Here is a 144179-nt window from a genome sequence, read left to right on the forward strand (position 1 = left end):
GTTGTTCTAGGGGTTCTCTTTTGTGACGTTGGACCACTCTCTCTAGATCATGTAGGTCTCTCCTTACATGTCTGCGATTACACTCAAACTGGTACTTCATTGACAATATCCTGTAGTGACGATGTACGCGTTAGACCAGGCACACTGTCGCAGTTCTCAGGGCGGCATGGGATGGCAGGTTTGAATGTTCCTCCACTACGTATCGCTTACATTCGCGAACCACACTGGCGCCACATAGCTTACCACCGACCGACCCATTGCTTTGTAGCAGGTCAAACAAGGTCTCTTTATCAGCACCCCAAGAGCTGCTTCTCATCTGATTGCAAAAAGTGTTCGCTTACGAGGACGACTTAAATAAGCTATAGAATAGTTTGTGGTTGGAATTAGTGCACCATTGACCATAATGTTTAAAGGGAGCTTCATTTCAACCGTCCATGTGTGAATAGATGGGCTGTGGATTTGGCGGTGAATATCTTCATATTCCTCAGGTGGAAGAACTATACTAAATTAGCTATAATGCTGTAGTTGTACTGTGCATCCTCCGCAATCCATGTTGATGTTGAGGGACAGGAAACCTACTTCTCATCAGAGGGAGGAGTAGTGACTCAAGCGTCTTTGCTACTGGAGACAGATGGGAAACCGGCCCGTACGATTCACCTATGCTGGCATCCTTCCCTGGCTGCAGTAGCGGAACCACCCTGCCTCATGATGGCGTTATAATTATGAGTATAGATGTTCTTACTATGGAAGAGGTTAAAAAACAGAACAAGTTAATAAACGGAAGCAAATATTAGTGATTTCTACTGCCTACTGGTGAAATGGAGAGTATAGTCGATGTCCTATTAGGTAAATTTTATTTCTATTAGATCAAAATGAATAAAATCTTTCACCATGTTCTAACAAGTTGGCGGATGACCAAGCAGAACGAACATTAATTCATAAAATAAGTCCAGAATCAAATAGCGAATTTTTGAATACTGACTGTCCATCTAATTCTGCTGACGTTGGAGGACGAATCAATGGCACATCGGCTGCGACTTGTCAATTTGTCTCATCTCTTGTCTTCTTTATTTACTTTTGGTACATCCACCCTAATCATTTCCGTCTTTACCCTTTACAGTTTAATACAAAGTATCCTGGGAGAATTGAAACCAGCAGCGGGAACAATTAAAGTGAATGGCACCCTTTCGTACGCCTCTCAAGAACCATGGCTTTTCACTGGTACTGTACGAAAAAATATTCTCTTTGGACAACCTATGGATCGAAGTCGTTATCGCGCTGTGGTGAAAAAGTGTGCCTTGGAAAAGGATTTTAAATTGCTGCCCTATGGCGATAAAACCATTGTGGGTGAACGCGGTGCCTCCTTGTCGGGGGGACAAAAAGCCCGTATCAGTTTGGCAAGAGCTGTATATTGTCGAACATCAATTTATCTTCTAGATGATCCTCTCAGTGCTGTTGATACCCACGTGGGACGTCATTTATTCGATAAATGTATGCGTGGACTGTTGCGTGACAATATCGTTGTCCTGGTCACACATCAATTACAATTCTTACAATCAGCCGATCAAATTGTAATCATGGATAAAGGACGTATTTGCGCAATGGGGTCATATGAATCGCTTTCCCAAAATGGTCATGATTTTGCTCAAATGCTGACAGAAACCATAAATGAAGATTCAATGGAAGCCACAAAAACTCGTAGCAGATCCGAAAGCCAAGTGAAAGATCGTCGTAGTAGTGTGACATCGATTAATTCCCTTGCCGATTCAGTATATCAGGATACCCCTAGCCAGGGTGAGGAAACTCAAGAAGAAGGCAAAATTGGATTGGATCTCTATAAGAAATATTTCAAAGCTGGAGGGGGATTTTTTATGTTTATCGTTATGCTAATGTTTTGTGTAGTATCTCAGGGCTTGGCTTCGTGTGGCGATTACTTTTTGTCTTATTGGTGAGTTATTTGCTTTAACTTTAACCGTTGATGAATTGTACTTTAGTTTAGCATTTTCCTTTTAGGGTCAATAAGAAAAGAACCGAGGAAGCCAATCGTGTCGAATTAGTTGCATATCTGAATGCTACCGCGAATGGAACATCTACCACACCGACGGAACCATTTATTTGGTCACCATCATATCGAACGGAATCAAGTCTTTCAAATTGGCTATCCCAGTACGGTATTCATGTAAAATCGGACATGCTTGACATTTACATCTTCACCATTATAACAGTGACCACAATAGTTCTAACAATTACACGAAGTTTTGTATTCTTCAATATGGCCATGAGAGCCTCACAAAATTTACACAATGCCATGTTTAGGGGTATAATACGGGCCTCCATGTACTTCTTCAATACAAATGCCTCTGGGCGTATTTTGAATCGTTTCTCCAAGGATATGGGTCAAATCGATGAAAATCTACCGTCTGTGATGATCGATGCCATACAAATTTTCCTATCGATATTTGCCATTGTTGTTGTTATATCTGTGATAAATCCTTTGTACCTGTTGCCGACAATGGTTCTGGTGTTGATATTCTATAATCTCAGGGCATTCTATTTGAAAACATCTCGAAGTGTAAAACGACTGGAGGCTATAAGTAGGGTTTTTGTGAGATAATTTTTGAAAGATAATAACTTATTGGTTTACATTGCAGATCGTTCCCCCATCTATTCACATTTGGGTGCCTCCATGAGTGGCCTCTCAACAATACGCGCATTTGGCGCCCAACGTATTCTGATCAAGGAATTCGATAACTATCAGGATCTACATAGTTCGGCGTTTTTCCTTTTCTCTACCACTTCGCGTGCATTCGGCTATTGGCTGGATTGTTGTTGTGTGCTATTTATAGCTGTTGTTACATTGAGTTTCTTCATCTTTGCCCCCGAGAATGGTGGAGAGGTGGGTTTGGCCATCACCCAAGTCATGAGTTTGACCGGAATGGTACAGTGGGGTATGAGACAATCTGCGGAATTGGAAAATGGTATGACTGCCGTAGAACGAGTTGTGGAATATGATGACATACAACCTGAGGGAGAATTAGAATCGAAGGATGATAAGAAACCTCCAGAAACATGGCCGGAAGCCGGCAAAGTCATATTTAATGACTTGAGTTTGCGTTATGATCCGGATCCAAAATCAGAATATGTTTTAAAGTCTCTTAATATTGATATTAAGCCAAGAGAAAAGGTGGGCATTGTTGGACGCACTGGGGCTGGTAAATCATCACTGATCAATGCTCTGTTCCGCTTGTCCTATACCAATGGTTCCATTATCATTGATTCACGTGATACCAAATCAATGGGTTTACACGATTTACGCAGTAAAATATCTATTATACCTCAGGAACCTGTACTGTTTTCGGGAACAATGCGTTACAATTTAGATCCATTTGGTGAATATTCCGATGCAAAGTTATGGGAAGCTTTGGAGGAGGTACTTGATTATTATTTAGGTACTGGCTTTTTAATTCATATTTTTTGTTTGGTATTTTCTTTAGGTCCAACTAAAAAAAGTGGTCTCTGAGCTGGAAAGTGGCCTGGAAACAAAAATAGCCGAAGGTGGTTCCAATTTCAGTGTTGGTCAACGTCAGTTGGTCTGTTTGGCCCGAGCTATTTTACGTGAAAATCGTATTTTGGTTATGGATGAGGCCACCGCCAATGTTGATGCCCAAACCGATACATTGATACAAACAACTATTCGCCATAAATTTAAACACTGTACCGTCCTGACGATAGCACATCGTCTGCATACAGTTATGGATTCGGACAAAGTGCTAGTAATGGATGCCGGGCGGGTGATTGAGTTCGGTTCCCCATTTGAACTGTTAACGGAAAGTGACAAAAAAGTATTTCTCGATATGGTGGAACAAACGGGGAAATCCACCTCTGAATGTTTACTACAGATCGCGCAGAAGGTAAGAATATTTGAAAATTTGTGACTGTTTATTTTGGGTAACAGAAAAATTATTATCAGATTTTTTAAAAACTATTAACAATTTTATTACTTCCTCATTTGTTTATTTAGGCCCACGATGAAAAATTCAAGCCACGAAATGGAATAAAATTATAGCAATCTACATCTCGACAACTATTTGTATAAGACTTATATAGTTGTAAGATAAGTAAGTAAGCTTTACTCTAAGTACAGTTAGGCAACTATAAGTTTGTAAAGTATGATTTTTTAAATAAATAGTTTTTAAATTAAGATTTCTTACAACAAAATGCGTTTAAATTGTGGTAATAACTACATCAAAAAAATAGTCGCAAAAATGTCCAAGTAACATCAGGGATATTTATTCAGTTGCAGATCTCAATATGAGCCCGTAAACACGGTAGAATCACAATAGCGTTGCACGCCATCTTAACGCATATCTGTCGATGACTAAACCAGCACATGACTGCCCCAGACTGCCAAGAGATAGTTGAGCATTCTGATGATCCCGATCCCGTAGCCTTTTCCCGTGAATAATATGAGAATATACGCTGGGAAATCTAGAGTATCACGGAATGTGCAGGTCGATTCCGAACAGGATCCATATGTCATCGGGGTTACATTTGACAATAAGGACTCGATACCTTCACCAATGCAACGAATTGATCTTTAGATAAAATATTCGCCAAATGAAAATGAGATCACCGGCACAGACTTTTTTGTTGCAAATTGACTAATCGTAGTACAAAAATGTTATTGAAAAGTTGGAGGAAACATTGAATGGAAGTGTCCTAAAGTACTGAAGTTAATATTCGATAGCCGTTGAAGTCTTTTGCGAAAGTCAGTGTTGTCAGTGTTTCTCAAGCCACGGGGCGGTGACACCTACAGTTCGGACCAAATGATCCGTCTGATTTTTACAAAGTGAATTTCTAATTTTTGACTATTGATCACTATTGATCATTGATTGACTATTGATCACTAGTTAATCTAGTAATTTTTGACCCATTCGCATTTTTTATATACAGACTGACCATCCCAATGTTAGGTATACTGTACTAATTCCTGCCAATTTAGATATATTTTGCAGGATTTTTTATTTTTGACTTCTGCAAATGTATAGAGGAATTAGTCTCCTTTCCATCGCATGCAAAGTGCTATCTAGCGTGCTGTGTGAACGACTGAAGCCAATGGCTTTAGACTTGGCAAATCCGCCTTTTGCCGGAAATGTCCATATGTTACTCGCCTACGCCGACGAAATCGACATAATCGGTCGAACATTGACAGCATTAACAGCCAGGTTTGAATGAATTGAGAAGTGCCAACGTGGGACTGGCTGTAAATGGCGAGAAGACCAAGCTGATGGTATCAAACGCGCAGGACGTCTAGTAGACTCGGACCAACTGTGGAACTTGAAAACTTCAGCTTCGAGGTAGTGAACGATTTTATATACCTCGGTATAGCCATAAACAAAACTAATGGGTCGATTACGGATGGCAACCATAGTTTAGTGGCGTTGCCAGTTGCCAAATTTGAATTATGGATGACAACTGTTGTCAACTTCAGTTGTTTTAAAGGCTTCCCATAATGGATAATATTACTACAAAAGAACAATTTGAGGTCTTGATTGCCCGGATGGAAGCTCACCCAAATGTAGCACGTGGCGTGCGGACTTTTGGTTAAACCAAAGCCACTATCGATGATGTGTGGAAGGCCATTTCAGAAGACCTTAACTACTATGGCCCACCAACACGCATTCCATATGAACGAAAGTAGCGAACATCTTCTTTTGGGTCCATGATATGTACGTGCAAATCGACAACAACCTGGAACTTTGTTTTCGAATAAAACAATTTTATTCTTCCCCTTTTCCTCATCCGTTAATTTTGATACAATCCAAATTTTACACAGTTTTTCCTCTATTAGCCGGATAACTTTGGCGAAAACCACCGACATTGTGGGTTGAGCCACGCCAAGGTTGAAGTCATTGCTATGGGACTTTTGAAAACTTCCCTCCTCAAAAAACATCAGAGCTGCACACATTTTTAAGAGAGGAGGAATTGCTGTTGACCGCCGGGCTATTCGGAAATCAGGGTTTAAGGCTTCGACTATGTACACTACGGCATCTTTTGGTAGTCGAAAATACGCCTTCAAGCTTATATGAGCAGAACTCACAGAACTGATGGTAGTTCTAATAGATTTATCTCTTAAATGCCTTCTAATAAATGACACACCTTGGACATAATTTTTAATTATCAAAAAATAGTTCCACTGATCTTATCATCACATATAATTAGTTTTTCTGAAATATTGAATTCAATTTTTTGTTTTTCTTTTTTTCAATTAACTCCTCCGTGGCTCACGTCAATTTTTTGTTTGTTTACAATATTTCTAGTTGCAGAAGTGTCAAAACAGTATTATCGACAGTAAACTGAGAAAAGTCGATATTTATAATGTTAAATTTTATTTCAGTGGCGTTGCCAGTTGACATCGCAACTTGAAATTCGGAGAAGAGTATTGGCCAACAACTGAAATTGAAATCAACTCAAAAGCAAGGCCAACTCTCGCCAGACCAAACTCACACTCTAAAAGATGCTGATGCTATCCTGTTGTTGTTGTATGAAGCATGGTTATTTGCGCAAGTAGATGAGGCAGCTCTTAGAGTGTTTGAGATAAAAATTCTCGGGAAGATCTGTGGGCCGATCTGCGTCGACGGTGAATATCATCGTCGAATGAACCATGAACTGTACCATATATTCTCGGACATCGACATAGTCAGACGGTTCGAGCTGCATCGACTACGTTGGCAAGGTCATGTTGTGAGAATGAATGAGGATGCTCCAGCTCAAAAGGAATATAAAAACGAGCAAAGTGATGGTTCACGCAGAAGGGGAAGGCCACGAATTCGATGGTAAGATCAAGTAGAAGACAACATCTCGGAACATGTTCTTTCAAATTGGATGAGATGCGCACAAGACCGACGAGCTTGGAAATCTTTTTTAAGCTTGACTTATGGAACAACCGTTCTGACACAAGTCAGCTAAGTATGCAAATTGTTCATCCGGCTTAATTGGCCCGAAATTTTTGTTTGTATATATTTTTTATATCTACGACATTAAAGTTAAAAATTCCAAGGGGCGCAAATGACATGTTCCCTACAAATTTGACTTGTTGCATAAATTCAAAAATTCACCGTGATCATTTTCTGTTCTCAATGGCTTTAGTACATTACACATAAGTGATTGGAATAATAAAATATTTCAAACCAATCGAGGGAAAATTATATAATAAACACACCACCTAGGACACAAAAATATATTTTCATATTTTAACAATTTATATCCCATCTCTTATAAAGGGTGAATGTAATATTATTAAAATTGTGTGTGTATTTGCTATTGTTGTTTTAATGCTTTAATGCCATTACAAAAATAACTATCAATTGTCTATATCATTTAGTTGGTCACACGACAAAATCGTTCTCTCATGAATCTGTGATTGTAAAATATGGTTTATTTTTTTTTCGAAACCTAAAAACATGCAATGCCACGAAATACTATGAGCTACAATTGTAACAGCAGATGTCACTAAGTTTCATAATATTTTTACTTTTCCCTAACAGTGTTTAGTACTATTTTCGCTCAAAAGTGACATCTTTGTGATAGATCAAGCAACTTGTTTTCTTTGTTTTAAATTCAAAAGCGCCATCTGTTATGTCATTACAATGTATTTGTGTGAACCCTTAAGGTATGCTTTGAATTTTTTCATGTCTTTTTTTACAGTGTTGAATATTAAAATTAATATTCAGATGTATGTTTTCAGTACCAAATAGCACTTAATGTACTAAATAAATGATAGATGTCACCTCTTTCTTCAGAATCTCGGATTAATATGTAAATATTTATTAGGCGTGTTTACTAACCCGCGGATTTCGTTAACCCGGTGGGTTTAAATTATCAATTCCATTGTATTTATGTCAAATAAATCTTCATAGAGTAGGTTAACACGGTTAAAAATGTGAATGTAAACGCCGTATAACACTTCGATGTGAACATAACCTCAATACTATAGCTCTGCTCCAGCATATGCAATCGTCGAATGTAATTATATTAGTTTGGTGTATAATTTTTGCTAGAAAAACGTTTCAATTTTTCGAAAAATAGATAAATTTTGCTTTTTATATTTTCTACTAATCTTGTGTGACGGATTAAAAATGCTAACCAGGGACTCAATTCTTTTCTATCAAATGTAAAAAAAATGAATATGAATGAAATGTGATGTGTTGAAAAAACTGACGATCGAAAATCTATACATACGAATGATAGTCACTCGAATTCGAATCAAATTGGGTTTTTGTACTAAAAAACATATATGTCGATACGAGTTACGTCTAAATTTGAAAAAGTATCAAATTTAACTTATATTTTTACAACTATGTTTTATAAATGAGAAATTACGTGTAGGACTATCAAAATAATTAAGCGGCAAGGGGGTTTTAAATAAATGATTTGTCAAAACGTTTTTTCCGTTATGAAACCGTAATGCAAATTTACAAACCAGCGTTTTTTCAATCCTTGAAAAGCTGTAAAATAATAAAGGAGAGCGACGAAAATAATGAAGGAGATATAGTTTTGCTCAATTCCAACTTTAAATACCAAGCCGGAATCCTCGTTAATTTTTTCCCCATAATATGCTGAAATTTGGAAGGTTCTGTCATGTTGACAATTTTTGGTAGGTAGATTTGTCAACCAATTATTACAAAAATACAGACAATTCGGTTAAAAATGTGACTAAAATTCCAAGAATGTGGAATACTGGGTGGTTTAGTAATATGGGAGCTACACCGAGACTTAGGTCAATATTGATCATTTTTGGTGCTATATAATGATAATACAAAATCCAATTCGATTGAATTCGATTCGATCCTCAAAATACTAAATATTGGATGGTTTTGTTATATACAATACCAATCATCCTCTGCTCAACAAAATGAAGCAACTAAAATGGCTCTAGCTGGCAACAAGAAAAGAATTGTCAAATATGTTAAAGCGTCAAAGTTTTATAATTGCAATCAATATGGTCATATAGCCCGAACAAATCATTCAAAAAAGTGTTTACAAAGCAAAATGGTGGGAATTCTGCATAGGAACGTACGTAAACTAAATAACAATGATAGGTACTTCGATTCCGGCGCCACGGCCCATATGTGTTCACGTAAAGAATTGTTCGGTGATCGATATGAACAAACAACCTCTGAGGTAATCATAGCAAATAATTCTTCAATGTGTGTTATGCCATGTACAGACGAGCGTTGTTCGACCCTTACTTATGAAGTAATTACTTAGTTCCCCATACAAGATTTTTTGAACGAACACCGACTTTTGTACGTTGTTCAATTCGAATCACTCTCTGAATAACCAAGCAATTTGTCCCATCTCTAACAATTGAGAGCATTTATCGGAAATAAATTAATTTTGACAGCTTGAAAATATTTATAAATATTTCAAACTTTTTTTTTTATTTATGCAGCAGTATGTAAATTTTGTTATCTACATAATGCAATATGAATTTCTTTCCCCTTGGTTCTAATCAGCGTACAAAACAAGAAACAAATTTGGGGAAACTCAAACAAAAAACTCTACAAATTTTTATATGTGACAGTATTTGACATTTGAATTGAGGAAATATAAAAATGTATTAAAAAAAGCAACATTTTCAGAAAAAATGGAAATCATGAATGAAAAGTAAATATCTATAGGTTCTTACTGTATTCAGAAGGAAGAGAATCATTTTTTCTATTTAAATCATAGGTAATACACACAAATATGTCGAGATTTCGGTGTAAAAGGAGAAACAATAAATTTGAAAAAAGAAAATCTGGTGACATGAATTAAGAATTGTGTTGTATGAACGGGTTAATTCATGTAGGTAATTCTGAGTGCGAACTACGTTGTTCGAATGCTCGTCAGAACATGGTATAATACTACTACTTTGCATATTATTGGAATGTTCCCGTATTGCAGTAATCTACTAATTTTTACTATTTTATTCGATATCATAAAGGAAAAAATGTCATCGTAGTAAAAATTAATTTTAATTCGTTCATAGACCTTTAAAATAATAATAACATGAGGGAATAAAAATACTAAAATCGAACCTACGCAACACACGAAAATGTGAAAAAAAACCTTTTTCCTTAAATGTGCCCTCCTTATTTTGGTATATATACTCACCACCATATGGTGGAGGGTATACAAATGGTTGGTGACTTTGCTATCGACTACTCGAAATTTAAAGAAACGTGTTTGAACACAGCTATTGTATCAGTTTAAAATAATGGCAACACCCCTCTTTAAATACAACAGCTGATGTAGGAAATAATCGACTGAAAAACAAACAATCGAAAAAATAGAAATCAAAACATTTTCTGATTTTTGGCACTAATCGATTTGTCAGCCCACTTTAGTTCTTTTTTGCCCTTCGTGTGGTTCGTGTGTGTTCTTTTAAAGTTACGGTAATTTTGTTTTTTAAATGTGTGCGGCAGTGAGTCTCTGAAGTAGAAGAAGAAGTAATCGTGACTGCCGTACGAAATTCAAATTTCGATGAGAAACAATAACAACAACACCAAGAAATAGTAATAATTTTATTTAGCAACATTCTGATTGGATCGGATTTTTGCAGTGTTTTATTTTTTTCGTGTAAATAAGTGTGTGTTTTAATTCAGTAAAAACAACAACAAAAAATCAAGAAACAAGAAGAAGAATTTGCCAAAATACCAAATAATACCACCAAAGTTATGAAATACAATCAACAATTGTAAAAAATTGGAAGAACCAAAACCAAACCGACCGACCAACCAACCAGTCCATCCGTTCATCTTGCCTAAGGTTTGTTTGCACACAAAATTATTCACAAAAATAAGAAAAAAATAAATTATTGTATTTAAAAACCATATGTTTGGTGTGAGTTTTCGTTGATTTTGGGGGTGTTTAATTCTTTTTTTTTTTTTTGTTTTTGGTTAGTGACGTTTAAACGGCGGAAATGCGGCAGAGCCGACAGGTAGGCAGTCATGCCAGTAGTCAGCATGCCATCAGGCAGAGCCTCTCTAGTGGTATTTCGTATCATCCCCCGTGTTCCGCATTTGGCAATGAAATTCCAATACTCGGAATACTCGCTCGATGTGTTGGTGCTTCAAAATTAACTTGGAGTGGAATTTATAAATTATTATTTTGTTTGTTTTTTAGAACAGTGAATGTCGGACATTCTCATTGCGAATCGATTTTTAATTGAATTTTTTTAAATATAAAATGCACAAATATTTATTGGCGAACACGTGTATTAGATAATTGACTAAATGCTAAATGAAAAGAATAAATTGAAGAAAAAAAAAAAAAAACAATTCACCTAAAATAATGACGTCGATTTGGCGGTCAGCAGTTCGGTGTTTCGCACAATGATTTGTTGCGTTTGTAATTTACCGCTACATTTCATTTCATGTATCTCTCAATTCGCTTCGAGTTTGTAATAATGCCCTGTCTCTCTCTTTCTCTCTTCCTGTCTCTTCCGCTCCCATTGATGTAAGTGTCAAATGTGATTGGTGTTTTTCTTTTTCTTTTATTGTACAATTCTTTTGGTAGTTTTTGGCAGATGGTGTCTTTGTTTTCGTGAATAGTCGGCAGTAGCCGTAACACCTAAATGTACAAAGTCAATGTGCGTCGAGGTGTCTGTCTGTTTTTTGCTGCTACATCAATTACAGTAAAACCTTCGATAGGATACCTAATTCAAAACCCAATTAAACAAAACTGCTCATGGCAAATGATTAAAAATACAAAATATTCTAACTTCGGTATATTGTCTGAAATATCAATAATTGCAGGTTCCACTGTAGATCATGCAAAATATATTTATGTGAGTGCGTTTGTACAATAATAACGGTGCATCGTAAATTGCATTAAAATCACTTAAAAGTAGTTTTGAAGTGCATTATTTTTTTCCAGTCTCCATTATGTCAGAGATCATTGATCAGCAGCGGCGGCACCTTCGTGGCGAATACAGCAACGAATATGTCGTGGAAAGACAACGCAATGCACGCTTAAGATGATCACGCAAAATATTAATAAAAGCGACAAAATAACAGAAACAAAAAAAATACAGTAAAATCTTGCTAATCCGGAGAATTGATTGCAAACCCCAATCTGGATTGCAACATTTTACGGATTTTTATTATTTTTTATTAATTTAAATAGTTTTATGTTTTTATTAAAAAATAAAATTTTTGTTGCAAAAATATGAACTTTAAATACTTCACTAAAATTTTCTACGGCATTAATGATAAAACAAAACTCATAAAACACAGAGAGCGGAGCAGTATAGTCGGACGTCGCCGACCACATGATACCCCACACAATTATCACGAAAATCTAACATTCTGCGATTCTATATTCTGAATTTGGGAAATATTTCACGATATTTGCAATCTCTTAGTCAATTATAGTACAAAAGCTCCACTTTCTAACCCTGGCATATTTTCCAAATTTATGAATATTTACAATAAAAATTTGCTCACTTTAGGTTTTGGTTGATTTGACCTTCGTTGATTTGACCCACATCCTGACAGCCATTCTAAGTATATAATCATATCCCTTTTACAGTGTAAAATATGCGACGAGAGCGACGAGAGGTTAATATTATATGACGAGATTATATTTAGCGAAATCCTTGAACATAACCGGTACAATATCAAAGCGATCAGCGCGACATTTCCGCCCTCTAGTGGGTTAATAGTAATACTAAGCAATATTATAAGATATAGACACGTAAAACTACCACATCCAGGTATATAAAACAATACAGGTATTCTGGGACCATTTGACCCATTAGTAGTCTGGTAATCTGGGCCCATTTAATATTGATCGATCTTCATGAAAACATTCATGTTTACAATAATCTATCTTCTCAATCCGGACAATTCGGATTATAGAAAAGTCAATTCGTCGTGAAATGCAATCCGGATTAGCGATGGCTATATTATCGAGATTTTACTGTAATAATGTGTGAATACAACAAACCGAACGAATTATTATAAACGAATGATTTTGTTTTTCAACAGCACACATTTTTATTCTAATTATGGAAACATAAATTTCATTGGGGGACGTAACCGGAACTTCGGTGACGTGTACCGGGTTGTTCCCAGTTCTACGACACCGTTTATATTAAATAAAAGCTTATGCAAAAATTTGAAAACTTATGAAAATATCTATCAACTCCAGTGGTTATCTCAATCCATTATAGATATACATTCAGAAAGTTTTGGAATGCTGATTTTATTGAAAACCCCATCAATTACACTGTGATACAAAACATAACCAAAAATTTTTTCAGGGGTTCTAATGTACCAATTCCGTTTAGTTGGAGTCCCTGGACCACGAATATACCTTTGGTTTTTCTGGGTCACTTAGAAAATTAGTTTTATAACGGTAAATGTAGAGAAAAACGTGGTTTCATAGATTTTCAATTTGAAACGCGTATAACTTCTTTTCTTTCTAACGGATTTATATTATTCTTTTTTTCATTCGAAGAGTAGAATGTTTTCTTTCAAACAATATATATATTTGGTTGAGGATTGGCTGAGTTACCGTGGTTGAAATGTGAAAAAATACGCATAAAATGACAAAATTTATTTTTCTTCGGACTGTACGAAGAAATTATGATATCAAGCCGTATAAGATTTATTATATTACGGGGAAGACAATTAAATAAGCTTTCGAAAATGAGAAAAATCGGTTAAAAATGGAGGACTTATACACATTTTTGATTGATTCTATGCATATTCTCTAAAGGAAATATGGGTCTATCTCATTTTCTTTTGTCTGTTACAAACATACATTTACCGTTATAAAACTAATTTTCGAAGTGACCCAGAAAAACCAAAAGGTATATTCGTAGTCCAGGGACTCCAACTAAACAGAATTGGTACATTAGAACCCCTGAAAATTTTTCGTGTCGCACAGTGTTATTCACCAAATGATATACAGTACTTTACGTTTTCCTAAATAGTACGACATGTGGTTGTATCTGTTTGGATTAAAAGATATCTCTAAGGTCTCCTACAAATAATTTCCCCCCACGAGAAAAATATATTTCCATAATTAGGGAAAAATTCCTACCTCTGGAAAAAATTAAAAAAACTGGATTGTTTTTACAAATCTTTCAAAATACAGCTGGTACAAGAACTGATGTCGAACGACCATGGAAAGTTGGCCGAAGATCCTCTTTATGAAAGTATGAGTATCGTAGAATGTACTATCATATTTTTAGGTTAATTTTTTAACCGAAAGAGTGAAGTGACTGTAATTTGGAATTTCAGGATCCAGAGAGGCAGAAACATTTTTGTAAAATTATTTGGATACACATCCATTATTTTTATAGCCTTATATTAAGGTCCGGCCAAAGAAGTGGCTGTAATTTTAAATGAAAAATTTTCGCAGAATGAAAAATATACCAATATATAAAAAAGGATTTAGCATATTTTCCACTGAAGTGGCAGTAATTTAGCATTCCAGATTCCTAGTAATGAAACTACTTCTTTGCAGAAATTTGTTATTCTTTTATTTCTGATATATTAAAGTTCCTCTTCTAGTTTTCAAACCTTAGTGTCTGTGTAATGTATAGCACATAGTGGATGGTATAAAAAGTTCGAACCAATCGGAGTTAACCATATTTTTACATGTTTTCATTGTCTCAAATGCCGTAGGAGATTTCAATAAATCGTCCTAATTTCGGAATCAGTGGGATTTATAATAAAAAATCATACAGTTTTGTTATTTATTTACTAATATATAACAGATAAAATAAATCAGCAGGGGATATAAACAAGTAAATGCGGGAGCTGCGTCATAAGTTTTTTTTATAAAATCAGCAGAACTATATTGTATACAAATAAATATTGAATTTGATATACGAGGGTAGATCAATAACACTCTAAATTATCTTCATTTTTTTGCTACGATTTTTTGGAGACCAGATTGGATGTTTCTATTGAAAATATTTTGTTGCATTTATATTGCGGCATTAGAGAGAATTTGGTGCTTTACTGAACTCAGTGAACTGTGGAGGTGTTCGGAGCAGCGTGGACCTTTATACTGATGTATCGTGAAAAATGTGAAATCTAGAATGGGGAATCACTTTTAAGTCTGGACATGATCCAAAGAATCTTGGGATCTAAGACCTTCGATTCCCTTAAGGCGGAGGGTATTTTTACCATACCATATATAAATTATATCTCTATCGAAATAGATTACAATATTTCTATACAAATTATATACAAAGTTGCTTGTAACGAATTTTGTTTTGTTGTTGCTCACATTTTGATTTTCCAAACGCTATCAAAAACATCGACAGCACTTAATTATAACAAAAACAAAATGATGAGTAGTATATCCCACCCCTATATTCCGGCTAATTTACGTACATGTGTATGTGTTGCAACTGTGATTATAACAATTCTATCTAAACGAGAGAGAAAAACACCAAAACAATATTTTTTTTTTTAGTTCCCACAGCGATAATTGTTAAATAATTTGTTGTGTAAACTTCAATTGTATGAAAGCGAATTCGCCAAAGCCCAACCAACCAGGCAGGCAGGCAATTCACTTTTGATCTAATGATAGAGAGCGGAAATAACAATGTAATTGCATTTGAATAAAAATAATGATATTTGCTTTCAATTGTTTTCTTATCTTCGAGAGATTCCAATTCTGTTGCTAAGGAAAAATTGTTGTTGTCATAAAAAGTTAGAAACACGGAATCGGGGTTACACAATGGGAACATTTTTTAAGAGGGTAAATATTGTGCTCGGAAGATGTGATGAACCTCCGTTTGGTCATTGTTAAAGGATGTCTTCTGAAAAAATCGAAAAGTTAAATTTGGCTTTCGCAAGAGCTCATATTAAATGGATTCCAATTCAGCAGAGACATATTATGTCCTCGGATGAATTAAAGTTTAATATAAATGATCAGACACAAACAAATTTGCGGTGAGTAGGCCTTAAAATGAAAGACTCATGCCTCTGTATTGCAAGGGTACTAGGAAGCATGGAGGTGGAATGATAATGGTATTGTGCTGGTTTTGTGTGTGTGTCACATGTCAAATTGGTTCTGCAGTTCAAAATCAGGGTTTTATATTGACCACCACAATCTTTGGAGTGACATAGCTAAAATCAAACAAACAGACATAACCTCTTTCCAAAGATTCAGGATGCAATGAATAATATATCCAAGAATCAACTTGAACTTCTTATAGATTCAATTACTCGTAGGTGTGCCGCCATAAACAAAAATAATGGTTAAGTCGGTTACTAGCCAAATTTTCTTATTTAAAACTGACTTACTTTTCTTAGCTGGCTTGTGACAGAACGGTTGTTCGGTCGAGATGTATCATCTGCTTGCACAAGTACACATGATCCAGATCCATACAACAGCACTGGTAATATCAGTGTCTTGTAGATCGTGGGTTAGGTCTGGTGCCTTGATTTTGAGTTGCTTACTGAGATCATAGTAGCATCTGTTGACCAACACTATTCATCTCCGGATTTCAAAGCTGATGATATTAGTACGAGTATATAAAATCATGCATTACCTCGAAGCTGTAGTTTTCAACTTCAATAGTGGGTCCGAGTCTCCTGGGCGTCTTGCGCGTTGATATCATCTGCTTGGTCTTCTCCCCATTTACTGCCAGTCCCACTTTGGCGAACTACTTCTCAATTCGTTCAAAGGTGGCTGTTACCGCTCGCAATGTTGACCCATTATGTCGATGTCGTCGGCGTATGCGAGTAACGTGTGCTGTTTGGTGTACTGAGTACCATTTCTGTTCACATTTTCATCTCGTATAACCTTTTCCAGCAGGATGTTAAACAGGTCACACGACAAACTGTCAACTTGTCTAAATCCTCGTTCGTGCAGAAATGTCGGAGACATGGCTTTAAACACCTCCGAACGGATAGAGTAGTCAAATGCGGCTTTATAGTCTAGATTAGTTGGAATGTTTCGATGTGACAACTAACCCGACACCTCAACCCAGTTTTTATAGTTCTTATGGGTGAACTCACGGCATATATCAGCTCACTATTTCAACGGATTAAGAAAGTAGTTAACCCAGGTAACATCGCGGGGAGCCTGGCCTTTGCCATGTTAAAGCCAATCAGAGCCGTTGCTTGGAATCTATCACCCCCTACGTCACCCACTTATTTAAAAGAAAAAATTAAAATGTTGCTTCAGTTTTGACCAAGGAAAAATTTGGGTCAATCTAGGTTTTCATAAAATACCTTTTATTTAAAAAAAAATGCGTTTATGAATTTTTTTAAAGTTAATAAATTACCTATTTATTTCTAAAAAAATCTTTTACAATATTCTTATTTTTAAAAAGTTACATTTCATTTATTCAGTTTGCAATTTCAGTTGTTTAACCATTTCATCATTCGATTTCACTGAAATAATGTCACCTAAAAGGTTTGAAGGGTTTTCTTCATGCAATTTAAGGGTTTTCTTCATGGCAGCAAAAAATAATAATAATTCCGCCATAACTGAAAACCTTAAACTATGGCGAATTTGTCATTCTGGATTATTAGAAAAATCGCCAAGGACATTACCCCTTGACATTTCTTGCCATGGCTGGTAATTTTACAACAGTCCTAATAGAACATACGAAGAGTCCCTTCATAGTTTATTTCTGAAAAATTCATAAAAATTATAATTGTCAACATTTCTCACAAGCATTTATCAGAATGTTATCCTTGTTCATTCCCTTAATTAATAGAATAATTTATCAGTATATGATTAATAATAATTCAATGTTGTCTGCCACCCCACCACCCGAACACTAAATTGTGAAATACCTACTTAATTCCCTATCATTTGACGACGATGATGAATCACATTCGCAATGTATTACATCGCTGTTGCTGCTGCTTCTTTCTAATTGAGTGTTTTGGCTTTGTTTGCTTTTTTTTATTAAAAATTCCAATTTCAATGCCATGCCATGTAAAGACTCGAATGCGGAATTGTTAGTAAGTGCGAAACATCAAGGATTGTTGTTGTTGCTGCTGTTGGTTGGTTGTAATAACACCAGCAATAAATGCACATAAATGTATATAAAACATTACTAATAAAATGTCTTTTTGTTCGAAATGAAAAAAAAAACAACAGCAACAACAACAAATTGTTATTTCCATTAATGCAAAGAAAATTCTTTCATTGCCGAGTATAGCTAGAAAAAAGAAGAAAAAAAAAACAAGTGAACAAACAGCAAGAAAATAAAAACAATGAAAAAGGGAAAATATCTATAGCCAATAATGTTGGGCGCGAATAAACACCAACAACAACAGCCACAACAATCAACACCCGCAAAACCACTAAGGGAAACTACAACATGACGTATGTCGAACATACCCACACATACACTATTTGCCACCGTTGCTCGTAAATAGGATTCTTTAATATTCATTCGTCATATACTTCCAGACGTACATATACAGACATACACACATGCATACAAACAAAGATTTTACACTGCTGATAAGAAATATGCATCAAATAATTTATTACTTTTGCATTGATAACACAATTGGTCGATGACGGTGACGACGATGACAAACACGAAGCTGTAACAGAGGTAGCAAATTGCGAACAGAGATAGCAGATTGCTAGAAGATGGGCAAAGAGCAGAAGGAAGTATATCGATCCATATTATATAATATGCCACAAATAACTGTAACACCATATGTTTATGGAACATAATGGTAGTCACCATTTGACACCCATCGATCCCATATAAAAATACTACAGTCACCCACAAATTTTAAAACTCATCTTATAATGTGCTATCCAGGGTGTTGTGTCATTCCATCTATAGCAAACCCACCATCAGATTTTTACACTCGACCCACAAAAAACTATAAAGCCGCCATACGACAGCCCTATCCGCTCAGAGGTGTTTAAATCCATGACTGCGTTCGGCATTCCTGCAAAATTATAACGGCTATGAAGGATAAATTTAACTGGCACAAGGTCAGCAGTTAAAGTCCGAAAGGACCTCTCGGAGCCCTTCAATGCCGAATGAGGATTCAAACAAGTGACAGCCTATCGTGTGACCTTTTTAACATCCCGCTGTAAAAGATAATAAAAAACAGCACTCTGTAAACCAAAGAACACATACTACACGCCTAAGTCGATGAAATCGACATAATGGGTTGAGCTTTGCGTACGGTAACAGACACCTTTGAACAAATTGAGATGGAGTCTGCGAAAGTGAATCTGGCTGATTAGCTGATTAGGGATACGTAGTCGAGAGCAAAAGACAACTTTTAGACTTTTGCGGCTAACCAAAAAGTAAATTTTTAGACTTTTCTATTTTTGCTTTTTACTGACTAATTAATTGTTGTCAACAGATAATATAAAGTTCTAGAATATGTAATTTTTGAGCAGTTTGGGCTTTGATATAATAAACCAAGTATTTATGAAGAATATCGAAAGTGGATCTTGAATAGTCGACTTTCCTCAAAGATCAAAAGTCGACTTCGACTTTTAGAATTTTCTATACCAAAAGTCGATTAACCGATTAGTAGATTTACGTATCCCGAAAGCTGATTCTAACCGTGCTGGTGTATGGATCTGAAGCATGGGCATGCGCAAGCATATGAGACAGCTCTTGGAGTGTTTGAGGGAAAAATACTCAGAAAGATTTACAGACAGATCTGCGTCGACGGTGAATATCGGCGTCGAATGAACCATGAGCTATACCATCTATACACGGACATCGGGTCATGTTGTGAGAATAGATGAGGATGCCCCAGCTCAAAAGGCATATAATAGCGAGTAAACTGATGGTTCACGCAGAAGGGAAAGGCCAAGACTAAGAGGGAAATATCAAGTGGAAAATAACATACCAAAACATGGTCTTTCCAATTGGCACACAAGATCGACTCGTCTCGAAATATTTTCTAAGCTCGGCTTAGAGAACAAATGTTCTGTCTCGAGCTAGCTAAGTAAGTAAGTTAGACAGATTTATAACCTACCTGGCTGCAATATTCACAAATTTCAATAAAAATATATGCTAAGAGAACACAAAATCACAACCAAATTCTGTTGAAAAACGTAACTAAAATCACCCTGAAATGTAATGTATAGGTCCATGCCTGTGCTCGTTCCCTGCCGAAATGGTTTAATTTGTTATTAAGCGTTTTCATGGGTCATTTTTGTCAATATTGGTCCATATTTTACGATAACCACCCATATAACGGTACTACCAAAACAAATTTTTGCGCCACCAAAGCGGATGCATACTTTTTTCATTTAGTGTAATATAACAATTAGATTTATGCCATTATCCATCTCAACTTAACAATGGAATATGAAATAAACTATAACTAGCACTTAGAATAAGAAAATGCGAAACGAATGAAAATGATTGCAAAAAGAGTGTTTGTTCCACTTTTGCATCCATTACGGCAATCTCCAGCCAGCACAATAGGCAGCCACGAAGTGAATAATATGATGAATGACTGTCACTCACAATGGCGCTAAGATATTGGAAAAGTGACAATGTTTTGTTCTCCATTCCATTTGCAAATACATACGTACACACTTGGTAATTCCGTCCATGTGTGAGTGTGCTCAATACCATACAGCCGGTGGCCATGAGTTAGACACGACTTGTCTGATAAAACCAAAGAAATAGCAACAACAATAATCATCGGTAATAATAATTTTCATCACTTACATGGAACCATCATCAACTTTGTTTGGATAGCATTTATCTATTTGAAGTACTACTCAGTAGTAGATACATATGTATGTATGTCCCTCCGTACACTTTGGGTAGGAATGTATTTTGTTTTTAGCAATCACCTGTTGTAGTCAGCATATCAGCATTGATATTTAATTAACCACGTGGTAATTGAAATTGATGAGTTACTATCAAATACATACGTGGATAATTTATCGAAGTTTCAAAGCGGAGAAAGGTCGAGGTTAAGCTGTTAGCGATAATGACATTTTTTGGTATTTCGCCATTTGTGGTGTAGGTTTGGAAATTCTACTGAATGAAATAAATTACACAATTTTTAATGGAAATACGTGGAAACGGGAATCAATGAAAAATATATGTGGGGAATTAAAAATTAATAGGAAGTAAAATGACGGATTTGGTATACTTTCCACAATAAGGTAGAGATTCAAAATACCTTCAATCGTTCGGGATTTTTATAATGGGGCTATGCCATTTCAAAACTTTGCACAGACACCCTAATATATCCTTTGGAAAGTATGTGAGGAATAGTATATCCAAGTATCAAATTGAGCGTATTATATATTCAATGCCTCATGTGTTGCTGCAATCAAAAATAATGCTTATGCTGTCGTTTATTTACTGAATTTACTTATTTACAAGTAAAGAAGTGTCAGTCAGTGTTGCCGACAGATATACACCCCCAGCCTATGGTTTGCGGAGGTCTTCAGAATTACACACAGATTTTACTATTAGCCATCTTCGGATTTAATGTAGACGTCGTAAAGATTATGGGCCGTGCAAAGTTTGGTTCAAATCAGACATTCCATTTTCCTGATATTGCATTTACAAAGTTTCATTAAAATCGAATAGTCCGTTTATTTGTTATTATAAAATTAATTTTTAGCAAAGTTTTAACGATTTTGTGGGGGAGGACCAATGGGTCGCATCTTCAAACTTGATCTAGGCTTGGTAAAGGTAATAGGTTGTGCAAAGTTTGGTTTAAAACTGACATTCCATTAGCTTGATATTGGTATTATAAATATTGAAAATTTTGTCCGTCTGTGGATGAGGTACTAGAAAGAGTGGATCAATAGGTCCCATCTTCAAACTTGATCTAGGCTTGGTAAAGGTAATAGGTTGTACAAAGTTTCCTTAAAATCGGATAGCCCGTAATCATGTTATTATAAAATTGATTTTTAGCACAATTTTTACAATTTTGTGTAGAGGGTACCAGAAGGAGTGGACCTATATTCCCAATCTTCGAACTTAAACTAACTTTGGAAGAAATATTAAGATGTGCAAAGTTTGAATGAAATCGGTTGCTACCTTCGAGAGTTATCGTGCGCACCAGATAGACAGACAGACGGATAACGGACGAGCGGACATGTGTAAATCGAAATTTCTGAAACGGTTATGGCCCAAAGAAACATGAGGTCTTTAACCAATATTTCGATTAGGCACATTTTCACAGTATCTAAGTGTGTATTCCCTCATAAGCCATAAGGCTGAGGGTATAAAAAGAAAAAAAATCCAAAAGTTGCTTTAATTTTGACAAAGCAAAAATTGGGCCAATTTAGCTTTCTAGAGATTATTTGTTATTTCAAAATAAGTTTTGTGTTTATTTTTTTTTAGTTAAAATTTTTTTCTGAAAAAAATCACTATAATTTTATTTTTTAAAAAAAGTTACAGAATAAATATTTAGTTTGCAATTTCAGTTGCTTTAGTTTTGTCCTCCAGTGTATATTCTGTATATTCTTGAATAGAATAAAATTCTATGTCGAGTTATTTCTATCCTTATTTTTGTTGAAATCACGTTAGATCTTGCAATTATTAAATTTTTTTGGGGATTTTGGGATTAAAGATTTATGTTCCGGAGTAGGCCCCATATATCGATATCACAAATTAGTCGGTATTTAAGGGACGTTTTTCAACCGACTTGGCTATAGTTTGATATTTATACCCTACACAATTATGTTGTAGTAGACCCCTATTGTTTCTTGCGATCTTCCGTTAATATTTATGGGATGAAATTGACCAAAAACATTATTTTTGTCTGTTTTTCTTGTCGCTTCTGCAATTATGACCCTAATATAAATTTTACACAGAGAAAGGGATCTGGAAAAAGCAATACCTTTTTTTGAAGTATTTAGGGCAAAATGATTTCAGACCTTTTTTTTTGAAAAATTACAACATTTTTATTGTATGGCGTATGTATTTTCTCCTGAGGGCCATAGACCCGAGAAGTTGATAGTAAATCCAAGATAAGACATGCGTATTACAGATTAGCGGGGGGTTTTCTATTTATAAAAGTCCTGTAGATGTATATAATAGACCTCTTTTGAGTATAATATTTGCAAATATTCTATTTACCGAATCCATATAGAAGGAATTCTACCCATTAGCCACTCTATATAGAAGTACTGCATGAAGACTTATAACTACCTGCAGGAGGTCTTTTGTCTACGGAAGACCTGCGTTTCTACCCATAGAAGTCATGCCTACAATAAGCCTACAGATGGTCTTATATAAGAAGATGGTCTATACACATAAGAAGATCAATGTATCAAGCCGCAGACATTTTTCTGTTCGGCAAATAGGCATAATGGCTTATTATGCTAACAACAATGTTGTTGTTATTAATGATCTTGCGCAGATTAAAGAAGATCATTGCTAGCATTTTGTGTTCATCTACCTCATTAGAACTCTTTTGAATAACCGATTAACTTGTAACAAATCTTATCTTACGACGCGTACACTGTCTGACTTACTGATTCTACACGTGCCATCATCTGGCCTTGAAAGTTCGATCGTTGTGAATACCCCACCTATCAATCCTAAAGGCAAGGGTAATTTCCCATAATTTAGTTGATATATTTTAAGAAAAGAAATACCATCCCCAAGAAACAAAGCCGACTGTTGAAAGAATTAAAAATGTAAAATTTTCGCTTGTGTTGTTTTTATTCAGAATAGGGTAACAACCGTATTTTGAAAAAAAGAATATCTTTAAACAAATATGACCTCTAGACAATGATTCTGTATGTTTTTTTCTTCCAACGCGAAACCATAAACAATATTTTAAATGCTTAACATTGTTGTTGTTGTTACCATCCCAATTTTTTGATTAATCTCCATGGGGAGGGTTAATAATCCATATCATTTATTGGGTGTCGAATGGAACAAAATAAAATAAAAAAACTGAAATCTAATTCAAATTGTTTATTTTCCAAAAAGAAGTCTAATTTTATCGTAGAACACCAAAGCATAAAACCATCAGCCACTTTGCATTTTATGCCACATTTCAAGGTCAGTCAAAACTAAACTAAAAACAAATTAAATTTTAAAATTGCGGAAAAACTAATAATTCCTTAGGCTAAGTGTTCTAATTGTATAAAAATTATAATGGAGCGAGAAAAATATTTAATTTTACATTAAATCGAGTGAGAATAAATGTGAACTGCCACTTCTTGGACAAATACGCAATATAAATTGTTTAAAGCAGTTATGGTCGATTTTAAGCTCCTGGGCGATGTCACGACTGCTAACATGCCGGTCAACTTCGACCATTTCTTCGATTTTATCGGCATTTTCGACGACCGCCCTACGTGTGCGAGGTGCATCTTTAACATCGAAAATTCCTGAACGGAATCTATGGCTGGTACTGTATCGGAACCATAAACACCCTTTACAATTTTAGCCGCTTGGCTTGCATTTTCGTCTTTGTCAAAGAAAAAGTATAAAATGTACAGAATTTTCTCTTTCTCTTTAAGGCAGTGTTGGGCAAAATTAAATTGAGAGCAAGTGTGTGCGAGCGTAACTGAGAATTCACCATTAAAAACGACTGATGTAAAGAGAAAGAAAGAGAAAATGTGTTTACCCATCGACCCTCAGTTACGGTAGCGTATATGGGTGAGCATGCCTGCTTTAAGGGAACCCCATCCATTCTCGATTTTAATTTTTCAAGATTTTCAATGGGCTGGTAAATCAATACCAATGCTTGTTAAGGTTTGTAACTTTGCACATATATGTATATTTGAAGATTTAAAGGAGAAGAAAAATAATTTACAATTTTTTTTTGTTATTGCTTTGTTGTTGTATTTTGTAATTAAAGAAAAGTCATTATTTTTGATGGCAGGCATGATAACTCCTCACTGGAACATCGGAATCCGAAAATTCAAACGGTGTTAGAAAGAGTATGAACTAGGATTATTGACTTCGCTCTAAAATAAAAAAAAATGGCGGACCTTTGAAAAAATATTTTTGGAAAATCGCCGATTTTTTACCAAAAACCAAGTTAAAAAATAAGGAAGATCTTCACCGATTGGCTTTATCCTAGTTCATACGATAGCTATACACTCACAGAGAAACGTGTAAAAATTTGGAATCGATTGGGTTATTAGTTTTTGAGTTATCGTGCCCGCCATTCGCAAAAGAAAACGCGTTTAAAGTTTGAGAAGCCCTTTGGCCGTCACTTGATGCTGACACGATAAATCGGCTATATCTTCAAGAGTTCTTGAAATTTTCACTTGAAATTTTGTAGAGACATTCTTGAATTTTGACCCCGAGAATGGGGGGTCCCCTTAACTCACAACTTAATGCACCAAACAAAGAACAGCAAAACATTTTTTTTTACTGCGAAATGTCCTCCTCCCCAAGTGCATAAATCTGAAATAGTTTAATTGATACTTTACGAGAAATCTATCAGTACAGCTTTTTGCCGAAAAATGGATTTCTTTTTCCCCAACCTACTATATATTTATTTTTTTGAAAATCTGTGGTCTGGGATCTTCTTTGTCAGAATATGCTACTGGAGGTGTCTCAATCTAAGTGGAGAAATTACTTCGACTGTAGGTTTTTTGCCAATGTAATACCTACAGAAGGTCGACTTACATACTTAGCTGGCTTGTGGCAGAACGGTTGTTCCATATAAGCCGAGCTTAAAAAAGATTTCCAAGCGTGTCGGCCTTGTGCGCATCCCAATTTGAAAGACCATTTTCTGAAATGTTGTATTCTACTTGATCTTTCCATTGGATTTTCCGGCTTCCCCTTCTGCAGAACGTCGACTGTCTATAGAAAAAAGATTTTCGGCGGGTCTTTAATCCGTAGAAGTCTTATAGAAGATCTTCTGTTTAAAAATGTATTATTATATAGAAGGCGAGAGTTCGTATGCCTATTAAAGATCTGAAGGAGGATTTCTGCCTATAAAATACCTACAGAAGTTCTTATGTCTATGCTATAGCCCTATAAGTCATGCGGGAAGTTTTCTGCATATTTAAGGCCTACAGGAAAGTTTCTACATATAAAAGCGTTAAGTCACTGGCCTAGAATATATGCCCCTCTATATATATATATTTTTTTTTTTTTTGAATTTCCCATTAATTATTTTTTGTGTTGAAGAGTGTAATTATATGTGTTGCCATCTGTCTATAGAATATATTTTCTGTACTAAGAAGACAAGTTGAAGCTCATCAATTTATTGATGATCTTCCGGTAGTCTTCTATTTACATATGTTCTAAAGAACCCCCCCTCCACAAAGGGTCAAAATTTTAAAAAATTATTGATCAAATATGAAACAAATGAAATGTCCGATTAGATCCGAACTTTGCACATTATAATCTTTTTCACCAAACCTAGAGCAAGTTACTTAATATTTTTTCCTTAACTTCCCCAATACCTCTCGTATGTCTTTTTTACATTTTTAAACTATTCGGTAGATCGGTACAATGTTGTAGTTCCCTTTTAGATAAGCATTTCTTTGTTTTTGCTGATTTTTATTGTTGCGAACGAAATAAGTAGTTTTGTTGCTATTTATGGGGGAATACTAAATCAAACAAATAAAAACAACAACAAACACCAAAACAGTGAGTAAATCACAAATTGAATTTGAGCAATAAAACGATTCTCTAAATAAACAAACGGTATTTCTATTTTAACAGTTGACGGCTACATAAACATTGAAGTGCGACGGGTGTTTTGATAATCTACCAATTAATTCAATTGTCCCGACACGAAGATAATGACGATGACTATTATCGAAGAAAATTATTAAAGTCAATTACCTTTTAATTTCGTGCGAATAGATTCCGATTTGAGTATTCTGATCAATGATCGTCGCCTAGCTTGCTTCGTTTCAGTTTCGGAACCATAAAATACAAATATTGATAAATTTGTTTCTGTTGTTTGTCATTATCAGTTGGTTGGTGGTTTGTTTTGTAAATATTTTGAGAAGGCAGTTTCGTTCAACATTCATTAAAAAAAAAAACAATAATAAATAAATTAAAAAACACAATTATGAAAACGTGTGTTTTATTCGGGATAGCTTTCAATTTCTTCTTGGAATATTTTTGTTTACATTTTTCAGCGATCTCATTGTTGGCAATATTTCTGTTAGGTTTTATTTCATTTTAAGAGAAAATTAATTGATATGAGTTGAAATTGAAACCCGCATAAGATTCCTATGTTTTTATTGTAAACAAATATTTCGGATTTCGGACAGTAAGAAAGTTTTTTGTATAGGCCTACTATTTGAGAACTCCGATACGTTTATTTTATTTTTTATAATTGAAACCAGATAATCGAAATACATAGACCGAAAAGTGCAATATTTAATTAAAATAGAAAATTTCCCGTAAATACGTAAAATGGAGAATTTTTTTCAAACAAATATCATATGTACGAACATTTTTTTCTTTTGTAACTTATGGTTAAATTTGACGTAGAATAATTTTGTCTTTAGCAAAGATGGAGTCTTATTGAAGATCTTGAAATGTTTCTGCGAGGTATACACTTTCAACAAAGAATTTGTTGCCAATATTGTTAATTTTAAACAGTAAATTTCAAAAAAAAAAAAACCTACAAAAGAAGATATATGTTGGAAATGTTACACATTATAACTGTCCCTGCAGAAAACCGTATCTACTTCAAGACGGATACGGAACACTGTGCATAAATATACTGGAGCAGTATTAAAAAAATATTCAAAAAAGTGTTGAGCAGGACAATTCAATGAGTGTGGAAGTCGAATAGTTTTAATAAGAAGCTTAAAATGTAACTAGTAACCAATTTTGGAAGTTTGTTAATATATGATGATGATCATCGACGATGATCGAAATATTGGAAAATTAAAAAAAAAATAATAATAAAAAACAAACAAAAATCTTTTTAATTTTCAATAACCTCAAGCCGAAAAAACGAATTTTAATAAGAAAAAATATTAATTTTAAATATGTAGTTTGTTCTGAGACTTATAGTGAAATTTGATGTCGAATATTTCTTTCCTTGACACTGTGCACGAAAAATAAAGTTTCATGCTACTTTCATACATTTTATCTAAAAAAGCACTGTAAATTTTTGTGAAGAAAATTGTTAAATATCTGGAAATTTTTGGACCTAAATTCAGATCTACATATTTCGTATAGTTATTATATCTACTGATTTCTCTTGTTCAGTAGAATTTGATGCGGAATATTTTTGTCTTTGGCACCATCGTTTTAAAACGACATCTAGTGGGGAAAAATGCTACAAAATCCGATCGGTTTTAACCCTATTTTAAGATTTTTTCACGTTTATGTTGATTTTCGAGTATTGGTCTATTCTTAGACTTAAGAAAAACTCGATGCCGAACATTTTGTAGAATATTCTGACCTCCTATAACCTATAAATGAGATTTCAATTATTGATGACAAAAAAAGAACCGAACCGATGATATAAAACCAATGTCAATCATATTTCCCAATTTTCGGATTCCAGCTATAAATGAGATTTCAATTATTGATGACAAAAAAAAAAGAACCGAACCGACCCCACAGAGAGCCCGATGTCAATCATATTTCCCAATTTTCGGATTCCAGCCCGATGGGCTTGTACCAAATTTAATACCATTTAGAACACATAAGTACGAATTTCCAAAACTTCCTACAAAGCCCAATCGTACACTCCAACAGTGATCCTAACTCCAAATTTCACCTTTGAACAGCGCTCATAAAATCTCGGTTTATAATTTTTCCGACCCGAAACCGTTTTCTTATATGGTAATATTGTTCTCTAGCATCGTAAATAACGTTTTCTATTATTATTTCCCGATTTCAGGATTCCAACCCTATCGGTTCACCCAAATCCAAATTGTGACAAATTTAGTACGTAATAGTACGAATCTCCAATACTTTCCAGAAATCCCAACCTACACCCCACCCAAGTGATTCTAAATTAAAATTTCTAGATTCCAGCTCTGTTGGTTCACTCATATCCAAATTTGGTACCATTTAGTACACATTAGTACAAATTTCCAAAACTTCCTACATATCCCAACCCTATTCCAGCGCTATCGGTTCTCCCAAAACTTAAAATGCACCAACTTTTTTTACATTAGTACAAATTTCCAAAACTTCCTACATAGCCCAATTCTACACCCCAACAGTGATCCTAACTCCAAATTTCAAGATTCCAGCTCAAGTTTTTAGCTCATACTACGGAATTGTACCAAATTTAGTACATTTTAGTACTTTTGGGACACTTATAGTTCTCATTTCAAAAAATCATTACACTCCATAAGTGATCCTCATTCAAAATTTAAGAATTCTAGCTCTATTGGTTCGCCAAATACAAATGGTACCACATTTAGTACTTTTCGTGGGAATTTCCAAAAACCCAGCCTTATCTAAGGGTGACCCTCAACCAACTTACAAGATTCTAGCTTCAGTCGTGTTGATGAATCGTTAAGCCAGTGAGTCAATCGCTTTACTTTTTTATTAGTATAGATATTACCAAAGACACCATATACCCAAAATGCAAGGGTTTTGAATCATAACCCGAATATTTTCAAATTTCTTGGAATGGCGAAATATTGCCCACGCTTTGTAGGTTACCTCTTGGCGTAAACTTTCAAAACGCCGATACTCATGTATTCTATTTTTAGTCCCTCTTTCAGAATTTGTTGAAATTTTCTGGTAATTATTTTTAGTGTTGCACAGTGTTATCGGATATTATCTGAAACGGATTTGTTTCAAAGAAACTTGAGGTCTAAAACCAATATTTCGATAAAAATTTTTGTCGCAGCAGAAAGAAAGTATGTACCATCATTCAATAACTATAAGGCTGAGGTTATAAAAATATAGTTATACATCGATTTCTATGACCAATGTTTAATTTTTCATAGGTTAGGTGGCATTGCGTGGAAGTTTGGGAACATTAACTTTGATTTATTTTTATATCCACTTTCTATTCGGTTTTTATATTTTTCGAGCCTCAATATGTTCTAAAGGATTCGAAACTAACCAAATTAGTCATGTGAAATGATGCCCCCTTCAACAAATCCAAATTATTTTCGTCTTCCCTTTATAAATGCTCTGTTCCCGAACCTGAAATAATTGGTCTATTCCCGTGCTGTAATAATCTACTAATTTTTACTATTTTCTTCGATACCATAAAGAAAAAACTTGTTATCGTAGTAAAAAATATTCGATTCTTGCAGGTTCTGGAACAGACCAAAGATTTAACTAATCGAAATGGTTTTCGATGTTCGCTTTAAAAATTTGAAAACATTTTACCACTCTTTAAAAATTCCAAAAAGTGAGTATCCTCTGTGATGCACTGTATTTCCTCTTTGTTTCATATGCAATGAATGCGAAATATCATTGTGCAGCACAATTCGACATATTCCTTTAATTCATCTGCCGACAAATTTATAACCCAAAGACCGATTCATTATTTTTTTTGTTCTTGTTAAACATACTCCTTTTGTTTATAAATTTTATTTTTAATTGGGATATGATAAACATGAATTGTATAAATTATCACATTCATTGTATAAATGAAAAAAAAAAAAATTATATTTTCATCTTAATATCAAGGATTTTTATTTTTAAAAAATCAGTTTTGTTAAATTAATGGATAAATGCAAAAAAAAAAACAACTGCAATTTTGTTTCCTTTACAAAGCCGATTTCTCGGTATTTACGCCTTCTTTGTACTCTTAGCAGTCGATGATAGAGTAGAACCATTTGTTTATAAACAAAATTGTATAAAACCCATTTTTTTCTTTTTTTATTCCAGCTGGCCATAGAATCATCACCATCATCGTGTCACAATGCAGTCGGTAAAACCAAATGAATTACCGCAAAATCCTTACGAGCGTACAAATATATTGGCTCGATTATGTTTTTGGTATGTATGAATTTAAAATACTTTTTATCGTTTTCGAGATGTCCGAAGTATTTTATAGCTATTGGAGTTATTTTGACAACGAATCAAATAGAAAATCTTTTATTTACTCATCATCAACAAATTTCTAAAATATGTTGCTACGTTTCTATAGGTACACACTGCCAACATTTTTTAAGGGACGTAAAAAAACTCTGGATACCAAGGATCTCTATCGGGCATTAAATGAACATAAATCTGGTAAGTTTATTATTATTTTTTTCTAACATCGAAAACTTTCAGATACCTTGTCGGTATAGCGAACATGAGAAACTGTCGAACCTAATTTAAATAGAATACCTTCACAACATAGTAGTTCCATGTCATCTGAACAGATTTCTACAACAGATTTCTCATTGATCAGGTTGATTTCGTCTAAATATTTTCACTTTTTCAGCACTGAACTCTTATTGTTTTTGTGTAAATTACATTCCGCTTACAAAAAATATTGAATCAAATCAATAGCAGATTATTTTATGCATTGCTACAACATTTAATTGATTTCAATTGATTGTAACGTCATTGTGCCACATTGTCCGATAGACAACAAAGCAAAGTCAAACTGAAATGGAAAAATGTGACAAAGACAGGGCCGTAGTAGACAATGAATCGAACGACGAATATTTCTACTTACATACATACGCGTATATACATCGGTGCATTTACAGCTGTAATTAAATGGTAATAAAACAAATCAATTGTAGTTGATCGTTGTAGCGATATGATCACAAGGGGTGTAAAAAATACGGTCAGCACAATATGATTTCTCATGAGTCGTGAAAATAGTGGGAATAACATTTTTAAGTTTGAAAATGTGTAAAATAATACGTTCTCATGCGAATTCTGTTGTAAGGGTATTACAAGTTTGTGTGGCCCCAAGAGTTTCTAATGCCACGAAATATTGATCCGAGACCATCGATTTGCTGAGTCGATATATAATTGTAAACAATGCACGGGACGGAGATATTTACCATGTAGCCTAAGTTCTGACCAAAGATGACACCTATATATTTTGGTAATGATCGAAATGGACCAACAACTTTTATAGTCTCTACTATAGCTGATTGTTCAACATTCAGCTGGTCAAGTGGACCTAGACTTTTGTGTGAATAAATAACAAAAATTCCATTGTGGGATGCGGTTATGCTATAATATTTACTGAGGCCTATTTTTTTGTCGATAAAATCCAGCCCCTAGGATAATTCTATGGATAATTCTACGCAACTTTGTTGGAGGAACCATAGGTCTATCTCGATTTTCCAGTCTTTATTTTTACCTTTCCTCCACGTGAAGACATAGTCCGACCCTATAAAGTATATAGAAGTTGTCATTATTCAAGGAGAGTTGTTAACCAATATCCCTACCAAAAATTAATATTCGCCCCTTTTTGGCACAGTCCCCATCTAACCCCTTTTTTATATTAAAATAGTAATAGTTATCTGATTTGTTCCGCGTTTTGGGTTTGGTTCTAAGACTCTGTTGTAATCATTTCACCTGCGGAGGATATCGAGATATAAAACTAGAACGTAAGGTTCGATAATGAAGTATAGCCCGGATTTAGGCGTAGGCCTACCCCCTGTGTTGGACGTACCAGAAGGAGTGGACCGATATTTCCCATCTTCGAACTTGACCTACGTTTGGAAGAAATAATAAGATAGGCAAAGTTTGGATGAAATCAAAATTTTCTGAAACGGATTTGATCCATAGCAACATGTCTCTAGAACCAATATTTCGATGAGGCACATTTTCACTGTATCAAAGTATATATACCCTCATTAGCCATAAAGCTGAGGGTATAAATATCCATTAAAATTGCTGAAATTTGTATTTGGTATAAATTATCAGTATATCTATGGTGGAGGGTATCCAAAGTTCGGCCCGGCCGATCTTAACGTTTTTTCGCTTGTTTTTATCTAGACCACAGGCAGAGGGCGTTTCATACATATTTTATCTAATTTTCGTCTATTTTCTGAAAAATATACAAGTTTTTCGGTAAAATTGATAAAAAAAATTCATTTTGATTAAAAATGATGTTATTGGAAAAAAATCATTTTTTTGAAAAGTGAGGGACTCGAAAATAGAGATAGACCAAAGTTGCTTATAATTGTCCATAGAATCATCCTAGGGGCTGGTTTTAATCGAATTTTTCGGCTCCAAATTGTCCCGCCCTAGCCTACATATTTCAATATTATTTTGTATTGCCATTATTACACTAGAGGTCGAAATTGTCGTGCCGATCGTTGCGAAATTTTGCACGAAGTTCCGATTATGGCCAAGTTAAAGAATGGGTAATGTTTTGGCAGATCAAATGGACTAACAAATATACCACAGCTATTGTTTGAAGACTACTAAATTAAAAATGGGTAAGGGAATCTGGTCAACGAAAAAGCATTTCTGTTTTGATTATGATTGTTTAATATTTAACTTATCAAATTGACCTACACTTTTGCGAGAATAATACAAGAGTATCATTCTATTGCGTATTTGTAAGGTGGTCATACGTCCTTTTTTCTAGAGGACAATCATTTATTTTAAATGGCTTTAGTTATATATTACATGTAATATATTAGGTTCCGTTCAGGAATTTTTGATGTTAAAGATATGTACACCTCGCACAGTTAGGCCGGTTGTCGAAAATGTCGATAAAATCGGAGAAATTATCGAAGTTGACCGGCATGTTAGCAGTCGTAACATCGCCCAGGAGCTTAAAATCGACCATATCTGTTTTAAACCATTTATACATAAACAAAATAAAAATAATAATAATAATTTTTCCCCAAGCTAATATTTAAGCCTTGATCAATATTTAGCTGAATTTAAACATATATGTGTACTTCCTCTCTTATTGTCGTCTTTATGAGGAAACATTTAGATTTTTGCGACACTCTTTGTTTCAGATCCTGAAATAATAGTTTATTAATCGGAATGGTTTCTAATTATAAAACAGAGCGAAAAATATGGTATATTAAAGAAGGCTTAGGAATCTTAAAAGTATTTACAATAAACGATAATAAATAATACAACAATATTGCTATATGAAACTTTTTTTTAGATATTGATTTATGCTGTTTACCATTTTTACTCGGCCACATTTCTCGAATGAAAAGTTTACAAAGAGAACACCATTTTGTTTTATGCTCTCTTAAATTTTGTTCAATGTTTTACCAGTTTTGTGGGTTCAGGAACGGGTTTCGAGTAAAAAGTTGCAAAACTTGTAGATTAGTATATTCTTTTAGGTTCTGTAATTGTAATATATGGTCTGTTCCCGCACAGCAAGAATCTACTAGATTTTACTATTTTCTTCGATATCATAAAGGAAAAATTGTTCTCGTAGTAAAAAATTGTACAATCTTGCAGGTTCTGGAACAGACCACATATAGCAAAAATCTACTAATTTTTACTACTTTTCTCGATATCATAAAGGAAAAATTGTTATCGTAGTATAAAACGATGACACAATTTTCTTTTTTTCTTGATGTCATATGTGGTCTGTTCCCGTACTGCAAGAATCTACTACTTTTTACTACGATAACGAATTTTCCTTTATGTTATCGAAGAAAATAGTAAAATCTAGTGGATTCTTCCAGTACGGGAACAGACCAATGTTTTAAAATAAATTGTTTAATTTTTTCTTGATGTCATCTATTTACATTTACAAATATCTGGGACAATAGTATCGAAGTTGCCCATGTACGAAAAAGGATCTGTTACTTTTATGCTAATATTCACCATATTGATGTATGTGGGTCGGATATGGGATATATTAACATATAAGGTTCTATATATTATTATGTCTTTTAGTATTATTAGAGGCGCATATATATGTATATATATATAATATATATATAATATAGTGCAAATACCTAGGTATTTTGACCCGATATAGACTCGATATTTAGAATGGAATATCCTATTTAATACCCTTTTCCTTTTGAGAATACGCATAGAATCACTTTCTGAGTCGATTTATGAATGTCCGTCCGTCTATACGTCTGTTGATGTTAAATTGTAAACAAAGTACAGGTCGCATTTATAATTCGATTTGGATGAAATTTGGCACATCTCATTTGTTTGGCCCAATGACGAACCCTATGAAAATTGGGAAAAATTGGTTCAGATTTAAATATAGCTCCCATATATATTTTCGTCCGATTTAATGTAAATGGTGCACTAAATACCCTATATATATTTCGATTTGCACGAAATTTATATAATCTAACCTGTGACAAGTTTCGTTGAAATCGGTTCGTATTTGGATATAGGTTCCATATATATTTTCGTCCGATTTTAATAAATTGAGCATCAAACTCCTCATGTTTGTCAGATTGACATCAAATTTTGCATAACGTACAAAATTGAACATAGAATAACGTAGTTGCGTTCTCTAGAAGTACAGACATAGCCCAACGGTTGACCCATTGATATTTGTTTGAAGTCGATTTACATACTTTTGTCCCATTGTAACAAGCGAATGGCAGGTTTATGGATAGATCTAGGTCGAATCACATTTAGATAAATATCACATATTTTATTTCATCCAATTCCATGATGATAGTCCTATTTAATATACCCATAGTGGTGAAGGGTATCATATAGTCGGCCTTGCCCGACTTTACTGCTTTCCTTACTTGTTTTATATTGATTTTTTATTACAGATATTGGGAGCACAACGCTTCAACAAAGCATCACCGTCTGATTCCATTAGTTCTTCAGTCAGTTTGTTTTCATTTCAGTTTAGTAAATGATTGGTCTGATATAACCTGTCCTATCTTATGGGGCTGCCATCTATCGTTGCCTAGAAACAACGTCTTCTTGTTTCTTGTGTGTCGTGGTTGGGTTTTTGCATCGGCTAACAATCTTGAACGACCAGATTTGAAACATTTGGATAATAAATTTCATGTTTTACGTACAATTTTTAAAATATTATGGAATATTTTTTATTTAAAACTATTGTTCGATCTTCAATTTTCATGTTTATTTTTCTCATAAGCTTTGATAATTCATTAGTTACAAATTAATTATCAAATCTTATTTTTATAAAAGTGCAAAAAATGTATTTTGGAAATCGCACTAACCAAAACTCAAAAATTAATATAATTATAAATTGATACTTGTAAGGTAACTTAAATGAAAACGAACTAAAGTATACGAATTGCGATATGTTTCGATCCTTTACGATAACCAGACTTGTAATTGATATATTTATTTTTTTTTGCACCATCCAACAAATACTGTCCGCAAAATGCATATCAGAACCTTCCTGGCCGTTAGTTTTCGCACAGGGTTATCGTATGTAATCCATTTCTCATCTCCAGATGGAAATTCGATCCATCCTATTTTTACTGTTAATTGGTGTGGCACCCAAACATCGAACTTTTTCTTGAAACCAGCTTTGTGTATATTGTTTAAAACAGTTTTATGGTCGATTTTTAGCTCCTGGACGATGTTACGACTGCTAACATGCCGGTAAACTTCGGGCATTTCTCCGATTTTATCGACATTTTTACAAAGGATTTATTTTTCCCAAACCTAATAAATATATGTCGGACAACATCGATTTACACTCTTGACTTACATGGTAACATTGCCATCACATTGTCATTTCTCCTTTATACTCTTGCATTATGGTCAAAAATTGCAATCGGAATATTTTTAACACATTTCACGCGATGTAAACTTCTTATCACAGATTCGAGTTCATTGATCTGTGGTGTCAATTAAGAAGATGAATTTCAAGAATACCATGACATTCAAATTTCATTTCTGCCTCTGTTATTATTTTTCGTATTTCGCTACTGATTTATTTACGTGCGTACATACATACATAGAAATAAATACAAATTTGTATATATGTCTTGACGTAATCTCTGACAATACCATTCAGTTTTTTTTCACTTCCATTAAAGTTATTTCACACGAATCAATGAATATGACCCATATTTGTTAGATTCAATTGATAAAAATAGGTGAACTAGATTTTTTTCTATATTTCTATTTTTTTTTTATTAGTGTCTACTTTTGCAAAATCATTCATTGCTCCAGTGGAAACAGAGAGGGAGAGAGGATCATTGTTTTGATTATTCTACACTGGTTTATATGCATGCTTTATTGTCATTATCAGTTCCTAGACTAATAGTTAATTCGCCCTAAAACTCTGTGATATACGGTGCAGACGGGACTCGGTTGATAATACAGTCGAACTCGATTATAACGACGGTCCAGGGACCTTCGAAATTGGTGACTATATATGTGATATAGATATTCGTTATATATGATATTTGTTATATTCGATAATCGTTATATGTGATATCATACGAAGGGTAGAACTTTTTGTGTGATTTTTGGATGCCGTGATTATACGTCGTTATAATCGATTTCAACTGTTCAACTCCAGTTATAATATGACAAATATGCTGTTTAATCGTGAGGAAATTCCATCTTCAAACCGGACGTTTTGACACTCGTAGTACTATCATGTGATAGACAACAACATACACATACATTTATACGACGCGGGTGTTGTCAAATTTGTCAATTAATAAGAAGTCTTAAATTGGGGATCTACACATCCAAGGGACTTTTTGTTTGGTTTATTCTAAATTCGGCTTAAACTCAAATCACCCATAATTATTCACGATTTAAATGTTGATCGCTAATTTTTTCCGAACATTGTGTTGCTATGTTTTGCAAAAAAAAGTGTGCCTTCATGGGAATTGTGAAGTGTTAATGAACTTTTATTTATGCCTCATCATCAAAAACGTAAACAAGTGTCTTGGTCACCAAACTATAAACATATGTACATACAGACATATGTTTGTAAGTAGCCAAAATTTTGCGTCTAGCGGTGATTTAATGATTTGTTGCCTGGTTTGTTTGAATATTAATTAAGAAGCCCCCAGACTAGCAGCCACGACACAAAGCGGTACCTCTTCCTAGCCGCACTTTGTCATAGTTATTAGAATATTTAAATTGTGAGAAGCTATAAAAAATGATGATATGTATTATATGCGAATAGGGGGCGATCGAGAATGATATCGTATTTTATTAAAAAATAACAGTCACATTATTTATACAAGTAGTATTTTGAATAATAATCTAAATAAATATGTCAAAATGACAAAAAAATTTGTTGGAACTAAATCTAGATGCTGAGTAAATTTTCGTCTATCCCTATATCTGTGACCCTTATAAAAATTACGATTATAAGAATATTAACAATCCTGTGAATCAGTTTATCTGACCACATAAATCGAAATCGTTTATAACGGCGGTCAAGGAATCGACAGAATTCATAACTATGAGCGATAGTCGTTATAACCTCGCCAGGGTTTACTTCCCTAGTCAGCATGTGGGAGGACCCTCCTTGCTTCGGAGGAGACGCCATGGTCGCTACTGTGTTTATCACCGTAGTGCTAATCACCGTAGTTTCCATGATGTCATCCTCGTCCGACAAGGGCGGGTCATCCAAGAGCTGATTCGGGATGCTCTCCTGACTAAGGCGGAAGGAGCCGGTTTTCTCTAGAAGATTGAGGAGAAGATCCGACTGCCTCGTTAACGTCGTCGAGAGTAGGACAGGTGGCTAAAGAGAGGTCCAGAGGGATAGATTGTTGAGGCGCCCAGGTATCAAGGCTCCGTTCTAATACAGTCGGGACCCTGACTGCAAGCCGTAGAACGCTGATAGGCACGAGGTCGCATGACACCCCAGCGTTAGGAGGGTCACTTTAATAAGGTAGTGGCCCAGACCTTTTGAGATAGGGGCGCCATTCTCGCCTCGTCGGCTCAGGGATCATAGGCACTCGGCCATTTCCTCCGAGACTCTCCGCCTGAGCCCGCTGATTGTCCGCGACTGTTTCTTTGTTATTCACAGTTACCCATCGAATAGTATTGGGCTTCCCACTATCCGCAACCTGTGGACGCGTCCGTTAGCATTCAGCTCAGCTTCCCGTAGGCGAACCCTACGTACCTACTACCTTAATACACACCAATTCTGACCGCAACAGAAATCTACCTATATACTAAATTTGGCACCATTTATTACCGTTTGTGCTCTTGTAGTACTTATTTCCAAAAATTACCAAGATTAGTGTCATTTAGTATGTACTAATATAAATTTATACAGCAACCTACATCAACAATCCGATATAAATCATATATTCCAATTTCAGATTTCCAGCCCGATTTGGGTGAACCAAATCCAAATTGTAAAAAAATTAATACCCTTCGGACAACTTATGTACGAATTTCCAAAACTTCCTGCATATTTTAATCCAAATTTCAGGATTCTAGCTTATTGGTTAACCTAAATCCAAATTGTATCAAATTTACTACCAATTAATACCCATAAGTACAAATTTCCAAAATTACATCCAAATCCAATCCTATACTCCAGCAGTAATCCTTATTCCAAATTTCTTTAAGATTTCAACTCTATTGGATCCGCTAAATCCAAATTGTATCAAATTTAGTACACATAAGTACAAAGTACTACCTACATCACACAATCGAATATAAATCTTATATTCCAATTTCAGGTTCACCCAAATCCAAATTTTGTACACATTAGTAAACATTTTTAGAACTTCCTATAGACCCCAGTACTACACCCCAACAAATTTTTAGTATTCTAACTCTTTTGGTAAATCTAAATTGTATCAAATTTAGTACCACTTAGTACCCAAAAGCACAAATTTCCAAAACTACATCCATACCCCAATCCTACACTCCCACAGTAATCGTATTTCCAAATTTCAGTATTCCAGCTCTATCGGTTAATCCAAATTGTACCAAATATAGTACTATTTAGTACTTTTTGTACACATAATTAAACATTTCCAAAACTAACTACATATTGCAATCCTACTCTCCGGCGGTAATGTTAATTTCAAATTTTAGGATTTCAGCTCAATTCTTTCCTCTAAATTGTACAAAATTTAGTACTGTTTAGTACATTTCGTATACATGAGTACACACTTCTAGACTGTTTTCGGAAACTCATAAGGCTCATAAACCTCTCAATATATAATTATACCCTCAGCCTTATGGCTAATGAAGGTATATATACTTTGATACGGTGAAATTGTGCCTCATCGAAATATTGTTTTTAGACCCCATGTTTCTTTGGACCAAAAATTTGGAGTTGATTTACAAATATCCGTCTGTCAACTCCTGGCTGGCTGGTGCGCACGATAACACTCGAAGGGAATAATCGATTTCATCCAAACTTTGGACGTTGCAATATTTATTCAAGACATAGCTTAAAATGGTCCAAATTGTGCTAAACATTTATTTTATAGTAACATCCAAACAGACTATCCGATTTTAACGAAACTTTGTTAAACCTATTATCTTTACCAACCTAGATTAAGAAGGAAGAGTGGACCCAATGGTCCACTCCTTCTGGTACCTCCCCCACATAGGGCCAATATTTTCAATATTTTTTAATCCAATATCAGGCTAATGGAATGTGCGATTTAAACCAAACTTTGCAAAACCTATTACCTTTACCAAGCATAGATCAAGATTGAAGATGGGACTCATTGGTCCACTCCTTCTGGTACCTCCCCCACAAATGATCGAAATTTTCAATATTTATAAATCCAATATCAGGCGATGGGATTGTCCGCTTTGAACCCAATTTTGCACAAACTATTAACTTTACCAAGCCTAGATCAAGTTTGTAGATAGGACTCCTCGGTCCACTCCTTCTGGTACCTCCCTCACAAAGGGTCAACATTTTTAATATTTATGAATGGAATGTCCGATTTGAACTAAACTTTGCACAACCTATTATCTTTACCAAGCCCAGATTAAGTTTGAATATGGGACTCATTGGTCCACTCCTTCTGGTACCTCTCCCACAAATGATCGAAATTTTCAATATTTATAAATCCAATATTAGGCGAATGGAATAACCGATTTGAAGCAAGCTTTGCACAAACTGTTATCTTTACCAAATCTAGATCAAGTCCGAAGGTAGGACCCGTCTGCCCTCTCCTCTGGTACATCCTACAAAATGGGTCAATATTATATATTTGATCAACATAAAATCGTATACCTTATATAAAACGAATTATAAAACCTTTTTATATATCCGAAGACCACCTCCGCAAACCATAGGGCGAGAGTATATATCTGTCGGCAATTTTCATTTTGACCCTCGGCCAGTTTCGTCTGTCTTTCAGCAAAAACAAAAACATTAATAGTAGCGGTATATAGGACAACCGAAAAATCGCAAAGAAAGAGAGTACTTTTAAATGTCGAATATATTCGACAAAAACACTGAAAGGGTTAAGAGGATCAAAACGGAATATGAACAAATTACTAATTACTGTTAGATATATAAAAAAATCGACATTGGTTTACAATAATAAAAACATAGAAAAAAGTAGCTTGAAGCATTTCAATGCCGAAAATAAAATCGATCTTATTATTTTTTCCTCCGCCACTGTATATGTACATTGAAATACATAAATACTTCCAGTGTTCATATTAATGGAGGTTTAAACAAGATTGTGATTTTTCTAACCAAAAAGTATAATTTGTTTGTAAAGAAATTTTGTAAGGTTTTCATGCATATTTAAAACATTGTATGACCACAATAGTTAATAATATATATCAAATATAAATCAGCATTCCTCAAACATATGAAATTTATTCGTTTATGTTAATGGGCACGCAGCTAAAATATATGTTATTTTTTCGTTCTATTCAATGTAAAAAAACTCCATTCAAGAACAGAAGAATATTTAGAATATCTTTACGATTTCAATAACATTAAAAAATAAAATTTGTGAAGATATCTAAAAAATGTTCAACCAAATTGTCTGTAATTTGATATTTTGGCTTGTAATTGAGTGTCTAATCTTCCTATCAAAAATTATCAATATCGGTCCCCCGTTCTTGAACCAAATATGTTGTACATACATATATATTTTTGGCGTGGGTATATTTAAGGTCTTTGGAAATTCGTCCCGTTCGATTTTATTACAATGTATTTATATTATTCTAAAAATGTTTAAATGTCAAAGAGTTTCTCCACATTAACAACACCAGCTCCTTCTTTAAGGGAACCCCACCCATTCTCGATTTTAATTTTTCAATATTTTCAATGGGCTGGTAAATCAATACCAATGCATGTTAAGGTTTGTAACTTTACACATATATAGTTGAAGATTTAAAAGAGAAGAAAAATAATTTACAAAATTTTCTTGTTGTTGTTGTTTTTGGTGATTGAAGTAAAGTCCTTATTTTTGATGGCGGGCATGATAACTCCTCACTGCAACATCGGGATCCGAAAATTCCAACGGTGTTAGAAAGAGTACATGTCTGGCTCTCGTATGAATTAGGATTATTGACTTCGCTCTAAAATTAATAAAATCGCCGACCTTTGAAAATATATTTTTGGAAAATCGCCGATTTTTGACCAAAAACCAAGGTAAAAAATAAGGAAGATCTTAACCGATTGACTTTATCCTAGTTCATACGATACCTATACACTCACAGAGAAACGTGTAAAAATTTGGAATCGATTGGGTTATTAGTTTTTGAGTTATCGTGCCCGCCATTCCCAAAAGAGAAAAAAGCGTTTAAAGTTTGAAAAGCCCTTTAGCCGTCACTGATGCTGACACAATAATTTGGCTATATCTTCAAGAGTTCTTGAGATTTTCACTTGAAATTTTGTAGGGACATTCTTGAATTAGTGTAGATTCGAATTAAATCAAAATTAATTGACCCCGAGAATGGGGGGGGTCCCCTTAATTAAATGTCTGTATCAAGATTTATTTAATAAGGTGTAAGTGACAATCATATGGCTTTCAACTTTTTTCTTTATTGTTTGTAAAGTAAATTGTCAAAAATATTTGTCAACGTTTCATTTCGATTTAAAATGTTGTCTGTTGTTTTTTATTACTATTTTTATTAATAAAAGAGCAATAATAATGAATTTATAGGGACGGAATATTTGTTAATGCCCCAAGTGACGACAAGGAAGCGTGAGCTTAAATCAGTTCTAAATCCGGCCGCTGATTTGTTCCACTTATTTGCCGCAAGTACAACGTGGGTTCCAGATTGCAAATATACATATGTATATGTGTGTTCTTATGATCGATTTAATACCAAAAGGAGATTGTTAAAGAAAAGGAAATCAGGCCCTAAATCCCCTGTTTCCCTCAAAATCAAGGAAATGGTGTTATATAGCTTGTATTAGAATTTGTCCATTAGTTTTCAACAAACGCCTGGCTAAATACAATTTTTTTTAACAATTTAAAATGAGATTCTGTTGCGTAGCCTATTGATAGATTGCATACGGTTTGTGGTATTTATGTCCTACCATGAAGCCACTTCTTCGAAAATTATATTTTAATTTAAAAAATAAGCAAAATCCCCAAGGAACCAAGGCTTACATGTGGGACACTTTTCAATATTATTCGACCTGAAGAAATGTATAATTGTTTTTATTTACTTTTGTCAAAACCTATTTGTCAGCATGACAATTTAATTTCTATAACAACAATGTTGTTTTTGTAAAATGTTTGTTGTTGTATCTGATGCATACACCTTATTAAATACACCTTGGTCTGTATGTTTAAAAAATATATCACAATTATAGCCTAAAAGTAAAGAATAGTTTCAGTTACCTAAGTAATGTAGAAATGATTTCCATTTGCAATTAATTTACCTGGAGCGAACACAGGTAATCAACAAACACAGCAACAACGACGCCAACGATTCTAAAATTTGTATATGAAATAGATACACAACACTTCTAATATCTGGAGGGCGTCGATGACGTAATTTTATCATAAAGATTATTTTTAAATCGGCAAATGTCTAATATTTTCGAATAGTTAAATTTATTTGAATTCTTAGACCTTTTTAACTTTTTATTTTTCTTCTTCTTCTTCATTTTAGAAACCCTCGGAAATGTGATGTGCCAATCATGGCAAAAGGAATTGGATAAAAAAGCGAATTCCAAGAAAAAGCCAAGTCTCCTAAAGGCAACAGCCCGTGTTTTTGGTTGGCGTTTTGCCTTTTTGGGGTTTCTGTTATTTATTCTGGAATTGGGTTTAAGGTAAGTCGTCGAATTGGTATTTATCATTCATAACATTGTCGACTATTTCTAAAGTCGATGTCTGGCTTTTACAAAGAGAGAAAAATGTAAAATATTAAGATCCTAGCTTCTGACATTTTGACTAACAGTGCCTTGTTCTAATAAGGATCGGGTTGGAGGGAACCTTTAAATCACATCATTACAAATTTATAACTCGTGGAATTCATTTCCACGGCCCCACAAATTCCGTTACAAATGGCTTTCAAAAAGTTTGCAATTGAAAGTATCAAAATGTCATAGCCAATTACATTCCATGGTGTGGTTCAGTCGACCGATAACATCACATTCTAACATTTTTTCTTTCAAATCCGAAAATATCATTTGAATGACAATTTAACAGAATAATAGTTGTAAATTTACGCAAGTGGAATGAAAATTTTCCATATCAATAACAGTTCCACTCAGCTGTTCCAATGTTATCCAATGTGTCATTATCAATTATCGTGTATTCATTCTTTTTTGTTTTTGTTTCCTTTTTCAGAACGTCACAACCGCTATTTCTCATGGGTCTGATTGGTTACTATTCGAAGGGTGAACAAGAAATTAAAACGGCTTATCTGTATGCGGCCGGAGTAATAGCGTGCAGTGCAATAAATGTTATGTTTATGCATCCCTACATGTTGGGCACCATGCATGTGGGCATGAAGATACGTGTGGCTATGTGCAGCTTGATATATCGGAAATCGTTGCGTTTAAGTAAAACTGCGCTGGGCAGTACCACTGCTGGTCAGGTGGTCAATTTAATATCGAATGATGTTGGACGTTTGGATTTGGCAACGATTTTCATTAATTATCTGTGGGTGGGACCCATGGAGACATGTTTGATAACATATCTGATGTACAGAGAGGTAAGGAGGATCGATCGCAGCCATTAACACGTTTATTAATTTACTTATAAATGTTATCTTTCTCTCCTTTTAGATTGGCATTGCCGCTGTATTTGGTGTGGCCTTCATGTTAATGTTTATCCCCCTGCAGGGCTGGTTGGGTAAAAAAACATCTGTACTGCGTTTGCGTACCGCCTTGCGCACCGATGAACGTGTACGCATGATGAATGAAATCATTTCTGGTATACAGGTTATTAAAATGTATGCCTGGGAGTATCCCTTTGGCAAGATCGTGGCCTATGCCCGCAAAAAGGAAATCAATAGTATACGTCACTCCTCGTATATACGCGGTATCCTATTGTCGTTCATTATGTTCCTAACTCGTGTGTCGATTTTCCTCAGTTTGGTGGGCTATGTTCTGTTGAGTAATTTCCTAACACCGGAACAGGCCTTTGTGATAACAGCCTATTATAATATTTTAAGGACAACCATGACAGTATTCTTTCCTCAGGGTAAATATGCAAATTTTCGCGGTTGACTTTGTAACGTTAATTAAATTTTCGATTTGTTATTGTCAGGTATTTCCATGATGGCTGAAACCTTGGTCTCCATTAAACGTATACAAAACTTTATGCTATATGAAGAAACTCAGGTTGTGGACAAATCTGCCGATTACATAAATTACGATGGCAGTAATCAATCGACTGTGGTCAAGGATGATGATAAAATCATGGAAGAAGAAGATGCCGAGAAACAGCCGTTGGTCTCAAATGGTCATGCCACACTATCCGAGGCTGGTATTATAATTAGTAATCTTAAGGCGAAATGGGATCCAGCTGTAACGGAGTTAACTTTGGATGATGTCAATTTGCGTGTACAACCAGGAACTTTGGTAGCCATTATTGGTCCGGTTGGTTCGGGGAAATCAAGGTAAAAAATAGAAATACTTTAGGGTCGCTGCAAACGGAGGAAAATTAGTTTAGTTTTTTTCACACGCAAATATGAGCCAAGATCTCAAAGATGATCTTCGAACAGTAGTCATCTGCTTTCCTCAGTAGCTCTTCTTTATTCAAAATTTATTCATTTCATATATCTTTTTTAGTCAATTCAAATGTTGTATTGTTACACTTCGTCCAAGTTCAGGATATTCTTATATTTAATAACTGACCCTCTTATTTTTAAATAAATTATTTTCGACACACTTTCAGAGAGGTGGTTTGTACATCTCGATTAATCTCGATAATGACTACTCTCAACTTCTCACCCGGGATTGTGCTGAGATAACTTTTACCATCAGTAATGCATTCCCAATTGTTTGTTGGTCCAATATTTTCGGCATATTTTTAATAGTTCTTATCATTATCAAACCCGCCTATCGTGAGTTACAATTTTCTCCAAAACGACCTTTTCCAAAATATTGTTTTAGAAAAACGAGGAGACCAACGAGTATTCATATGGGGAGTCAAAGGATCATCTAATACCAAATGCTACTCTTACAAAAGTCACAAGGTATACTTGTAAGCGGCAAATTCATTGATGACCATGCTCCCTGTCTGCAGTATCTACAGCCTCCTCTATTGTACTTCTTAACTTCAAATATTCAGCACGTGTGTCGATTTCCATATTTAGAAATAAATGGCTTAGTTTCCATCTTTGTGGAGTATACATGGGTTCCTTCAATTTGAATATAATTCCAGGATCTAATTCCACAAATATTTAGAATAAATAACCTATTTCTTTCCCCCCTCTTCCAACAGTTTAATACAAAGTATTTTGGGTGAACTAAAACCAGAATCGGGAACAATTAAAGTGAACGGTACTTTCTCATATGCCTCTCAAGAACCATGGTTATTCACAGGGACAGTACGACAAAATATACTCTTCGGACAACCTATGGATAGACGACGATATCATGCTGTGGTTAAAAAATGTGCCTTGGAAAGAGATTTTGAATTGCTGCCCTATGGCGATAAAACCATTGTGGGTGAACGTGGTGCCTCCTTGTCTGGTGGACAAAAGGCTCGTATCAGTTTGGCCAGAGCTGTATATCGTCGAACATCAATTTACCTTCTAGATGATCCTCTGAGTGCTGTCGATACCCATGTGGGACGTCATTTATTCGATCAATGTATGCGTGGTTTGTTGCGCGACAATATCGTTGTCCTGGTCACCCATCAATTGCAATTTCTACAATCGGCTGATCAAATTGTTATCATGGACAAGGGACGTGTTTGTGCCGTCGGTTCATATGAGTCATTACGTGAAAGTGGTCATGATTTTGCTCAAATGTTAGCAGATCCAGAGAATGATGATTCAATGGAGGCTACAAAATCACGACCCAGATCAGGAAGTCGCTTGATTGATCGCCAAAATAGTGTGGCATCAATTAATTCGGTGGCCGATTCAACGCTGGACGATACACCCACCCAAGTTCAGGAAACTCAAGAAGAAGGCAAAATTGGCTTGGATCTCTATAAGAAATATTTCAAGGCTGGTGGAGGTTTCTTCATGTTTTTCGTTATGTTGGTGTTTTGTGTAATGTCTCAGGGATTGGCTTCGTGTGGTGATTATTTCTTGTCATATTGGTGAGTTGAAATATATAACCACCCTCAAATATTTCTCTATAAAATAATAATTCCAACCTTATTTTCAGGGTCAACAAAAAAGGTTCCATTGAGGCCAAACGTGTGGAATATGTTACAGCTGCCGCCCTTAATGACAGCCTACATGGAACAACTACAACCACCATGGATCCATTAACATGGTCATCATCGCATCAAACCGAAACAAGTCTTTCTAAATGGTTATCCCAATATGGTGTACATGTGGATCCGGAAATGCTCGACATCTATATTTTCACCATTATAACTGTGGCCACAATTGTAATAACTGTTACCCGCAGTTTCTTGTTCTTCAATGTGGCCATGAGGGCATCACAGAACTTACACAATTCCATGTTCCGTGGTATAACACGCGCCTCCATGTACTTCTTCAATACAAATCCCTCCGGTCGTATACTTAATCGTTTCTCCAAGGACATGGGTCAAATCGATGAAATTCTACCATCTGTCATGATTGATGTGATACAAATTTTCCTTTCACTATTTGGCATTGTTGCTGTTTTGTCTGTGGTAAATCCCTTGTACCTGTTGCCCACATTCATTTTGGCCATAATCTTTTATAATCTCAGGACATTCTATTTGAAGACGTCGCGTAATGTTAAACGTTTGGAGGCTATAAGTAAGTGGATGATTGTATATTGAAGCCTTTCTTTTATTAATAAAAAATGTTGTTTTATTCTAGCACGTTCTCCCATCTATTCCCATTTGGGAGCTTCGCTGACTGGTCTCTCAACAATACGCGCCTTTGGTGCCCAAGGTGTTTTAATCAAAGAATTCGATAACTACCAGGATCTTCATAGCTCGGCATTTTTCCTCTTCATCAGTACATCGCGTGCCTTTGGCTATTGGCTGGATTGCTTCTGTGTCATCTTTATTGCCATTATCACCTTGAGTTTCTTTGTATTTGCCCCCGAAAATGGTGGAGATGTTGGCTTAGCCATTACCCAAGCAATGGGTATGACCGGTATGGTACAATGGGGCATGCGGCAATCGGCAGAATTAGAAAATACCATGACGGCGGTAGAACGTGTAGTCGAATATGATGATATTGATCCGGAGGGTGAATTAGAATCGACCGAGGATAAGAAACCACCTCAAACATGGCCCGAAGAAGGCAAAATTGAATTTGATGAACTGAGTTTGCGTTACAATCCAGATCCCAAATCGGAATATGTCTTGAAGTCATTGAATATTGTTATTAAAGCAAGGGAAAAGGTTGGCATCGTTGGACGTACTGGGGCTGGTAAATCCTCATTGATCAATGCTTTGTTCCGCTTGTCCTATACCGATGGTTCCATTGTCATTGATTCACGTGATACCAAATCAATGGGTTTACATGATTTACGTAGTAAAATATCAATTATACCTCAGGAACCTGTGCTATTCTCTGGAACAATGCGTTACAATTTAGATCCATTTGATGAATATTCCGATGCTAAGCTATGGGAAGCTTTGGAGGAGGTATGTTCTCTTAAATTACAAGGTTAGCAAATTAACTCAATTATTCTTTTTTTCTCTCTAGGTCCAACTTAAAGACGTGGTTTCCGAATTGCCAAACGGGTTGCAAACTAAAATCTCAGAAGGTGGTTCCAATTTCAGTGTTGGCCAACGTCAATTGGTCTGTTTGGCTCGGGCTATTTTACGCGAAAATCGTATTTTAGTTATGGACGAAGCCACTGCCAATGTTGATCCGCAGACAGATGCATTGATCCAAACAACTATTCGCCACAAATTTAAATATTGTACCGTCCTAACGATAGCACATCGTTTACATACAGTCATGGATTCGGATAAAGTGCTGGTAATGGATGCCGGTCAGGTGGTCGAATTCGGTTCACCCTATGAACTGCTGACGGAAAGTGATAAGAATGTATTCCAGGGCATGGTAAAACAAACAGGAAAATCAACATATGAGAATTTATTGAAAGTAGCACAAAAGGTAATTTGATAAAATTTGCAAAAGAGGACCGTAATTTCAGCATCATTTGGGCTTAATGAATAATTGTTCATTATCGCTTAGATATCGCGATACTGTTAACTTTCTTCGAACTTTTTATTTTTTCTTGGTCTTCAAACTTTTTTATTTAAAATTAAATGTCTCCTTTTTTTCTAGGCCCATGAGGACACCTTAAAACAAAAAATGGATTAGAAGGATACCGGGAATTTTTGTCTATACATAACTATAAAATAACAACAAGAACGACAAAATTACTTCTTGCCATTACTTAAATCATGCCAATTTTTTCTTGAAAAGACTAAGTTTAAGTACAGACAGGCCTTGTTCTTCGAAAAACGTGAAATGTAATTATAATAACTCTGAGCTGTTTAATTTTAAGTAAAACAATAGTAAAAAAAATGTAACTTTATACGTATGTTTGTATGTTCAGATTAGGTTTTTTATATTTACATATTAATATTATAGTCAAAAGCGAGAATATGTTTTGTAAAATTTATGTTTCCTTTGTAAATGTGTACAAACCAAAAATGAAGAAAGAAAATAACACAAAACAATGGATGTGTTAATATTAAACAAAGAAACCACTACTACTACTACTAAGGCATTCATTATATAATAATGTTTTTTAATTCACAAATTTTAGTTAACAAAAATAAGAATAAGCAAAACAAATGTTAATTTAAGTTACCTTCCATCTCTATACTAAACTTAAAAAAAAAAACAACAACAACAAAAACTAATAATTAAATTAATAACCATCCATATACAAGAAGAAAATCTTAAAAATATATACATGCAATGTGCCTTTAGATATTTATATATAACTCTATATAGGGTATTTTATGTTTATAAAATGCAAAGCAAGAAAAAATACTATAAATGTACAATGTGAAACCAAAAAGCATAAGAGTAAGAGAAAAGAAACGAGAGAATATATAGAGTATAATGTTAAAGGGAGAAACACACTAAAAAAAGAACAAATTTAAATAAAAACGTCCAAAAATCTTATTTATTAAAAAGAAATCCTCATGTTTTGAAATATTTATATCGATGAAAGATTTACACTTAAAACGGAATATTTAAGTGGTGCGTCGATAAGAAGCTAAATTTGATATAGTTAAATTGGATAATGAAAAACAATATTTGACACAAACCTATTACCTATTTTATTAGTACTAAACATCTTTTTTCCTGACTAAGGACGAGTGCGGTGGATACTGATGAAGTAACTAAAAGAGAAGGGTTTGCCCTCTTGGTTAGGGATAAGCTTCCCCCAAAAAGTGGATAATGCTTATAAATATGGCTCAAACTTTTTATATTCCTTAAATAGATATTTACAAAAGTACAGTGTGGTACTTTTGGATCCACTAAAAATAACTACAATTACAGGAAATTATGAATAATCCATAGTTAAATTTTCTATTTCTAAAAAACTTGTTGTTTACTTATGCTATAGAACAGAAACATGACTTACGTAGCAAAATTTCTATTATACCTCAGGAACCTATTCTCACAATGCGTTATAATTAAGATACATTTGATGAATATTCCGATGCTAAGCTATGGGAGCATCGGAGGAAGTATGTTATCTTAATTTACAACATTTACATTTAATTTTTTTCTCTCGTCAAACGGGTTGCAAACTAAAATCTCAGAAGGTGGTTCCAATTTCATAACATTTAATATCATTTGACTTTCCGATAGTCATAATAAATCGGTATTGTCAGATCAAACAAAAAAATGGATCAATAGGCTTTCTTTCGTTGGATACGACACCAAGGTCCCAAAATGAGTTCTATAGTCGGTTGGGTGGGAGGCAAATATATCTACTAAAACATTTCCACGACAGTCTAAGATTCCATTGTATTTTTAGTAGGGCTGCTACAAAAAATTTTCAAGGAAAAAACATTAACATACAACACAATCGGCAAATCCTATCAAATTCGTAATACTTTTTGAGCAAATTTCATAATAAAAGAATATTCGTTTTGTTCAAAACATATCACAAATTTAATTCTTCTTACGAGAGGATCACTCCATCGATGACAGAGCAGAAGAAGATCACGAGAGGGTTTGCCTCTCTTCAAAGAAAACACTCTCAGAAATAATGCCGTTTAATCAGCGATTTTTCTGTTCTTAAGAACATAACAATTTTTTTTGTGATCTTCTTCTGCTCTGTCATCGATGGAGTGATCCAATTTGACTCATAAAAGAAAATTGAAGTTTTTGCAAAGAAAGCAGTTCCAAATCAATTTAAATAAAATATTTTATATCAAAAATATTTAAGATTTTTATATATACGGCTTTGTTCTGGACACCAATTCCCCGTGAATTTGTTCGCTCTTCCCCTTAAAGTTATTCTGAACTGAATCAAGTTCGAAAGAGAAAAAAAGCAAATATGAAATAAAAATCGTTTTAATTTCATAATAATTAGCTGACCAAAAAAGCCCAACAAACAACATACAAATTTAATAAAGAAAAACATTGGTCAACAACAGAAATAGAAAAAAATCCCCTTTGGGAAACAATTAGTTATTCTGGATCAACCACCATTTCCTAAAATTCGAATCCGCATCGCGCATTTTTGGCTTCTCCTTATAGGAGGTGATGCAAATGTGGTATACCCATTTGTTTTTAGATTGCCAAATTTTTTATTTTTTATCCGATTAAATTGAAATTTTACATTTAACATGCTACATGTGTTGTCTTTCGATGTATCAATTTGAAAATAATATTATTCTAACAATTTAAGAGATATTTGATAAAATATTGGAAATTCCATAAATAGTGATTTTAAAAAGTGTAGGTAATGTGGTATACCACATGATGTTATTGTGGTATAGTATAATTTTCACTTCCAATTGATATCTTATATAATTTATTGTTTTTAATGAAATGCGAATTAACTCGAGATTTATGTCTGTAAAGATTTTTAACGGATACATTGAGTGGAACTTTAATTTTTATTATATAATAATGTATACACATGGCAATATTTAATTTTTGTATGGAGAAGTTGGTTTTCATCCTTGTGATACATGGTAGACTCTCGTAGTGTACAAATGTTTGAAATAGTAATGGGATTTTGTTCATATTACCTGCACTTGTGTTTACTGAAGAAATATCTAATTTTTTCCTAAATTGGTAAATATGTGGTGCAATCGCGCATATTATTTGATTTTTAGTACTTACTAATTATTTTAATGCTTTAATAATAAAGATTAAAATACATCTGTAAAACAAAAAAAATATTTTTAAACTTCAACCGAAAAAAGTCAATTTCATGAAAAATTTAATTTTTGCTACTGATTCTCAGCCTGAGTTAAATTAAACAGCTCATTGATATCTTATTTATTTATTTTTTTTTTTTGAGAACAGCAAACTATAGAACATGTTTCAATTATACTAAAATTTTCAGTTTACAAAAAAAGTGACTATACCACATAACCAACATATACCACATTTGCATCACCTCCTCTATTCATTCAGAATAAGGCGGGAATGTGAAAGCCAAAAAAATATCACATGCGAGATGTCTCCCTAGCGAATATCCAGAATAAGGCAGATAACTTATTACTTTAAAAAATGGTGATGGGTCAAATTGGTTCAGTTCATAAATCTAGTGTTAACAATGCGTGAGAATTGTGGTGTAAAAGCCAGAATTTGTTCTTTCAAATACTCATGTGTATTTACCTGATATCCCATAGTGTATATATATTTGATCAAAATTAAAGTCTATGTCGATTTAGCCATGTCCGTCTGTTGAAATAGATAAAATTCACAATATTTAAGATAAAACATAGAATTTTGGCACATACATTGCAATGTTAGAAGTTTGGTGCTACTCCTAGGAAATTAGGCATTGAAAATGGGATTTATTGATCTTCGTTTGGTATATTAAAATATGTTTTTCAACCGATACTGCTGTTACTTGCTTTCTTGGATTCTATTGGGTAGCAAATCTTCGTGTCAAAAATATAAATATGCCTCCCAAATGGCTGTGATTATATATATGGCATGCTCATTGGGTAGAAAATCTCCCTAGCCAGAAAAAAATTGGCCTATGTTTATTCGGTACTTTTGGTCGCTTATAAACGATATCGAATGGGCCTTACTTGGAGTTTTTAAAAATTTTTTAATATTATATTGGAATATCCAATTTCTTTGGTTTTTTATTTTCGTTTATTATTTATTGCAATTTCGATTCAATACAACCAAAATTAAATTAATGAAGACAATGTAACATTTAAATCTTGAATTTATAACGTTCTTTCGTTCTCATATTTCCTTTTCTCTTTACTTCTCCAAACAAACAAAATAAAGCGGCAATACTGGTTGGCATTCACTGAACATACCCCATCTGAGAGTTAGTGGTTTTTGTTTTGATTCCCCCCATTTTACATACACTAGCTGTAGCAGTCGCTGCAGCAGCAGCAGCTCTACTGGCGCACCAACACATACGCACACACACTCGCACTTATCGCACAACAGTCGTCGTCGTCAGTACACAGACACAACAGACAATTTTTCCGTTTTTTATTTCGAGCACCTGAAAAAATCCTAGTTTGCACCGTTTATTACTTAAAAAATTCAAAAAATCTAACAAAAATCGGACATACGATTGGTCCTTTGCAATAGTGAATTGAAATTTCATTTAAAACTCGAATCACAACAAAGTTTTTTTGTGTCAAACCAAGAAACCCAAAACCAGCAGCAATGACAAAATAATATCAACATAACATCGAAAATCCAAAAAGGTATCTTTTGGAGCTCCCAGACGTGGAAGCAGCAGACGAAGAGGAAAACGAAAAGGGGATTTACAGCAGTGCAATGTGAAAAATCAAAAGAAGAAAAAAACATTAATTCTAATTGTGCGAACGTGTGTGTGTGTGGTGCTGTGCGTATTGAAATTCATTGTTGTGGGCCACCAGTGTGTGTTGTTGTTGCTGCTGCTGTTGTTGTTTATGGCCTCAATTGTTAAGTGAAGAATAATGAAATAAAGGTAAATTTTCGAAAACTAAATCCCAGTGAATAATTTGTTGCAAAACAAAACGAAAAAAACAAGCAGTAATTCTGTGTATATGTGTGTGTTAACCAATATTGTCCAATAGGAAGAGCCAACTGATGGCTGATGGTAGTAGCCATCGAATAAAGTGCATTTTCGATTTTTTCCAATTGGAGCATGATGATGACGGCTTAGTGGAATTCCCATCAAGCGCAATTCTATTGAAAAAATGTCAAGCAAAAAAGGCAAAAACAACAACTAAACAACTAAAAACAAAAACAAGTAATGCTGCATTTGCACAACATTTGTGACATTATGTCAGGCAGGCGGTCGTTCGGTCGATACACAACATATTGAGTTCGTTATATTATTTGATTCTGTTTCGTCGTTTTCGTTCTCAAAACGTTGAACGGCGGAAACACAGTTGACGTAGCGGAAAATTGAAAATCGGCAAACGGAAACGATTGGTGAATTTAATGTTTTCTTTGCACAGTGGGTTGAAAGATGGAAAAATTAATGCAATTAAAAAAAGTAAAGAAAATGGTGAAACATATTTTGTTTCGGTGATGCTAGTGCTACTGTCGCTACATGGCGAGGTTGTGACAAGCGTCATTCGACCTTCACATTGAAATATTTGTAATTTTTTTAGCATAAACGAACACAGTACGGTTTGACGTACGACCACGTGTTGTGTTGTTTACAGTTACTTAAAAATCAATTTGGCACGAAATCTTCCATGCGATAATTATTAGGACATTATCAGGACAAGACTGCATCAATGAACATAAATCATATAGCAGTGTCATAGTGCTGTTTCAATAAATTCAATCGTGACAAAAGTTCGTGCAAAACAACGGTCATTGTGATACAGAACATGTGACATATCGTGAGGATCATTCGGTATTTCTTCTTCCGTGAACACCAAACAATAAAAAGTTTTGTTCTTGTTGGGTCCCTTATAATTTGACAATCGTGGATCTATGCATGTGAGCCCAAAAGAAAACACCAACTAACCGTAACGAAAGGTGTTCGTGTGGGAAGCACTTCGAAACAAATGTTCGCCTGATTATTCGACAATACTGTTAAAGTTGTGACTGTTTCGCTAGGAGGTCAATTTTTAATGAATACATAGAAATTTGCCGATGATCTCTTCGTTCGATGAATTTTTTTTCCACGATTATTTTAGAAACAGAACACAAGAAATAGTTTCGATTGCCAGAAATGGAGAATATGGTGAATACGCACACATTTTTGTCATTGTTTGAGTCATTGGCTTTTCAGTGGCTTCAAGTGAGAGCTTGCGAGCGACGAAATGCCTGAACCTTACCTAGAACATCTCATTTGATCGTAATGATCTTTATGACGTGCCTGGGCGGTGGATTCCTATACGTTAGATCCCGTTTACCTTATAATCTTAATACCATCAGAAATTTAGAGGTTACACGGAGAAATCAGCAACCGATACAATAACGTACCCTCAGAGACATTTAATGAGTCAGAAGTCCTATTATCCTACCTTCTTGGGTTCGAGAGCGACTTAAACGTTGCCCAAAATTGACTCGATATGGTACCGAAGATATTCAATATACTTTTTCTGATTATGCTCCCTAGTGTCATGGATCTTTGACCCCATGCATACAGCGTGCGCCTGTAGTCATGGTGATAGCAAATAAAATGGGGGACATCTATTAAAGGAGGACATATACACGCTATTCACCTCTACCTAGAGGGTACCACATACATTCCCATACATTCCATGTATGGATATGAGAGATATGTCTGTTAAGGGAAAGGATGGAATAAATGTTTCCTGGATTGATGCGACGAAATAGTAGATTTTATGAGCCGCAGACGTTTGGCTCATAAAATCTAATATTTCGTTGATGTCCATAGCAGTTAAATTGAAGAGTTGGGACATTATCCTGCGCCCCAGACTACTGTTGTGGAGATTGCGTGGTAGCAACGCAATTCGGTGATGACGTAGACAAAAAAGGCTTGCCTGCTTAAGCATGAACACTGTTATGACAACCCGAGCAAAACCATGATCAGGGAGTTTGTCTCGATCCCGGCTCGAACAAGCAAAATACGAAGCAAGAATTCGGGGAATACTGATTTCATTCAGAATAAAAAGCACAATCATGAATTTCTTCTGACTTAATTTGGTAAATAGAACCGGACGTCGCGCAATTCGTCCTTCAAACAAAATCCCGCACTAGCGACAAAGTAGAACTACTGACGCTAAAAGGACTTAAATGAGTGTATGTAAATCAAAAGATGTAAATTATTAGTTCAATTCATTTATATAAACTTAAATATCCACCATTTTTATTTAAAATTAAAAAAAAAAAACTCCAATCACTAATTGCATCGTTTCCCATTGGGTACTTCACAGAATCGTGTTAATGTACTGAGAAGTGAGCATTTCAATTTAAGCAAAACAATTAAAAACGTATCGAACACCAACCAACAAATACCGGCACTTACTCATGCTGGTTGCTGATACTCGTCGCAACCAAGAAACCGCAAATATTCACTCTTGTCTCCAAACAACACAACCACACTCGCGCACACACACCCAATTTGTTGTCGCTGCTGGCTGCTCACAGCAGCGTTGACAATGATCGTTATATCGCTGCGACGTCCGACCGACAACAGCGAATACTGACCGTGGTGTTTTGGCGTCATAATTAAACAAAAATAATAATAACTCGTCGATAAGAGAATCGGGGAAATGCTCCAACACCTAACTCAAGCGCAAGCAAGACAACAGCAACCCATCGTCGTACACGACACCCAACATCCCATAAAATTCCATAACGAACCGAAGAAGAGATATTAATTTTGGCACAACTAATAACCAACTTAACAGATACTCAATGTAAGAGTGTCCCACCGGTGAGGGTTGCCACATTTTTGGGTGTTCCGTTACATGACGGAGAAATTAATTGAATTGAAGATATTTTTCAGTAAATAGAAATTGTTTTTTTTAAATGCCAACAATTTTACGGAAATGATCTTGAGTTTTAATTATATTGTAGATATAGGTATTTAATAAGTTATTCATAATAAATTACGGGTAAAAATTTAATTATAATAGGGGCTATCATTATTTATTTACTAGAGCATTGAGGTTAAATAAAATATTTCTGGTTGTGATAAGTGAATGGAGGGTATCGGATATAGCTTAAAATCAATTTATTTATAAATTATGCTAAGTAAAATTATGAAAATTATCTTCATTTTCACCATTCCGATAGCATTTCTTCGAAATGTATGAAGATTTGAGACCACTTGTTTTTTTTTTCAAAGAAATCAGTAAGTTCGGAAACAACACTGAAAATAACGCAATGTGTAATATCAGTCCAATAATATAATAAATATTAGAGTTGGGTCGTTCCGGAACAGATACTATTTCGAATAAGGAATAATCGGTACTAGGACTGTTTCATTTGTTCATCTAGTTAATTTTTCTCCAGCAGTTCCATTTTAATTCGTTCATCTAGTTGCTTTTGATCCAAAAGTTCATATAGAACTTCTCGTGTATCAATGAACGATTGAACACAAATAAATATGGAATTAAGCGAATGGTCTAGTTTCTTTTAAAGGAGCTAACCGTTTTAGGAACGAAATTGTCCAACTCCGAAATATATTGAATATATTGTGTAACCCTCCTAGGTTCAACGAAACAAAAGAGACAATTGATTAACTAAAAAGTAAGAAAACAGCGGGAGAAGACTGCATCCAAGGTCGAAAAAAGGTTTCATTGTGAAGTTACTCAAATTTGACCATTTCAAATATATTAACAATTTGTGAGGTATTTGTAAAGTGTTGAAAAATCAGAGAATTAGCGGTAAATAAGCTGATCGAATCGAAAATGTGAACAAATTGGAAAATATGAACTACCCCGACATTAATTAGTTCACATTATCGAGAGTTCACTGTAATAAGATCCATAGACGAGAATGAAGAGCTCAAAGTTCTTCACAAGGAGGTCATATCGCTAATTTGTTGCAAGACAGACATAACTCAAAAAAATCGATTTTGCAGAAAATGCGTTTTAAGTTCTCAATTTACTCACACTTTATATGGGACAGAGGAACTTCTACATGTTTTCAATTAGAGTGTGTAAGAGATATTCATATGCATTTTTTACACAACATGAGATCTATTATTGTGAACAATCGTGCACCTTAATGTTTACAGTTCTACTGGTTGGAGTGATGAATGAAGACTGCTTTCAGAGAAGATATATAAAATGGAGCCTTCGCACAACAACTCGAAAATTAAAATATTCGAATCCTGTGTAGATCAATGGAACCTAAACGAACCAGGAACCCTTATAAATTATAATCAGAATGCCGCCCAAAAGAAAGGTCGTCAAAAAACTCCTGATGGCGAACAATAACTAAGAAAAATTTCATTATATAGGAAGATGCAAAAACAAAGGTACCCAACCGAGTAAGATGGCGATACTTTATAGAAGCTATATGCTTCCTGTGAGAGTAGCAGAAAACAAAAAATGCTTTGAGGATTAAAAAAAAAAACAAATGTATCTGAGGGTCATAACTTTGAAAAAGAAAACATGGATATTTGAGTAAATAATCACTCACATAAAACAACATGTTGCGACATATGTTGCGGAGTCCTTCATAAAAGACCTAAGTCCGTCCGTGCACGCAAAAAATTGTACGTAGAAAGACCTTAGGTGAGACCTTTTTGCCTCCATAGCGGTCTCAATGGCAAGCATTTTAACCTTAACTCCCGATAAGTAAAGAGGGAGAAGCTAGGGAAGCTAAAAATCATTCAATAAAGACTCTTGGACACTGAAAGAGGGCAGCCATAGGATGCGGTTATGACTAGCCATGTCCCAAGAACATGTTTGCTTTAGTTGTGGAGTTTGTGCTGCACACTGGCATTTTTATAGATAATTATTTGCCAGCTCGTTGGAGTGTTCCTCAAATCAAAAGAAAAATGTAATGGCGCCCAATCTTAAAATATTGCGTGCCTAATATAGGATAGCAGGGTCCGAACGGAGACACACACGTAACACATACCTCGTATAACATTATTAATGTACATTGCCGACAGATTATTTTTCTTATATATTTTTTGATGTTATGACAATATTTTTAGATTATCCTTATTTTAGAATCGTACACTTTTTAAAAAGTACGACAGAAAATATATTATGACAGCAGTGTTAGGTTTTTTTTTTAATTAATTTTCATCGGGATTTTCTAATAAAACTTGTTTTTATACCTTACACAACTATGGAGTTTTTAATATTGGACATAGACCCATATTTTAGTATATCGATCGTCGTATCTCGACCAGCTGAGTAAATCTAGCCATGTGTGTACATTTGGGGTCATAGTACAGGCTAATTGTCAGGAAAATTTGTATGTAGGTCTGCTTCTGGTCAATTTTTTTGATCGGCTAATGTTTGAAGGATTAAACGGACCAAAAAGTGGTGGAGTTATCCATATCCGTTAACTTTTTAGTGTAACTGCTATATAAGGCGTTCAGTGGACACTTCGATTAACTCCACTTTTTAAAAAAATATTAAATTTAAGTGTCAAAAATCTTGATAGAGTCATAACATTTTTAAAAACAACATACACTTTGTCATCGCTTTTTTCCATTTTTGTTTTAGGGGGTTAACAATTACAGGTATTATAAATGTCCATCTCATGGATTTTGTCTGTTTTTCTAGTCGCTCTGCAAACTATTTTTGGAAGGAACCACACATGGAATATAGCTGATTTTGGTGAAAATTAAGGAGATCTATCAGCCACTTAGAACCGGGGCACCACATCCTACCCACATACCCCACTATTTTGTTTCCCTAAGAAAAAATATGGCATCTCAATCTTTTTTGAAAGACTTGGACGACACTGAACGAATAATCAACCACGAATGCAATTTCTTAGTTGCTTGGTTAATGTCTAAATAAAAAAAGAAAAACAACAACAAAAACAAATTAATTTTGTGTATGAAATGAAAATCTCTTTTTGCAGGCACCACCAGCAGACAACACCACACCAACAATAATAATAGCAACAACAACAAGTTTAGCCGAGGGAGAATTTATTTATTTGGTTTATGGAAATCAAGCGAGATAGCACAGACAGCCGCGGCAGCAGCAACAGTAACCCCAACAGAAAGGGGGCAAAAGCAAACTCCGTTCGCACTCGGTTGGTTAGTTGAGCGCGTCGCTTCTGTGCCGATGAACGTATCGAAGAAAATAACGCACGCTTAGAAATATTAAAAGGCACGAAACGGATATTTGCACAACGAGGCGTAATCTGTTTGGACGTCCATCGTCGTCTGATCGTCGTATCGGGGGTCTGGTGTAAGTTGTGAACAGTTTTTGGTTGCGATAAAATGGAAATTTTAAATAATAAAAATTTTCTCAAATTTGTGCATTAAAAAAATCAACTCTAGAATTTCTAGTGGAAACACAGAATTTCATAGTTCGTAAAATCCCGTTACGGTATTTGTGAAAAACGATTAAAAACGGTTCATAACGATAATTTTTATTTCAATTGTTATTGCATTTGCTTGTGATTCGCATTTAAACACACAAACTCAAGTGTAAATGGCGCCTCTTGAATATCAACCAATAATCCATTGAATATCTGCAGGAAGGCAGGCGGGCGGGCGGGAAGGATGGCTGATTGGCTGGCTGGCTCGAGCGCAACAATGCGCCGCCTCGCCTTCCGTCTTATGCTATTTTAGCTGTAATGGTTATTCTGCGGAATTTTTGTGTGAATTTGAGTCGAAACATTAGTCGCTTGACTAGAACCACAGCAACAACAACAACAATAATTGCAATAATAATAATAAAAAATAAACATAAAAACAAACAACGAAACTAATTTATTCGAGTGCGAGTATTGAATATCTCCAATGTCAGAATATGGCAAAAGGAGCACAACAACAAATCGGACAAGCTTAAAAACACACAGAAAACATCTTGTAGCAAATTCCAAAATAAAGTGTTAAACAAACAATGGCTCCTCTCCAACAGCAGCCAGCGGCATATGAACTTCGGTGTAACTTTTGTGTCCCCTTCCCAAAACTGTGTCGTACAAATTTGGTCTTTTGTATGGACTGGGTATTTAAATGTTATCCGCTGCTGATGATTTTTTCTTCTTTTTTGGCGAACAAAATAATTTAATGTCATTTGTTTGTTTGTGCCAGAGGAAAAAAGTATCCCCTCTTACCTACCAATGCCAATGCCCATCAGCCGTATACATTACACTGTCAAATTTGAAGAATATATAGCCAAAAGTCATGTAGCGAAGCAATAAAACAGTCCTTTTTGTTGACAACCTAAGATTTTACAGGGTGGTCGGTCTGTGAGTGGTCTTCTCCACATATCGCGAATTCAATTTTGTGTACTTTTAGATTGTGGTGAATTGGCTTCCCGTAGTTCATTGGACACATGTTGCAAATTACAAGGAATTATGTTGGAAAAATTTGGCAAATATTTTTAATAATCGTATGTTCCTCAAATATGGGGGTAAACTTGTAGACCAATATACAAATTATTTACCCACTGAGAATCCAAAATATCCAATTACAGAAAAATAATTTGTAATGTAGGATATACAGAGGGAGGGATGGATGAGGTGACAATATTATGTTGGGATGTACAAAAATTCGCAAACAATTCAATAGATATTTTTAAAAATCTTCTGACAATATTTTCATATACTCACAGACATAAAAACAGGACACAACTTTCCATATACAAATATTTTTAGTTTTTGGGGTACGAGGACGGAATTTCAGTAAAAAAAGTAGTAAGTAGGACTGATGCATTTGTTCGGGGCTTCGAATCGATGGTAGCACACTTTAAAAGTGGCTCCCAACATATTTCTAACTTATTTCGTATCCTACATAAGCAAAACTGACTGATTCCGCACAATATCAGGGATACATAATTTACAAGTTGGCCCAAAATATTTCTAATTTATAGAACTTTTATGACAAAAGAATTAATACGACCATACGATACCCTACACAACTACCACAGAGCTCTAACTTTCTGTGGTTTTTTATTCCGAGTGTGGGCAATATTAAGTGATAGTTGCACCCTCTTGCCCGAGTAGAGGTCAACAGCACCTCTTATTTACACTGACCTATTTTCCCAATTTTACGAATATTCAGTATAATCCTTCTAATTACTTGTCCATACCTCCTTCACCGTGGGTTCTGTTGTGATGTTCGGCTTATAATTGTGGTCAACCACTCCTCTTGGATGTACTATCAACATCTCGGGTCTATGTCCTTCGGAGTAAATATATATAGAATACAAATTTTGTAATTTTTCACACAAAAGTAAGGGTCTATTTGTCCCGCTAAAAATTAAGTATTTGTGCCCATTTCATCCCCTAAATATTAACCGATCTTTTCCAAAAACAATAGGGGTCTTCATTAGCCGGAAGCGGTTCTACATGCAAAATTTCGTGAAGATTGGTCCATAACTGTAGCCAGTATCGTGTTTACAAAATATAATGGACGGACGGACGAACACACATGTCTAGATCGACTCAGCTAGTCGAGATATGACGATCGGTATACTTAAAGGTGGGTCTAGGACCAATATTTCGCGGCGTTACATAGTTGTGTAGGGTATAAAAATAAAATAATTAACTTCGATACATATTGGGCACATTTGCCTATTATGTGGCCTACACGAATACGCCGTTACTTTCAACCCAGAACAGAAATTCAATTATGGCATAACCGATTTAAGGAAAGCCGAGAAGATTACCGATAAAAGTTCGTAAAGTTTCTGCTCACTATGTTCTTCCACTGCATGGCGTGGCGAATGGCATCCTTAATTCCTGCCACAATTCATCAGAAACGCACAGAATTGTAGATTACCATTCATGGATTTTGCACGCCAGCTCATACATCTATGCATCTGCGGAAGTTTTTGGCCAAAACGAAAACCGTTGTCATGTCTTAACCACCGCACTTGGTCCCAGGTGACTTTTTCTCTTTCCAAAAACTGTGGACACCGAATAGAAAAAGGGTTTTACTACAATTGAGGAAATACAACAAATCAAAACGGCTTTTTATTTATCAGATCTCGTATATATCAAATGTTGACGCTTAACAATTTTGAATAATAATATCCTTTTTATTGAGAAAAATAAGATTTTTTCAAATGTGCGAAAAACAAAATATCGGAAAAATCCAACGTACGTCTCTTTTTGTACGTCTGTTTTTATACAGAAACTAAAAAAATTCCAGGAGTTTACATATTCGGCCATGGTCTAAAGTCGGACACACCGAATATATAACTTCAACTTCAGCTATATTGGCTGATTCCGCAGACTTGCTTAGAAACTTACACTATATAATTGGCGCCCAACCAAATAATTAATTACAAAAAAAGTTACTTTAAAATCATTTTTTCCATGTTCGGTACATTTTGCATTTAGGGGGATGTCCCTATAAAATTTGAAGTGAAAATATAAACAACTCTTGAAGATATAGCCGATTTATTGTGATAGCATCAAGAGACGTCAAGAAACGCCTTTTTCGCGAAACAGTGTTTTTACGATTTTTCAAAAACTGCTAATCAAATTTTGTTTTTCTGTGCACATATAGCTATCGTATGATTTAAATACAATCGGTCAAGATTTTCCATATTTTCTGACTTGGTTTATGGCCAAAAATAGAGAATTTTCCAAAAATCAAATTTCATAGGTCCGCCATTTTGTTAAGTTTTGTGCGATGTTAATAATCCAGTTTGCACCAGAGCCAGACATGTCTTTTGAATGCCGTTTGATTTTTTTGGAGTCGAACGTTCCAACCATGCCCGCCAACCAAAACAACAATATTATGTCAATTAATTAAACACTTTGATACGGCGAAAATGTATCTCATCGAAATATTGGTTTCAGACATGTTTCTAACAATTTGGAGTTTCAGACAATTTGGAGTCGATTTACAAATGTCCGTCCGTTCGTCTGTCGAAGGGTGTAGCCGATTTAATCCAAACTCTGGACATCTTAATATTCCTTCTTAAATTAGTTGAAGTTCGAAGATGGCGAATATTGGTCCAATCCTTCTTGTACCTTCCCCACAAAATGGTCAAAATTGTGCAAAAAATTAATTGTACCCAACACAACTATGTTGTCAGGGTATTATAGCTTTGTGCAGCCCCAAGAGTTTGTAACGCCGCTAAATAATGGTCCTAGACCCACCTTTAAATATACCGATCGTCATATCTCGACTAGCTGAGCCGATCTAGACTTGTGTGTCCGTCCGTCCGTTTGTCCATTATAATTTGTAAACATGATACAGGCCACAGTTATGGACCTGAAATTTTGCATGTAGGATGGGTTCTGGCCAATGAAGACCCTTATTGTTTTTGGTAAAAATCGGCTAATATTTAGGGGACGAAATGGACCAAAAACTTTATTTCTGTCTGATTTTCTGGTCGCTCCAGAGGAGAAGGGGATCGTGCCAAAGAATAAACATAACTGTTTTTATAAAGATCGGTCAATACTTTTGTGTGAAAATTGACAAATTTTGTATTCTATAGCGAATATATTTATTCCTGAAGGACGTAGACCCGGGAAGTTGAAAGCATATCCAAGAGGAGTGGCTGAACTTTAATTTGATATCAATTATATTGCCGTATGTACTCGGATGTGGGAGATACACTTAAATATTTACAGGTGCTTACGTACTGAGATATTATTTAGTAATCCATTACCACACTAGAGGGCGGAAATATAGCGCTGATCGCTTTGAAATGTTCCACGAGGTTCCAGGTATGGTCAAGAGCAACACCTATAATTTTCGCTGATGATGAGATAAAAATATTGGGATGAAGTGGACCGAAGACTTAATTTGATGAAGTGGACCGAAGACTTTGCTCAATCAATTATCATTACAAAGCCTAGATCAAGTCCACTCCCAGAAAGGCCAAGCTTATAAAGCTTGTAAATTTTATTAATTTGAATAACCGATTTGATCAACATTAAATCTTAAACCCCTTTGATAAAAACATACCTTATATAAAGCGAATAATAAAACCTGTGTGTAATTCCAATGACCTCCGCAAACTACAATACCGAAAAATACCGAAAATCAGGGGGCTACCGTTATATCGGAGCATTAGCAGAACTGACCATCCAATTTAGTCCATATTCTGCCCACTACTTCCCAAAGGTTTTATAGATTTTCCGCAGAATTTCAGCTACATATTTCAATTATTTTTAGAAGTTATTAATTTAGCGCCCCTAAATCAGTGATTTCAAAATCTATCAATTGACCTCAATATTTGCTACCATCGGCTCCGATATTCTTAAAACGCCTAATAACGCCATCTACCTTATCCTATCTGATAACAAATTCATATTTTATATAAAATTAATTTGATATTTTTTTCAGTTATTTTGTATTTCTTTTTCGACGGCTTTGTGATTAACAAATATTGGATATAAGAGAGATCGGTAACCTTTACAACAAAACACTGCCATCATGCAGTCCTTTAAAGCCGACGAACTGCCGGAGAATCCCCGGGAAACGGCGAATCCCATATCCTCATTAATGTTTTGGTAAGTCATTTTTCAAAATAGTTAAGAGAAATTTTTAAAATTATGGAATATTAAAAAGTGTACTGTAAAATTAAGAATTAATCTTTAATCTGTCAAAGTTATATGCAACAGCATTATGACAACGATTTCCGGTTAGACGAAACACAATCTAAACGTACGATTTCTTATTTATCACAAAAAGTGTTGGCGAATAATGAAAACTGAAGTTGTCTTCATTAGGCGCCCTGGCGCCATGTTATTAGATTAATATTTGAAGTGGAAACCAATTTTAAAAACATTACAGATTTGTTATATAGGCTAAAAACTAATTATAATATAATTTACAATTTGAGGTGCATATAAACTTAACAGAAAGTAAAAACTAAATATAATATTTATTATATCCGGAAAAAAACAAATGCCCAAAAGTGGTTGACAATTATAATAGAAAAATAACATCCATTATTTTATTTTTTACCACCCATGCTAATCTTATTTTTAAATATCAAATAACATTTAATTGCTTTCCAAAACATTAGCGTTTATAATACTAGACAATTTTATTGTTTGTTTGTAAAAAATACCACACTTTATTACACTTACAACAATACTAATAATTATTCAGTTTAACAAATGAATACTATGGGAAGCGTTGATATGCATATTTATTGCGATTATTCTAGAACAAACGAGATAACATCTGAAAAGTTAAGAGAAGTTTTTATAAGTTGGGGATTTCCCTTTAAATCCAACCTGGAATACAGGAAATTTAAATTTGTAGAATAAGGAAAATCTGTAATCCTAATAATAAATAGGACAGACTTAACTAAAAAATGGGGGTCTACGTCAAAAGATGGACCATTTTCGAAAATCTTTATTGATAGTTTTCAACTTTTAAGAACACGCAATGCCAAATTACATCCACTTCGTTTGGCATAAAAAAATCAAAAAAAAATAAATAGGTGGAACCTTTAGAGATGAACTCTCCATGACTCCAGAACGCTTAAATGGCTGTTAAAGGCTTTGAAAATACCGACAATGAGGCTGGAGCGAGATATCAAAATTTGACCTATATAGACCTATAATGACTAATTACAACTACTTTTGTGGGAAAATAAGCTATTTAAAATAGGGACATTTTTAATTTGCCTACAATGAATATTTGCTAAACAATTGAATGCCAAAATACCCAATTACTGTCAATTCGGTTGCAAAACGTGTCCAAATAATCCAAAATACCGAATATTAGTAGGATGCCGTTTTATGGGGTTACAGTCAAAAGAAATGGTTTAATGTGCAAAATTGCAACACTCCAGCTTAAATATTAAATATCTTTATCGTGATTTCAACAGGCAAACTGCCTAAATACCTAATTTTTTGTCCTAGACCCACAGATCGTCATATATTGTCTAACTGAGTCGATCTAGACATGTGTGTCGGTCCGTCTGTCCATAATAATTTGTTAATAATAATAATTTGTTTGTCCACATTTATGGACTAATCGTCAAGACATTTTGCATGAAGGATGGGTTCTGGTATTGTTTTTGGTAAGGATCCGCAAAGCCTTATTTTTGTCTGTTTTTCTGGTCGCTCTAGCGTCCACAATTATGGCCCGAACCTGTAATCGGTGAAGAGGGTACAAATATCGCGAAATACTGCCCAGGATCAGAATATAGAAACGCAGAAAGTTAGATTTTTCATGGTATTTGTGTATATGTACGTATCATATGATCGGCTCCGTCCGGTCATTAGTTTTGTGTATATCCGTAAATTTATTTTTTATTCGAACAAACATGAAAGCAAATAATTTTCTCAAGGTTTTAGTTCCATTTGTGATAAATGTAAACACAAAAACAATTGAAAAAAAAAAACTGCTCGTCTTCTTAAAACATACCCAACTATTATCTAAATTAATCTCTAAACGACTATTTCGTAAATTCCAATCTCTTAAATTGGCCACTTATAAAATGTTTATTTGTGTTTACGCAGGTATATGATCGATCATAATTCGTGTGTCCTGTCATAATTAATCAATACGTTTATACGAATGTTTTGTTTTTTGCTTTTTTCCAACAATGCATTTCAAATTGACTGAAAATATGATAAGAAATTATAAATTGTCGTCTCATCATTCACTCTATATAATTTATTGCACAATAACATACAGCGATATACACACACGTACAAAGTTCTGATATTGAAAATGGAAAATACATTACGACGAGTACAGCTAAACTAAAGATTTTTATTTTAGATATTTTGTAGTTGTATGAGTATAATGTTTTCCAACGGATTAGGAAGACTGCTGAGTGTCGGGAAGTAATTTTTCATGACCATGAAGTGCTTTATCTTGTTTTGTGGAACTTGAAAATTTTCACCGGATTATTCCACAACAGCAGTTGTTTTCACAGATTATTGATATTAAAATAGAGACTGTGATGTTCGCATTATCATATCGTGAATGCCACTTAATGCGAGTAACTCAAACCAATTTATAGAAAATGGTCTGTCAAAACGTCACCGGACATACCATCGTTAATATATATCTAATAGGGATATATCGATCCACTACTGGTAAAGCTGTAATTCCGGGCTCTTGCATAAAATGTACAGTAAAGGTCTGTGCATAAAATAATTTAGATCCAGAGATTGAACCCGAAATAACTATTATTAGTTTGCAACGGCTCAAAATATTCGTTCTAGATCCATATAGCTGATTGTGTGTAGTTCTGTGGGCCCGTCCGTCCATTTATAATCAAATTACAGACTGCAGTTATGGACCAGTCATCAAGAAAATTTTGCATGTGGGTTATGTCTTAGGGAATACCTAAAGTTTTGTTGAAAATTATCTGATCATATTTATGGACTCGAATAATCCAAAAATTGTATTTTCTTCTGAAAGGTTATGGCTTGCCTTTAATCTTGTCGAATCAACTCTATTGATGCAAGATATCCTAAAGTAATGATAAAATTTGAGGGAATAGTTAAAATTGAGTGGGCGCCATTAGTACGCACGATTCACGCCACAATCCAGACATATGTTTTTATATACTGATGAGGACTACACCTTTTTCAAATGTGATTCAAAATTCGAAAACTCAATTTGCAATTGATAACATTTCATTTGTAAATCGAGAATGTAATTGGTAATTCACAACATTTCATTTGTAATTTTAAACATTGCATATGTAATTCAAAAAAAAATCCATCACGAATTTCAATTCTAATTCGTATTGTTACGAATATAACTTTAGATTTAAGTTAATTTAGATGAATTCCGTTAATTTAAGAATTTGAATTGTAACGTAAATTTCTACTACGCAGTTTATTTGAATAACTTCACAACAACAACCACTGTATAGATTTTTCTACATCCTTTCATTTCCTCTTTCATTTTCTATTTTGTTATTGTCGTACAATTCTTGTTAAACGTCATTCCTCTTTCTTTGTTATTCCCTCGCCTGTATATGTGTTGTTGTTATTCCTCTTTCTTTGTTATTCCCTCGCCTGTATATGTGTTGTTGTTATTGTAAGTTTGTTTACTCAAGTTTGTTGTTGTTATTGTTCACTCAGTAAGTTTGTTGTTGTTATTGTTACTCAATGTGTTTGTTGCATTGGTAGATTGTTCGTGATCTAGGTGTTACCAGATCGTCTAGAAACTTCTGTAGCGACAGGCAGGGCTCATATAAATAGAGGGAATGGAAAGGCAGTGAGTCAGTTGTGAATCAGATCGCGAATTGAAACCGTCGTGTAAAGTAAAGTGCAAAGTAAAGTTGTGTGAATAAAGTCATTGTAATAATCGTAATCAGAAAGAACCCGCGTTTTTATTTGGTACGAATTGTATCGGGAAATAAAACAACGACTACACGGGATTAACTAAAATCCAAAATCGTAACAATTGGTGTCGGAAGTGAGATTACGATAATACTACGATGAAGTTTAAGGATCTACGAGTGGAAGACTTGAAGAAGGAGCTCAATAAATTGGAATTGTCCTCTACTGGCAACAAGGCTGAACTACAAAAACGTCTGTTGGATGAGTTCGAGCGCCGTGGTATGAACATCGATACATACGAGTTTGACAGTAAGGATGAAGTGGATTTATCGGAAATGGGCGAATCCAACGGTGGAGAAGACTCGTCAGTAGCTACCAGGGGTGACGATTTCAGAGAAATGCTGGCTAAAATGTTTGCGGAAAATTCCAGAATGTTAGTAGAAAACACGAGACGAATGTTCGAACAGAATTCCAGGAAGTTAGATGAACTCAAGTCAGAGAATTGTAGAATGAACGATAAACTCGAGAACATTACAGAAGTTATTGGAAGGAGAGTGGAAACCGTGGAGGTCCAAATTAAAGAGTTGGATAAGAAAGTTCAGTCGGTTGACGAGAAGATTCTGTCTGTGGATGAGAAATTTCTGGTCCACGACCACAGGGTTACGAATCTGGAGAAGAAAATGTCGGAACTGGAAATTAAAGGTGGTCCGGTGCGAGTTCCCGATAACACACTAAAAATCAAACCTCCTGTATTCGACGGCTCTACGTCATTCAATGTTTTCAAGTTACAGTTCGAGACAGTGGCTTCTAGAAATTCGTGGAACGACAGCGACAAAGCGGTTGCACTACTTCTGGCATTGAAGGGCAGTGCTGCTGATGTTATACAGAGTATTCCTTTCGCTTCTAGGTACAACTATGAAGATGTTATTGCTGCACTGGAACGTAAGTACGGTGGCGAACATAAACAAAACATCTACCTTATGGAATTAAGGGGAAGAGTGCAGAGGGCAAACGAGACGTTGCAAGACTTTGCAGCTGAGGTGGAACGTTTGGTGCTAATGGCGTATCCAGGAGAGAATCACCCATTGGTGGACCGTATGAAAATCGAAACCTTTGTGAATGGCATACGTGACCCTGAGATTAAATGTGCAACATATGCGTCACCAAAAGCGTCATTTGCCGAAACTGTGTCGTTTGCCCTTGCCCAAGAGACGGCAAGAATGATTGTTAAGCCCCAGACCTACAAGATTAGCCAACTGGAGACCGAATGTTGCGAACACAAATATCTCGTTAACTTGATCAAGGACGCCATGAGGCGGGTAATAGAAGAAACAAAGTTAGTAGGGATGACTAAGCCCAGGGTTAGATGCTACAACTGCGATAAAGCAGGTCATATTGCACGCGAATGCAGAGCTAAGCGCAAACGATCCAGGTCATCGTCACCACCTACAACGAAAGATGGTAGAAGAATGGCTCAACAGTCCACCAATGAGTCACCGTTGAACAGAATCGAGCACAGAGAAGACGGAAAACACGGTAATGCTGATGCCCTGTCTCGTCGGCCATGCAAGGTAGAATACAGCCACTGCTCAAAGGCTGAGAGCAAAGAGAATATCGTGGACGTCCGACGATTGCAGTTTGAGTCGGGAGAAGATTGGTCGACGGAACAACGAAGAGATCCCATTCTGGGCAAAATAATTTCGGCCATAGAAACGGGCAAGCGACCTAGTCGGAAAGAAATTACCTCCGAAAGCCCTCTTTTAAAATCCTATTGGGCCCAGTGGGACAGTCTACTTATAAAAGATGGTTGCCTATATCGCAAATGGGAAAGTGAGGACGGTAGATCTCACCGGAACTTGATCGTCGTCCCAGACTCCAAAATAAGGGATGTCTTGTCGGAGTTTCACGATGGGCCAAGTGGAGGACATCTTGGCATAGCAAAGACCGCTGAAAAGGTAAAGCAGAGATTCTACTGGGTCGGCTGTCAAAAATCCATTGCCGACTGGATCGCCAATTGTGAAAGGTGCATAAGAGCTAAAGGTCCAACACGGAAGAGTCGAGGTTACATGCAGCAGTATAATTCAGGAGCCCCTTTTGAAAGAATCGCAATGGATGTAGCTGGACCGTTCCCCACAAGCGACTCTGGGAACCGGTATGTCTTAGTGGTCATGGATTACTTCAGTAAATGGCCAGAGGTTTATGCTATCCCAAATCAAGAAGCCAGGACAATTGTGGATGTGTTCAGCAAAAATTGGATTTGTCGCTATGGTGTTCCATCTGAGGTTCATTCCGATCAAGGTAGGAATTTTGAATCAGCGATCTTCAAGGAAATGTGTGACTCCTACGGAATTAAGAAAACCAGAACGACGCCCCTACATCCACAATCAGATGGCATGGTGGAAAGATTCAATCGCACCCTTGAAGAACATCTACGGAAAGTGGTGGACAGTGGCCAACGAGACTGGGATGAGCATATTCCAAAGTTTTTATTGGCTTATAGATCGGCCATTCATGATTCCACATCCCGGACCCCAGCCAAAGTTCTGTTCGGAAATGAATTAAAGCTACCTGGCGATTTGATATTCGGCGCTACCCCAAACGACGATGTGAACCAAGATGAAGACAGCCAAAACTCTTTTAGTAAAGTCCACGATGCAGTCCGACATCGAATAAAAATGGTTAGCAACCGCATGAAGGCAAGGTACGATCGAGCGGCAAATACCGATGGGTTTCAAGAAGGGCAACTGGTACTATTGTTCAACCCACAACGAAAGAAAGGACTATGCCCCAAATTGCAAACGCACTGGGAAGGACCCTACAAGATTGTCACGAAAATAAATGACGTCGTTTATCGCATCCAGAGGAGCGACAGTCCCAGGTCGAAGATGAAAGTTGTACATTTGGAGCGGCTGACCCCCTACGGAACGGGAACTGTGCCTATTCGGGACGAACAGGCTTAAGCGGGGGGGCAATGTTACGAATATAACTTTAGATTTAAGTTAATTTAGATGAATTCCGTTAATTTAAGAATTTGAATTGTAACGTAAATTTCTACTACGCAGTTTATTTGAATAACTTCACAACAACAACCACTGTATAGATTTTTCTACATCCTTCCATTTCCTCTTTCATTTTCTATTTTGTTATTGTCGTACAATTCTTGTTAAACGTCATTCCTCTTTCTTTGTTATTCCCTCGCCTGTATATGTGTTGTTGTTATTCCTCTTTCTTTGTTATTCCCTCGCCTGTATATGTGTTGTTGTTATTGTAAGTTTGTTTACTCAAGTTTGTTGTTGTTATTGTTCACTCAGTAAGTTTGTTGTTGTTATTGTTACTCAATGTGTTTGTTGCATTGGTAGATTGTTCGTGATCTAGGTGTTACCAGATCGTCTAGAAACTTCTGTAGCGACAGGCAGGGCTCATATAAATAGAGGGAATGGAAAGGCAGTGAGTCAGTTGTGAATCAGATCGCGAATTGAAACCGTCGTGTAAAGTAAAGTGCAAAGTAAAGTTGTGTGAATAAAGTCATTGTAATAATCGTAATCAGAAAGAACCCGCGTTTTTATTTGGTACGAATTGTATCGGGAAATAAAACAACGACTACACGGGATTAACTAAAATCCAAGAACGTAACAGTATATTTCCATTTGAAATTCGTAGAGTTTCATTGAACTACAAAGAAATTAATTTACATTTCAAAGAATTCAATTCGAAATTCATAATATTTCAGTTGTAATTTATAACAATTCATTTCAAATTCATACATATTCCCTTTTTGTTACCAATAAATTTTTTGGAATTTAAAATTAAATGTTATGAATACCAAATGAAATGTTATGTATATCAAATGAAAAGTTATGTATATCAAATGAAATGTTATAAATTTGAAATGGACTTTTATGAATTTCAAATGCAATCCTTTGAATTTCAAATGGAAGTATATAAATATCGAAAGGTATTCTATAAATTACAAATGGAACTCTCGAATTCCAAATTTTATGTTGCGAATTACAAATGGAATTCTCGAATTATATTTGGTATGTTTTGAATAACATGTTAAAAAGGTGTATGTAGTGTAACGGTCTTAATACATACAATACCAAGTCAAACTGAGGATGTTTCGGTAGTTATATGATTACAGCCCAGCGTACTACGCTATAGTTCTTTAAGGGAACCCCACCCATTCTCGATTTTAATTTTTCAAGATTTTCAATGGGCTGGTAAATCAATACCAATGCTTGTTAAGGTTTGTAACTTTGCACATATATATTTGAAGATTTAAAAGAGATGAAAAATAATTTACAAAAAATTTTTGTTACTTTTTTATTGTTGTTTTTTGTAATTGAAGAAAAGTCCTTACTTTTGATGGCGGGCATGATAACTCCTCACTGGAACATCGGAATCGGAAAATTCCAACGGTGTTAGAAAGAGTACATGTCTGTCTCTCGTATGAACTAGGATTATTGACTTCGCTCTAAAATTAACAAAATGGTGGACCTTTGAAAAAATATTTTTTGGAAAATCGCCGATTTTTTACCAAAAACCAAGTTAAAAAAATAAGGAAGATCTTCACCGATTGGCTTTATCCTAGTTCATACGAGAGCTATACACTCCCAGAGAAACGTTGCAAAATTTGGAACTTAGAATCAGTCCCAATCCTTATCAAAATAGGTTTGTTTGCCTCTGATAAATCAACATACAAAATTTGAGAGACTTTGGTTGAAAAATGGGTCTAGACTCATCGACATTGAATCAAATTTAACCCTTTGACGTATTTCCACGAGTCTGACTCGTGGTACAATTTCTGTGCCTAACATGATTATGATTCGATTCTCATAATAATAAGAATAAAACTAGTTGATGCCGTGCACAACATCTAATCTAAAATAAATAGTTTTATTACATGCATTCACATTTCGTTTCATTTTGCGGCAGTTCTTAAGCATCAAAACCGGTTTACTTAGTGCAAGTTGTGTCCTAACAGTTGGAAGCGAACTTTTTTTTTTGTACTCTGAGATCAATTTTGAATTGTTTCCCTTTTACTACATGTACTATTAAAAAAGAATTAGAACAGACCGAACATGTCAGTTGTAATTCGAGAAATTTATTTGTAATTCATAGAATAGCTTTCGAAATTCATAGAATTCCATTTGAAATTCGTATACTTCCATTTGAAATTACAAGGATTTCTTTGAAAGTCATAAAATTTCATTTGAAATTAATAAAGTTCCTTTTAAAATTCAAAAAATTCCATTTGAAATTCATAACATTTGATTTGAAATACATAACATGTTATTTGTTATTCATAACAATTAATTGTAAATTCAAAAAATATTAATGGTAATACACAAAGAATATGTATGAATTTGAAATGAATTGTTACAAATTACAAATGAAATATTAGGAATTACAAGTGAAATTTTATAAATTTCAAATTCAATTCCTTGAATTTGAAGTGGAATTCTTTGAATATCAAATAGAACTCTATGAAATTCAAATGGAAATATACGAATTATAAATTAAATTTTATACATTTCAGATGGAATTATTTGAATTACATATGAAATGTTTAAAATTACAAATTAAATGTTGTGAATTACCAATAACATTCTCGAATTGCAAATGAAATGTTATGAATAGCAAATTGAGTTTGAGTTGAGTCGAATTGCTAATGAAATTCTCGGTGTAGATATATGTCAAAACATGTATGTATATATGTATATGGACCTATATAATATAATTTTCAAAGTACGACGTACATGTTTAAATCGATCCAGGGGAACTTTATTTGCAGTCGATGGAACAAGCCTGATATAGATCCATTTGGAGTGATACAGCAACATGTTACTGAGCAAGTCAATAATAACCTACAGACTGAAGATGTGTGGTGAGGGCAATCTAGTTCACAAGTTAGCGGATCGATCTTTCTCGTTCCTTTTTTAGAAAAGAACTAGCTCCTTAATATAGTTCCCTTGCTTCTGCTATTTACTGGCCAACGACAGAATTACCGATATATGTAACAAATTTAAATTACAGGAAAATTTACGCAAAATCTTTTTTATTATTTAATTTATTGATAAAAATGAATGAAGACGATCAGAAAAAGGAACTATAGGAATAGTTCGGGATATGAACTAGTTAGTAGATCAATCGACTTTTTATATAGAAAAGCCTAAAAATCGAAATCGACTTTAATATCGACTTTCGATTTTCATCATAAATACTTGATTTATTTGGTCTGTTCCCGTACTGCAAGAATCTACTACTTTTTACTACGATAACGAATTTCCCTTTACGATATCGAAGAAAATAGTAAAATCGAGTAGATTCTTGCAGTACGGGAACAGATCAATTATCACAAACCCCAAATTGCTAAAAATTATTCATTCCAGAACATTATTTTATCTGTTGACAACAATTCATATAATAAATAAAATTTTTAGTCGATTATACATTATTTGGTACATGATCCAATAATAAGGTCGTCCGATAAGGCCAGATGATTTCACCTGAGCTGTCAAAATGCTTTCGATTCTGACTAAATTCTGTGAAAACGTAAACAAAATATTTGACTGTATGGAGGATTTTTTAATAATTGTTACTGCAGTCTATATCTTGGATCACTATGAACCCCATAATGTGTTCAGAATCTCCATACCATGTGTTCAAATGCCGGAGGCATTCAAAGTGAACTTTTCCCATAGCTGTTACATACCCTTCTTAAAACTTGGTTAAAATCCATTACATCCCTCGTAAACAAATCCTGCACGATTTTGTGTGGGCATATGGATTTTATGCCTTCGAAAAATATAACAACAACAAAAAAGAAGTGCCACAGCTTTTAACCGGCAAATATTCAGTTGACGATAAATGACGATGTAATTCAATTTTGCATTTCATATCGCCAATATTTCTTTTGCTCTTTTTTCATAGCTGATTTTTTATCTCTTTTTTTTTTTTTTTTGAAATGGTGAAAGTGTTGAAGAATATCATTTTTTTTTTGTGCAACAAAATATATCATCCATCGTCAGCAGCAGCAACATCAGCGTTTGTTCCCTTGTCACACAGCCACTCTACACATCATCGCCATCTGTCACATCTCTCTGCTGCTATCGGTGCATTTTGGCGTTTAGTGGTTTTTTTATTGTTGTTGTTATTGCTGTTATCTGAAATGCATTTGTTTTGAAATTAGCTGTGATTGAGTGGATGTCGGGAGACTACTAATTCTGATATGCAATATGGTATGGTAAAACTATGTGGAGCGGAGCAGAGCGGAGTTGCAATGGATATAGGATATTCAAAGAGAGTTAGATAGCTAATGGCCATTTTAATAGTTAAGAAATTTATTTGCTTTTTACGATTGTTAGATATAAACATTTTGTTTTGAGGTTAGGTATATATTTAATTGTTGTTTATTTATATTTTTTACAACTTGACCTATATGTACGTCTACGTCAAAGACTTGCAAAGTGGTAGATATTTAGGAAGTTGTACATCTTGAAAAAAAATGTGCATACGTTTGGGAAATCATTTACAACTTCTAATTATGTCACAAGGGTACTAAAATATCTGACGAAGAAAATATTAGAGAAGGTGGTTCAGAATGTTAGATTCCAAAGCACAGCTCAATGACAGAATTATAAAAAAGAAGCGCCTGAAGCAAATGCCCACCTGTTTCTTCGGCAAAACTGAGCATTTTCAACTCAGTGGATTTTTTGTTTTAAGTCTTCGTAGAAATTTAAAAAAAATTAAAATCGTTGTACTCCATGGCAATGGGTGTCCAAAAACATCTAACCTAACGGTACTCGTTTCATATACATTTGTGTTTTTGTAACAAAAAATGTTTTCTCTTATACCGATTTTCAATTAACCGATTTTTCTTTAAAGTGTTTCAAAATTGATTCGAAATATTTATAAATTTTATAAGTCGATTAGGGATAGCAACCAAACTTCAGTTGCGATTTCAACTGGCAACGCAATTGAAATAAAACTTAACATTATGAATAGCAACTTTTCTCAGTTGCTGTCGATAATACTGTTTTGACATTTCTACAACTAGAAATATTGTAAACAAACAAAAAAATTAATAAAATATATCAGAAAAGCTAATTATATGCGATGATAAGCTCAGTGGAACTATTTTTTGATGATGAAAATTATGTTCAAGTTGTGTCATTTATTGGAAGGCATTTAAGAGATAAATCTATTAGAACTACCATCAGTTCTGTGAGTAGATGCTGACGTTTAGAGAAATGTTCAATCAACTGCTCATATTAGCTTGAAGGTGTATTTTCGACTACCAAATGATGCCGTTGTGCACATAGATGAAGCCTTAAACCCTGATTTCCGAAAAGCCTGGCGGTCAACCGCAATTCATCCTCTCTTAAAAATGTGTACAGCCCTGATGTTTTTTGTGGAGGGAAGTTTTCAAAAGTCCCATAGCAATGACTTCAACCTTGGCATGGCTCAACCGACAATGTCGGTGGTTTTCGCCGAAGTTATCCGGCTAATAGAGGAAAAACTGTGTAAAATGTTGATTGTATCCAAATTAACGGAGGAGGAAAAAGGGAAGAAAAGAATTTTTTTATTCGAAAACTAAGTTCCAGGGTGTTGTCGGATGTATTGATGATACACACGTACATATCATGGACCCAAAAGAAGATGTTCGCCACTTTCTGCCATTCATTTGGAATGCCATAGCAGTTAAGGTCTTCTGAAATGGCCTTCCACACATCATCGATAGTGGCTTTGGTTTGACCAAAAGTCCGCACGCCGCGTGCTATATTTGGGTGAGCTTTCATCCGGGCAATAAGGACCTCAAATTGTTCTTTTGTAGTAATTTTAACAATTATTCCAACCAGATTTCAGTTCTTATTGCTAAACACGACTAAACAGCAACCAGAAATAAATGATTGCCGAAAAATTCTATTTGAAGCAACTGAAGTTCACAACAGTTGCCATCCATATTTCAAATTTGGCCCATTAGTTTCAATAAACCGATTTTTCGATGAACCGGTATTCGCTTATCCGAATTCGACTGCACCTACATTGAAAATCTGCTAGTTATTCTATCCTCCAACAATACAAATTGTCTAATTAAAGCCACATCAGTTAAAAATAGCCTCTTCAAATTAAATTGGTAGTGACCTTACTATTTTACCTTCCAATAACAAAATACGGTCACTTTGTATGAAAGATGCGGCGAAAAACTTTAATATTCCAAAAATGGGCAATATATTATGTGAGGGTTATATCAAAACGAAGGCCGACGTATTTCGTTTTTTATTTAGATCAAACGTACGAATTCAGATCAAACGTTCAATTTCGAAGATGGGAAATATCGGTCCATCCTTTCTGGTACCTCCCCCACAAAATGGTGAAAATTGTGCAAAAAATTAATTTAGTATTATTATCCGAACGGACTAACCGATTTGTACCAAAACCTTTATAATATATTATATTTACCAAGCCTAGATCTAGTCTAAAGATGTGACCACTCATTCCGGTACCACCCAATATTTGTAAAATCAACGTCCGATTTTAACCAAACATTACCAAGTCCGAATACTAATTGGTCCACTCCTTCTGGTACCTTCCCTTCCCTACCTTATAGACCCTTTATATTTAATAAACTTGTAATTTAATTTTGATAAAAACATATACCTTACTTACTTAGCTGGCTTGAGACATAATGGACCAAATCCGTTTCAGACCATTTGGAGTCGATTTACAAATGTCCGTCTGTCTGTCTAACTCTCGAAGAGATCAATCGATTTCGTCCAAACTTTGCACATCGTAATATATTTCTTCCAAACTTAGTTTAAGTTCGAAGATGAGGAATGTGGGACGGCTCCTTCTTGTGCTAAATTGTGCTAAAAATTAATTTTATAATATCATGCGAACGACTATCCGATATGAACCAAGCCTTGTACAACCTATATCTATACTAAGCCTAGATCAAATTTGTATATAAGTCAGCCTTCCAGAACTCTTTATACCTCAAAATACCGAAAATGGGATGATACCGAAGTTTTGGATGTAGCGTTATATGAGGGATTCCCTAAAAAGTAAACCACGTATCATGCTTATTAGATGACACCCTATGAGAACCCTTAAAATCCAATTAGAACCAATTCAATTAAAAACGTGTCGAAAACTTCCGACTATTCGATATTAATGGGTGGTTACCATTATATGGAGTCTACCCGGAAATATGAGTCAATGATGATAATTTTTCGTAGGGGCATTTTCTACTCAAAAACAATCCAAAATATTAATATGCTCCAAAATTTATTGAAAAATGTGCTCAAGCTCCCCAACATGTCGCTCTTTGGGGTGTAGTTATATAGAAGGGCTCACCTAAAACGTGGACAAACGTTGATTATTATTTGTAGGAAGAGTTAGTACCATACCAGAACCCAAAATAATAAATTACAACTAATTAGGTAAAAAATGTGCTCAAAATACCTAATATTGCGGGGTATCGTTATATGGGAGCTACCCCGAAACACATGTCAATATTGATAATTTTTAGTAGGCAGATCTATTAGCCAAAGTGAATCTAAAATACCAAATCACAGCTGATTCGGTTGAAAGACGTGTCTAAAACCCGCAAAATACCGAATAATGGGGGAGAGTTCCTTTATAAGGTAATTTTCGGTAGGAAGGTTTAATATCCAATGAGAACCAAATGTAGAAAATTATAACCAATTTTGTTAAAAAACGTGTAAAAAATCACCATTATATAGAGTATTTAGGGTATCGTTATATGGGGGCTATGCCAAAATGTGGACCGATTTACCATTTCCAATACCAACCATCTTAGTAGTAATAGCAATGACACTGCAAGATTTCGTGATATTATTATATTTAAGACGACATATAATATTATTCCGATCAAGTGGATCTGCAGCGAATATTTCTATGTGTTGCAAACGGATTGACAAATTTAATATAAACTCCGCCTTATTTACAAATCGAAAATTGTCCTTAGTAAGCTTAACATAATTCAACATTCGTAGATTGGAAATTTGACCACTTGCCAGCATGAAAACACTTTTCAATATAAACAATGTTGGAAACACGTGCTTGTCAGACGTGTTTCATTCGAACACTTTATAATGTTCAGTTAATTTCCATTGCAAAGCGACACGATCGAGATCATCATCAACAGCAGCATCATCATAATCTTGTTGCAGCCAATTCATTTGAATCTGCAGCTTGGCATCGTTTCACGAATAAAAATGCATTTGTTTATGAAATAAGGAGTTGGTTTTCAATTTCAAAACAGAGAACAACCAGTGGACACATTTAGCATTAATAAATTATAAAGATATTTTGATATTTTATTTTATTTAGAAAATGAAAATTCTAAGAATTTGTCAAACTAATCCAAGCACCCCAAATGGACTACATTAAATAATTAGTTTTTGTTGTTAGTTTACATTTTTTATGAAATTAATTTGCTTGTGGACACCATTTAAATTTTTGTTGATAAAAAAAACTTGTTTCACATACGAGTATACATACATTAATTAAATAAAGTTACTGTTGGTTGGTTTTAATTGCGAAATATAAACATTTTTTGTTAAATCCATTTATTTATTTCTTTATTTGCCAAGTGCTGGCTGTTTATTGACATTTTCCCCGAATAAAATCTGTATGCATCTGTGTGTGACATACGCGCATACGAGCATATAGTAAATTGGGTTACGTTGAAAGAGTTGTTATATCAAAATTTACAACAATTTCCGTGAAAAAAAATCTACAATGTTTGTTATTTTTAAAACCCTTTACCATAAAATGGAATGTATTGAAAATGTATCATTTCATTTGCAACACCTCGTATTATTCGACAGATACCCCATATATTCTTGATTAGAGCGAATTCGGTTGAATGAGGGGCTTCATGGAAACTTGGGTCAATATTTATAATTTTTTGCACCACATTGCTACTATTCCTAGAATGTTTGATTTTGAAAATTGAAATGGGCCGAATTTAGGGCATAGCCTCCATATATCAATACTGTTTTATTTTTAGTATTTTTAAGATTTAAGCCGCATTTTTCAAACAAAGAAGCTGTCATTTAGCATTCCGAGTTTTTGAAGGGTGAAATCATCTTTGCAGAAAAGGTTGCAAAATAAAGGTCCCATATCTTTTAGATATTTTCACAGGTCGTTCGGTTGGGGAATTCGGCTAAGAATTCGTATGTCTATAAATAAGTTTTAGCAGAATTCCCCAACCGAGTGACATGGATTCAGGATTTTTGGAGGGTGAAAAACATTTTTGCAGAAAATTGCAAGTATAGATCCATGTTTTGGCTATTTTAGCTACTTTTATGGTCCTAGCCGCACTTTCAAGCCAAATGGATAACATTTGGCATTTTGAGTTCTTGAAAATACCCTTGCAGAAAATTTGTAATATAAGTCTTTGTAGTGGTATAGCTTCCATACAAAGGAACCTCTTTATTTTATGTACTCTGATGGTCCTATATGCATTTTCTAAACCAGGTTGTGGAAATTTATAATTTTGAGGGTTTTCTAGGTGAACATTTAAACATATAGGTCCATGGTTTTGGTATGGACCTCATATAATGCAGCAGATCAATTTTAGAAACATAGTCGCATTTTTCAACCGTTCCGGGTTCTTACAGGATGAAAACCAACTTTGTAGAACATTTTAAATGTAGTTCCATGTTGCGTATAAAGTCCCCGCAGAATTTTAGGTATTTTGATGGCCCAATGCGGCTATATACAATTTGATGCGGCAAAAATGTGTCTCATCGAAATATTAGCTTTAGACCCCATGTTTCTTTGGACCAATTCCGTTTTAGACGATTTGAAGTCGATTTACAAATGTCCCTCTCTCTCTCTCGGGCCGGATGGTGCGCACTAAAACTCTCAAAGAGAGTACCGATATCATCCAAACTTTACAAATCGTAGTATTTATTCCAAACTTAGTCAAGTTCGAAGATGGGAAATATAGGTCCACTCCTTGTAGTAACTCCCCCACAAAATGGTCAAAATTGTGCAAAAAATTAATTTTAATTTGCTACCACAATAAATCGACTATATCTTCAAGAGTTGTTGAGATTTTCACTTGAAATTTTGTAGGGACATTCTTGAATTAGTATAGATTCGAATTAAATCAAAAAATGTTGACACCGAGACCATAAAGGTGAACTCACTCCCCTTGGATATACTGTCTTCTCGGGTCTATGTCTTTCAGGAGTAAATATATACGTCATGGTATACAAATTTTGCCATTTTTCACACAAAATTCAGGGTCCATTTGACCCGCTAAATATTGAAAACAGGCATGCTTATTCTTTGGACCGATCCCCTTCTCCATGTAAATATTCGCGATGTTTGGGCCATAATTGCGGCCATGGAGCGACCAGAAAATCAGACAAAAATAAAGTTCTTGGTCCATTTCATCCCCTAAATATTGACCGATATTTACCAAAAACAATAGTGGTCTTAACTATAAAACTTGTGACAGATGAAAGCGTCACCCAGAGAAAAATGGAAACACAAAATAAACGACTGCACAAAATTCAAGATGTCTTTGTTTCTAGGCAACAATCGATGGCAGCCACATCACCTAGGACAGGCTACCTCAGATCAATCATCTACTTACTGAAATAAAAACAAACTGAAATAAAAACAACCATAACGAAACTTACACAAAGACTACTCGAATAATACGGCGGTGCTTTGCTCCTTTTTTACATTTTTTTGTTTTTTTTATGTCATAGCAGATCTATATGAATAATTTGCCTCAAATTTAGGCTCCTAGGAGGGATTCTGAATGATCACAAATTCTAAATATTTTGTTGTAATCTAAGTCAGCGAGACGTCTGTAAAAATACAACAAAATTGGTTCATTGTTAATACAACAGTTGACTCATGTAGAGCAACAGATGGACAATGGAAATTTCATTCGACATTTTTTTTCATTCTTTCACTCCCACACCCGCGATCTGCTCCCCAGTGAACTGCATAGCTGGCTATTGTTTCATTTGTTTAGATTAAATTCAAATGGCAATATTTTTTTCCTTTGCGCTTTCAATTTGCGGTTGTAATGAATCCAATCGCCAGCCAGCAACACATATCAATTAAATGCAACAACAACACCAAGTCTGATTAAGTAAATAAATTTGTTCGGCTACAACGTCAATATACAAGTATGTACATACGTATGTAGCTGAATGTTTACATTGCAATTACAATAACAATTCACTTCACTTCAGATCACTTCTAAGTGGCGTTGCAGTGTCTGGTCCTTACAAAATGTCTAGTAATAAGTTCTCAAGAAAACAACAACAACAACTACAACAAAGTGCGAAAAAACGTTTATTCGAATTTACACACATGAAAATGTGTTGTTATTATTGTTGTTGTTGTTATTTTCTTTTTATTGAATTTGAAATGCACATTTTATTGAGTAAATAAAATTACACATTTGTTTCGTATCAGCTAATAGATTTTTGTTTCTAACATTTTAGTTGACTTACAAGCTAGCAAAAACAAACTTGTTTGAAATGTTTTCGTAAAAATATATTTGAATTTATTTTCACTATAATTTCAATGATGAGAGATATACTGCAATGAACATGTTAAACCTAAGGGGGTAAGGTTTTCTTTTTATAATATTTTCTACTTTGCAATATTAATTTATGGAGATGGGAAGATATATGGACTAAAGAATTGATTTATTTTTACCAATTTCTGAAAAAATAAATAAATTGCAGACCTTCCGAACAGATAATTACGAAGTGACAGTAGAGTGAATGTTCTAAATAAAGTTTCCCCATATGCATAATGTTTTTATTTTCATAAATCAATACACATATTTCTATTTGACAATTTCAAATTTGTCACCTGAGCCTTACTAATTTTGCAATGAAAATAAATCAAATTTATCAAACGTCACTGCCGAATACTATCAACAAATTATGTCAAATTTAGTTTTTTTTTTCAGTTCGTTTCTTGATAACTGTAGCGTAGAACATTCGTTTAGTGAATGAAAATTAAATTTAATCAAGAGTGGATGGTTAGCTGGATGGGGTTTATCAATTATTTCAAATATTTTTTGTTTTCGATTGACAAGCAACCGCAATTATCTTTAACTCTATAGGGGACACACAACTTTAATATCTCCATTCAACACGGGAATTTTTCCATTTTATTTTGCGTACAGTGTGTACCGAAATTAGAAATTAAAAAAAATCAAAAGAAGAGCATCGATAATAATCGAAGTCAAGGTTGTACTATTAATTATGAAAATAAATATTATCCACATTTAATTATTTATTGACGTTTGACATTAAAATGTCAGTCATTGCAAATCATTGAATTTATAGTTGTTTTACAAGCCAATCAAATTGAACGGGAGATTTAAATTGCTAATAAGATGGAAATCAATAAAAATAAACATGTATATGAAAATATTATTCCGCTAAACACAATATAATTATTGGACAGATATGTATATACCCCAGCCACATGGTTTGCAGAGGTTTACGGAATTACTGTCGAGGTCGAAAATTTTTTTACTAAATTTGTAATTTAAAAAAAAATTAAATAATTATGGGGCAGGTACCATAAATGATGGACCTATATAGCCGATTTTTGCATTAAATCTGCAATATATAGAACTCACCGGATTTACTATTCGCTTTAACAATTTTTAAATTTTCAAGCTCCAAATAACCTTTTCAAATGCTATTCATTTCAATCGCAATTCGAGAATTTCATTGGTAATTCAAAAAAAATCATTTGAAATTTAAAGAATTTCATTTGTGATTCGTATATTTCCATATGAACTTCAAAGAAATTATACAGATTATTTGGACCAAATCCGTTTCAGAAAATTTGGGGTCGATTTACATCCGTCCTTCCCCCTGTCTGCCTGGCCGGCTGGTGCGCACGATAACTCTCGAAGGGAGTAATCGATTTCATTCAAACGTTGCACATCTTGATATTTCTTCCAAGCTTAGTTTTAGTTCGAAGATGGGGAATATAAGTCCACTAACTCCCCCACAAAATGGTCAAAATTGTATAAAATTTAAAAAAAAACTTTCCGATTTAAACCTATCTTTGCACAACCAAGCCTAAATGAAGTCTGAAGATGAGACCTATTGGTCCACTCCTTCTGGTACCTCCCCTACAAATGTTCAAAATTTTCAATATTTTAAACCCAATGTCAGGCGAATGGAATCTCCGATTTGAACCAAACTTTGCACAACCTATTATCTTTACCAAGCCAAGATTAAGTCCGAAAGTGGGGACCGTCATTTTTTTGAAGCGAATTGAATATCCGATTTGATCAACATTAAATCCGAAACCACTTTAATAACTTATATACCTTATATAAAAAATTATACCTTAAATAAAACGAATAATCAAACCTGTGTGTCGGCTATAGCCAGTCCTAGTTTATGAAGCTGGCATCTATCGTTGCCTAGAAACAGTGATTCCTTGAATTGTTGCAGTGGTTTGAGTCCTGCTATTTAGTGTTGCAACTTTCCGTTGCGTACCTCGGCCCTCCTACTGTTCATATTTTATGATTGGTTATTGAATATCAGGGCGTTTCGGATGCATTTATCTGAAGGGGGATGTAAACATGTTTTTACAATTCTTCAAAACCGCTTTCCTCCTCCACTGCGATTCGAACCCGGGACCCATCAGTTCGAAATCTGAATCACCATCTCTGCACTGAATTTTTAACCATTTTGACTTTTTCATACACCTCAAGTGAAAATTTCGACAACCATATCCTTGTCTCAACCCTACACACTAGTAAATACAGAACCAACATCACTACTGACCCTCAAATGCCATTTCATGATCGTCGTTGTGTTATTTACAATTTTATGTACTACGAATTTTGTAAAGGTTTCAGATTCATTCCTTTTTGTTGTCAGGGTATTATAGCATTGTGCAGCCCCAAGAGTTTGTAATGCCGCGAAATATTGGTCCTAAACCCACCTTTAAGTATACCGATCATCATAACTCGACCTCTAGACGGTCAAATTCAGAATATAGAACCACAGAACGTTATATTTTCGTGGAAGTTGTGTAGGGTATCATATGGTCGGCACCGTCCGACTATACTTCTCCGCTCACTGATTTTCTTATATACCTAAATTATGATTTAACCTGAACCAATATAAAAAGAGTTTTCTTACCTTATTTCCAGTTTTGTTATGCCAACATTTTTCAAAGGACGCAAAAAAGTTTTGGATGAAACCGATCTCTACAGAGCATTAAAGGAGCACAAATCAGGTATGTTATAAAACCGTATTCTTTCTCCAGGTGGCACTTTTAAATTTTGATAAACTTATATTTCCCATCACGTCCCAGCCAAATATCATCTGAAGAAAAATTTTACCTCACCAAGATTCCCAGAAATTAACTGTAGACATTATTGATTTTCCAAGGAATCAAACAACAAAAACTAACCAAAAAAACATTCAAAAATTATTGATTGATGAAATATTTGCAATTTAAATTGAATTATTCGTACACACAATTGACGGAACGTGTTTATAACTTTTTTCCTTTTTTTGTTATCAGCAGAACTTTTGTCAATAAAAAAGTAATCAAATTAAATATTCTGGTCACAACATATCAGTCACAATTGACGTATAACTTCTTACAATGGAAAAAAGGTGATGGGTCTTCCACAGAATGTGGAAATGATGAATGAATGCATTAAGTGACATTTAATTTTTTTTTTTTATTTTGATATTTTAAAATATCAGACAATGGCAATTTGTTTCACGTTGTTTATAGCGACATCAATAAAAAAGGGTATGTAATTAAGCAAAGGATATGCTATTTGTTACTCCCAGTTTGTAATTGTTGTTACCAAATATAAAAAATTGATAACAAATGCCAATTACTTTTTTCATAATTTTTCACAATTTGACAATATTCTGCTTTCAAAATTTAAATTTTACTTGCGGCAGTATTCGGCATAAATAAGCTTCGAGTTTACTCATAAATGCCACGTGTCACGACCCTATAAAATAGATCTCTGCCGATGGGTAAATTAAACAATTAATATCTCCTCATAATAGTTAGACATATTTTTAAATATTAGCCAAATGGTTTCTCAGAAATTCTTGTCATAAATGTTTGCCCCATAACACCCTTTTTTATCTAAATACCTTCCGTATTTGTATAGCCGTGATGTGAGTATCTTTAGGATGTAAATTATAGCAACCTATCTCAACACATTACACTACAGTTTGCTCAGCTAGCTATTCGAGTATCTAATCGTTTTCACTTGCCAACCGTTTTTCCCCTCCCTCCTCACCCTCTAACTCTCTCCGATATCATATTATTAACTCAGTAGTTTTTTTTTAAATTACTATACTTATAAAGAAAATCACAATTCACCTTTGATTTTATTGTATGACGTGAAGTGCTTCGTTGAGATAATACCTGAAGTGACTTGTTTCACCCCGACAAAACGTAGGACATACGAACTTGTTTACTTAATTCATAGAAGCTACAACTACTGTAAATCGATAAATATTCTTGACGGAAATTTATTGTGCACAAAGTGAGAGCACTGGGCTTTTATCGTAATTGCTTAGTAATTATGACATACGTTTTTAATTACAATTATTTTGTTTTTATTTCGCACACTTTGGTTGTCTTAAATGTCATTAAACATTGACACTTGGTATAACCACAAAAATTGTATCTTTAATTTGTCACAACAACAAACCACAAACAAATTGTCTTTTTAATTTATCATAACAATCAAATATTTGGTTGTCAGTGTCATGATATGTCAGTTAATTATTACCAGTTATTGATTTGGTTAAAAACTCTATGAAATCGAATAAAAAAATTATCGCAAAATTATTTCAACACTTCATGTCATTGCTGACTTTCTTTTTTTTTTTTGCATAATATATTCTGAAGTGTAAACAAAACTCTTAATTAAAATAGAAAACATAATCGTATCTGCTGTAGAAGAATATCGATACAAAACGATAAAAGTTTTTTATTATTATAGGATTTTCTTTAAATAGAGTTATTAAAATGTGTTTATGGCATGTACGTGTTTATATGGCTTACATTTAATGTAAACAAAAAATGTTGTAATATTTAATTTACATAACATTTTTAGTCTTTATATTTGCTAATATACTATAGTCATAAAATAGAAAAAAAAGAGATCTTTATTAAAACAAAATGCAAATTGATACTTTAACTTGAAATGCTGAACATTCGTTCGTAAATATGAATCTAAGTTTTATTACTCATACCCTGGTGTGTATTTCGTCGTTATTATATACCGCAAAATCGCATTTCATTTAAAACCAAAACTTTGTAATATGACACATTTTTAGACTTTTAACTTGTAGCAGTATGTATAAGTTTAAATGCCTTTTAATTATTTATTACATGCTCTTATATTCCTCCAGCATCTAATGCAGTATTATACGAACGTCATTTGGCGGCAATAAATGCAGCCTCATCTAATATGGCTAATACCGACCGCTGTGTTGTTTTAGGTGATTTCAATATATCTCATGTTAAATGGGTATGTCTACCTGACACAGACGCTTTGATTCCGCTTACTCATTCTTCAATTTCAAATCGATGGATCTCTGACATCGTGGCAAAATTATCTGAAACAAACCCTTTGGCATTTGTTAATGATCCTCAGATATTTAACATATGTAGAAATTCTCCCTTATTTTTTCCTGAAAATAATCATCAACCAACATTGACTATATCAACGGATTACTCTTCTGAAATTACAAATAATCAATCATCGAAAACGTAATTCTTTAATATCTTCTATCGATTGGGAATCCATTTGTCTTTGTATGCTTGGGATCTTGAAGTTGTCGCAGAAAATTTTACCACAATCTTAAATATTTTTTTTTTTGAAATCGTCCCCACAGTTCGTTTTATCAATTCGAATATACCTCCTTGAATCACTCCTGAGTTAATTGCAATGAAAAACTCAAAAAATAGAATTTATCATAAATATAAAAAATCTGGATCTTCTATCGATTACTCAAATGATTCTATATCCAGATCTAGATTTACTCTTCTATGTGGTGATGCATATAACTCCTATTTAGAAAAGGTGAAAATTGGACTCAAATCCAATCCGAAAACCTTTTATGGTTTCGTTAACATAAAACGAACATGATCATCAAAACTGGTATCACTTAAAGTTGATGTATTCGAATTTGTGAATGACCAAGAGATTGCTGATTGCTTTTACGTATTCCACTAAGCCATCAAATTTACACTCACCCTATCATTATTTCATTGGCACTACTAATCCAATCAGTATACCTTATTTTGATACTACCCATGTCCTAAATAATTTACGATGCTTGAAAGCAACTTATAGTCCTGGTCCTGATGGCATACCTAGTAATATCCTAAAATTATGTTTAAATATCTTATCCATTCCATTAACCACTTTATTTAATTATTCAATCAAATTCGGGCATTTTCCCAACCTTTGGAAGAAATCATTGCTAATACCCCTACATAAATCAGGTAGCTTATCTGATGTATCAAACTATAGAGGAATAGCCAAATTAAGTTATATTCCCAAGTTATTTGAGAAGCTTATAACAGAAATAATTTCTCATAAAGTCCTTCCTATTTTGAGCCCTTATCAACATGGTTTCCGCCGTGACCACTCTACTTCAAACAACCTAATACAATTTACACATTTCTATTCCGTCTGGAGCTCCTCAAGGTATTCATCTTGGTGCCGTCCTGTTTTTAATATTTATTAATGATCTGCCATAATTTTCATCTCACATAGATCTGAATGTTTGTCAACACTACTTCAAGATGACTTAGACTCTTTCCCAAATTGGTGTTCCTAATAATATGGAACTAAATTAAAAAAATGTAAACATATGTGCTTTTATAGAAATGCTCCGTTGAATATACAATTTTCTATTAGTGGAAGATTACTAACAACAGTTGACTCATTTATTTACCCTTCTAATGGATTCAAAAATAAATTTCAATAACCATGTAATTACTATGGTTAATAGAGCTAATGGCATCCTATGTTTTATTAAACGTTAGTCTAAAGAACTTTTTGATCCATATGTTACAAAACAACTTTATACAACTCTTGTTAGGCCAATTTTACAATATTGTGCTGTTGCTGGGGATCCTTATTATACTGTGTATATTCATAAATTTGAATCTGTTCAGAAACGATTCTTAATTTTTACTCTTCACGGCTTGCATTGGAATGATAGTTTTGAATTGACATCGTATACTGACAGATTAAAATTGATTAGATTGTCGGTATTAAGGAGTAGAAGATCTATGTTGAATGCATTAATAGTCTATAAAATTCTAATCGGTGATCTATTTTTCTTACATCATCAGTCAGAATAAATGTGTCTATTAGAGCTTCCAAATTTTATCGATGTTTGTGTTGTAATTATCATACTAATTATTCATCAAAGGAAATTCGAACTAAAAGGGTACGAAAAGTACTAAATATGGTACCCTTTGTATTAGGCGAACGGGAAGAGCTAGAATTCTAAAATTTGGCATGTGGGTCAGTTGTTAGAAAGATGTACAAAAGAGTTTTTGGAAATTCGACCTTTAAGTATACTAAAAGTACTAAACTTTACTAAATTTAGTTCTAATTATATATACATTGAACATATATAGCTAGAATCTTGTGTGTATAAAAAGTAGGAATTAGGTGAATGACTGTTGGAGTGAAGGATTGAGGTAGTTTTAGAAATTCGTTCTTACTAGTTCGAAAAGTTCTATATGGTACTAAATTTAGTACTATTTGGATTTTGCTTGAAAGGATAGAGCTGAAAACCTGAAATTTGGAATTAAAATTACTGTTGAAGATTGAGCTATAGACACACCTTTGGAAATTCGTATTTTTGTGTACGAAAAGTACTAAACGGCACTAAATTTGGTACAATTTGGTTTTGGGTGAACGGAGATAGCTGGAAACCTAAAATTTGGAATAATGGTTGCTGTTGGAATATAGAATTGAGATATGGAAGCATAGTACTTATGTGTACTAAATGGTAATACGTGTACAAAATTAAATTTAAAGATTGGATTGTAGGATGAGACATGGAGCTAGTTTTAAAAATGCGTAAATATGTATACTAAGTGGATGGATGTAGGTGAACGGATGTGCACTTAAGGTTATTATTGAAGTGCATGACTGAGGTAGTTTTGGAAATTCGTACTTATGAGTACGAAAAGCATAAAATTTGTTACAAATTCGACTTGAGTGAACGGTTAGAACTCGAATTCTGAAAGTTGCCAATTAGATTAATGTGGGAGTGTAAGAAAAGTACAGAATGGTACCAAATCTGGTATAATTTGGAGAACAGACAGAGCTGAAGTTCTTAAATTTGAACTTACGATTGCTATTTGAAAGCAGGTTTGAGATAGGTTTGGAATATGGGTACGAAAAGTACAGAATGGTACCAAATATTGTATAATTTATTTTTAATTGAACAGACAGAGCTGGAATTCTTCAATTTGGACTTACGAAAATGCACTAAATTTGGATTTGGGTAACGGAGAGAGCTGGAAACCTAAAATTTAGAATGTCGGTCACTGACGGAGAGTTAGAAAGAAGTGCCAAGGGGGTTTTGGAAGTAACTGGTACTAAATTTAGTGGTGGTGATGGTATGGAGGTAGTCTTAAAAATGTGTACTTATGTGTTCGAAAAGTGCTGAATGCGGGACCTGTACGTATTTGCTAAAATCTGATCTATTTTTAATCTGTGTAATAAAATAAAAAAGAGATTTCGGAAAATAGTGCTTATGTGTATGAAGAGTACTAAATGGTAATAAACTTCATATTAGATGTAGACATAGAGGTGGAATTCAGAACTATAATACAACAAATTATACAGTGTTCACGATTTCCGTATGAAATATGTTTTTGTATTCCTTTTCCGCATACGAAGGAGCGGGTATTTTGCTAGTATACTATAAAATAGTGTACCATTTTCTTTACTGGCTTACTCCGCACTATGTCGCGAGTTCATATAAACAGCGGCCAAAAATAGAAGGAGTTATCGTAAGTTAATAAAATTTGGTACATGTGCTTATTATTTGCCTAAAGAGCAACTGACAAAAAATTGGATAGATCGGACCAATTTTTCGTATACCTCCCATACAATGGGTCTTGAGAATGTCACCCTTTTTGGCCTATAAAATCTTTAATATTCAAACAAATTCAATGAAAATTGGCAATTTACATTTAATTAGGCCTCTAAAGCAACTGACCAAAAACTGGGAAGATCGGACCAAGATTTGATATACCTCCCATACAACGGGTCTTGAAAATTTTAATATTTTGGGCTATATAATCTTTAATATTCAACCAAATTCAATGAAAATTGGCAATTTACATTTACTTATGCCTATAAAGCAACGGACCAAAAACTGGGTAGATTGGCCAAGATTTGATATACCTCCCATACAAAGGGTCTTGAAAATCCGCTTTTTGGACCTATAATTTTTTTATACTCATCCAAATTCCAGGAAAATTTTCATGTCTTCGTCCAAATTACATCAAATTTGGGCGAAGAAAGTAATAGGTGCTGTAATTTAGTTGTTGGCCCATATTTCAGGTACCTACTATACCAAAAGTCCCTAAAAATGTAACTTTCTGTACTATAAAATCGTTATATGCAGCTAAATTAAGTATAGTAGTTTTATTTTTGTTATTTTTCTTATAATAAATATTTATTATCCTTTTGTAACTAATAAATTACTTGTTTATCATTCTCAAAATTTTCAAAACACACATCAGATATATATATATATATATATATATAATATTGTCTTCCCAAATGTACGATTTACTATCATTCACATTATAATCTCGGGCCTTTACTTTATGGCTGTTTAAGGATATTAAAAGGTCGGATTGTAATATAAAATACTAAATAAAATCCTTATTTAACTCGGCTTTAACAAAAGTTCGGACTGCTACAAATTATTTGTTGGCATGACTTGTTAGCATCTTGTGAAAGTCGCTCAAAAGGTATTGTACTGCACTTTGCGTATCCCATGCCATGAACTAATATTTTTCTGTATGAACTTTCCACAAAGGTAATTCATGTGCGACATCTAAATTTAGATTATAAGATTATGTCTCAAATGATCCGAAAAATAAGTATAATCCTCAAACTGACTGAAAAATTATTTAAAAGCTATATTTTAAAACCAATTCTCCCATATCTTCGCTTCGAATAACGTTTTTACCACTTAATTGCATATTTTATGTAAAATTTTGTATTATCTCTGTGTTCTGAATACATATTCTCCTTCCTATTTGATCCTCAATAACTTATTTAATTGTATACATAACATATTTGACCATTCGCTTCTAACCATTTCATGAATATGCCATATTTTTTAATAAGGTGGTCACCAAAAAAGTTAAATAACTCTTAGGACCGCAGGACTCCGCAGCTAATTTTTGTTATTCCTTAAATGACACACTTTTCACCACTCAAATAAAAAAATAGAGCTAAACTTTTTTAAATTTTTTTTCTGCTCCACTAATTTCAAAATTTGTTTTAAAAATTTGGTGAACTAAGTACCACAAGTGTGGACGACTATATACACAATATGATATATATATATACATACAAACTAAAGCGAATCCTAGTATTTACATCCACAGCAACCAAAACAAACACTTTTATAATAACCGTTAATTTGAATATTCAAATATTTGAGCATCAGAAAAACACACCCATTTTTCGAAAATATGGTAAAAAATCAGTTTATAAATACTTATCAGATTTGAACTCTTGTAGAGTCAAAACTACTTGACATATCGATATAAAATTTCATATTTATTCTAATTGGAGTGTTTTCTATCAATCCTCATCAAAAAATTTGTCCTCCGTGGTACTTGGTTTTGACCATTTTTGGCCGCGGTCGTGACACTGTGCTCCGTAAGCTGTCAAACATGGATTATCCATTTATAATATGCATGCATTTTCGGTATATGGAAATGACTTGCAACATGTCAGTCTATACAGTAATTAAATACACCACAATACTAGAGAGGACGCATTTACTTTAATAGGATCTAAGTAATTGAAGACCAATGTAATTGGTAGGTCAATTTACGCTTGGATGGTCAAGGCCATTACTTCCGATACCCTTTCCCGATACCGATTACCAAACCGATATTCTTCTGATACCTTCACATAAGATTTGTAGAAAATCAGATATCTAATTTCATGCGGATTATGATTAAAGTTAAACCCTATGGGATTGGATTGTACCTTCTGGTACACCTTCCGCAAAGGGTGGATATTTTGAATTATTGTAAATCCCACATGCAGCGAATCAAGTACCCAATCAAATGACATATTCAACTAGTATGAATTTTAATTTAGTGACACAAAATGATTTTAGCATTGAATGCTTCTTCTATTGGGCATTGTTTTCTTAAATCAATATTAAACAAAGCTTGTATGCCATATTATTATTTTTTAACAAATACACACCCAACTTCGAGTAGTACAAAACTGCATGCTTACTTAAAAACAATTTCGTTTGTTATTATTATTTTTGTTTATTTATTTTGACAGTGATATTTTTTCGTGGAAAAGTATTTTCTTGGAGAGCTTAATGGCGTCATCACAAATAATGCTTCTCCTTTCACTGAATGTTTCGTTCAACCCCGTTTATAATATTTGTTTATTAAAAATCGTGAGAGTGAAACGAATATTATTACATTAAGGGGACCCCCCATTCTCGGTGTCAAAAAGTTTTATTTAGTTTTTCGAATCTACACTAATTCAAGAATGTCCCTACAAAATTTCAAGTGAAAATCTAATGAACTCTTGAACAGTTCTTTTCATGCCGAAAATTTGAAATATATAGGTCTATGTTTGGCATAGCCCCTATATAACGGCCTTACCCCAATTTATATATTTTGTACTATACTATAGAGTTGGCAATGAATTCCTACTGACAATTACAATTGAAATTTTTTATTACATTGTTCTCGATACACTTATCCTAAAATCCTTAATAATATTGTATCACTTTTCTTTTATTTCAGATACATTGGGTCACAAACTATCCGAAGCATGGGAGGAGGAATGCAACAAAAAACAAATGAAACACAAAGAACCAAGTCTTCTGAGGGCGGTTCTAAAAGTATTCGGTTTACGATTCGCCACCTTAGGTTTTGTTTTATTTATTCTAGAAATAGGTTTACGGTAAATTACCCCCCTCACTATGTTTAATATCCTCAGCATACTATTCAAAATGAGATCGGCTTCAAAGAGTAATTTAGAACATTTTAAAAGTCCATCTCATTTCGAATGGTTTGCAAAAAACCCATGAAATTTGTAGAAAAGGAGAATTTTTGTTTAAAAGACATCTCTTTTCTCAATTTCCAGTGTTACTCAGCCATTATTTTTGGGCGGCCTGGTATCGTACTACGCCAAACCTGAAAATAATGATAGTAGCGATCTATCCACAGCGTATCTATACGCTCTGGGTGTGATTCTATGCAGTGCCATCAATGTCCTGTTCATGCATCCTTACATGTTAGGCATACTTCACGTGGGCATGAAGATACGCGTGGCCATGTGTAGCATGATATATCGTAAGGCGCTACGTCTGAGTAAGACCGCACTGGGCAATACCACGTCTGGTCAGGTGGTGAATCTAATATCGAATGATGTCGGCCGTTTGGATACATCAATGATACATATGCACTATTTGTGGTTGGGGCCAATTGAAATTATCATTATAACATTTTTGATGTATCGAGAGGTAAGTTGTAAAAAATATATATAGAAATTAATTTTAAAAAATGGTGGAAATTTGTATTCCCCACGTTCTGTTAATCAGAATGCTCATATTCGTTACTGGTAAATTGGATTTATAATTGCATAACTTTGTGACACAGGTTGGGCGCCATCTCGTCTGTTAACTTTTTTTTCCAAAATATTGATAAAAAATATAGGATTTATATTTGAATGACTTTGAAACACAGGTTGGGCGCCAACTCGTCTCCCAAAATTTTTTCCTCAAAATTTTGATAAAAAAATATAAGATTTATAATTTAATGACTTTGTAACAAAGGTTGGGCGCCATCTCGTCTCTTAACTTTTTCCAAAATATTGATACCAAAAAATATTGGATTTATACTTGCTGTGCGCCATCTCGTCTCTTAAAAAATATTCCAAAATATTGATACACAAATATATGATTTATTCCTGAATGACTTTGTGACACAGGTTAATATCTAATTCCCAATTTTTTTTTTCAAAATATCGATAAAAATTGTGTCGCATATTTCACAAAGTTACGTTTTGTTTATAAGAATGAGGAATCCTATATTTTACAATTTCTATCACGAAGTTCTTACACACGTGACTTCTACTCTCCGCTTCTTACCCTACGTACCCTTGTTTTCAGATTGGCGTCTCATCCCTATTCGGTGTAGCCATTATGATACTATTTCTGCCGCTACAAGCCTACTTAGGCAAAAAGACTTCAGTTTTACGTCTACGCACTGCCCTGCGCACCGATGAACGTGTTCGCATGATGAACGAAATCATATCCGGCATTCAGGTGATCAAAATGTATGCCTGGGAAATACCATTTGGTAAAATGGTCCAATATGCCCGTCTCAAGGAGATGAATGCCATTCGCTACGTCAATTACATTCGTGGTATTCTGCAATCGTTCATTATGTTCCTGACTCGCATATCTGTCTTTGCCAGTCTGGTGGGCTATGTACTTTTAGGAAAACTGCTGACGGCCGAGAAGGCATTCATCATTACGGCTTTTTACAATATTCTGCGAAACACTATGACCATTTACTTTCCCATGGGTATATCGCAATTTGCCGAGACAATGGTATCGTTTAAACGTATCCAAAAGTATATGATGCACGAAGAGACCAAGGTACGGGACAGATCACAGGATGTGGATTGTGAAAATAATAAATTGCAGCCAACGGCAATTATCGAGGAAAATGGTAAGACCATTGGCATGAATGGCATTATGAAGCCGATGACAATTGTGGGTAATCATCATCCCCATCATGTGGAGGCTAGTGTGAGTATTAACAAATTGAAGGCTAAATGGGATCCACAGGCAACGGAATACACCTTGGAAAATATCGATTTGAAAATAAAGCCACGTACCTTGGTGGCTGTAATTGGGCCAGTGGGTTCAGGAAAATCAAGGTTAGTGTTTATTTCGTTAACAATTTCATTCAAATGTGCTCAACTTCTTGGTCCTCTAGTTTAATTCAAGCCATACTGGGTGAACTTCCTGCCGAAACGGGTTCGGTAAACGTAAGCGGCACATTGTCATATGCCTCCCAGGAGCCCTGGCTATTTACTGGTACGGTGCGTCAGAATATCTTGTTCGGTTTACCAATGGATAGGCAGCGCTATCGCACAGTTGTCAAGAAATGTGCTCTCGAACGTGATTTTGAGTTATTGCCCTTTGGCGACAAGACAATTGTGGGCGAGCGCGGTGCTTCTCTGTCTGGTGGTCAGAAGGCCCGTATCAACTTAGCCAGGGCTGTGTATCGCAAGGCCGATGTCTATCTGCTCGATGATCCGCTGAGTGCCGTCGACACTCATGTTGGGCGCCATTTGTTTGATCAATGTATGCGTGGTTTCCTACGCGATGACATTGTCCTTTTGGTTACTCACCAGCTACAATTTTTGGAACAAGCCGATCTTATTGTCATCATGGACAAGGGTAGAGTAAGTGCCACGGGAACATTTGAGTCGATGCGTAAAAGTGGTTTGGAATTCTCCAAACTTTTAATGCAAGCTGATAAGAGTGAAGATACGGGAAGTGTAAAGGGAACAAATGGTGATGTATCAGAAAGACAGGCACTGTCACGACAAAACAGTAAAATGCGTTCGCGACAAGACAGTGTGTCATCGATGGGTTCTGTGGCTGAATCTGCACAAGGCGATGCACCCAAACAGGTTCAGGAAACCCGCGAAGAGGGTAAAATCGGTTTGAAACTTTATAAGAAATACTTCGGAGCAAGTGGAGGATATTTCCTGTTTGCAATTATGGCATTCTTTTGTATTGGAGCTCAAGTTCTGGCCTCAGGAGGAGATTATTTCTTGTCGTATTGGTAAGACGACAGATTTTCTAAGTTTGAATGGATTTTAATTGTTTACTTCTGCTTTGTAGGGTCAACAAAAATGGACAAACCCAAAGTACGGTTACCGACTATTATCGCCGACCCGAAAGACGCTTGGACAACAACTCAGATCCTGTTGACCTTTACATTTTCACTGGCATTAATGTTTCGGTTATCGTATTTGCTCTGCTACGTTCCCTGCTCTTCTTTACGTTGGCCAAACGATCCTCCACCAATTTGCACAACACCATGTTCAATGGTGTCACGCGAGCCTCAATGTATTTCTTCAATACAAATCCTGCAGGTCGTATTCTAAATCGTTTTGCCAAGGATTTGGGTCAAGTCGATGAAATATTGCCCGGTGTAATGATGGATGTCATACAAATCTTTTTGGCCATTTTGGGTATTGTTGTGGTCCTGTGTATTGTGAACCCATGGTATCTGTTGGCCACAGCCTTGTTGGCTGTTATTTTCTATTTTATGCGTTCCTTCTATTTGAACACGTCGAGAGATGTTAAGCGTCTGGAGGCAATAAGTATGTTTTTGTTTTTTTTTTTGTTTTGTTTTTTGGTTATATTAATTAACGGGATTATTTTTTTCCAGCCCGTTCCCCTATTTACTCACATTTGGGTGCCTCCTTGAATGGCCTCTCCACCATTCGAGCATTTGGAGCTCAACAAATTTTAATCGAGGAATTTGATAATTATCAGGATCTCCACAGTTCCGGCTATTACATGTTCTTGTCGACAAGTCGTGCCTTTGGTTATTGGCTCGATTGCTGCTGTGTCCTCTACATTGCCATCATCACATTAAGTTTCTTCCTCTTCTCACCGAAAAATGGTGGCGATGTGGGTTTAGCCATTACCCAAGCCATGGGTATGACCGGTATGGTTCAATGGGGTATGCGTCAATCTGCCGAATTGGAAAATAACATGACAGCTGTTGAACGTGTCATCGAGTATGAAGATCTGGAGCCAGAAGGTGAAATGGAATCGCCACCGAATAAGAAACCACCCAAGACATGGCCCGAAGATGGTCAAATAGTTTTCGATAATTTAAGTTTGCGTTATTTCCCTGATCCCAAGGCGGAAACGGTATTGAAAAATCTAAATATTTCCATACAAGCAAGGGAAAAAATCGGCATTGTGGGACGTACAGGAGCGGGTAAATCATCGCTTATTAATGCCTTATTCCGTTTGTCGTACAACGATGGTTCGGTGATCATTGATAAACGTGATACCAAGGAATTGGGTCTGCACGATTTGCGTAGCAAAATATCAATTATACCCCAAGAGCCTGTGCTGTTTTCGGGAACAATGCGTTACAATTTAGATCCATTTGATGAATATGCAGATGCTAAACTGTGGAAAGCGTTAGAGGAGGTGAGTTGAAATGTTTGAAATTTTGACGTAACATATCTATTGATGGAAATGTTTTGTTTTTGATCAGGTCAAACTAAAAGATGTTGTCAGTGAATTACCCAGTGGATTACAAAGTAAAATATCTGAAGGTGGTACCAATTTCTCTGTTGGCCAACGACAGCTGGTCTGTCTAGCCCGTGCCATTTTAAGAGAAAATCGTATTTTAGTAATGGATGAAGCCACTGCCAATGTAGATCCACAAACAGATGCCTTAATTCAAACCACCATACGTAATAAATTTAGACACTGCACCGTTCTGACAATAGCTCACCGTTTACACACCGTCATGGATTCGGATAAAGTTCTTGTAATGGATGCCGGCAGAGCTGTAGAATTTGGTTCACCATTTGAGTTGTTGACACAGAGTAAAACAAATGTATTTTATGGGATGGTCAAACAAACTGGCATTTCCACCTTTGATAGTCTATTGAAAGTTGCACAAAAGGTGAGTCAAATTCTGGGATTTTTAATTTTTATAAATAGTAACATGTTGTTTTATTTTTTTCAGGCCCATGAGGAGAACTTAAAGGCCAAAAAAGATCCTTGACATTTCGTTCAAGTACCCAAAGTATTTAAGGATTATATATTAAAAATATTAGAGCCCATAACAAATCATCCGGCAAATGCTAAAATACAAAAGACACTGTTTTTTGAAAATGCAACAAAACCAAAATTCTTAGGCTAACATTCAGTTTATCCCTAGCCATAATCGTTTCACCATCGTACCACCAAAAATTTTGATTGAAATATTAATGACATGATGCTACAATTTTCAAAATATTTAGGGTACATACAAATATCTGGATAATATTTAATGATCACCGTTTTTAATATTACATCACAAAAGAAAGCAAAGCATCAATTTGGTCCCGGGGCACATTCTTAGTTTTATATGAGGGAATGTTACGTGCAATGTCCCTGTTGAAAGAAGACAATTGTGAGTTGTAAGGTCTACATAAGATATGATCATGTTTCACCACACTTCTTTAAATTAAATTTAAATCTTCAAACCCCAGACAGATTGAAATTTGTAGCAACATCTTATTTAAAAAAATTAAAATAAAAAAACAAAATCATAATTCACAATGGTATATCAAAACTGGAAACTTCATGTACAACATAAATTGTAGTAGAAACAAAAAGTAGTTGATCTATTTATATACATACATATTTAAATATATAAGACAAAAAGACGTTTCATATTTGTAAAAAAACAAAAAAAAATATTCATTTCTATAGAAACGAACATCTTTACAACGATGGCATTCATATAAACTAACACGCTTTTGTTGAAAGATTTGATTTTTATTTTTATTCTATTTTGATTCAAAACATTTGTAAGACAATAATTATCATTATTCAAATGATTGTAAAACATAGTAACTAAAAAAACTACAAAAAACACAAAAACATATAACTGTAAAAAACATATAAATTGAAGGAAACATATTTACACATACCTAATTACAAAAAAAAATGAAATTATATCAAAATTTATATGTAACTCAAGATGATGTTAGGGCAAAAAAAAAACATAACGTCAAATCCATATGCATATTATTTTTATACTGTGCAATAATAATAATTATTTATATATGTATAACAAGGTGTATATGTATGTAAATATGAAAAAACAAATGAAATGATAATTCTATTTATTTATCCTTGAAGGATGCATTTTATATATTCACATAGGTCTATATAAAAACTAATTATTAGTATGTATTTGAAAATTGTACTTATGTGTAAAATTAGAAGAAGAAGATAAAACAACAAAGTATTGTATTATAACTATAATGTAAAACAAAAAAAAAACAAGAAACCACAGCACATAGTGTGTGTTCCAAATGAAACGACAATATTTTACAACTTCAACTTTTTATTATTATATTTTTGTGATTTTTAGTTTTTTATATAATTTAATAAATAAAATAATTATTTATTTTCATGCCTGGAAATTATTGCTTTTAATTTGTTTTTATTTTTTATAACATTATAATCAAGTTTATTATTCCTTATTATTATCAAAAAGATATTTGATTATTCTGGTTATTTTCAATAAAAAAATTAATTTTTAAAAATAACTTGTGGCCAGTGAAGTCATGTGTAGACATTGGAGTGAATTTCCGTGGAATTAAGATAAGAAATAACTTTAGATTTACCATTTTATAGCTTCCTTTTGAAATTCGCACCATTTAAATATTCTGAAAAGAAATGTGAATTCGGCATAACCACCAGCGGTCTAACTTCAGTTACAAGAATATTTTTTGAGTATTTTTCCTTATTACAAGAGAGACTCCGAGGAACGAGCTTTCAAACCTCGTTGAAGTACTTCCATTATTTTCTTGCAAGGCTCATGAATTCGCTCCTCAACATAATGGAGAACAAGTGGATATTTCCGTTTGAGTCAGAAACATTCCCGAAAACCTATCAGAAATTAATCCTTGACAGATGATACTGTTGAGATCGCGGTAATTGATGTGTCTTCATAAAAACGTTCATGAGGAATTAGCTTTTGATCGATCGATCCTGATACCGACCTCGCGAATGATGGCGCCCAAGAAAGGACTAAACCCAGAACAAGGCAACCCCATTGGCGACTAACCATCCCTCACAGCAAATGGCTGTACTCGTCGTAGGAGCAAGAAACTACCGCAAAGAAGTCAAGGTCAAAAAGTGACAAAGGGGAATGAAATTCCAATCATAGTCGAAGCATTTTATTTTTCTTCTAACCCACAATAGAATTTTTATATTGAATGGTAAAATTTAACTCCAAAAATAAAATTAATGTTGCTAGATTTTAATTTAATTTTTTATTGATTTATTTTCAATACAAATTTCAATCTTAAATTAACCAATTGCTAATATTTTCTTTGGAGAGATTTTTTTATTAAAATTACATTTGAACTGAGGAGGAAAACGCCTATATATACATATAAATACATAAATAACTTAGAACATATATGAACAAAAAAAAGAAAGATAATAAAAAATAATTACAACTAAATGTTAAATACAATAAAAACAAAGAAGGAGAAAATCGAATAATTTACAAAACTTAAAATTTAAAAAAGAAGGAATAATAATTTATACATTTCATTAAAAATAGACATTAGTATAACACAGAAGGTGTTGTCGATTGTTTTTATTACATCAATATAATTAACAAATATTTCTTTTTTTCATATTAACATTACGATATATCGCTTATATTATTTATCTGATAAAGATATTCTTTTTCTGTTTTATTCTTTCTCGTGTATGAGTGTTATGTAGCAGACATTAGTTTAATAGAAAATCTAAAGTTGATATTTTAAAATATTAATGATAACCAGGCAGCAATTAAACAAAAGCCACCACAGGTGGCAACTTGTATGAAGGTTCTGTCACCGGTCAAAGCCCTATAATACATGGGTCCACTGAACAATATGGTACCAGCTGCCATCAATGATCCAGTCTGGAAGAAAGGAAAACAAAAAGAAATATTAATTATTATTTCTTAAGCATAGAACTAATTCAAGTGACTAATATAAAACTAGAGCTTTTACTACCAAATAAAAAAAAAAACATGGAGAATATCAAAATAAAAAAATCACAAAAATTCTAAATTAAAAAAAGCTTAAATTACAACCCAAACCTGAAACCTCTTCCCATTTTATAGTTGATAATAAAATTTATTAAATAAATAAAAAATAATAATGCATTTAATGTTGTAACAAGATTCTAAAATAAAAACAAAACGCAAAATAATAATATATATTTTTTTGTAATTAAAAAAAAACCTCTTGCCTATGAAAACAAAAAAAAAAACAGAAATAAGTAACAAATGGAAAAACTAAACTCCATATAGTGGTTGTTATTAGCTAACGAATTGAAAACAATTATTTACTAAAAAACAAACTAGTTACTTAAGCAAAACAAAAAAAAAACAAAATGTGTTCTCTATACATACAAAGCATAAATGGAATTTTTAATTTATTGGCAAAGCAAAGGAATTAAACCCCCAGGATTTTTAATTAATTAATAATAAAATTCTATAAGAAGTTTTGAAGTTTTTTCTACGCTTCTGCACTACACCTACAGAAACTAGAACTGCCTCTGGAAATCAATTTAGGGGGTTTAAAACCTAAAACTTTATTTTACAAAAAAAAAACAAAACTAATAAAAAATTATGTCAATTATGAATGTTACGATGAAACAAACAGAGAATTCTAACAAAAACAAAAATAAAACCAATTCATTTAGTTATAAGTAGTCATCATTAGGGAGTAGCAAGTAGCACAATGGAAAAATACTTTATTTTTGAACCAAAAACAAAACGTAATATTTAACACACAACAATAAATTATCCAAACGATTGAAACATTTTTGTACAATAATTTAAGAATATTAGAAGAAAGGTTGCAAATCAATAGAATACCCATATCAATTACAAAAAAAAAATGTAAAACTGAGCACATATGTATGTACGCATTTTACTTATGTTTAATAAAAAATAACAATAATGCTCCCCAATAACATGAATTTATTGATATTCATAAAACAGTGTGTGTTGTAATTCATTATTTCTGTACAATAAATCTGTCTGCGTGTTTTGAATTTTGTTTTACTGACTTTTGAAAAATCTTACAGGGAAAAAATATTGAGTAAAGTTTTGTACAAGCAAAAAACAAGCAATTCATGTATTCTTCGACAAATTTTAGGGTCGTACCTAAATTCATGCGTATGCGTACGATTTTATTCATCTCAAAAGTTAAATACATGTATTTCAATGAATGTTACCCAAATACGCAATGCGTATAAAAATATAAAGTTGAAAATAATTATGTTTATGATTTTTTGACCTTTCGGATTTTTAATAAATTAGAGATGGTTGATTGAGCTTGAGGTCAATGTTTTGTATTTATTTCTTATTTTCCAATATTTTGAAATTCGTTGAATTTCATCTTCAGGGAAGTTAATTTTTAAATAACAAACATTAAATAAGTAGCTTAAAACTGGCGTAGTGTGACTACCACGGTCAAAAGAGTGCAATAATAATTTTTGACCGTGTTTGTTATTTAAAAATTAACTTCCCTGAAGATGAAATTCAACGAATTTCGAAATATTGGAAAATAATAAATAAATACAAAACATTGACCTCAAGCTCGATCAACCATCTCTAAATTATTAAAGTTGAAAATTTTAAACATTGACAATGCGTATTTTAAATTTTTTGTTTTTTGAAAATATAATTCCATTCATTGAAAAAAATCGTATTTCTATAAATGTAAAAAATTTTCGGTTAATTAAGAAAATGTTTTCATCCATTTTCGCCGTTTTCAATTGACACACAAGTAAATAAGGTCCTTACGTATTTGCATGGTACAATTATAAAAGGTAACAGCAAATCCCAGCTGATTGATTCCAACGTTATACTAGTGTCAATATGAATTTGACAAATTATGTTTTTAAAAATCACCCAACAGGAAAATTGGGAACGCATACAATTTAAAATTGTTCTTTATTAAATGTGCTCCTGTATTCAATTTACTCAATCTGCCAGCTGGGAAAGTTTGAGGAAGCAAATCTTTCTTCAAGGAATAACTCGCTATTCCCAGCATTTTCATATGTGTTACACATATATATGGCAATGGCTCAATTATAGGAAAGATGTGGAATAGATAGAAATATAAATTTGATAGATTTTCATTCATATTTTTCAATTTTTATTTTGAGGATTCGAAAATATTTCATTTTCAAAATAAAAATAATTTGATGATAATTTGTTTGTTTATTTACATTTTTCTGCCAAATGAGTTGACACTAGTAGAACTTACAACAACAAATTTCCATGTGGTTGTTGTATCGTTTTTTGTACAACACTTGCTGTTACCTTCTATTATATATATATTATATTATATTATACCATGACGTATTTGGTTAATACGGACGTTCAGCAAACCTAATAAAGGTGAGAAAGTGGGTATTTTAGTACGCAACGCACTGAATTTAGGTACGGGGCTTAAAATTTGTACAAAATATTGTATTTTTATTCTCACGAAAGAAAAGTACACAGACATACCTAATGTCTTTTGGCCCTAGAGTTTATAACATTTCGAAATATTTTATAAATCATATCAAAATATCGTCTTATGTCGACTATCTGATGTTGCAGTTTTAGCGAAGGACGACATCAATAGTTTTTGGTATTAGTTAGGGAACTGGATAAAAACCGTTATTTTTTGTATACTTCTTTGTCGCATTACAGACTACTATTATTAATCCGAACACCAAGAAGATCTTCTATTGGAACAATGGAAGATTCATCAGCACAACCAATCATTGATTGTGCCAAGGAAGCATCCAGCAAGGAGATCAATCGGAAGGCGATAAACTTTTTCCTAATCATTCAGAATCTCAAGTTCATTCGGAAGTTCACAAGTAACTACCCGAAAAGTGCTGTGTGAGAATTCTTGATTGAATGAATTCCTACTTCGCGTAAGAAGTTAAGCCAAATTAACCCCTAGGGGAGTTGCCAATCTCCTACTAGGCGCGTCTTCCCGGGTGGCGGATGGGAAGGGGGTCTCCATGATGTGCGGAGAGAAACTGACCTAGGTCTCCTAGATCAACTTCTCTCTGTGCCTTGTGGAAACCCTGGGGATCTTCGGATCCCCCGTGGACCAAAATGGATCGGGGTAGTGCCCTTAAATTAACTAAGATGGGAAAACGCAGTAAAAAGAATAAAGTTACGGTGCAGGGAGTTAATAACCCAGTACCGGCGGCAATCGTTGGTGAGGTCACAAGCCACGTGTCGTCGAGATCAAGCGATTGTGATCCGGCTGTTCTAGGTGTGGATGCCTTGGTACCTACAGCCGTATCTGCTACAAGTGCATCAATTCCAAAACAAAACGTTGACGAACCGGCAATTCACTTGGCTAACGATAATGTCAAGACTGATGAAAATCAGTCCTTGGCTGACAGGACTGCAGTTCTGGGAGGGGACGACCTACACGGGACTCTACGCGCTATCCGCGATAGTCTAGAGGAACAAAGTAAGGAACTCTTTCGACCAGCTAGACAAACTGGTACCGGAAGAGCAATGTGGGGACACGCTTCCGGAGGAGCTGCTACTAAATCTTACCCTAACTGATGATGAGCTGGACACCACGGTGATCCCAGCCAAGTCTACACAGGGGGATGGCCATAGCAGCAACGAAGGAAACGTGGACCCTATTGTCCAACCGACCTCCAGTCTGTCTTCAACAGGTCCTGTGTCGGCACCTGCCGACAGACTTCAGAGGCAATCCGCTACAGAGGTGATGTCCGATGGGGAATCTGTTGATCCCCCGGAAACGGACAGTGGCTCGAAGGTTGGGAAGGCCCGAGAAGTGACGGATGCGAAGCACTACAAACGTGCTGTTTCGTATCTTCGCAAATTCGTGGGGCGAGACGCGAATTTGATCTCGGAGAGGGAGGTTCACCTCATCAAGGGTAAGATGAGATTTGTGAGGAAATTCGAGAGAATTTACCCTCACGCTCTCCATCGTGAACTCGAGATGGACAAGATCTCCCTCCCAAATAACACTGCTCGCACAAAAGTAGTAGAATCGGCGAAGCCCACTGTCTCTGACAAAGGTGCTAAGCCGATTTCTGACCCGAAGCCCAGTGCTGATCCGAACCCGAGTAAGAAAGCACAGGAAAAGGTTTCTGAGAGTATCCCCAAACAGAATGTCACCCATAAGGGTGATCAACCTGCAGAGGGCTCTGTGTCAAAACCCGATTCTGCGCCTAACGACAAGGGGGAGGCAAAGGCGCTGGCTGGATCCAAAAATGGTCGAAAAAGGAAGAAGGGAAAACCAGCGAAGGAACCATCGTCTCCTGGGAGAGCAGATGTCGCCCCACAGAATAAATCTGTGAAGCGTATCCGCTCCTCGGAGGGTCCTCAACCCTCACCCAAGAAGACGATGACTTCTCGTCTGGTAGATCCATCTACCTCTTATGCGGCTTGTGTTGGACTACAAACTGCAGAGAAACGACCGAGTACGGAGAAGGCTTCAACCTCCTCTGGAAAGGCGACCTCCAAGGCTCGTAGTCAACAACGTAAGCCGTATGAAAGACCAACTAAGGTAGCCACCGATGAAGACCTTCTTGTGGCAATCATAGACAAAGCTGATCCTCAGGGTAGAATCAGTGAGAGTCATTGGTTGCTGTTTGAAGGAGCCCTTCGGTCGGCTATCGTCTGCGGGACGGACCAAGGGGACCGACAGTTTGGTAGTGCCTTCATGCAGAAGGGCGCCAAAGTCATTAACTGTTTAAACAAAAAATCCAAGGATTTCCTTGTGGAAACCGTTAGTGGCTTTGGCGCGCTCTGAGAAGGAGCTAACCTTGCAGCGGTCTCCCTAGCAGAAATCCCGACAAGACGGATCCTTTCGGCCTGGGTTCCCCCACCTTCTGTGGATAAGGAGCTCTTGCTGAAGATGCTGGCGCTACAAAACCCCAGCCTCACTACATCGAGTTGGATTGTGGTCAATCTAACTCCCTGTAACGAGGATGGTGGTATGGTGGCGAGAGTGGCGGTTGACCCACCAGGGGAGAAGTATCTCAGGGAGCGTGAGGGGAAACTGAACTTCGGTTCAGGATGGGTTCGGTTTCGACTGAACACATCCACCGAAACTCAGTAGGAGTGGGGAAGCGGCATAGGCTGCGCATAATGCAGATCAATCTACATCATTGCAAGGCCGCAGCCGCCGAACTACTCCTGTCCCTCACGAACTCGGAAGTGGACATTGCCTTAGTTCAGGAGCCATATATTTATAAAAATATGGTTTCTGGACTAAGGAATGCCAACTTTGATATCTTCGCCACGTCCACGGGGGACAAGGTGAGAACATGCATAGTAGGTAGGAAGAGCTTAAATTTAATCTTTCTGTCTAATTACAGCAATGGTGACATGTGCACTGTGAGGCTGGAGCACAAGACGGGGAAGGCCACCCTGCTCTCCTCAGTCTATATGCCCTTTGAGGAGAGGGACCCACCAGGCACATGTGTACGGAAGATGCTCGATGAAATGACGAGCACCTGCAATGTTATCTTAGGATGCGACGCAAATGCTCACCATTTTCAATGGGGTAGCAAGGACACAAACATACGAGGTGAGTCCGTTTTTGATTTCATTTTATCCTATGATTTACGTATATGTAATATGGGTAGTGATCCGACTTTTAAAGTTAGGGGTAGAGAGGAGGTCATTGACTTAACCCTCTCAAATCTAGACGACTCCGTCATCAGGAACTGGAGGGTATCTGATGAATGTTCCTTCTCGGATCATTTAAAGATTCTCTTCGAATACTCTTTTGACGGAGATAGACAACAGCCTTATCGGAATCCAAGGAGAACAAACTGGGAGAAATTCACGGGGCTAACGAACTCCCAGCTGACTCTTAACACAAACTTAGGAACAGCTGTGGAACTCAACGGGGCCGTGAAAAATCTAACGGACGTTCTCTTATGTTGCCATAAGGAATCCTGTCCGCTCACACATCCTGGGAAGAAATCTCGGCCAGTGTGGTGGAACAAGGAACTTGGTGAGCTCAGGAAAGCGACCAGACGACTGTATAACAGGGCGCATAAGTCTAAACTCGACACTGATTGGAACTCCTACAGAGTTAGTTTCAATAAATACAAGAGTGAGATAAAACGCGCGAAGAAAAAGTCATGGGTAAATTTCTGTGAGTCGATAGAAGGGGTCAACGACGCTGCTAGGTTTCGAAAACTACTATCCAAGGACCCGAAGTCCATCGGTAGTATTAAGAAGCAAGATGGAGCGTGGACGGACTCAGGTTCTGAGACTCTTAATCTCCTAGCCGAGACTCATTTCCCGGGTTGCAAAGACATGGGTACCATCGACGGTGATCGTGATGACACTCGGCCTTTTGCCACCCCGGATCTGGATCTCATTAGCAGGGTGGTTAACAGAAATAAGATACGATGGGCGGTCAACACATTTAAGCCGTATAAATCGCCAGGACCGGATGGTATTCTTCCGGCGATGCTTCAATATGCCTCGCCAAGTATTTATCTGATCCTTGAGAAGATTTACACTGCGTGTCTGACACTCTCGTGTGTTCCGGATCTATGGAACGAGGTAAAGGTCACTTATATTCCCAAAGCAGGGAAACCAAGCCACTCTGCACCAAAAGACTATAGACCCATTAGCCTATCATCCTTTCTCCTCAAGACTCTCGAAAGACTGATCGACCTGGAGATAAGGAGTCGTATTGACACCACTTCTCTCAGCAACTCACAACACGCATACATAAAGGGCAAGTCTGTGGAATCTGCACTGCACGAAGTGGTGGGATATATTGAGAGGAACATGGAAAACTCAAATTTTACGCTGGCCGCCTTCTTAGATATAGAGGGAGCCTTCAACAACGTTAAACTTGAATCCATAAACCACTCACTCAGGGAAGTCGGCATTCCTGATACTCTGACATATTGGATAAATAAAATGCTTAACAGCAGAATTATAAATTCAAGTGTGGGGGATACAAGAATCAGGAAAACAGTAACTAGAGGCACGCCTCAAGGAGGGGTGCTTTCACCGTTACTATGGCTACTGGTAATTAATATCATTTTGAGGGAATTGGACGGGGAATGTATCAAAGTTGTAGCTTACGCGGACGACGTTGTGATATTGATTTCCGGAAAATTTCCGTCTACAATCTCTGAGCTTATGCAAAGGGCCTTACTGACGCTGTCACGCTGGGCCAAGGCAAATGGTCTTGGTGTAAATCCAACGAAGACGGAACTGGTAATGTTTACTAGGAAGCGTAAGCTCGGTGTCTTTGTTCCACCAACATTGGATGGGGTGCAACTTCACCTATCTCCCGAAGCAAAGTACCTCGGCACAATCCTGGACTGTCAACTACGATGGAAAAGGAACGTTGAGGAGCGGGCGAAGAGAGGAATGATTGCACTCTATGCATGCAAGAACTCTATTGGGAAAAGCTGGGGGCTTAAACCATCGACTATACACTGGTTGTATAACACTGTGGTGAAGCCCATCTTGTCCTATGGCTCTCTTGTTTGGTGGAATTGTCTGAGCCTCAAGTCGACATCTAGTAAACTAGACAAGGTACAAAGAGCTGCCGCAATTTTAGTTACAGGAGCCAGAAGGAGTACGCCACAAGCAGCTCTGAACGCAATGCTGTACTTCAAGCCCCTGGGCCTCAGCATTAAGTGTCAGGCTGCGCGTAGCGCCTTAAGGCTACACGAACAAAAACTCTGGCGGAACTGTACCTTTGGACATAGTAGTGTTCTAAACGAACCAGGTATAGCATTGGACCAACGTGCTAAACTAAGCGACTATATATCACCAATCCTTAGATTCGACGATGTAGATGTCGTTATCCCTAGTAGAGACGACTGGAAAAGAAGTAACCCTCCTCTGGACGGTCTGGCCTTCTATACAGACGGATCCAAGATGGAAGAAGGTACTGGGGCAGGCGTCTACTGTGAAAGGCTAGGCCTTGAGTTGACCTACAAGCTGGATAGTAATTGTAGTGTTTTCCAAGCTGAAATCTTCGCGATCTGGAAGGCAGCGGAATTGATAAAAAACCTGGATGCTGAGGTCGTTGAACCGGTGACTATCTTTGTGGATAGTCAAGCGGCTCTTAAAGCCATCAAATCTTGCTACATCAAATCCGAAGCCGTCCTCAAGTGTAGAACAGCTCTGGAAGAACTTAACCATAGCTATCGGTTGTGTTGGGTACCAGGACATTGTGACATCTTGGGTAATGAAAGAGCGGACGAACTAGCTAGACGAGGATCTCAATCCACCGATCTAGAAACTGATGACTCACTTAAACCACCCATATGTCTTTTCTATAGAAACTTTGAGGCATTCTTTGACGAAACAGCCCGCGAACTTTGGCACAACGAACCTAGGTGCAACGTGTCAAGATCAATCTGGCCGACTCTGTCTACTAAAAGAACGCACTCACTATTGAACCTGAACAAAGCTGAAATTAGAGTGATGACGGGAATTATCACTGGTCACTGCAACATCAGGGCCCTTACTAGTAAATGGGATCTTGATGCAACTGATTACTGCAGACTCTGTGTTGACGAGGAGGAGACGGAGACAATTGAGCATCTCCTGTGTCACTGCCCAGCCTTGGCTTACAGGCGACACAGACTAATGGGTGCTCATACTCTTCCGTCTCTCAGTTTCTTCTCATCAACCGAACCTGCTCTAATCTACAGCATAATTAAAAACATAAAATGGTTAGGAGCACATAACCTTGGCACGTAATGCTTTTTTCTGTCTGACTCATAGGACCATCGACCTTCAATCTTTCTCCACCCCCTTTAATTTACTACTCTTCTCTTCCCTACAGATCTGTCTTCTTGGTCTCTTCTCTTCACTGTATCTTTTCTTGTGGATGATCACAACGGACCTAACCGGTCTCAGAGTGTTGCAGTCACACATGTGACTGCACATCCCCAAACCTAACCTAACTTGGAAAATACCCTATTTTTGACCATAATCCAAGCTAGAAAATAAGGATGATCTTGATCAGTCACATTTATCCTAAGACACATTTTAAGTTTAAAAAGCACTTCATCCGTCGCTTGATGCTGATATAATAAATCGCCTATATCTTCAGCAGTTGTTGAGATTTTCATTTGAATACGGAGAATCTCGAATTAGTTCAGGTTCCAATTAAATAAAAAAAATAATAATTTCTTTTAAAACCGGGAATGGGGGTCCCCTTAATTGTACCTTTTGCACCAACATTTTTATGGTTATTAGCAATTACATTCAACTTACCAATACCGGACGTCGGGCCAGTGGCATTGCTAAAAGTGCAAATGAATGCAGGAAATGAAAACGATTAGCAGTCTCGAACACGGCCTTTGATTCCATTTGTTCTTGGGCATCGATAATCTTGACCAAATAATGTTTTCCATATGCACCCATTATAACGGCAGTTGCACCGCTTAAACCGGCTAAACGAACAAAGTGATAATTGCTACCAGCAATTTCCCACAAATTCAATGGTTTTGGTGGAGCTACGACAACATCCTGTATGGCTTGTTTTGGTTTCAGTCCCTATTGTTAATCAAAGTAAAGGAGAATTATTACATAAAAAGAACAGAGCAACAAAATACACGGGACAAACATACAGAACCCTTAAGAACGGCTGAAGCTGAATTGATTACAGCTTGACTGATGGGATTTCCAAGAGTTAAATAGTTCAAAGTTTCACCCCAAGACATTGTATCGGCTAACAATTATAGTTTTTCGTTCCAGAAATTTAACGAATTGTTTGTTGGGGGTACTCTAATTCTGGTGAATCGAAAACAAGAATCCAGATGATGATGGCTTCCAGTTATATGACAGACGAATCTCCTATTCTGCTTCTTTTTAATTCCCATGCAGCTTGAAATGATAACAAGTTTTCGGACAAAAATAATCTGATTGCTTCATACAGTCGGGCCAAAATGAGTTACTGATTTGTTTTGAAATATTAATAGTGAAAATATAATAAATCAATAAAAAATAAATTTTAGCTGGATAAATAAATATAAATCAAATAAAAATAAAATTTAGCTGGATAATAAAATATTTTTACTTCTGTTGCCCCAAGGCACATCTACATTGTGTTGCCCCTTAAAAAAATAAAAAACTAAGGAAATGAAAAAAATATATGAACGATTTAAAGTTTTAAAGACAGATTGACAACATTGCTTGAAAGTAAATTGTACAAACAGCTGGACTGTTGCTACTACCTCATCGGATATCACCGGTACTTATCCAATAACAGCTGTTTTTGTTTTGTTTCTGAAGCTAGCCTTCGTGAGCAAGGGAAAGGAATCGGGATTTTGCGGAGAATTTCTATACTATATACAAATTAATTATCATGTCTCTCTCACCTGAATACCTGCATTGTTGGTAGTTTTTTTTCGAAAAATCCATCGCCTGACGGGGCTAAAATTGATTCAACATCAGCATCCATATAGACTGTTTTGCAAATCGAATTGAACAAAACTTATTGATGCACTTCTAGCTCGAAGCATGAATGTTTTTCCTTCCTATGGATATGGATAAAAAGAGGAATTTCAGTTTCTCCAAAACTCCTGTAATTCGATAAAGATAATAATATTTATTAATTGATGAAATTGTTTGAATATAACGAAGCAATGTGATTTCATAAGGTAAAATTAAATGATGTAGATAGTTGTAGATTTTAAAGATCTTCTTCAAACCTTATAAAATCACCATAAGAAAGCTACATTGAATGTTTGTTACCTAAGTGTTACAACTTCTTTCAGATCAAAAATGCTTGCGGTCAAGGGATCCGGTTAGGGCAATCACGCATTCTGATCTAGACCAAAAATCACACAAGCTTCTATATGAAGGCCTTTTACAAAAACACTTTCTTATTTACACGAAGTCACTTTATCAAGTCATTTAAGCAATTCCTAACAGAGACTCGATTAAAGCAATGTAAAGGTTAGTAAAGTAACTTTTAGTGCTCTGAGAAGTTTTTGGTTGTCGCAATCAAAAAATTGTAAAAAATATTCGGCTTCCGCAATCAAATCTCGCACTTTATCATTGCTTAGATTTTTTAAACAAATGGTCACAAGTGGTGCTATGGCAGCGATAACACTTCTTATAGCTGTCAAACTATTCTGCTCATCATCTTGAACAGAGATGTTCTATAATGCGGAAAGCACGTCATGGTTGTAGATCGCAGCTACTCGTTCAAAGGGAGAAGTTTGGTAGTTGTACTTTTTGTAATAACTTAGACAAAATTGCGTTTTTAGCCATTTTTTCGTCTTCATCCAGCTCTGAATCCAAATCAAAGACTTGTTTAAGAAATATGGTTGATGCAAGGTCTCTTTGTCTTCCCAGATTGCTCTTAATATGTATGGTATTTTCAAAAAAAAAAAAAAAAAAACATTTATAATATTAATAAGGAGGTGGGTAATGTCATAAATGATCCGAATGCCATCTTCAAAATAGGAAGGAAAATTCACATTCATTGTTCTTCCCTCAGGGTATTGGTCTATATACTTTGCTTGGACGGGATGTCTGTCAAAAATTTACAGATTAATGTTTTAATGTAATGGTTGCAGTTTCTTCAGGACCTTTTTAATTGTGTCTTCTAGCACTAAGGTGTTGTACTCATTCTTGAGTACAAACGCAACAAATATCCTCCAGCCGTCACATAGCCTAATTAGTTCTACACCCAATTGCAATGCACACTGTTTGCATTTTTCATCCTTTTCCTCGAATATTTTGGTCAACGTATTCAATACAGTTTCATCAAATTGCTCTAGGCTGGGTTTGGGTCGCCAACATGTTACATTCGGCCTAATGCAGCGTTATGGTGGGGTTCCACACTAGCTTAGGAGGGAGCGTTTTTTTCAAGGGGGTTTTTAACCCTGCCACCATCAACCCTAGGGAATGAACACACAAAGGAAATTTGGATCAATACAAGACAAAGACGAATACAAACACAACATAAAACCATGACACAGGAGCTTCATGGAATCTGCTCCTCCACTTTGCCCACCCATCCTTGACCATTTTTATCCTAAATTTAAACTGAATTATAAAGGGACCCGTATTCCACTTACACTTGCTCACTCACAACATATTCTTAGTTTTGCTCTCACAGAGAAGAAATTAACACAACATTTTTTAAATTTACACTCTAACATAAAAACAATTTATTGACATTGTCATTTTCCTTAATAATGTGGCCGAAAATTGTTGTTATGGCTGTTGACCTGGCCAAAATTAGCTGTTGTGTTGCGGTGCCCGATAAAAATGATCTGACCCCTCCGTTGTGTTTGGCGTGGTGGCCAGTTGACGCCTTTAAATCCTTTTTTGTTGGCCATATCTACAATTGTAGATTTTGAAGATCTTCTTCAAACTTTATAAAATCATCATAATAACATAAAAAGCTACATTGAATGTTTGTTACCTAAATGTTAAAACTTCTTTCAAACCAGAAAAGCTTGCGGTCTAGACCAAACATCACACAAACCTATATATGAAGGACTTTTACAAAAGCGCTTTCTTGTTTCCATGAAGTCGCTCTCTCAATTCATTTAAGCAATTCCTCACAGAGACACATGGATATTCAACTAAAGCGATGCTAAGGTTAGTAAAGTAGCTTTTAGTGCTCTGAGAAGTTTTGGTTGTCGCAGTCAAAAAATTGTAAAAAAAAATTGGCTTCCGCAATCAAATCTCGCACTTTATAATTGCTTAGATTTTTTGAACAAATGGTCACAGGCAGCGGTAACAGTTCTTGTAGCTGTCAAACTATTCTGCTCATCATCTTGAACAGAGAGGTTCTCTAATGCGGAAAGCACGTCATGGTTGTAGATCGCAGTAACTTGTTCAAAGGGAGATGTTTGGTAGTTGTACTTTGTAATAACTAGACCTCGGATTTTTGCATATTTTTTATGCTTTATCCGATTGGACTCAAATTTTGTATTTAGGCGTTTCATGCTTTAATTGATCGATATTTGGGGTCATGTCAAAAATATGCAAAAAATATGCAAAAAATATGCAAAATATATGCAAAAAATATGCAAAATATATGCAAAAAATATGCAAAATATGCAAAAAATATGCAAAATATGCAAAAAATATGCAAAATATGCAAAAAATATGCAAGATATGCAAAAAATATGCAAAATATGCAAAAATATGCAAAATATGCAAAAAATATGCACGGTATGCTAGGTCGATATGCGATAAATATATGCAAAAAATATACAAAATATGCATTGTCGATATGCAAAATATGCAAAAATATGCAAAATATGCAAAAATATGCAAAATATGCAAAATATGCAAAAATATGCAAAAATATGCAAAATATACAAAAATATGCAAAATATATGCAAAATATGCAAAAATATGCAAAATATGCAAAATATGCAAAATATGCAAACATATGCAAAATATGCAAAATATGCAAAAATATGCAAAATATGCAAAAATATGCAAAATATATGCAAAATATGCAAACATATGCAAAATATGCAAAAATATGCAAACATATGCAAAATATGCAAAATATGCAAAAATATGCAAAATATGCAAAAATATGCAAAATATGCAAAATATATGCAAAATATGCAAACATATGCAAAATATATGCAAAATATGCAAACATATGCAAAATATGCAAAAATATGCAAACATATGCAAAATATGCAAAATATGCAAAAATATGCAAAAATATGCAAAATATATGCAAAATTATGCAAAATTATGCAAAATATGCAAAATATATGCAAAATATGCAAACATATGCAAAATATATGCAAAATATGCAAAATATGCAAAAATATGCAAACATATGCAAAATATGCAAAATATGCAAAAAATATGCAAAATATGCAAAAATATGCAAAATATGCAAAATATGCAAAAAATATGCACGGTATGCTAGGTCGATATGCGATAAATATATGCAAAAAATATACAAAATATGCATTGTCGATATGCAAAATATGCAGAAATATGCAAAATATATGCAAAATATGCAAACATATGCAAAATATGCAAAAATATGCAAACATATGCAAAATATGCAGAAATATGCAAAATATGCAAACATATGCAAAAATATGCAAAATATATGCACGGTATGCTAGGTCGCAATATTAAAGATAGAACTTTGAAATTTTGCACATATATTATTATTACTCCTAGGATGTTTGGTATTGGAAATGGGATATATCGGTCCACGTTTTAGTATATCGCCATATAACGGTTATATATGTTTGCATGTTTTATACATATATTTAGCAAATTTTTCATAATGCCCCAAAAATCTAACAGTTGAACCATGAAACGCATACATACACAATTAGATTTCTATAGGTTAAAAATAAAGAAAGCACACAAATTCGAAAACTACCCTGAATTTTTTTTTTTTTTTTTTTTTGATTAAAATGATTGCATATGTGAAATATGTTGCTCATATTTGCACATATTTTGCATATTTTTGCCTATATTTTTCATATTTTTGCATATTTTGCATATGTTTGCATATGTTTGCATATGTTTGCATATATTTTGCATATTTTGCATATGTTTGCATATGTTTGCATATGTTTGCATATGTTTGCATATGTTTGCATATTTTGCATATATTTTGCACATTTTTGCATATTTTGCATATTTTTGCATATTTTGCATATGTTTGCATATTTTGCATATTTTTTGCATATTTTGCATATTTTTGCATATTTTAGCATATATTTTGCATATTTTATGCATATATTTTGCATATTTATTGCATATCGACCTAGCATATTTTGCATATTTTTTGCATATTTTGCATATATTTTGCATATTTTGCATATTTTTTGCATATGTTGCATATATTTTGCATATTTTGCATATTTTTTGCATATTTTGCATATTTTTTGCATATCTCGTGCATATGCAAAATATGCAAATATGCAAAAAATTAAAAAATATGAACCCTTCAAATAATTCTAAATCCTTTGAAACGAATTTGTGTCCAATCAGAATTTCGATATCTTCATTATTAAAAAATATGCAAATATGCAAAATCCGAGGTCTAGTAATAACTCAGACAAAATTGCGTTTTGAGCAATTGTGGAGCCATTTTTTCGTCTTCATCCAGCTCTGAATCCAAATCAAAGACTTGTTTAAGAAATATGGTTGATGCAAGGGTCTTTGTCTTCCCAGATTGCTCTTAATATTATGGTATTTTCACAAAAAACATTTTTAATATTAATAAGGAGGTGCGTAATGTAATAAATCATCCGAATGTCATCTGCAAAATAGGAAAGAAAATTCACATTCATTGTTCTTCCCTCGGGTATTGGACTATATACTTTGCTTGGACGGGGTGTCTGTCAAAAATGTACAGACTAATTTTTAAATGTAATGGTTGCAGTTTCTTTAGGACCTTTTTAATTGTGTCTTCTAGCACTAAGGTGTTGTACTCATTCTTGAGTACAACGCAACAAATATCCTCCAGCCGTCACAAAGACCAATTAGTTCTACACCCAATGAAAATATGTTGGTACATCTCTATCATCCGTATCAGTAACTTTGAGCTGATCCAATTGCAATGCACACTGTCTGTATTTTTCATCCTTTCCCTCAAATATTTTGGTCAACGTATTTAATACAGTTTCATCAAATTGCTCTAGGCTGGGTTTGGGTCGCTAACTTCGTACGGTACTTCTGCTGGGTAATGAGAATCCTAGTTCATTTATCATGCGAAAGAAGATACACATGCTGAATAACCTCTGTCTCTGTATAAGGTGCAATGGAGGATGAGCCGCAAATCTTGAGAAGAAAAATTTGCACTCTGAAGAACGGAATCATATTTCTTTTGAAGTAAATTTTGACTTTCCTCAGCGATGGAAAGTTTTTCTTCCAGAGCAGCATATTTTTCTTGAAGAGTAGCGTATTCCGCTTCAAGAACAGACAGTGGATCTAATGTAACCTCTTCCGCAGTGAAATGATCTACATTTGAAATATCTGCATGAACGTTATTATTGCCAGTATCTGTGCCATCTTGTTTACAATCAACTAAAGGAATATACATAAATAGAAATACATTTTAATTAAGGTATAAATAGAGGAGAAACATAAATACATCAGATAACGATAACTTTAAATGCAAATAGAAACGGCGTTCGAATAATGCAGGGAGAAACTGGTAAGGAAATGGGCAGTGGTTATATATATATACTAGCATATACCCGCTACTTCGTTAGCGAATGTGGGATGTATTTAAAACCCTATATCAACCATTATTAAAATTTTAGAACCATTTAGTACGTATGTTCTCAAATCTACCTCTATATCTCAACCCTACATACCCATTCCGACCGCAACAGAAATCTACATCTATACTAAATTTGGTGTAATTTTTTACCATTGGTACTCTTGTAATACTTATTTTGAAAAAAAAATCTAATATAGCAGTAGTACGAATTTCCAAAACTTCCTACTTAACCCAAATCACGCATTTTGATCTAGACCAAAAATCACACAAGCTTCTATATGAAGGCCTTTTACAAAAACACTTTTTAATTTCCACGAAGTCACTTTATCAAGTCATTTACGCAAATTCCTCACAGAGACACATGGATATTCAATTAAAGCAATGTTAAGGTTAGTAAAGTAGCTTTTAGTGCTCTGAGAAGTTTTTGGTTGTCGCAATCAAAAAATTGTAAAAAATATTCGGCTTCCGCAATCAAATCTCGCACTTTATCATTGCTTAGATTTTTTGAACAAATGGTCACAAGTGGTGCTAAGGCAGCGATAACAGTTCTTGTAGCTGTCAAACTATTCTGCTCATCATCTTGAACAGAGAGGTTCTCTAATGCGGAAAGCACGTCATGGTTGTCGATCGCAGCTACTCGTTTAAAGGGAGAAGTTTGGTAGTTGTACTTTTTGTAATAACATAGACAAAATTGCGTTTTTAGCCATTTTTTCGTCTTCATCCAGCTCTGAATCCAAATCAAAGACTTGTTTAAGAAATATGGTTGATGCAAGTCTCTTTGTCTTCCCAGATTGCTCTTAATATGTATGGTATTTTCAAAAAAAGCATTTATAATATTAATAAGGAGGTGGGTAATGTCATAAATGATCCGAATGTCATCTTCAAAAAAGGAAGGAAAATTCACATTCATTGTTCTTCCCTCAGGGTATTGGTCTATATACTTTGCTTGGACGGGGTGTCTGTCAAAAATGTACAGATTAATGTTTAAATGTAATGGTTGCAGTTTCTTCAGGACCTTTTTAATTGTGTCTTCTAACACTAAGGTGTTGTACTCATTCTTGAGTACAAACGCAACAAATATCCTCCAGCCGTCATATAGCCTAATTAGTTCTACAACCAATGAAAATATGTTGGTACATCTCTAGCATCCGTATTAGTAACTTTGAGCAGATCCAATTGCAATGCACACTGTTTGCATTTTTCATCCTTTCCCTCGAATATTTTGGTCAACGTATTCAATACAGTTTCATGAAATTGCTCTAGACTGGCTTGTTACATTCGGCCTAATGCAGCGTTATGATGGGGTTCCACACTAGCTTAGGAGGGAGCGTTTTTTCAAGGGGGTTTTTAACCCTGCCACCATCAACCCTAGGGAATGAACACACAAAGGAAATTTGGATCAATACAAGACAAAGACGAATACAAACACTACATAAAACCATGACACAGGAGCTTGATGGAATCTGCTCCTGCACTTTGCCCACCCATCCTTGACCCTTTTTATCCTAAATTTAAACTGAATTATAAAGGGACCCGTATTCCACTTACACTTGCTCACTCACAACATATTCTTAGTTTTGCTCTCACAGAGAAGAAATTAACACAACATTTTTTAAATTTACACTCTAACATAAAAACAATTTATTGAAATTGTCATTTTCCTTAATAATGTGGCCGAAAATTGTTGTTATGGCTGTTGACCTGGCCAAAATTAGCTGTTGTGTTGCGGTGGCCGATAAAAATGATCTGACCCCTCCGTTGTGTTTGGCGTGGTGGCCAGTTGACGCCTTTAAATCCTTTTTTGTTGGCGATATCTACAAACATAGAAAACAACGCACAAACCACTCATAAAATTGTAGATTTTGAAGATCTTCTTCAAACTTTATAAAATCATCATAAGAACATAAAAAGCTACATTGAATGTTTGTTACCTAAATGTTAAAACTTCTTTCAAACAAGAAAAGCTTGCGGTCTAGACCAAACATCACACAAACCTATATATGAAGGACTTTTACAAAAGCGCTTTCTTGTTTCCATGAAGTCGCTCTCTCAATTCATTTAAGCAATTCCTCACAGAGATACATGGATATTCAATTAAAGCGATGCTAAGGTTAGTAAAGTAGCTTTTAGTGCTATGAGAAGTTTTTGGTTGTCGCAGTCAAAAAATTTAAAAAAAAATCGGCTTCCGCAATCAAATCTCGCACTTTATAATTGCTTAGATTTTTTGAACAAATGGTCACAGGCAGCTGTTACAGTTCTTGTAGCTGTCAAACTATTCTGCTCATCATCTTGAACAGAGAGGTTCTCTAATGCGGAAAGCACGTCATGGTTGTAGTTACTTGTTCAAAGGGAGATGTTTGGTAGTTGTACTTTGTAATAACTCAGACAAAATTGCGTTTTGAGCAATTGTGGAGCCATTTTTTCGTCTTCATCCAGCTCTGAATCCAAATCAAAGACTTGTTTAAGAAATATGGTTGATGCAAGGGTCTTTGTCTTCTCAGATTGCTCTTAATATTTATGGTATTTTCGCAAAAAGCATTTATAATATTAATAAGGAGGTGCGTAATGTAATAAATGATCCGAATGCCATCTGCAAAATAGGAAAGAAAATTCACATTCATTGTTCTTCCCTCGGGTATTGGTCAATAAACTTTGCTTGGACGGGGTGTCTGTCAAAAAAGTACAGACTAATTTTTAAATGTAATGGTTGCAGTTTCTTTAGGACCTTTTTAATTGTGTCTTCTAGCACTAAGGTGTTGCACTCCTTCGTAAGTAAAAACGCAACAAATATCCTCCAGCCGTCACAAAGACCAATTAGTTCTACACCCAATGAAAATATGTTGGTACATCTCTATCATCCATATCAGTAACTTTGAGCTGATCCAATTGCAATGCACACTGTCTGTATTTTTCATCCTTTCCCTTAAATATTTTGGTCAACGTATTTAATACAGTTTCATCAAATTGCTCTAGGCTGGGTTTGGGTCGCCAACTTCGTACGGTACTTCCGCTGGGTAATGAGAATCCTAGTTCATTTATCATGCGATCATAGTTCTCGTGCGAGAGAAGATACACATGCTGAATAACATCAGTCTCTGTATAAGGTGCAATGGAGGAGGAGCCGCAAATCTTGAGAAGGAAAATTTGCACTCTGAAGAAGGGAATCATATTTCTTTTGAAGTACATTTTTACTTTCCTCAGCGATGGAAAGTTTTTCTTCGAGAGCAGCATATTTTTTCTTGAAGAGTAGCGTATTCTGCTTCAAGAACAGACAATGGATCTAATGTAACCTCTTCCGCAGTGAAATGATCTACATTTGAAATATCTGCATGAACGTTATTATTGCCAGTATCTGTGCCATCTTGTTTACAATCAACTAAAGGAATATACATAAATAGAAATACATTTTAATTAAGGTGTTAAAAAAGGAAATGGGCAGTGGTTATATATATATTGTTACGAATATAAATTTAGATTTAAGTTACTTTAGATGAATTCCGTTAATTTAAGAATTTGAATTGTAACGTAAATTTCTACTACGCAGTTTATTTGAATAACTTCACAACAACAACTACTGTATAGATTTTTCTACATCCTTCCGTTTCCTCTTTCATTGTCTATTTTTTGTCGACGTACAATTCTTGTTAAACGTCATCATTGATGATCGCTTAATTCCTCTTTCTTTGTTACCCCCTCACCTGTATATGTGTTGTTGTTATTGTTTACTCAATGTAAGTTTGTATGTGTTATTGTTATTGTTTGCTCAATGTAAGTTTGTATGTGTTGTTGTTATTGTTTACTCAATGTAAGTTTGTATGTGTGTTTGTTGCATTGGTAGATTGTTCGTGATCTAGGTGTTACCAGATCGTCTAGAAACTTCTGTAGCTACAAGCAAGGCTCATATAAATAGGGGAAATGGAAAGGCAGTGAGTCAGTTGTGAATCAGATCGCGAATTGAAACCGTCGTGTAAAGTAAAGTGCAAAGTAAAGTTGTGTGAATAAAGTCATTGTAATAATCGTAATCAGAACGAACCCGCGTTTTATTTGGTACGAACTGTATCGGGAAATAAAACAACGTCTACACGGGAATAAGTAAAGTCCAAGAACGTAACAATTGGTGTCGGAAGTGAGATTACGATAATACTACGATGAAGTCTAAGGATCTACGAGTGGAAGACTTGAAGAAGGAGCTCAATAAATTGGAATTGTCCTCTACTGGCAACAAGGCTGAACTACAAAAACGTCTGTTGGATGAGTTCGAGCGCCGTGGTATGGACATCAATACATATGAGTTTGACAGTAAGGATGAGGTGGATTTATCGGAGATGCGCGAATCCAACGGTGGGGAAGTCTCGTCAGTAGCTGCCAGGGGTGACGATTTCAGAGAAATGTTCGAAGAGACTTCCAAAAAGTTAGAAGAAAATTCGAGAATAACGAACGAGAAACTCGAGTACATTACTGAAGTTATTGGAAGGAGAGTGGAAACCGTGGAGGTCCAAATTAAAGAGTTGGATAAGAAAGTGCAGTCGGTTGACGAGAAATTTCTGGCCCACGACCACAGGTTTACGAATTTGGAGAAGAAAATGTCGGAACTGGAAATTAAAGGGGGTCCGGTGCGAGTTCCTGATAACACACTAAAAATCAAACCTCCTGTATTCGACGGCTCTACGTCATTCAATGTTTTCAAGTTACAGTTCGAGACAGTGGCTTCTAGAAATTCGTGGAACGACAGCGACAAAGCGGTTGCACTACTTCTGGCATTGAAGGGCAGTGCTGCTGATGTTATACAGAGTATTCCTGTCGCTTCTAGAAATAACTATGAAGATGTTATTGCTGCACTGGAACGTAAGTACGGTGGCGAACATAAACGAAACATCTACCTTATGGAATTAAGGGGAAGAGTACAGAGGGCAAACGAGACGTTACAAGACTTTGCAGCTGAGGTGGAACGTTTGGTGCTAATGACGTATCCAGGAGAGGATCACCCATTGCTGGACCGTATGAAAATCGAAACCTTTGTGAATGGCATACGTGACCCTGAGATTAAGTGTGCAACATATGCGTCACCAAAAGCGTCATTTGCCGAAACTGTGTCGTTTGCCCTTGCCCAAGAGACGGCAAGAATAGTTGTTAAGCCCCAGACCCACAAGATTCGCCAACTGGAGACCGAAGGTTGCGAACCCAAATCTCTCGTTAACTCGATCGAAGACGCCATGAGGCGGGTAATAGAAGAGACAAAGTTAGTTGGGATGACTAAGCCCAGGGTTAGATGCTACAACTGCGATAAATCAGGTCATATTGCGCGCGAATGCAGAGCTAAGCGCAAACGATCCAGGTCATCGTCACCACCTCCAACGAAAGATGGTAGACGAATGGCTCAACAGTCCACCAACGAGTCACCGTTAAACTAAATCGAGCCAGTCCAGCGGGGCATGAACTGGCTCCCATCGACGATGGCCCCACAATCTCCATAGCAATAGTACAACAGAAAAGTCACAACCTAACAACAACTGGGTACATCAATGGTGACAAGCGAGTTCTGACGTTAGATACAGGCGCATCAAAGTCCATCATAAGATCAGATCTGGTAAAGGGAAAAATAACGCAAATTAATGGAGTCAGACTGCGCACAGCAACGGGGGAGCCCGCGGCAGTACACGGCAAGATTACCCTGAGACTGACTATTGCCAATAAATCGGTGAATTACGAGTTTATAGTTGCCGATATCGTAGACGAAGTGATAATAGGCGCAGATTTTATGATTGCCTTCGGTATCAATCTGGATATGAAAGAGCGTGTGATGACCTGGTCTAACGTTGAAATTCCGTTAAACGTGGGCTACGATGAAAGTACACCCATTAGACGTCTGACTACGGACCATCCAGAGATAATACCGCCCTGTGCCGAAGCAATAATATGGGTACCAATGAATGGAGATTGTGGAACCGAGAAGTTGTGGGTGGTGGAACCAGCAGAAAACCGAAACAGTAACATCCTAATAGCGAATGCCCTGGTGAAAAGCAACAAGGACGGATTAATTCCTGTTAGAGTTTTGAACCTGTCGAACAAGCAAGAGCAAATTTGCCAATTTTCCGATGTTGGACAATGCACACCAGCTGAAGCTGTAGTTAATTTGGAAACTAGCACCGAAAAGCCAGCAGTCATGGAGAAGAAGCACCTCGACGGCTACATAAAAGAGTGGACACACCAATTATCACCTTCCGAGAGGAACAGGGCTAAGCAGCTATTATGGAAATATGCCTCTACCTTTGCGTTGACAAAAGAGCACCAGGGAAGAACATCAGTGGTGAAGCATGAAATCCATACAGCAGACGCGAGACCCATTAAGCAGCCTCCAAGAAGTGTTCCTCTGGCAAAAAGAGACGAGGTCCAGAAGCTGATAAGTGAAATGGAAAAGAGTGGTGTAATAGAACCATCGTCAAGTCCATGGTGCTCCCCAGTGGTCTTGGTCAAGAAGAAAGACGGAAGCACCCGATTTTGTGTGGACTACCGAAAGTTGAATGATGTCACCAAGAAAGACAGCTATCCGCTCCCAAGAATCGACGACACATTGGACACATTAGCCGGGACGTCATGGTTCTCCACCCTCGACCTGCAGAGTGGGTACTGGCAAGTAGAGATCGCCGAGAAAGATAAAGAGAAAACAGCGTTTGGCGTTAATGGGGGTCTCTGGCAGTTCAATGTCATGCCATTCGGAGCGTGTGTTAAAAGGGCTGCAGTGGAAGTCGTGCCTCATATACCTGGATGACATCATAGTCATGGGACGCAACTTCGACGAACACATCAAGAACTTAAAGGATGTTCTACAGCAGCTTTCGTCTTCAGGCCTCAAGCTGAACCCAAAGAAGTGCAGTCTCTTCCAACGAGAGGTGAAGTTCCTGGGGCACCACGTGACGCCGGAGGGCATATCGACGGATAAGGAGAAAATTCAAGCCGTCAGAGATTGGCCGCAGCCCCGAAATCTCCACGAGCTGCGAAGCTTTCTGGGTCTCTGCACCTACTACCGTCGATTTGTCCCAAATTTTGCCAACATCGCCGCCTGTCTACACCGCTTGACGCAAAAAGGCCAGAGGTTTCAGTGGGGCAACGACCAAGAAGAGGCGTTCAGTAAACTCAAAGACATGCTATGCAGAGCCCCCATTTTGGCATACCCTATACCTGCCGGAAAGTTTGCTCTGGACACAGACGCAAGTGCGTGCGGCATCGGTGGCGTCCTTTCCCAGGAAATCGACGGACAGGAAAAAGTCATCGGGTACTACAGCCGGACATTGTCGAAGCCTGAGAGGAATTACAGTGTGACGAGGAGAGAGCTGCTTGCTGTCCTTGAGAGCGTTAAACACTTCCACAAATACCTATATGGTCAACATTTCCTGCTGAGGACCGACCACGCTGCTCTCCAATGGTTGCTGCGGTTTAGGAATCCGGAAGGTCAACTAGCCCGTTGGATCGAGAGGCTCCAGAGTTATGACTTCGGAATCGAGCACAGAAAAGGCGGAAAACACGGTAATGCTGATGCCCTGTCTCGTCGGCCATGCAAAGTAGAATGCAGGCACTGCTCAAAGGCTGAGAATAAAGAGAATATCGTTGATGTCCGACTATTGCAGTTTGAGTCGGGTGAAGATTGGTCGACGGAACAACGAAGAGATCCCATTCTGGGCAAAATAATTTCGGCCATGGAAACGGGCAAGCGACCTAGTCGCAAAGAAATTACCTCCGAAAGCCCTCTTTTAAAATCATATTGGGCCCAGTGGGACAGTCTACTGATAATAGATGGTTGCTTATATCGCAAATGGGAAAGTGAGGACGGTAAATCCCACCGGAACTTGATCGTCGTCCCAGACTCCAAAATAAGAGATGTCTTGTCGGAGTTTCACGATGGGCCAAGTGGAGGACATCTTGGCATAGCAAAGACGGCTGAAAAGGTAAAGCAGAGATTCTACTGGGTCGGCTGTCAAAAATCCATTGCCGACTGGATCGCCAATTGTGAAAGGTGCATAAGAGCTAAAGGTCCAACACGGAAGAGTCGAGGCTACATGCAGCAGTATAATTCAGGAGCCCCTTTTGAAAGAATCGCAATGGATGTAGCTGGACCGTTCCCAACAAGCGACTCTGGGAACCGGTATGTATTAGTGGTCATGGATTACTTCAGTAAATGGCCAGAGGTTTATGCTATCCCAAATCAAGAAGCCAGGACAATTGTGGATGTGTTCAGCAAAAATTGGATTTGTCGCTATGGCGTTCCATCTGAGGTTCATTCCGATCAAGGCAGGAATTTTGAATCACCGATCTTCAAGGAAATGTGTGACTCCTACGGAATCAAGAAAACCAGAACGACGCCCCTACATCCACAATCAGATGGCATGGTGGAAAGATTCAATCGCACCCTGGAAGAACATCTACGGAAAGTGGTGGACAGTGGCCAACGAGACTGGGATGAGCATATTCCAAAGTTTTTACTGGCTTATAGATCGGCCATTCATGATTCCACATCCCGGACCCCAGCCAAAGTTCTGTTCGGAAATGAATTAAAGCTACCTGGCGATTTGATATTCGGTGCTACCCCAAACGATGTGAACCAAGATGAAGACAGTCAAAGTCCACGATGCAGTCCGACATCGAATAAAAATGGTTAGCAACCGCATGAAGGCAAGGTACGATCGAGCGGCAAATACCGATGGGTTTCAGGAAGGGCAACTGGTACTATTGTTCAACCCACAACGAAAGAAAGGACTATGCCCCAAATTGCAAACGCACTGGGAAGGACCCTACAAGATTGTCACGAAAATAAATGACGTCGTTTATGGCATCCAGAGGAGCGACAGTCCCAGGTCGAAGATGAAAGTTGTACATTTGGAGCGGCTGACCCCCTACGGAACGGGAACTGTGCCTATTCGGGACGAACAGGCTTAAGCGGGGGGCAATGTTACGAATATAAATTTAGATTTAAGTTACTTTAGATGAATTCCGTTAATTTAAGAATTTGAATTGTAACGTAAATTTCTACTACGCAGTTTATTTGAATAACTTCACAACAACAACTACTGTATAGATTTTTCTACATCCTTCCATTTCCTCTTTCATTGTCTATTTTTTTTTTGTCGACGTACAATTCTTGTTAAACGTCATCATTGATGATCGCTTAATTCCTCTTTCTTTGTTACCCCCTCACCTGTATATGTGTTGTTGTTATTGTTTACTCAATGTAAGTTTGTATGTGTTATTGTTATTGTTTGCTCAATGTAAGTTTGTATGTGTTGTTGTTATTGTTTACTCAATGTAAGTTTGTATGTGTGTTTGTTGCATTGGTAGATTGTTCGTGATCTAGGTGTTACCAGATCGTCTAGAAACTTCTGTAGCTACAAGCAAGGCTCATATAAATAGGGGAAATGGAAAGGCAGTGAGTCAGTTGTGAATCAGATCGCGAATTGAAACCGTCGTGTAAAGTAAAGTTGTGTGAATAAAGTCATTGTAATAATCGTAATCTGAAAGAACCCGCGTTTTATTTGGTACGAATTGTATCGGGAAATAACACAACGTCTACACGGGATTAAGTAGAATCCAAGAACGTAACAATATATATATACTAGCATATACCCGCTACTTCGTTAGCGAATGTGGGATGTATTTAAAACCCTATATCGAACATTATTAAAATTTTAGAACGATTTAATACGTATGTTCTGCCATAGTATGTTCACAAATCTACCTCTATATCTAAACCCTACATACCCATTCCGACCGCAACAGAAATATACATCTATACTAAATTTAGTGTAATTTTTTACCATTTGTACTCTTGTAATACTTATTTTGAAAAAAAATCTAATATAGCAGTAGTACGAATTTCGAAAACTTCCTACTTAACCCAAACATACACTCACACAGTCATCCTAAATCCAAGTTTCAGGATTCCAACTTTATCGGTTGACCCATAATTCAATTTGTACCAAATTTAGTACACAGTAGTACCAATTTCCAAAACATTCTACATACCCAAATCCTACCTCCCACACTGATACTAAATCCATGTTTCAGGATTCCAACTCTATTGGTTTAGTATAGTTGTACCAATGTCCAAAACTTCCTACATACCTCAATCCTACACCTCCAAAGTAATCCTAAATCAAAATTTCAGGATTCCAACTCTATCGGTTCACCCACAATTCAAATTGTACCAAAGTTAGTACACAGTACCACTTTCCAAAACTTCCTACATGCCTCCATCCTACATCCCCACAGTGAACCTAAATACAAGTTTTAGGATTCCAACTCTATAGGTTCACCCACAATTCAAATTGTACCAAATCTAGTACACAATAGACCATAGGTTCACCCACAATTCAAATTGTACCAAATCTAGTACACAATAGACCAAAACCTCCTTCTTACCCCAAACCTACACCCCTACAGTGATACTAAATCCAAGATTCAGGATTCCAACTCTATCTCTTCACCCATAGTTTAAATTGTACCAAATTTAGTACATATTCGTACTTTTCGGATATTCAGAGTTCGAATTTCCAAAAACCCTTCAGTACATCTATCCTACACTCAATCAACGACCACCAACCCAAATTTCAGAGTTCTAGCTCCACCGGTTCGCCAAATACAAATGGTATCACATTTAGTACTTTTCGTACCGTTCTAGTACGGATTTCTAAAAACCCAGCCTTATCTGTCCCATTTGGACCAAGAGAGACCCTCACACAAAATTTCAAGATTCTAGCTTCAGCCATTTCGTCTGGGCGTTGATGAATCGTCAAATCAGTCAGTCAACCACTTTACTCTTTTATTGGTATATATATATATATATATATGCATTAAACATAGGGATACTGTATACGACAGTCTGTAGTGTATTTTTTAGTATATTACAAAAAAAAATATTTTTGATTTAATCACCCTTATTCCAGATGTTGATGATTTTTTCATCGTTATTTTATTTGACGACTGAAGTGTTTGAAAGATTTTTTATGAAAGTTAAAAAAATGGACTGTCGGGATACATGATTTTAGACTCTACTCAATACGCTAAGCAAAATTTCGAGTTAATAGAAACAACGAAAAATATTTATATATTGGAGCTATATAAATCTAAGTAGATTTCTACAAAATCTAGTAAGCTTTGGAAAAATGGACATAACATTGTTATATCTAACGATACTATTTTTGGGAGCTATATATATATATATATATATTGTGTAATTTAGTACAGATGTCTTCATACAGTGCCCATATTGATTGTAGAATATGTAGAAAGACGACTTAAATTCATTCTTATCCTCTAAATAATTTAAATTATGATCATAATGCCTCAGAGTAGTTGGTAAAAATACGCAAGGCCAAGCTGTAGTTAGAAGCATCTTTCGATTTTTCCTTCCGCTAAATATATCCGATTTGAAATATCGGTAACATAGATGTGACGAATTTCTTATTGGTATTCCATACACGACCTCCAGTATTCCCTTCCATGATGGCCTCACTGCGTGCATGGAAATCTCTGGATTTCGGTTTGTTTTCTTCAGTCCATATTCACAATCAGGGACACAACAGGATCTAATATAAGACATCGTCCTATATTATTTGTAGGTTGACATCAATATCAATTTTTTATTTGACATTCTTCTTTTTTTGTAAAGAATAAAAGAGAACGGCGTCAAATCAAAATCAAGTTTGATTCAGTTATTCCTTTATAAATTGATTTCATACAAAGCTAACTTAACATACCAGGCCTCCCGCTTAAGGCCCATTAGTGTAATGCAAACTAAAGAGTATTTTAGATAAATTAGGATTTTCTAAAATGTCCAAAATGTAGTTCCGGCAAATTTTATTCAATTTTGGATATATCAAGGTGTGAAAAAAATACAAAACCAAAAGTACCAATATGCCATACCATGTATATACAGTATTCCCCGCTTAATTACCTTCCACTGTTAATTAATCCAGTTTCAGAATACCCAGTTATTTTCAGTACAATCCCTCACAAAATTGCACGTTTAATTACCCCCCTTTTAATTACTCATTTCATTTATTTGCCAGTAAATAACCTACCATAAAGTAACCGTACTTTTAAATCTATCCCATGTAATTACCCAATGTATTTTTTTAAATTTGGCAACTTCACTTAAAATGGCTTACATTTGCTAGTGCACTTGCCACACATGTGCACATAAAATCTATTGTTTTGAAAGTTTTCGTGAAATGTCTCCCAGAAATACATCTTTGTCTATCAAACAAAAGCTCCAGGTTATATCTCAAGCAAAAAATTATTAGAAATGCCTTAAATTATTGTTTAATTATCGTGCTCCACGGATAGTTACCTTAGCGAGGTACTTAGCCAGTATTCCCCGCTTAATTACCTTCCACTGTTAATTAATCCAGTTTCAGAATACCCAGTTATTTTCAGTACAATCCCTCACAAAATTGCACGTTTAATTACCCCCCTTTTAATTACCCATTTCATTTATTTGCCAGTAAATAACCTACCATAAAGTAACCGTACTTTTAAATCTATCCCATGTAATTACCCAATGTATTTTTTTAAATTTGGCAACTTCACTTAAAATGGCTTACATTTGCTAGTGCACTTGCCACACATGTGCACATAAAATCTATTGTTTTGAAAGTTTTCGTGAAATTTCTCCCAGAAATACATCTTTGTCTATCAAACAAAAGCTCCAGGTTATATCTCAAGCAAAAAATTATTAGAAATGCCTTAAATTATTGTTTAATTATCGTGCTCCACGGATAGTTACCTTAGCGAGGTACTTAGCCAGTGTCCACTGATATTTACCCTTGCTGGGTAATTAACCGGGGTCCACGGATAATTACCCTAGAGAGGTAATTAACCGTGCACGCTTAATTACCTTCCACGGATAATTATTCAAAAACGAATTTCTTATTGGTATTCCATACACGACCTCCAGTATTCCCTTCCATGAAGGCCTCACTGCGTGCATGGAAATCTCTGGATTTCGGTTTGTTTTCTTCAGTCCATATTCACAATCAGGGACACAACAGGATCTAATATAAGACATCGTCCTATATTATTTGTAGGTTGACATCAATATCAATTTTTTATTTGACATTCTTCTTTTTTTGTAAAGAATAAAAGAGAACGGCGTCAAATCAAAATCAAGTTTGATTCAGTTATTCCTTTATAAATTGATTTCATACAAAGCTAACTTAACATACCATGCCTCCCGCTTAAGGCCCATTAGTGTAATGCAAACTAAAGAGTATTTTAGATAAATTAGGATTTTCTAAAATGTCCAAAATGTAGTTCCGGCAAATTTTATTCAATTTTGGATATATCAAGGTGTGAAAAAATACAAAACCAAAAGTACCAATATGCCATACCATGTATATACAGTATTCCCCGCTTAATTACCTTCCACTGTTAATTAATCCAGTTTCAGAATACCCAGTTATTTTCAGTACAATCCCTCACAAAATTGCACGTTTAATTACCCCCCTTTTAATTACCCATTTCAATTATTTGCCAGTAAATAACCTACCATAAAGTAACCGTACTTTTAAATCTATCCCATGTAATTACCCAATGTATTTTTTTAAATTTGGCAACTTCACTTAAAATGGGTTACATTTGCTAGTGCACTTGCCACACATACATCTTTGTCTATCAAACAAAAGCTCCAGGTTATATCTCAAGCAAAAAATTATTAGAAATGCCTTAAATTATTGTTTAATTATCGTGCTCCACGGATAGTTACCTTAGCGAGGTACTTAGCCAGTATTCCCCGCTTAATTACCTTCCACTGTTAATTAATCCAGTTTCAGAATACCCAGTTATTTTCAGTACAATCCCTCACAAAATTGCACGTTTAATTACCCCCCTTTTAATTACCCATTTCATTTATTTGCCAGTAAATAACCTACCATAAAGTAACCGTACTTTTAAATCTATCCCATGTAATTACCCAATGTATTTTTTTAAATTTGGCAACTTCACTTAAAATGGCTTACATTTGCTAGTGCACTTGCCACACATGTGCACATAAAATCTATTGTTTTGAAAGTTTTCGTGAAATGTCTCCCAGAAATACATCTTTGTCTATCAAACAAAAGCTCCAGGTTATATCTCAAGCAAAAAATTATTAGAAATGCCTTAAATTATTGTTTAATTATCGTGCTCCACGGATAGTTACCTTAGCGAGGTACTTAGCCAGTGTCCACTGATATTTACCCTTGCTGGGTAATTAACCGGGGTCCACGGATAATTACCCTAGAGAGGTAATTAACCGTGCGCGCTTAATTACCTTCCACGGATAATTATTCAAAAATCTTAAAATTTTCACTGAGGTAATTAAGCGGGATTTAAGATTTATTTATATTGCCACAGAACCTTTCATATCTTTGAATCTGACCTCCTTATTGCTATTTTCATATTTTCATAGAAATATTTTTAAATAGTGATTTCATAAGCGATGTTAAGCACGATTCTTTTAAAATTACTTGCAAAGTACATTCAATAAGCATGGATTTTTTTGAAACCCCCCAAAATTCACAATTTCAAAAAATTTAATTTTGTGGTTTGATTTAATTCGAACATACACTAATTCAAGAATGTCTCTATAAGAATTCAAGTGAAAATCTCAACAACTCTTGAAGATATATCCGATTTATTGTGGTAAACTTTAAAAGCATTTTTCTCCAAACAGCGTTTTTGAGAATGGCGGGCACGATAATTCAAAAACTAATAATCCAATCGATTCCAGATTTTGGGGCGTTTCTCTGTGAGTGTATAAACTAGGATAAAGCCGATCGGTTAATATCTTCCTTATTTTTTAAGCATTGGTTTTGATTTACCAGCCATTTGAAAATCGTGAAAAATTGGTCCCTTAAAAAAACAATAATTTTTATATGAACATTTTAAAATATACATATTTGATTTATTGACTTATATATTTTTAATTGTATACTCCAAAGAAATCGTGGCTTCATATACCTCAGATGTAGTGTCTACAAACGAACAACAACAATAAAAGCAGTAAAATATAATGAATTTTAATTCTTTAATTACACTGTTCTGTTTTGTCCCAGTGATCAATGCTTTTGACTTTATTAACTATATGACGATATTTAAAATGTTATCTATTTAAACAATTCTGCGCATTCGTTAGAGAAAAATTCACGAAGACTAACGACATACAAATAGCAGCACGACGCCTTCCTTTCGTTTAGGGTGGGGTCTGCGCTGTCAAATAAATTCCAATGCCGGGAACTTAGAAATCCCAGTTCTTTATTTATTTTTGTTAATATAATAATATAACTATACATACTATATAAAATAAAGTTATATTAAAATAATAATAATACATTTTAACAAATAACTGAAGATCACAACAGGGGTCAATAAAAAAGTATTATTTCTACACAAATCCATGATGCAATAATAAGGTGATGTATCAAAACAAAAACCTTTCTTTTTGTCTCGATTATCTGTCAAAATTTTCAATATAATGTTTCAAATGGTTGGCAACACTGCACATCGAATTCAAGTAGTAATTACCAACTTTGACAGTTAATCAAGACATCAGCTGCGCTAAATGGACTACCTATTCATTGTGCCATGCACAAATCTAAATTAAACATTCCGACCGCTTTGAAACATCAAGGTTTGTTTCAAAGCAATAGGTACAATAGGAGTATATATTTTTAAGTAATAGGTACCATATCTGTATAGTGCAGTGTGAGCAATTCGAGCAAAATGTAGGGAGTGGAAATGCAGATGAATCTGCAGTAACAGATTCGGGATCCAACTCCGCTACATAATTTGTAATATAAGGCCGCAGATGGATCTACAGTAACAGATTCGGGCCCTACGTAAGCCATATTTACGAAATAGCTTATTATAAGTCACAGATAAACCTGCAGTTACAGATTCGGGCTTCAATCGAGTTTTTAGTAATGAACGACATATAATAGTATGAATCCGCAAATGAATCTGCAGTTACAGATTCGGACTTCAATTGAGCGATTATTTTCCCGAAACTATATTCGAGGGTTGAGCGAAATGCGATTTCTTTGCATTTGTCGCGAGACCTATTTTTTGTGAAGGTCGCTTTGCAACATTATTTTCCAATAAATTTTTATTAATAAATGTTATCAATTTTTTCTTTGACATTTTTTGTAACGATTTTAAAGAAACAAAATCCAATTGTCGATTTTGGACTCCAACCGATGTGGAGGATACACATTTCGAGGGACGAAAAACAGGGGTTGAAGCTGACCGTAGGGAATGGGTGTACGAATAGCGCAGTTTGCGGTGAAAGTAAAAGAAATGAAAACACAGAGGAGGTTTTCTTAGTAATATATTCAATGTTCATTTGGTGAGTTGAGTAGTGGTAAATAATATTACCTTTTGGCAACGATATGCCTGTGGGCAACAACGCTTTAAGGAGGCGGCAAAACAATTGACGAATAATTAGTTTATACACAACGCTCGTTCGTCCTATACTGGAATACTCTTCGATCATATGGGATCGTATATATATTACACACAGTGATCGCATCGAGTCCGTTCAAAAGCAATTTCTACCTTTCTGTTTACGGAACTTATACTTTTCGATTCATAATCTTCCATCATATACAGATAGAATTTCCCTCATCAAGCTGCCAACTTTAAAAAACCGAAGGAAAATGTTGAATGCATTAATCAATATTTGCTTCAATATTCTCCAAAGAGCTACTCGCAATTATGTACCACTAGCTATTCGATTTTTCTATGAATCGTGAAACATTGAAAAGTAAAATTCTAATATATTTAAATTCATGATACTAAGTACAACACTTTGTATTATATATGGTCTGTTCCCGTACTACTAGTTTTTACTACGATAACGAATTTGTCCATAGACTAATAAATAAATTCCCTACTGGATTTGGGAAGAAATCATAACCTTTCATTCATTTTTCGCGTTTTTAGTTTTGTGTTGAAAATATGTCAAATAAACACAAACACTTGTTGCGTATATTTATTTTATTTTTGGCAGAAGGGGCCACACGTGCATAGTTTTTTTTTTTTTTTTTTTTTTTTTGTTATTCACCTCAAGCTGCCCTACCTAGTATTATTGTACCATGGTTCCATAGGCCATGGTAGCGGCCATATGACATTCATGGCTTTTTTCAAACCGACATTCAAATGTATAAATTGTGCTAAAAAGACACCATAAAAACGAAATATATTAATAAAAATGGATGACAAAAAATTGGGTTGCATTTTTAATAATTGCGTTGTAAGATGGCGAAAAGAAAGTTATTAAAATAACGAAATGGGTGAAGAAATTCGATACTCTGAGCCCATGGACTTTAAAAAACTATTTCAGAATGTCCAGATGTTTAAGATTGCTTTATTTTTTGAGTTCCCTTCTGTAGGATGAACGTATGTTGTTTATTTTGTTTTTCACGTCGTCCACAGTACAATTTATTTTATAATTTTTCATTATATGTAGCAGCTCTCCATACCAAGATCTATTAATAAGGTCATCAAGATAGCAATCGAAATCGGAAAACAGCTGTTTTTCCTCAAGTCTAATGTCAAAAATTTCGACTTTGTTTACGTTTTCATAACGGAAGTCAATTCACAATAATGCATTTTGACAGAAAACTTGAGAGGTATCGATAATCAGCTGGTCTCCCTTGGTGACCTTATTTATAGGCCATGCTCCATACGATTTAATTTTAATGTCGAATGTCCGACTGCCATTTTTTCTGTTCACATTATCGAACCAAGAAACATCCAACATCTGACTGTCACGCAACCATAAAAATTTTTGTGGTTGCCTGATGACTGAGAGAAATTAACAGCCACACTGGCAAGCATACCGATATTTCAGCAAAAGTACATTTACATATAGGATTTTAAATCGACTCGATTAACGAAATCCAGAAATACACCCTAATTGTTTACACATACCCTTAATCATGATCTAAATGCCGATCAGCTGATGTTTGTTAGTATACATACAAAATTATTAATTTGCACCAAAAATATTTGTTTGCAATTTGAAAAAGAATAGAAGAATTACCACAATGGAAATGTTTTTGCAATACTGTGATCGTTTGGAAAATAAAAAAAAAAAACCTAAAACACAAAAATTCTATAATTAATTTTTATTTTCCTTTGATCTGTCATTTTTGTATTTGTCAGCCGTTAAATTTAAAAACAAACGGCATGTACAAACAGTTGCAAATTTTGGTACATTGTGAGAGAGTTGTATTTTTTCGTACAAAACCCGCGTTGCATCTCAGTAGTATCATGATTTCCACCATGATTTAAAATAAATCCTGCTGCACGATGATTTAAATTTGTGTGGTAAATCATGGTAAATTTAGCCTGATTAAAAGCAAATTTACATATAACATTTAATCACGATTAAAGGATGAATCAGGGTTTATTTTCTTAATCACGCTGAATTTACCATGATTTATCATACAAATTTAAATCATCGTGCAGCAGGTTTCATTTTAAATCATGATAAATTTAAATTTATTATTTGACATTGTATTCAAAACAATATATGTATTTTGATTTGATGGAACAAGCCACCTTGAGAAAAAATTGTAATCAGTTGGTAGCTGTGCCCTACCTTGTAATAATTATACCAAGGGTACATTCATGACACAATGAATAGGTAGTCCATTTAACGCAGCTGATGTCTTGATTAACTGTCAAAGTGGGTAATTTCTACTTGAATTCGATGTGCAGTGTTGCCAACCATTTGAAATATTATATGGACAAATTTGACATATAATCGAGACAAAAAGAAAGATTTTTGTTTTGATACATCACCTTATTATTGCATCAAGGGTACATTCATGCAGATGTCTACTTGCCACAAGTAAAATTGGGGCTATTATATCTATTATATGGAAATCATTCAGAACCTATACAAATCATCGATTTTAAAACAGCGTAAATTAAAATTAAAGAAGGCGCCCGAACCTGATAAGTGCAATCAATTTAATATAATATTGTTACGTTCTTGGGTTTTACTAAATCCCGTGTAGACGTTGTTTTATTTCCCGATACAATTCGTACCAAATAAAACGCAGGTTCTTTCGGATTACGATTATTACAATGATTTTATTCACACAACTTTACTTTGCACTTTACTTTACTCGACGGTTTCAATTCGCGATCTGATTCACAACTGACTAACTGCCTTTCCATTTCCTCTATTTATATGAGCCCTGCCTGTCGCTACAGAAGTTTCTAGACGATCTGGTAACACCTAGATCACGAACAATCTACCAATGCAACAAACACACATACAAACTTACATTGAGTAAACAATAACAACAACACATACAAACTTACATTGAGTAAACAATAACAACAACACATATACAGGTGAGGGGGTAACAAAGAAAGAGGAATTAAGCGATCATCAATGATGACGTTTAACAAGAATTGTACGTCAACAAAAAAAAAATAGACAATGAAAGAGGAAATGGAAGGATGTAGAAAAATCTATACAGTAGTTGTTGTTGTGAAGTTATTCAAATAAACTGCGTAGTAGAAATTTACGTTACAATTCAAATTCTTAAATTAACGGAATTCATCTAAAGTAGCTTAAATCTAAATTTATATTCGTAACATTGCCCCCCGCTTAAGCCTGTTCGTCCCGAATAGGCACAGTTCCCGTTCCGTAGGGGGTCAGCCGCTCCAAATGTACAACTTTCATCTTCGACCTGGGACTGTCGCTCCTCTGGATGCGATAAACGACGTCATTTATTTTCGTGACAATCTTGTAGGGTCCTTCCCAGTGCGTTTGCAATTTGGGGCATAGTCCTTTCTTCCGTTGTGGGTTGAACAATAGTACCAGTTGCCCTTCTTGAAACCCATCGGTATTTGCCGCTCGATCGTACCTTGCCTTCATGCGGTTGCTAACCATTTTTATTCGATGGCGAACTGCATCGTGGATTTTACTAAAAGAGTTCTGACTGTCTTCTTCTTGGTTCACATCGTCGTTTGGGGTAGCACCGAATATCAAATCGCCAGGTAGCTTTAATTCATTTCCGAACAGAACTTTGGCTGGGGTCCGGGATGTGGAATCATGAATGGCCGATCTATAAGCCAGTAAAAACTTTGGAATATGCTCATCCCAGTCTCGTTGGCCACTGTCCACCACTTTCCGGAGATGTTCTCCACAATCAGATGGCATGGTGGAAAGATTCACCGTTACCGTCCTCACTTTCCCATTTGCGATATAGGCAACCATCTATTATAAGTAGACTGTCCCACTGGGCCCAATAGGATTTTAAAAGAGGGCTTTCGGAGGTAATTTCTTTGCGACTAGGTCGCTTGCCCGTTTCTATGGCCGAAATTACTTTGCCCAGAATGGGATCTCTTCGTTGTTCCGTCGACCAATCTTCACCCGACTCAAACTGCAATAGTCGGACATCAACGATATTCTCTTTATTCTCAGCCTTTGAGCAGTGCTTGCATTCTACTTTGCATGGCCGACGAGACAGGGCATCAGCATTACCGTGTTTTCCGCCTTTTCTGTGCTCGATTCTGAAGTCATAACTCTGGAGCCTCTCGATCCAACGGGCTAGTTGACCTTCCGGATTCTTAAACTGCAGCAACCATTGGAGAGCAGCGTGGTCGGTCCTCAGCAGGAAATGCTGGCCATATAGGTATTTGTGGAAGTGTTTAACGCACTCAAGGACAGCAAGCAGCTCTCTCCTCGTCACACAGTAATTCCTCTCAGGTTTCGACAATGTCCGGCTGTAGTACCCGATGACTTTTTCCTGTCCGTCGATTTCCTGGGAAAGGACGCCACCAATGCCGCACGCACTTGCGTCTGTGTCCAGAGCAAACTTTCCGCCAGGTATAGGGTATGCCAAAATGGGGGCTCTGCATAGCATGTCTTTGAGTTTACCGAACGCCTCTTCTTGGTCGTTGCCCCACTGAAACCTCTGGCCTTTTTGCGTCAAGCGGTGTAGACAGGCGGCGATGTTGGCAAAATTTGGGACAAATCGACGGTAGTAGGTGCAGAGACCCAGAAAGCTTCGCAGCTCATGGAGATTTCGGGGCTGCGGCCAATCTCTGACAGCTTGAATTTTCTTTGTTTACGTTTTCATAATGGAAGTCAATTCACAATAATGCATTTTGACAGAAAACTTGAGAGGTATCGATAATCAGCTGGTCTCCCTTGGTGACCTTATTTATAGGCCATGCTCCATACGATTTAATTTTAATGTCGAATGTTCGACTGCCATTTTTTCTGTTCACATTATCGAACCAAGAAACATCCAACATCTGACTGTCACGCAACCATAAAAATTTTTGTGGTTGCCTGATGACTGAGAGAAATTAACAGCCACACTGGCAAGCATACCGATATTTCAGCAAAAGTACATTTACATATAGGATTTTAAATCGACTCGATTAACGAAATCCAGAAATACACCCTAATTGTTTACACATACCCTTAATCATGATCTAAATGCCGATCAGCTGATGTTTGTTAGTATACATACAAAATTATTAATTTGCACCAAAAATATTTGTTTGCAATTTGAAAAAGAATAGAAGAATTACCACAATGGAAATGTTTTTGCAATACTGTGATCGTTTGGAAAGTAAAAAAAAAACCTAAAACACAAAAATTCTATAATTAATTTTTATTTTCCTTTGATCTGTCATTTTTGTATTTGTCAGCCGTTAAATTTAAAAACAAACGGCATGTACAAACAGTTGCAAATTTTGGTACATTGTGAGAGAGTTGTATTTTTTCGTACAAAACCCGCGTTGCATCTCAGTAGTATCATGATTTCCACCATGATTTAAAATAAATCCTGCTGCACGATGATTTAAATTTGTGTGGTAAATCATGGTAAATTTAGCCTGATTAAAAGCAAATTTACATATAACATTTAATCACGATTAAAGGATGAATCAGGGTTTATTTTCTTAATCACGCTGAATTTACCATGATTTATCATACAAATTTAAATCATCGTGCAGCAGGTTTCATTTTAAATCATGATCGAAATCATGATAAATTTAAATTTATTATTTGACATTGACATTAAATTTATTATTTGACAAAACAATATATGTATTTTGATTTGATGGAACAAGCCACCTTGAGAAAAAATTGTAATCAGTTGGTAGCTGTGCCCTACCTTGTAATAATTATACCAAGGGTACATTCATGACACAATGAATAGGTAGTCCATTTAACGCAGCTGATGTCTTGATTAACTGTCAAAGTGGGTAATTTCTACTTGAATTCGATGTGCAGTGTTGCCAACCATTTGAAATATTATATGGACAAATTTGACATATAATCGAGACAAAAAGAAAGATTTTTGTTTTGATACATCACCTTATTATTGCATCAAGGGTACATTCATGCAGATGTCTACTTGCCACAAGTAAAATTGGGGCTATTATATCTATTATATGGAAATCATTCAGAACCTATACAAATCATCGATTTTAAAACAGCGTAAATTAAAATTAAAGAAGGCGCCCGAACCTGATAAGTGCAATCAATTTAATATAATATTGTTACGTTCTTGGGTTTTACTAAATCCCGTGTAGACGTTGTTTTATTTCCCGATACAATTCGTACCAAATAAAACGCAGGTTCTTTCGGATTACGATTATTACAATGATTTTATTCACACAACTTTACTTTGCACTTTACTTTACTCGACGGTTTCAATTCGCGATCTGATTCACAACTGACTAACTGCCTTTCCATTTCCTCTATTTATATGAGCCCTGCCTGTCGCTACAGAAGTTTCTAGACGATCTGGTAACACCTAGATCACGAACAATCTACCAATGCAACAAACACACATACAAACTTACATTGAGTAAACAATAACAACAACACATACAAACTTACATTGAGTAAACAATAACAACAACACATATACAGGTGAGGGGGTAACAAAGAAAGAGGAATTAAGCGATCATCAATGATGACGTTTAACAAGAATTGTACGTCAACAAAAAAAAATAGACAATGAAAGAGGAAATGGAAGGATGTAGAAAAATCTATACAGTAGTTGTTGTTGTGAAGTTATTCAAATAAACTGCGTAGTAGAAATTTACGTTACAATTCAAATTCTTAAATTAACGGAATTCATCTAAAGTAGCTTAAATCTAAATTTATATTCGTAACATTGCCCCCCGCTTAAGCCTGTTCGTCCCGAATAGGCACAGTTCCCGTTCCGTAGGGGGTCAGCCGCTCCAAATGTACAACTTTCATCTTCGACCTGGGACTGTCGCTCCTCTGGATGCGATAAACGACGTCATTTATTTTCGTGACAATCTTGTAGGGTCCTTCCCAGTGCGTTTGCAATTTGGGGCATAGTCCTTTCTTCCGTTGTGGGTTGAACAATAGTACCAGTTGCCCTTCTTGAAACCCATCGGTATTTGCCGCTCGATCGTACCTTGCCTTCATGCGGTTGCTAACCATTTTTATTCGATGGCGAACTGCATCGTGGATTTTACTAAAAGAGTTCTGACTGTCTTCTTCTTGGTTCACATCGTCGTTTGGGGTAGCACCGAATATCAAATCGCCAGGTAGCTTTAATTCATTTCCGAACAGAACTTTGGCTGGGGTCCGGGATGTGGAATCATGAATGGCCGATCTATAAGCCAGTAAAAACTTTGGAATATGCTCATCCCAGTCTCGTTGGCCACTGTCCACCACTTTCCGTAGATGTTCTTCAAGGGTGCGATTGAATCTTTCCACCATGCCATCTGATTGTGGATGTAGAGGCGTCGTTCTGGTTTTCTTGATTCCGTAGGAGTCACACATTTCCTTGAAGATCGCTGATTCAAAATTCCTACCTTGATCGGAATGAACCTCAGATGGAACACCATAGCGACAAATCCAATTTTTGCTGAACACATCCACAATTGTCCTGGCTTCTTGATTTGGGATAGCATAAACCTCTGGCCATTTACTGAAGTAATCCATGACCACTAAGACATACCGGTTCCCAGAGTCGCTTGTGGGGA

General features: G+C 35.3%; 4 protein-coding genes across 4 annotated transcripts in view; 3 read left to right on the top strand and 1 right to left on the bottom strand.

Moving 5' to 3' along the window:
- Positions 1-4066, top strand: part of LOC133328492 (probable multidrug resistance-associated protein lethal(2)03659) — a 10099-nt gene extending 6033 nt beyond the window's left edge. The window contains exons 7-11 of the mRNA XM_061537057.1: positions 1121-1948; positions 2014-2594; positions 2652-3430; positions 3495-3911; positions 4022-4066. Of these exons, the coding sequence (XP_061393041.1) occupies positions 1121-1948; positions 2014-2594; positions 2652-3430; positions 3495-3911; positions 4022-4066 (2650 nt within the window). The remainder of the gene's footprint in view (positions 1-1120; positions 1949-2013; positions 2595-2651; positions 3431-3494; positions 3912-4021) is intronic.
- A 26714-nt stretch (positions 4067-30780) lies between these two features.
- LOC133328499 (probable multidrug resistance-associated protein lethal(2)03659) lies at positions 30781-49631 on the top strand. Its single transcript, XM_061537063.1, has 11 exons — positions 30781-30868; positions 31020-31105; positions 43814-43973; positions 44494-44860; positions 44934-45351; positions 45418-45769; positions 46597-47424; positions 47493-48079; positions 48143-48921; positions 48983-49399; positions 49574-49631. Exons 1-11 carry the CDS (start codon positions 30792-30794, stop codon positions 49607-49609), a joined length of 4107 nt encoding a protein of 1368 aa, XP_061393047.1. The 5' UTR covers positions 30781-30791; the 3' UTR covers positions 49610-49631.
- A 16229-nt stretch (positions 49632-65860) lies between these two features.
- LOC133328500 (probable multidrug resistance-associated protein lethal(2)03659) lies at positions 65861-101053 on the top strand. The gene is made up of 10 exons (XM_061537065.1): positions 65861-66010; positions 86967-87052; positions 95864-96023; positions 96207-96585; positions 97234-98009; positions 98069-98926; positions 98986-99470; positions 99539-100317; positions 100385-100801; positions 100865-101053. The coding sequence occupies exons 1-10, from the start codon at positions 65934-65936 to the stop codon at positions 100901-100903; spliced, it is 4056 nt and encodes a 1351-aa protein (XP_061393049.1). The 5' UTR covers positions 65861-65933; the 3' UTR covers positions 100904-101053.
- Positions 101054-103669: 2616 nt separating this feature from the next.
- Positions 103670-113634, bottom strand: LOC133328489 (transmembrane protein 256 homolog). Its single transcript, XM_061537054.1, has 3 exons — positions 113530-113634; positions 113174-113455; positions 103670-103813 (listed from the first exon to the last, which is right to left on the bottom strand). Exons 1-3 carry the CDS (start codon positions 113620-113622, stop codon positions 103670-103672), a joined length of 519 nt encoding a protein of 172 aa, XP_061393038.1. The 5' UTR covers positions 113623-113634.
- Between the last annotated feature and the right edge of the window lie 30545 nt (positions 113635-144179).

The sequence above is a fragment of the Musca vetustissima genome, unplaced genomic scaffold (genome assembly GCF_032173495.1).
Source record: "Musca vetustissima isolate MV318-11 ecotype Yass unplaced genomic scaffold, APGP_CSIRO_Mvet_v1 utg11016, whole genome shotgun sequence".
NCBI lineage: Eukaryota > Metazoa > Arthropoda > Insecta > Diptera > Muscidae > Musca > Musca vetustissima.

Coding starts and splice junctions, on each gene's coding strand:
- LOC133328489 (XM_061537054.1), bottom strand. CDS start 113,622: ATGTCTTGGGGTGAAACTTTGAACTATTTAACTCTTGGAAATCCCATC. Junction 113,456..113,529: donor CAGCCGTTCTTAAGGGTTCT/GTATGTTTGTCC, acceptor GATTAACAATAG/GGACTGAAACCAAAACAAGC. Junction 103,814..113,173: donor TGGCCCGACGTCCGGTATTG/GTAAGTTGAATG, acceptor CCTTTCTTCCAG/ACTGGATCATTGATGGCAGC.
- LOC133328499 (XM_061537063.1), top strand. CDS start 30,792: ATGCAGTCGGTAAAACCAAATGAATTACCGCAAAATCCTTACGAGCGT. Junction 47,425..47,492: donor GATTATTTCTTGTCATATTG/GTGAGTTGAAAT, acceptor CCTTATTTTCAG/GGTCAACAAAAAAGGTTCCA. Junction 48,080..48,142: donor TAAACGTTTGGAGGCTATAA/GTAAGTGGATGA, acceptor GTTTTATTCTAG/CACGTTCTCCCATCTATTCC.
- LOC133328500 (XM_061537065.1), top strand. CDS start 65,934: ATGCAGTCCTTTAAAGCCGACGAACTGCCGGAGAATCCCCGGGAAACG. Junction 98,010..98,068: donor GTGGGTTCAGGAAAATCAAG/GTTAGTGTTTAT, acceptor TTGGTCCTCTAG/TTTAATTCAAGCCATACTGG. Junction 99,471..99,538: donor TAAGCGTCTGGAGGCAATAA/GTATGTTTTTGT, acceptor ATTTTTTTCCAG/CCCGTTCCCCTATTTACTCA.